General features: G+C 41.0%; 13 protein-coding genes across 22 annotated transcripts; 3 read left to right on the top strand and 10 right to left on the bottom strand.

Annotated features, from left to right (window-relative positions):
• Positions 1-16919: 16919 nt before the first annotated feature.
• On the bottom strand, positions 16920-20037 carry LOC115748594 (bifunctional TH2 protein, mitochondrial-like). Its single transcript, XM_048285365.1, has 6 exons — positions 19704-20037; positions 19270-19393; positions 18908-19150; positions 18338-18773; positions 17906-18166; positions 16920-17338 (listed from the first exon to the last, which is right to left on the bottom strand). Exons 1-6 carry the CDS (start codon positions 19943-19945, stop codon positions 16920-16922), a joined length of 1725 nt encoding a protein of 574 aa, XP_048141322.1. The 5' UTR covers positions 19946-20037.
• A 29893-nt stretch (positions 20038-49930) lies between these two features.
• Positions 49931-54571, bottom strand: LOC115748658 (mitochondrial carrier protein MTM1-like). Of its 2 annotated transcripts, XM_030685225.2 has the most exons (11): positions 53952-54571; positions 53647-53912; positions 53144-53218; positions 52899-53024; positions 52108-52167; positions 51856-52026; positions 51475-51574; positions 51259-51350; positions 51006-51155; positions 50734-50792; positions 49931-50471 (listed from the first exon to the last, which is right to left on the bottom strand). In XM_030685225.2, the coding sequence occupies exons 2-11, from the start codon at positions 53785-53787 to the stop codon at positions 50327-50329; spliced, it is 1119 nt and encodes a 372-aa protein (XP_030541085.1). In that variant the 5' UTR covers positions 53788-53912; positions 53952-54571; the 3' UTR covers positions 49931-50326. The 2 variants fall into 2 exon arrangements, with proteins under 2 accessions (XP_030541085.1, XP_030541084.1); XM_030685224.2 differs by having other exon boundaries at positions 53647-54571.
• A 1606-nt stretch (positions 54572-56177) lies between these two features.
• Positions 56178-57654, bottom strand: LOC115748622. 2 transcript variants are annotated; one of them, XM_030685165.2, is made up of 3 exons: positions 57299-57654; positions 57009-57049; positions 56178-56860 (listed from the first exon to the last, which is right to left on the bottom strand). In XM_030685165.2, the coding sequence occupies exons 1-3, from the start codon at positions 57515-57517 to the stop codon at positions 56713-56715; spliced, it is 408 nt and encodes a 135-aa protein (XP_030541025.1). In that variant the 5' UTR covers positions 57518-57654; the 3' UTR covers positions 56178-56712. The 2 variants fall into 2 exon arrangements, with proteins under 2 accessions (XP_030541025.1, XP_030541026.1); XM_030685166.2 differs by lacking the exon at positions 57009-57049 and having other exon boundaries at positions 56178-56832.
• Positions 57655-69107: 11453 nt separating this feature from the next.
• On the bottom strand, positions 69108-70654 carry LOC115748636 (pathogenesis-related genes transcriptional activator PTI6-like). The gene has a single exon (XM_030685187.2). The coding sequence runs from the start codon at positions 70089-70091 to the stop codon at positions 69150-69152; it is 942 nt and encodes a 313-aa protein (XP_030541047.2). The 5' UTR covers positions 70092-70654; the 3' UTR covers positions 69108-69149.
• Positions 70655-73836: 3182 nt separating this feature from the next.
• Positions 73837-77247, bottom strand: LOC115748583 (ubiquitin-conjugating enzyme E2 28-like). Its single transcript, XM_030685113.2, has 4 exons — positions 77052-77247; positions 75694-75821; positions 75024-75128; positions 73837-74233 (listed from the first exon to the last, which is right to left on the bottom strand). Exons 1-4 carry the CDS (start codon positions 77119-77121, stop codon positions 74090-74092), a joined length of 447 nt encoding a protein of 148 aa, XP_030540973.1. The 5' UTR covers positions 77122-77247; the 3' UTR covers positions 73837-74089.
• A 693-nt stretch (positions 77248-77940) lies between these two features.
• Positions 77941-81498, top strand: LOC115748578 (GDSL esterase/lipase At4g01130). 3 transcript variants are annotated; one of them, XM_030685108.2, is made up of 5 exons: positions 77941-78452; positions 79279-79497; positions 79606-79760; positions 80468-80738; positions 81075-81498. In XM_030685108.2, the coding sequence occupies exons 1-5, from the start codon at positions 78305-78307 to the stop codon at positions 81341-81343; spliced, it is 1062 nt and encodes a 353-aa protein (XP_030540968.1). In that variant the 5' UTR covers positions 77941-78304; the 3' UTR covers positions 81344-81498. The 3 variants fall into 3 exon arrangements, with proteins under 3 accessions (XP_030540968.1, XP_048141564.1, XP_030540967.1); XM_048285607.1 differs by having other exon boundaries at positions 77946-78560; XM_030685107.2 differs by lacking the exon at positions 77941-78452 and adding an exon at positions 78668-79088.
• A 638-nt stretch (positions 81499-82136) lies between these two features.
• On the bottom strand, positions 82137-83782 carry LOC115748580. The gene is made up of 2 exons (XM_030685109.2): positions 83387-83782; positions 82137-83256 (listed from the first exon to the last, which is right to left on the bottom strand). The coding sequence occupies exons 1-2, from the start codon at positions 83408-83410 to the stop codon at positions 82357-82359; spliced, it is 924 nt and encodes a 307-aa protein (XP_030540969.1). The 5' UTR covers positions 83411-83782; the 3' UTR covers positions 82137-82356.
• Positions 83783-88351: 4569 nt separating this feature from the next.
• LOC115748582 (protein CURVATURE THYLAKOID 1A, chloroplastic) lies at positions 88352-90443 on the top strand. 2 transcript variants are annotated; one of them, XM_048285608.1, is made up of 5 exons: positions 88352-88606; positions 89401-89498; positions 89605-89712; positions 89797-89868; positions 90051-90089. In XM_048285608.1, the coding sequence occupies exons 1-5, from the start codon at positions 88462-88464 to the stop codon at positions 90072-90074; spliced, it is 447 nt and encodes a 148-aa protein (XP_048141565.1). In that variant the 5' UTR covers positions 88352-88461; the 3' UTR covers positions 90075-90089. The 2 variants fall into 2 exon arrangements, with proteins under 2 accessions (XP_048141565.1, XP_030540972.1); XM_030685112.2 differs by lacking the exon at positions 90051-90089 and adding an exon at positions 90126-90443 and having other exon boundaries at positions 88356-88606.
• Positions 90444-90780: 337 nt separating this feature from the next.
• LOC115748581 lies at positions 90781-93846 on the top strand. The gene is made up of 2 exons (XM_030685111.2): positions 90781-92005; positions 93520-93846. The coding sequence occupies exon 1, from the start codon at positions 91210-91212 to the stop codon at positions 91978-91980; it is 771 nt and encodes a 256-aa protein (XP_030540971.1). The 5' UTR covers positions 90781-91209; the 3' UTR covers positions 91981-92005; positions 93520-93846.
• A 902-nt stretch (positions 93847-94748) lies between these two features.
• Positions 94749-99252, bottom strand: LOC115748576 (BTB/POZ domain-containing protein POB1-like). 2 transcript variants are annotated; one of them, XM_030685101.2, is made up of 6 exons: positions 98761-99252; positions 97277-97393; positions 96783-96904; positions 96633-96696; positions 96100-96379; positions 94749-95935 (listed from the first exon to the last, which is right to left on the bottom strand). In XM_030685101.2, the coding sequence occupies exons 1-6, from the start codon at positions 98990-98992 to the stop codon at positions 95122-95124; spliced, it is 1629 nt and encodes a 542-aa protein (XP_030540961.1). In that variant the 5' UTR covers positions 98993-99252; the 3' UTR covers positions 94749-95121. The 2 variants fall into 2 exon arrangements, with proteins under 2 accessions (XP_030540961.1, XP_030540960.1); XM_030685100.2 differs by having other exon boundaries at positions 98746-99251.
• An 8961-nt stretch (positions 99253-108213) lies between these two features.
• Positions 108214-112672, bottom strand: LOC115748575 (uncharacterized protein At5g41620-like). Its single transcript, XM_030685099.2, has 3 exons — positions 112100-112672; positions 110362-110484; positions 108214-110016 (listed from the first exon to the last, which is right to left on the bottom strand). The coding sequence occupies exons 1-3, from the start codon at positions 112469-112471 to the stop codon at positions 108538-108540; spliced, it is 1974 nt and encodes a 657-aa protein (XP_030540959.1). The 5' UTR covers positions 112472-112672; the 3' UTR covers positions 108214-108537.
• A 7048-nt stretch (positions 112673-119720) lies between these two features.
• Positions 119721-122959, bottom strand: LOC115748577 (F-box/kelch-repeat protein At3g61590). Of its 3 annotated transcripts, none has more exons than XM_030685104.2 (2): positions 122070-122959; positions 119721-121164 (listed from the first exon to the last, which is right to left on the bottom strand). In XM_030685104.2, the coding sequence occupies exon 2, from the start codon at positions 121142-121144 to the stop codon at positions 119924-119926; it is 1221 nt and encodes a 406-aa protein (XP_030540964.2). In that variant the 5' UTR covers positions 121145-121164; positions 122070-122959; the 3' UTR covers positions 119721-119923. The 3 variants fall into 3 exon arrangements, with proteins under 3 accessions (XP_030540964.2, XP_030540962.2, XP_030540965.2); XM_030685102.2 differs by having other exon boundaries at positions 122174-122958; XM_030685105.2 differs by lacking the exon at positions 122070-122959 and adding an exon at positions 122009-122027.
• Positions 122960-132381: 9422 nt separating this feature from the next.
• LOC115748574 (BAG family molecular chaperone regulator 6) lies at positions 132382-137859 on the bottom strand. Of its 2 annotated transcripts, XM_048285220.1 has the most exons (4): positions 137638-137859; positions 134711-136582; positions 133448-134279; positions 132382-133369 (listed from the first exon to the last, which is right to left on the bottom strand). In XM_048285220.1, exons 2-4 carry the CDS (start codon positions 136523-136525, stop codon positions 132561-132563), a joined length of 3456 nt encoding a protein of 1151 aa, XP_048141177.1. In that variant the 5' UTR covers positions 136526-136582; positions 137638-137859; the 3' UTR covers positions 132382-132560. The 2 variants fall into 2 exon arrangements, with proteins under 2 accessions (XP_048141177.1, XP_030540956.1); XM_030685096.2 differs by having other exon boundaries at positions 132382-134279.
• Between the last annotated feature and the right edge of the window lie 2803 nt (positions 137860-140662).

Below are 140662 nucleotides of genomic sequence, written 5' to 3'. Positions count from 1 at the left end.
ATAAAAATAAAAAGAGAAGAAAAGGAAAACAAAAATTGAAAAAATAAAAAAAAATAAAAAAATAGAGGACAAATATTACCTTTAGCCAAGCCCTTTTTTGAAACAATGAGTGCGGTTTAGGTTCTTGTTTGAAACAACGTCCACTTCGGACCGCTATTTGAGGGCATTTCAGGCCCTTATTTGAAAATTCTCCTAAGAATATTTTTGTCTACTCATCAAATTCTCCTCAAATGCCACTGCAGTTCTCCAAAATTCCAGCCTTGACATATTTATGATCAACGTTCTGTTATTCTCTTAGAACCCATCGGTACAACTTTCCCATAATAGATATAGTCGTGAAAAGAGGTACCACAGTTTTTATGGGAGAAGAACCCAAAGAGTGCCAACAATTATATATGTCGCTCACTTTAGTGCCAAGAGCTTACCTTGAATCATTTAACTGCCAATTTTTTTGAAAAACGATCACTTAAGTGCTGACTCCAATCCGCTTGGTCGGAAATTCTGAGTGCTAATTTTTTATTAATTTTTGAAACTAAGTGACTTGCCGAAGGTCCAATAAGCAATATAAAAAATTTAAATTTTAAAAAATATAATAACAAATAAAAAAATACAAGCCTAATTAGATCTTAAAAAAAGCTAAAAATTCCAGAAAAGTACAAAATTTTTAAAAAATTAAAAAAATTAAAATTAGATTTAAGAAATTTGCTAAAAACTAATTTTTTAGTACAAATTTTATTTAAATTAAGTTTAAAATTTGTTTTAAAAATTTAACATAAAAAGTTAAAAAATTTGAAAGAACGAGGGTGCTGGGAAGAACTAGGCCATGATAAGTATTTTTATTTTAAATTTTCATCTTTTTATTTTAATATTTTAAAAATATTTTTATTTTTTAATTTTTTTTAAATTTTAATCTTATTTCTAAATTTAGAATATTATTAAAAATTACTAAATTAGTGCCGTCAGCTCTACGTCAACGATATCTAGCCAAAATTAGTCGGAAGGACTGAATTAGCACAAATGCAACTCAATTGAAAAAAAAAAAGATTTATAACTGAATTGACATAGTTGTAATAAATTTAGGATTTTTTTTCATAATTTTTCATATAATAAATAGTATCAGATATTCATTTTTGAAGTCTTGCACTTGATTACTATACGAGGTCGGCAAGACTTGATATGAGCTAACCCAATTAACCATTCTAAATAACATGACAAGCTATCCACACTCAAATGCGAAGTAATATGGAAAATGGTGAATGTCCAATCTTTCTAAGGTATTGTTACATAATGTATTGGCACTCACGAATTAGTTATGTTTACTTTCTTTGGTTTTTGAGAAACCACACTTAAAATTGGACGAATAGACTCAATTAGTACAAATGCAAAAGATATATGACTAAATTGATCCAAATGAATGGTTTATGACTAAATTGATCCAAATGAATGATTTATGACTAAATTGGCACAAATGCAATATGTTTAATACTTTTTTTTTTTTTATATTTTTCCCTAGTAACATATCATGCTTAGATTTTTTTTTTTGTTTGGAATACAATTTTCATAGAATGTATACAAACATTAAAATTTATACTTTTGAAATAAAAGAAAATCGAGTGAACTCGGGTTGTAATTCAAAAGAGAAGCTTAGAAGTTTTTAACGTTAATTAAGGAAGATATTAAACAAAACTGTTCAACTTAAACTATTTTCATAGAATGACAAATGTGGCCTCTAATTTTTTTTTTCTAATGTGCAAAATTATCCATGACATCTTTAACTTCTTCCATGTAATCCATAAACTTTGGTCTAATGTGCAACATATTATCCATGAAGTTTTTAACTTTTTCAATGTGATCCCTAAACTTTAGTGTAATGTGCAATATTATCCCTGAACTTTTATTTTTTAAATGTCCTCTCTGAACTTTTAAACAATTTCATATAGTCTAGGGACTATACTGAACCTTCACCAATAGTTCAAAGATCGCATTGAACAAATTAAAAATCTGAGAATGACATTATATATTAAGCCAAAGTTTATGGACCTCATTGAATAAATTAAAAACTCGGAAATGACATTACACATTGACCCAAAGTTTAGGGACTGTATTGAATGAATAAAAAGTTCAGGGATGACATTACCATTTGATCAAAGTTTAGAACCATTTGGGCTATTATGTTCCAAGAACTATCGTGCGTGTGAGGATGCCGGAGCAGTGAGCAATTAACCAAACACCTTAAAAACTGCAGCCCATCTATCATTGAACCATGTTGATCATTAGTTCATAACTATGTCGAGGCTGGGCTTTTGGAAAATTGCCATTGAGCGGACAAAATTGTTCTTACGTATGCAAGATATTTGCGTTATTTTTGGTTCTAAATGACTTCGTTTGTTTCGTAGAAAATAAATCATTCAAAAAATATTTTCTTAACAATAGTCACTTGTACCAACTTGAAATAATTAGTCAATAAATTATATTTTCATTATCGACAATAATTTAATCAAATATTATCATGAATGATAAAGATATCTTTCCATCATTTATTCTTGTATACAAGCGATTCTCCTTAGAAAAATATTTTTTATTTTTTTATTTTAGTTTTTCACGAAATAAACATATCCTAAGTCCAGAACAGAAAATAGCAGAAACCCGTTTGGAAATGTATATTCATTTTTTGTTCCTGGGATAAGAAACAAGATGTGAAAAAGAAAAAAGATTAGCTTCTTTGTTCCGTTTTTGTCCTCAAGAACAAAAAGAGAAATAATGTCATTTTTAAAAAAACAAACTCAGTGTAACTTAATTCTCGCCTTTACAATCACGAGTCCACCGCCGCCACCTCCACCGACATTTTTAACATTGAATAAAAAAATTGGGAAAACATATCATTACGATTGTACGGAAAGAAATTTGACATTTTTTTTCTTAAACTGCGGTTATCATATTTGTAGAAAAAAAAAATATCTGAAATTTGCCTCAATTACGTTGATCAATAAAAATAATCGAGACGAAATTCATCACACAGGCTATAATCAATTAGGTAGAGTTTTTGATTGCTAGCACCATGGTTTCCGGGATCACAAATTAAAGAAATTGTTGCTAATGCTCATTGATCATCAAATTAGTGGACGTAGTATCGAATTTATGTCCAAACGAAATGTGAGATCGCTTCAGATTAATCAACACGAATCCGAGGTCAAGGTAATCCCCAAATAATGGAAATATGTTGAAATTATGTCTCGAGTTTAAGCCCGAAGCAAAAATCGCATTGGATATTTTGCGAACGTTCGGAATGGAAATCCTTCGTATTTGTTGAAGTCAAGAATATTCAAATTACTAGTCCATGTCCTATAGATAACGGAAATAGAGTTCCGTGTGGAAGTCGGTCAACAAAGAAAAGAGATATTGGATAGAGGTGAATCCGACAAATATTCGGTCAAACTTGGAGTTTGTTGACCAACATGGGCTGATAAATTCTTTTCTTATTCCTTACGCACATATACACATTGATTTAAGGGTTGCTCCAGGGGATGACAAAAAAACCAAGTCTTGAAGCCCCACTTTTACGTGAGTGCTTGATATCCCAAGAAGGGCATGCCGTCGTCGATGTGAAGACTTCTTGAAGCGCCGTTTGTCGAGTGCTTGCTCGTGGGATTTATTTCGTGGAATTACATCAAGTATTCAAGTGTCAAAGCCGATTAAATCTTGTGAGTCTAAGATTTGTTTTAATTCCTTTGCGAGATTGAGAGATTATTTCGTTAGGAATTTGGGGCTAAATACTGTGTGCGTTCTTGAATGTAACAGGGGCTGAGAAACACCGTGAGTGTTTGAGTGACTAGAGTGTGGTTCTGTAATCTCCGTGTATCGCTCATTCTATAGTGGAATTCGTTGCTGCTCTCCCCGTGGACGTAGGTCTCTACGACCGAACCACGTACATTTGGTGTCCGATTTATTTTTTTGTTCCGTCCATTTTATCGTTCGATCGCTTGGTTCCGCGCAACAATTGGTATCGTAGCTAGGCTTTGTCAAGTTGAAGTGAATCGATGGCGACGGAAGAAGTAAAAGTGAAAATCGACAAATTTGAGGGGAAGGACTTTGGTTTTCGGAAGATGCGGACTCAAGACTATCTATATCGGATGAAGTTGCACTTGCCCCTGTCCGGGGAGAAACCAGAGACGATGAAGCAAGCTGATTGGGAATTGCTGGATAGATGAGCGTTGGGTGTTATTCGACCGACGTTGGCTCGTAACGTCGCGTTTAACATCGTCAAAGAGAAAACCACTTCGGGTTTGATGAAAGCCCTGTCGGATATGTACGAGAAGCCCTCTGCGATCAATAAGGTCTATTTGATGCGACGTCTATTTAATTTGAAGATGAGCGAAGGTGCGTCAGTTACTAATCATATCAATGAATTCAATGTGATCGTTAGTCAATTGAGTTCAGTTGATATTGACTTTGAAGATGAAGTATGTGCTTTGATTCTATTATCTTCATTGCCCGATAGTTGGAATACTAACATTCTTGTTGTTAGTAATTCCTCCGGGTCAACAAGTTTGACGTTTGATGGTATTCGAGATTTGATTTTAAGTGAGGACATCCGTAGAAGAGAATCTGACGAATATGTATCTACTGCTTTAGTAGGTGAAAATAGAGGAAGAACTAATACTCGTGGTAGTAGAAGTAGTATGAACTCAAATAGACGCAGTCGATCTAGGATTGGCGGTACTGTCTATTGGAACCGTGGCAAGAGAGGGCATCTTAGAAGGAATTGCTTAAAGCTGAAAAACGAGAAAGGTAAGGAAATTAGAGTTGAATCTACAGATGATGTTGCAGCTATAGGCGATGATTCTGATGGTGTCGATAGGGTCTTGTCTGTCATCGAGAATTCGTCATTTGACGGATGGATTATGGATTCTGGTTATTCTTTTCATGCTACGCCAAATAGAAACTGGTTTGCTACTTATCGGTGCACGGATAGTAGTAAAGTGCAATTGGGGAACAATACCGAATGCGATGTTGTGGGTGTTGGTGATGTTAAAATCAGGATACATGATGGCATTGTGAGGACATTGACCGGAGTAAGACACGTTCCCGAATTGAAAAAGAACTTAATTTCCTTGGGTGCTCTAGATTCAGTTGGATGTAGGTATTCTTCACAAGGTGGAGTTTTGAAGGTTGTTCGAGGTGCTCTGGTGATAATGAAAGGAATCAAGCACGGTGGCCTGTATGAACTTCAAGGTGAGACATTGATAGGTTTCGCTTCGGAGATGTCGACATCTGTTCGAGAGTCTAACGACCGCTCGAGGAAGACCAGGGTGTCTGTGCCGAAGCACAAGTTTGATGCTGTTGTCAAGAATACGCGATCGAGAGCTTTGGTCGAGGTGGAGACTGCTAAGTCGATCAAGCATGTGCGAACCGACAAGTAGCATGGAGTTCGCTCGAAGCTGGTAAATAAATTCTGCATGATAAAGGGCATAGTGAAACACCGCACTAGTGCCGGTAGATCACAACAGTTTGCGGAATTAATGAGCAGAACATTACTAGAGATGGCCCATAAAATGATCTCTAGTGCTGGTATGGCTAGAAGAGTTCTAGCGGATGCGCTTGGTATGACGAGCTACCCGATGAATAGATCTCCATCGATTGCGATCATATATCGGACTTCCGAAGAAGTGTGGTCAGGTAACGTTGCTGATTATTCTATTTTTAGAATATTTGATTGCCTGTGTTATTATCGAGTAAGTGATGGTAAGCTCGATGTGAGGGCAAGGTGCATATTCCATGGCTATGCACGAGGTGAGTGTGGTTATCGGTTGTGGTGGCCGAATATAAATTCACCTGTTTGTAGCAGAAAAGTTACCTTTGACGAGTCTCCAGTACTTCATGGTAGGAGTGTTTGTGGCAGCGCTAATACGGATCCGGACGGTGTTTAGCTTGAGGTGGAGTTGCAACCAAAAACTCCCGAGGTAGCGAGTACTAGCGTGGTAATCGACATAGATGGTGCTTGTAGCGAGGTGGAGCCCGTAAAGCCAACGATTGCTGTAATCGCTGATATTGATAAGGTACGTGTTCAATCTCCCGACGGATGTTGATGCAATAAAGGTTTTGCTTTATGTGTGGTTAAGGAGCTTGTATCGAAAAGTTCTTGTGGAGCAGTTAAAGGTGCATGTTCGGTTGGTATTCTGATGAGGTCCATGGTAATGGCGAAGTTCAAGCGCGACTTGGACTTGGATGATGTTTGTGGCGGTTGAGCCCATTAGGGCTGTGGGAGAGTAGTAGCGATGGAGTTCGGATTATAGCGAAGCGATTGTGACTTGGCTCAAACATCGAGCCAAGGTGGAGATTGTTGAAATTATGTCTCGAGTTTAAGCCCAAAGCAAAAATAGCATTGGATATTTTGCGAACGTTCGGAATGGAAATCCTTCGTATTTGTTGAAGTCAAGAATATTCAAATTACTAGTCCATGTCCTATAGATAACGGAAATAGAGTTCCGTGTGGAAGTCGATCAACAAAGAAAAGAGATATTGGATAGAGGTGAATCTGACAAATATTCGGTCAAACTTGGAGTTTGTTGACCAACATGGGCTGATAAATTCTTTTCTTATTCCTTACGCACATATACACATTGATTTAAGGGTTGCTCCAGGGGATGACAAAAAAACCAAGTCTTGAAGCCCCACTTTTACGTGAGTGCTTGATATCCCAAAAAGGGCATGCCGTCGTCGATGTGAAGACTTCTTGAAGTGCCGTTTGTCGAGTGCTTGCTCGTGGGATTTATTCCGTGGAATTACATCAAGTATTCAAGTGTCAAAGCCGATTAAATCTTGTGAGTTTGAGATTTGTTTTAATTCCTTTGCGAGATTGAGAGATTATTTCGTTAGGAATTTGGGGCTAAATACTGTGTGCGTTCTTGAATGTAACAGGGGCTGAGAAACACTGTGAGTGTTTGAGTGACTCGAGTGTGGTTCTGTAATCTCGGTGTATCGTTCGTTCTATAGTGGAATTCGTTGCTGCTCTCCCCGTGGACGTAGGTCTCTACGATCGAACCACGTACATCCGGTGTCCGATTTATTTTCTTGTTCTGTCTATTTTATCGTTCGATCGCTTGGTTCCGCGCAACAAAATACGAGGCTCGAGTGTACCGACCGAGCTTGAGCTCGATGATGGCAAGGAAGAGCTATGACCCGGTTAATGGACACAGGAAGCGAGAGGTCATCCGCCGAGAGTAAAGGCATTAGTGGTGGAGACATGTGGCTAGGGGTCGGAGAGAATAGAGATCTCAACGATGGTTGAGGGCGAAAGCAAGGATGAATGACAATGGTTATAGAAGACCGCGAGTCGGCCAAATGCAGAAGGCTACTGTTGGTTACTTGGTCAAGTGCATCAAGTCACCAATTCAGCTGGAAACATATGAGGGTAAATCTTCGATGCCATTGGATCTACGTCGTAGGTTGCTGCAGTGGAAGTATAATGGGCGGAAACAATTCAAGGTTCCCGAGGATCAGATCACGTCACACTCGTATTGAATCATCAATTATCCACAACACGACTGAATTTGTCAAGGTAGCTGTAAAGTTAAAAGGTAAAGATGTAGAGTCCAATGCAATGTTCTTTTTTCTTTTTTGGATTACTGATCCAAGCAAATGGGATTAATTATCAATCTTATTTCTATGCTCTGTCCATGTGGATTTACAGCTAAAGATTATTCTCTACTGAGCTTTGTAGAATGCACTTCCACACCACTTTTTATTGCCAAAGTCGGTATGTGCAAATGCGGTCATGAAACTTTTACTGTTTAAGGTTGTGGATCGTGTTACGGTGCGTAGCAGCTTCCTTATCTTAAAGTTGGGATTAGAATTATGTTGGTAGATAACAAGGTGTTTAGAACTCCATCTAAATTAGTCTTTGTTGAATCTTCGATTGTTGCTGATATAGCGGCCACTAAGCTCCGATGGACTTTCGCTAATTTTTCATATTTTGTCAAAGTGGTTGGGACGGTAGTTTATTCCTCATTTTGTGGGTTGATCTTTCTGTTCAAGATTTGCCTTTCAAAACTACCTCTAGCCGCCACAAACTTGGGCCCAATTTTTTTTTTTAAATGGTGTAACTTTTCTTTATAAACCTCTTTGTTCCCTCTCTCTTGACCTTCCCAAAATCCATTCCCATACCCTAAATATGCATAGAGAGAGAGAGAGAGAGAGAGAGAGAGAGAGAGAGAGAGAGAGAGAGAGACAGAGACAGAGAGACAGAGATTGCAACGTTCAACGACCAATATTCAAAGATTCGCCCATTGAGAAAAAGAAGAGCACCCTTATGCCTTTGGCCCATTATGCCTCCATTGCGGCAGCCTTCCGCCTTTGGCCGGTGCTTGGGCTGGCGGCTGGCGGTACCGTGCTGTGCCGCCAATGCCGGCGCCTCCGCCCGGCCGGGAGAATACTTCTACAACAATAGCCGGCATAAGGTGAAGGCAAGGACCCTTGAGCGGATCACTGCTCATTGGGTCCAATGCCGCGCCGGACGCCTCCACCGGGAGGTTGCTGCTCGGCCGCCTCCACCGCAGCTACCGGGAGGCCGCGGGTCGGCCGCCCCGGCCACAACCGCGACCACGACCGCCAAGGTACCACCTTTTACCCTGCTCTCTTGAGATGCTCTGTTTCTTGATGGTTTCTTGCTTCTTCCAACGTTGATCGCCCATCTCCCAATCTATATAAATATTTCATTTTTTTTGTGGGATATCTGAAATGTGACGCTCCGGAAATTCGGATTACGTAAATTGCCCGAATTCAATAAAAGGAAGAATTATTATTGAATTCCAGTTGGAAAATTTTGGATCGTAAGGAATTGAGTGACGAATTTGGACGATTCCCAAAATGTCGTTCGGTTTCGATTGGGTCTCGAAATCGTAGTCCCCGTGACTTAGGATTTCTAATCCTCGCGCCTAGACTTTTTTCTGACCGAGCCTAGCCTGTGAAAATTCAAATTTTATTCCCAATCGGTTGAGCCAAAAATCCGATCAGTCCCAATTTATCAAATTACGAAATCGCCCTTGGATATTATGCATATGGGACGAATTAAATTAATTTGAAGAGACCCGTGGGCCCCACTTTTGGTCAAGTCTCACCAACCGGTCAAACCAGTCAAACCTTTTCTCTCTCTCTCTCTCTCTCTCTCTCTCTCGCGCGCGCTACCCTTCTCCCCGTTACTTGCGCGATCGCTCCCACCCCCCCTCCCACCAAAGCTTCACCCTCCATCTTTGAGCGCCACCACCACCTCGGTCCCCCTCCATCCCTTCGCCACTGTTTCGACCTTCCTCCGGTCGCCGTTCACCGCCGCAAGACCCAAAACAGCAACTCGAAGCCCCGGCAACCCCCTTGCCCTGTTTCGTCATCCGTGGGTCGCTTGAGCCATGCTAGCCCTTACAACCGCTCCCGACCACCACCCACCACAACACCATCTTCCCCTCAACCCCCCGACGCCGTCCCATCGCCGTGTGCCGCCGCGGAGCCGCCCGATAGCCCCGTAACACACCCAACTATCCCTATTTTGCACCGGTCTGCTGTTCGCCGTCCTTTGCCGCGATTCAGCCGCGCCCACCACTCGCCGACCAGCTCGGGCTGTTGCCCTCAACCACTAGTCCTCCCCCGGAGCCGCCGGAGGCCGGCCACCGCCCGTAGAGCCCCAAATCACCCTCGGCCGGACCTCTCCTGCTCTGACCCAATTCCCCTATCTTGCGCCCGGTTACGTGCCACCGCTGTTCGACCGCCTCCGGCCGTTCGCCGCTACCTCCGACGCCACCAGCTACAAGCCCGGAGACCCCTTGACCTTGGCCAACCCTTCCCCCAGCCTTTGGACGCCCTAGACCACCCAAAACAGCCCCCGACGCCCACCGTCGTGCTCTGTTTTTCTCTGTCCCAGCACTGTTCACCGTCGGTCGTGATTGTTCCAACTAGCTCGGCCACCGGCCGCCACCCCTCGAGCCTCGTGCCGCTGTCCCGAGGTGTCGCCAAGTCTTTGGGCCACCTTTGACCAAGTTGGAAGCTCGATGTTTGATTTGGGCCGCGAACCGTTGATCGTTGTCGTTAGGCCGGGTCGAGTTCGTGTCGCCGTCGCCCGAGTTGAAACCGCCCGAGCTAGTTTTAATTGTGAGTTATCCCCTAACTCTTGGTTAGGACGCTAATTGCGTTCGGATTAGTTTAATTAGCTAATTAGGGTGTTTAGGTAGATTAATTACGGTCGGGCTAGATAAAAACGTGATTTAAGATAAATGACCATAATTAGTTAAGATTAGTTAATTAGCTAGGTTGTTTGTGGCTAATTGATGAGTAGAATTGATTGATTTGATTGATTGTATTGGTTGATTGTGAGCGAGTGATAGGTCGTAGACGAGTGCACAATTGGCTGTCAATGGAAATTGAAATTGGAATTAATAATTGACTGGCTGCAATTGACTAATTGATTTATGAATTGTTGGCTATGAATGCCAGATTGGTCGTTGATTGTAGTGGGGCTCCGATTAGAGGTTAATCGCCCCAAATTGCCCGGTGTGTCGATCGATATAATTGCGCATTTATGTTACCACGTGTGGGATGAAATTGTATGTTTTATCACGAAAACGGCCTTGGGCCAAGTATTTAAACATGCGTGTATGAGCACTTGACCTAATTCAAAGAAATGAATTGGTTGATTGTCAGATGTGCTTGAGTGGTCATATGATGGATATAAACCGTGTCGGTCATACGGGATCCCGACAAGTTCGTACCGTGCCGGTCGTATGGAACTACACAACTTGTCGGAAGCACGTCAATTTGTGCCCGTGCCGGTCGTATGGATCGTACGAATTGTCGGATGTCGGTTGCAACTTGTAACAGACCGACGATCCTTTTGGAATACCTATCTGCTATGCCGTGCCGGGCGCACCGGATACATAGCTTTCAGTCACCGTCGTCGGAAGTAAGGGACGATGCCTGGTTCTACCAGTAGACACCGCCGATCGTCTTGTTAGGGCCACACCGGGCGTGTGCGCCGACCACGCCGGCCGCGTGGGTCACCGATTAATAAATGGACTACGTGTGGTGTCCCGTGCATGCAAGTGCTGTGATGCGTTGCCAATGTGTTGATTGGTTTGGTTGGTTGACTGTTGAGTCAAGTCTGCATTGCATTATGTGTGGCCTGGAGGATAAGTTTGCATGTGGTTGAAATATCTGCTCTATGCTGATGTAATTGATTGTTAGGATGTCCGAACGAATTAACATCCTAACCGGGCTTAGGCATTGACTCACCGAGATTAATTTCTCACCCCGTCGTTGTTAATCATTTTCAGGCGGGGATGGAGCTCGTGGACGTTAAAGCGAGGATTGTTGTAGGATTTTTGGGAGTAAATGAGGGTTTAACCTTACCCAACTGTATGTCTTTTTTGAGATCTTAGTGAGCCGCCCCGAAGAATGGGGTTGTAAATGTTGATTGTAGCTTTGTATGGTTAAAATTCATCTACTATTGCCTTATGAATGAAATTGTCTTTTGTGAATTGAGTATGATATTTTTCCTACTTTTCTATCCCATGCTGATCTTGTTGTTTGGAAGAGTTACACGTTCCGCATGCGCCTAAGTGTATAAGTCGATAGTGCACCCGAAACGCTATCCTTCATGACGTGAGGCGAGTTTGGTAGGGATGTTGCGGGCCCGGGAATTGGAGCGTAACATGAAAGATTACAGCTTTGTGATGGTAATTTTACCAATTCCATCCATATATATTTTTAATTATTTTTTGTGGGACGTTCTGATGAACTTTTTCCCTTTTGTTATACATTCACTAGGGGTATTAACATTCAAACTATGAATGTCGTCTTTAACTTTGATTTCCGCAAGAACTCTGAAACTTAATTGCACAGGGTAATGTTGGGGACTCTCACTCCCCAATATACTCTTTTTGCTACCACTCTGTACTTCATTTGCTTCATTTCGCTCACAGGCTGAAGAGCCTTAAGGGGTTTCTTGATTCTCTTAGGGTCTTCTTTTTTCGGGTAATGTTGTGATAACTTTGTGAGTGGGGAGAAAGAAAATCAGAAGGACACCATACTGTGGCAAGAAGGATTTGAAGATAGAGCCATGGACGCCTGAGGAAGATGAGATTCTTGTTGAGTATATTAGACAGAATGGCAATGGAAGCTGGCGTTCTCTCCCCCAAGCTTGCAAGTGGGGCCAACAGCTCTCTCCTCCTCCTCCTCCTCTTCTTCTTCTTCTTCTCCTAAATTTGTCCCTTTTTGTTCTTCTTCTTTTCCGGCTTACTATATGTTTGATCACCATCGGGGTTTCTTTGAAACTTGCCTTATAAGAGGAGTTAGTGTGGTCCTAAAGGCCAAGTTGCAACCTTTTTGCTTCGGAGACTCTGAGAATGGGCCAAAGTAGTGTTCTCTAAGGTGGTGTTGTGCATATTTACGACAACATACTTGGCACCATACTGTCTTACTAGATTCAAACTTTGGTCACGAAATGGCCCAGAATAATGTCCAGATTTGATGATCGCTTCCCCCTCGTTCTCATATTGGTTTCTTCTTGTGAACATGCTGTAGCTGTTGCCTTCTCATTCATGTGCTGTTTCAGTAAGTGTGTAGGAGGAATAAGGCAAGAAATACCCTCGCAATGGCTTTTGATGCAACCATGATGTTCAATTCGATTGTACTGAACAGTGGAGACATGATTCCATTGTATGGGAATCTAAATCATCACACCGAACATTCCATTCACTTCATGGTAAAAAACTGCTTTGATCTTCTTATTCCTCTATTGCAATGGAGCTTGGAATTCCACTCTTCTTTGCTATCGTTCTCCTTCTTGGTAGATGCTGCAATATTTCCTTATGCTCATTTGAATTGACGAACCTTCGCAAAGTGACCTAGTTTGACAAATGTAGAAGCGTCCATCTCACTTCTAGTTGTTCTTGTCTTCATCCATGGTTGACTTGAGTGGTCCTCTCTTTTAGTCGTCTTTGCTAGTCCCCATGACATTTCCTCTGGTTGACATGACCTATTTTGCCGGAACAATTTCAATAGCATATTCTCGTTTCTTAACTTCCTTTCTCACATTTGCTCTCAATGCCATTTTGCTCTCAACTCTCCATCGCTTGATCGAACCAAGATACCTCTCGAGACTGTAAGGGTGACACTTAATAAGTGGCAATTACGGTACGTAGTGTGATGTATTCATTAACAATCGGTGATTTAAGTTTGATTTTTTTGGGCATTTTTTTCGCAAGTTGTTCATTTAGAAGTAGGAATTCGATTCCTTAGGGAAAAATAGAGAACAAATGAGAGGAGACAATGTGAGGCTCTTGAATGGTAGGAGGCAATGTAAGGTGCTTGAAGGGTAGCGAGAGTTATGTTATAGTTGTGCAGTTGCGAATTCTCTACCTCAAATGAATGAGGGATATTTATAGCGAGTATAGCTTATAGGATTTTTCCACGTGGCTATCTATGTGCGTCCGATCAATGCAACGCATTTAGACACATGTCACGAGGTTATAGGTAACATGTGCGTTTTCAGTTTTTTTCCTCTTATTCGTTTTCGCTGAGGAGTTTCTAGAAGAAAGCATGAAACGCAGCGCGTTTTGGATGCTCCATTCAAGCGAAAGCTCCACATTTGACAAGTGAAGAGGTAGAGTGTGTCTTTCCTACTGGAGACTGGTGGAGAGTTTCTAAAAAAGGGAAATTTTCGGAGTGTTGGACTGATTTTTTTATGGTGCCCAATGGAATGAGTCGGAATTTGTAATATCATAGTAACGGTAGAAATGACTTCAATTGCTTATATGAATATGTCATATCAATTCATTATGTATGATGAGATTACATTTTTATAAAGCCAATTTCAATAGACCTAAAGAATATTAATGTTCTTCAGATAAAATTATTATGTTAATAATTAAGCAAAGGTGAAGAATGATCGATTTTGGGGCATTCGGTATCTTGTTATTTATAGTTTATCTATCGAGATTCATTTTAATATTTTCAATGGAGGGAAGCGAAAATAGAAAAGGGCCCATTTTGGTGCATGCTCACTACTTCGATATTTTTCAGCCGTCATCCAATTCAGCACTTGACTACCCAACATTTAATATGGCCAAGAAAATCGGAACACTAGAGGCGCATCCTTCCCTATCCTCTCGTATTTGGGAAAGGTACTCTTAATGTGCTAACACTCATAACAAATAAAAGGAACAATAAAGGCAAAACATAATATAATTCAACAAAATCAACAGATGTAGTCATGGAAATTTCTAAGGGGAAATTGTCCAATTATTCGTAAAATATGCCAATTTAGATCTAAACTTTCTAATTTTGCCAATTTATTCCTAAACCTTAGTCCGAAATCCCAGTTTAGTCATCTCCACCAATTTTCGATGAAAATTGCTGACGTGGCCGTGTGCCACGTCGGATGGTGATGATGGCACACCATCATGCTAACAATTTTTAATGAAAATTGGTTAGAAGAACTACGTTGAATTTTACGCAAAGGTTTAAGACTAAATTGACAAATTTGAAAAGTTTAGCACTGAATTAACATTTGCACTATAGGTTTAGAACTGAGTGAGTAATTGGAATTTTTCCCAAGTTATAATCAATCATGCTCTTTGGCCTCTCTCTCTCTCTACATATATATATATAAATTCTAGTGCTATGACAATCAATTGTCGTCTAATTATTTCAAGAGAATGTTATCGCAGATAACAAGTGCAACGCCTCATCTTCAATCAAAATAGCTCCATTTATTTCTGGACACTATCTATATCGACAAGAGAGAGAGAACAATTTGTGAAGTCTTTTTTCTTGTTTTGCAAAAAAACTAATCGTTGTAGTCGGGATGATTCTAGGGATGTGTTTGAAGAAAACAAGCAACTGCCAAGGCAGTTACTTTTTATGGGTTATGAGTTGTAGTAGCCTACATGGACAAACCACGGTTCTTCCTATAAATTCCAACAGATTGGATTATGTAGAGATAAGAGGATCCAAATTCATACATTAGATAACCATATGCAATAGTTGATTCCCAGCACGAGTTTGACGACTGTCATCAAACTCTCACAAGAATAACTTAACACTAAAGAGAGAGGAATCCAAGAATTGTTCTTTGGGGCTAATTCAGTGAAACGCAACCTGCACACCAAGTAAGATGGATAAAACCTCCAAAAGGCAATGTCATATAAGATACATTAACTACGTAAGACAGAGCCCTACAAATATATGCTTCGGAATCTATGATATCCTAGATTAACTCATGAGAGATGTTGTCCGCTTTGGCTCGTCTCATAGCAAGTCTCATGATTTTGTCCTTTGGCACCCAGCCTAATATTGTTATAATCTAAGCACGCTTAACTTTGGAGTTCCAAAGCTAAATATTGTCGTTGCGTCAAAAGGCGCTTCTATGAGTTAATCCTAATTTTCACGTATATATTCCCGAATGGCTCTCCCATGGTCGGTGTACAGTTCGGTTCATTCCTGTCACATTCACCATCTTAGAAGCCTGCTATGAGCCATTCCTTATCGATGCCCTCTCCAGCCCTGGCGACATCAACCTGCTCTCGCCAAACCGGCTTGTTTCCTTCTTGGGCATCAAGCAACAAGTTTCTAGCATTAAGCACAATGGAGGGAGAAGGAGTGGGGGTGTCGAAACCAAAAAATATACCCAAATCGAAACATGAACCGACCCTACCCGAAATTTCGGGTACTTTTGCCTTAGGTCTTGTTCGAGTTGGGTAATCACTTGAAAGTCTCGGTATTATAAAGATTTCGGGCCAGGTCGCGTTTCAATTCGAGCATGGCCCGGCACAAATTAGGAAATTGATTCAACAAATAGATATCGTTAGCCGGAATCATGGGATGGGAGCCACGACCACCTTTTATTGTGAGCCAATCCTCTCGAAATGGATCGAGATAGAGGGGGTCACGTTAGTCACGAGCAGAGCACGGGCTTCGTCATCTCACGCCCGAGCACTTAATGAAGACAAATATGGAGCGCACGGGGCCCGCCATGAAAATACTGATATTCTATTTGCCGCGAAAGTGAAGTATATGATCAACAATAAACTAAATTTTTCTTAAGAAGTAATTAGAATTGATTTTAACCGATCTATAATACGATTCATCTTTATTTAGGCCCTGTTTACTTCACGAAAAATGAAACATTTCTGGAAAATATTTTCTAAAAAATCATTTTCCAAGAAAATAAAAATATTTTTTGATATTTGGCTAAAACCTAGAAAATGAATAAGAGAATATTTTCCGCGATTGTCTTAGAGGAAATTACCATCCAGATTCTTAATTTTTCTTTTCTTTTCTTTTTCTCTTCTTTTTTTCTTTTTTCTTTTTTTTTTCTTTTCTTTCTTCCTCACTGGACAGTAGATGAAAGAAAAAAATTTAAAAAAAATTTCCAAAAATAAAATATTACTAAAAAGTTTTGAAATTTTATAAAATAGATAGAAATAAAAAGAATGTGAAGGAGTGCGGGAGGAAAGATGAGGGACAATAATTTTTTTTTTTTTTTTTTGTAAGGAGAGGGACAATAATTTCATCCTTTCAAAAATATGAAAAGTCTTTACACCACTTTTTTCATTGTGAAATAATATTTTTCTAAACTAGCTTATTTTTTATGAATTAAACCATGAAAAAAAAAGAACAGCGGAAATTTCGAAACGAATTTTCCTACAAATTGTTCCCCGTGAAAAAAAAAATTGACTTGATCAAGTGAAATGCCAGTCTACTCTGTCTGTACATGCATCAAACCGAACTTCTCGAAGCTCTGCAGAAAACTGTCGTATCTGAGGCTCCAGGAAAAATCAAACCACCCATCTTGTTGTCTGATTTCCGAGTATTCAACTATGTACATGTGTGTTCTGTGTTCTAATGTTTGATTGTACCCGTGAAACAATGGTGTCCTACCACCCCAACAAGAAAGCTTGTATCTCTGCCCAGCCCAAGGCCGTGTAAAGAACTCCCGACCTTGTTCCCTTCCAGTTCACAGAGCCCCCGTCAGTGACTTCTTCCTGCTTCCTCACCGTGGCTGCGAAAAGCGGGACGAAAGTCACTCCAAATCGACTCCCCACCCTCCTCAACCTTTCGCTCGACCCTATCACTATCCCTATATCCGCTTCGAGCAGGCACAGTATGTCTCTGATGCAGTAGCCTACGTAGACGGTTAACTTGTTTCGCTTGTCGGCATCCTCCTTCAAGATGTGGTTGTGTATTTGCAGCTTCTCGATGGGGGACTCGACCTTGCGAACCATTTCTCCGGTAGAAAGGTACTCCTCATTGAATATCAACTCGTTCGCGTGGACATTTGATTCACCGAAACCCACTGCTTCCCATTCAAAATAAGAAAATCAGATAGATATATATATTCCCTGTTCTTCAAGTGGCAAGACTTTTACATGACCCTTATCAGAAACACCAAAAAGATGCAGCTGTGGAGCAAAGGAACTGCTTATAGTCCATGCTTGGGAACATCTACATGCTTCTTATTCACACGTTTATGGTATCTGTTTTGTCTCCATTGCACAATGGAAACATGTTTAAGGGACATTTGCAGTTGCTCTGTGCTTCTTTCCTACATTGCGTCAGGATTAAATCGCTCCGCCGCTAGACTAAAGTTCGGGCCTAAAAGATGACATTAGGTGCTCTCTAGGACAGAATGTTTTAACTCAAGAGAATGAAGCAAATGGAGCCACAAACCATGGCAGCACATGCAACCAAGCATCAAAAGTTAGAAGAATCGTCACTAATTCACGAGTCGTTGAAGATTGTTAATAAGTACTAATTAACATGAATTGTCACAAACCATGATAGCACATGTAGAATGGTGCACGAGAATGCAATTAGAGGAAATCAAAACGTTACTTGAATGTAAAAGTTTTGAAGAGCGCACCTGACCAAAGAGATGACCGAATAAGACCACCGCACCAGCAGTTGGATAGCATGTGAATGTTAGCATCCACATTAATCTCAGCGAGTTTCTGATAGAAGCTTATACAACCATCCTGAAGAGTGATGTTTTCACCAGCTTTTATTATGTCATCAAGTTTCAGACCTCTAAGAACCCCGGATTCAATAACTCTGGAATTCGCCCTTTTCTCGAAATCTGCCACTTGCTCAAGCGCTTGAACCAGCGAACTATGATTAAATTCCACTACATGAGATAGGCAAACAAAATTAGATACCACTGGACAAAATAGTCGAACACCCTCCTACTTAACAAACATTGTCCAACACTCCTCTCATGGTGTTGACTTTCAGAGAAACTAGCATTGATGTCGTGGAGTTCTAGTTTCAATGCATAATCCAATTCAAGCGTGCTTACCTTTTTCAGCTGGAATAATGCTTTCGATGCATTCTTCGTATTCTTGTGCGTACTGCTTGCAGATTTCCTCCCACATATTTCGCACGTCACCTGATGACTTCCAAGCGAGAGGACTCTCAGATGGACTACACTCAGATCCGGATAGACTACGATCAGATTTCGCAGCAGTTACTTGGGCCATATCTGCCAAAATTGCTGATGAATCATGAACTGTGCAAGTCAGATCAAAATCAGAAAGAACCATCAACCGATCTTCTGCAGAGCTAAGTCCCCTTGTCACAGGAACTACTGTCGGCTGATCAAATGGTAGAGAATTGAAGAAGTCTATTTCAAGTATCATTGTTTGATGATACAGGTTGGAAAGAACATCGATCTCGTCTCCCGTCAAGGTGACAGACAGTTTCTCCTGCAGCTCTTCAGTTTTCACGGCCAACTCCTGAATCAAAGAAAAGAATGAATGAACTCTTAATACCGAAGATTTCTGCTTTATGCTGATCTTGTTTTCACTTCCTTGGAATAAGCTAAGAATAACTGAGTTTAAACTAATGCTGCAAATCAAATGATACCAACCTGGTGACTATCAGATGTATACATTTTGATCCACTCCCTATAAGGGTGACTATCTTCCCTAAACCCCAGCAACATCCGGACCTCCCCCGCCAAAAAAGGGTATAGTTGAACGCAAGGTGTTAGCGCACCAATCGTGTAAATTGCTCCATCAACTTTACCAGAACCCGCAGCCAGTAAAAATTCAGCGCAATTCTCCACTGCAGGATGGGGTGTGGCATCTTTGGTAACGTCCAAACCCCATTCCTGTCCATGAAGAGAGCTACATTATGAGTTCACCGATAGAGCACTTGCCGGGAAACAATGACAGAAAGCCTAAGCATGGCCGTGACACAATAAGTAGTAATGAGAATTCAATGGCTTACCTGCAGGAATGACTCATGCTTTTTCATCTCCCTCAAAACGATCTTTCTTAACTCCCTCACTTTGAAGACAGCAAGGCTGTATCGTTCCTCATCCATATCCATGTCGTCTGCTGCGGATTCATACCTGACAAATGTTGGGAGATGAGACAAATATCAAAATAGAAACTAATCGTCACTTATAATTGACATGCCATCCAAATTTCAGATGTCTAAAGCAAGAATCAGTGACGTTCACTTTGAATTTCTGCAAAAGGGCAAAACCGATACCAATATGACCAATAGGCTTCCTGATAGATCCACACGATGTGTAAAGATCATGTCGTCATGCGCTGATCTTCGCCCCCTATGACCATCCACACCTCCGGAACCAAGAATCTTCGAACTAACAGTGAACAGAGCAAGAAAGAAGGCAGTGGAGGGCTAGGAGGACTTACGCTTCTGAGTACGCTTTGAGAAAGTTCTTGCCCTGAGAGATGAAATGGCAGAAAGAGTCGAGGCTCAAGTTTCCGGCGGCCAGAGCAATTGCGAAGGGAGTGTACTTGACGAAGACCGCCTCCCTGCTGGAGTGGACGCGGAGCCCCTGACCGAGGTCGACGTCGTCCTGGATGGAAGGTGTTTCTGGTGAAGAAGACGTACGAGGAGGAGAGCCAGACGGCGCCGGAGAACGAGATGCCATTGGAGATCGGAGTGAAGAAACTGCAAAGTGAGCGTGGAAGCCAAAACAGTGAAGAGAGCGCCAGAAATGAAAGATCGCGAGTGAGTTGACAGTTTTCAGTTCGGAGTTTGTATTAACAGAAAACGGTTTTCCGGGGCGACTTTTCTGTTTTTCCCTTTTTGCCCTTCAGATTACTCTTTTATTTTATTTTATTTTATTTTTTTATTTTTTTCCTCCTCAGCTTAGCTAAATTAGAAATTCTATCATGGATTTCCGTAATTAATCCACGCTTTCCGTTGAGATAATCGTGGATTACAGACACGTGTGCTATGACAAGCACAAGCACAAAGTTAAATGAGAATATATATTGTTAAATAGGACGATTAAGCGCTAATAAAGTGCCCCAGTAAAAAAAAAAAAATCATCACTCACACTTTTATGAAACCAATTTCTTATATCGCTTTAGAATAATGAATGAAATAAAAATATTTCCATCGTCCACTAAAATTTTTAGACATATATTGTCATCTATATTGAAGAAATTTCTTTTGTTGACTAATTATTTTAAACGATACAAGTAATTATTTTCAAGAAATTTCTTTCAAATTATTCTTTTTTTTTCGCGAAGCAAACAGAGTCTTAGATGCTGTAAACACTCAATTATGAACTGAATATCTTTTCTTTTTTAGTAATATTTTCTCAAGAATAATGAAATAAACTTAATAAAAATTTGGAAGATGATATGTGTTATGTCTGAAAACACTCGTTCATAGTCATATGGTCCGATGATCCTTTTTTAATCTGCTTATTAGACACACAAAGAGTTTGCAACATTGTCCAATAAAACTTAATTAAAAAGCAAATATAAATCCAATTTTTTATACATTTTTATAATATGTTTTGGAATTTCAGTCGATTGGATATAAGGTTATTTTATACTAAATGAAGTAACAGAGAAGTTGTGGAGCTCCAATCACTGAACAAGGAAATTCTCTCAAAATAAATACATCCACTGTTTTAAAAATCAAGTAAAACTGAACAAACTAAAGAACATGTATTTCTAACTTCTTCATGAAAAGAATCTATAGAGTAAATAAGGTAATTGCATAATCCAATGGATTGTGGTACAAAATGTTTATAACGACAAGGGAAAATTATCAAAAAAATCCTATAATTGTGTCAATTCAATCTTAAACTTTTAATCTAGCCATTTTAGTCATAACCATTTTGATAATTTTTTAATTCACTCTATCTGATTAATTTTGACCTGAAATTGCACACTAGACACCAACCGTTCTAATTGGCGCTACTAGCAATGACCTAGACAATTTTGATAATTTGTAAAAAAAATTATTGATTTTTATTTTATTTTTTTTCTCTTTTTTCCCTTTTATTTTCTATGCTTTCATTGTGGCCGGTGAGAGGTCAACCTCACTAGAGCTAGACAGGCAATATCAACCTTGCTAGGGGCTGGTAGAGGTGATCGCTTGGGAATCGCCCATTAAGGATCGATTCCACAAAATAGAAATTGAGAACCGTCGGTGTTTTCATAGACTCACCTGGGAACCGAACCGCTGGTCCTGTCCAGTTGCTGGGTGGGTCCATGGAACTGTTCCTACTAGAGAAACCTACAAGCATGCTTAATCGAATTCATGATTGATTTTGGAATCGTTCATGGTTGACATTTAACAGACATCTTTCATGCATTTTTATTTGGCAATATGAACCGCATGACCGTGGCTTCCAATCATATAACCAATGAGACTGTCTACCTCTTAATTAAATCAAAACATGAAATTTCTTGTAAGGAAGAATGCTAAACATGAAATTTCTCTGCAAGAAAGAATGCTACAGAAACCTGTCGACTCAAGCATCCCTACCAGATTTCACACAAACAAAAACACAAAAAATTCACAAAAAAAGAAAAAGGCTCGACGGAAATAGAGATGCCCTTTAAGAATACACATCTAATCGATGAGGGAGCGACAATACAAGCAACAATACAAGTGCCAAGAGTGAGCGATGAGGAGGAGCTTCACGATGAGCGTTGTGAATGGCGAGCGAAGACTGTGAGAGCGAGCTGCGGGAGAGCATCGTGGTACTTCTGGGTCTGAGCGAGACTGAGAGAGGGAGGCGAGGTTGACTGCGAGGAAGGACCGGAGGCAAGCCCACGACAGATAGAGAGGAGAGGCAAGCCTGCGACTATAGAGGCGAGGTGACGACGGTCGAAGAGCGAGATGAGGAGCAAAGGGAGTGGAGAGACTGGGGTTCTTTCTAAGGCGTGAGAGAGACCGAGTAAAGGGTTTCTTCCTATTTTAAATTACAGCCTGTAATTAAAAAACTGTTGTATATATTTATATAGTCACACAGACACTTGCCTGGTTTGAGTGGGCGATTTCACACCTAGAATCAGGAATCCGACTAATACTATTGGATTGGACATGTCCACATGGTGACCGCAGGTTTAATCGATTCTAGACAGGTTCAGGAGATCCCAGCTCTTTTGCACACCCCTAGGGCTGGTACCTATCTCACCAAACGACGGCAAGGTCAAGCCTAGCTAGCCAGCCCTGGCGAGGCCAACTTCGCCAATCACAATGAAAAAATAGAAAATAAATAGGAAAAAAAGAGAAATAAATGAAGATTAATACCGCGAAAAACCCCAAACTGGTACACTTGTGACAAATTTATCTCAAACTATTTTTTTGACCACAAAAAAAAAAAAAATCTTAAACTGGTACATCCTTGATAAATTTACCTTAAACTAATTTTTTTAATACAAAAAATCTCAAAGTAGTACACTTGTAACAAATTTACCTTCCGTTAAATTGGATTAATACCACAAAAAATTCAAAATCGATACATCCATTACGGGCAAAGGGTAAAAACCCTAAACCGGTACACCCGTCAACTACCAAATATCATCCAACTTAACAATTTAATAGTTTGATTTAACGAAAACTAACAGAGGCTAAACTTATCGTGGGAGCACCAGTTTGGGTTAAATTTGTCACAAATGTATCCGTTTAAGGTTTTTTATGGTAAAAAAAATAGTTTTGGGGTAAATTTATCATAGATGTATCGCTTTGGGATTTTTCATTGTATTAATCCAACAAATAAAATAAAGTAAAATAAAATTTTTTAAATATATATATTGTCCATGTTAGAGCCGATGGCACGTCATACACTCGTCATCAACATTAGCAACTTCCTGCCAAAATTGGCAATGGACTCTATTGACAAATTTAAATGTTTAGGACTGAACTGGAAAAATTTTGAATAGATTTATGACCTTTTTTTAATTATTTCCCCTTAATGAAAATGCACTTTCATATCTCCCACACTCAACAAAAATTCTCCAAGACAGAAACCGATATTTATTGACCTCCACATATGCTACCGTGGTGCCCGTTATTACGTTTCATGTATTATTAGGTCTTGTGTCTCTTACTAAGACTATTTATGTGTAACCACTTTGTGAAAAGAAATCTCTAGTTATTGTTAATGCATTCCTTCCTTGCCGTATAAATTTATGATTTCGTCCAGAAGTTAAAATCTTTAAATAAGGATGAAATCGGTGAATTTTAAGGAGAGTGTTTTTTTTTTTTTTTTCTGTTGATTTGGGACAAGAAAATAAAGGGTTGTAAAAGCAAAGGAATGGAAATGAAGGTACAGTAAATTAAAGGTTGTGAGAAAGTAAAACGGTACACAAAATTTGAAGTGCTGGGACGGTGAATTTGCAGGAAACGTTTTTTTCTTTTTTTCGTCACTAATTTGCAGGAAAATTGAAGAGGAAATTATGTGCAAGAACAAATGGTTTGGGATTGATTGTGTGAGTGAGTTTACAAAGATTATAGCGGGGGCTTTTATGTTCCCCTAATTCAGAGATTTTAGAGTAGAAATGATTATTCACGAGAAGTTACAAATTTCTAGATTGTAGGCTTAATCATCTGGCATCATGTGCTCGAGTTGATCAATTACTTTCGTCTTCAACTTATTTATGACCCTACCTCAACATTTAGCCAAAAGCTAAAAACTTTTGCCTTGATTATTTGCTGTCGTTGACTTTGTCGGTTGATCTTCTTCAAATTGTTGACTAGTGAAAGCTCTCATTGACATCTTACACTATGGATGAGTCTTACTCGCCAATAGCTTTGTTCATGAACAATCTCTACTTTGACTAATTCTACTCTCATCGATAGTGGTTGCTATTCAACGAAATTAACCAAGAGTTAGTATTTTATTTTATTTTTGTGTGGACAGTAATCTCTTAGGAAAAGTCTCGGAAAAGTTTTGAACATATTGTATTTGTACCAATGTAATCCTAAACCTTTTAATGGTTTCAATTTAATACTTTTTTCACGATTTATTTAAATAAGAATGAGAGAAAATAAAATATAGTCTAAAAAATTTGGATTAATTTTGCCATTATTATTGTAATTCTTTTACTAGACATCCACTAACATTGAGCCACATGTAATGCAGGTGGTCCCGTGCTACTATTGATAAAAACGTGGTTGCCATAAAATGTGTACTATTTTTCTTTAGTCAAAATAAAATGTGCACGATTTTTTTTTTTTTTTGTGGTCAAAATATAGTTCTTCTCATTACTCGAGTAACGATTGCGGGTACAAAAAGCTAGAATCGGAACAAATAAGAGCCCATAAGGCTTCAGGGGGTTCGGACACCCAGTCGGAGGCCAGGTATCTATCTCTATGAGCTTTAACCAAGCAATCTGCAACCTCGTTCGCATTTCTACTGCAATGGGCTAGGGAAAAACTTTCAAATCTAGGGTTTCAGTTAGAACCTTCGCTTCCACTTGAGCTGCTGAGGTTACACGCACAGATTTCGTGAAGCCGTCCACCAAAACACCGGTACAGTCGCGACACACACAGCTAATCGCTCCTTCCGTCGAGCCTTCTCTGAAAGATTCGTCAATATTTACCTTGAGAGCTCCTTGCTGCGGACGGAGTCAGATTCGAGGTGATTCTCCTCCTACCGAGTCATTTTTACTTTCCGATTTGTCCCATGTGCTGATATTCTGATGCATGGCCCATGCCGAACTCGTGAGATACCGTGGATTTGGGGTTTGTTGGCGAAAGGTGAAATTGTTTCTAGATTTCCATATATGCCAACGAGTCACAGCTAAAAGTTCAAAGCTCACCGAGGTACTCTTGAAATTCAACAGCCATTCTTCAATTCTGGCGAGCCCACGGCTGTCGGGTGGGGTTTGACCAAACCTGGCGTATCCAAGGGCATAACAAGAATGGATGCTTGAGAGTCTCCGGTTGTTGACGGCAAAGCTCACAGGTATCTTTTATTGAAGATATCACCGCCTACTCTAGAATTCAATAGCGTGACTCTTCGATAGATTTTTCGGTTTCCGATGGACGTCTATCGACGCGCTTGTTTAGTGTCATTATTGTTTTGTAGTTCTTTAAGGGTCATCATTTGTTGTGTGTCTCGAGAGTCTTTTAGTATTCCAATGTGTAATTATTGCTATGTATCTAGTCGGGTCTTTTCATGTATCTAGGGTATGTCGGGTGTCATGGTTCTAAGCCTATATAAAGGCGAGTCCCGTAATCGTTTCGATAAGGTGAAAGTAAGGTGAATATAGAAAATTGTAGAGTCCATCTCCTCCCTTGAACACTTCTCTTGTGTGAAGAGAACCTTTCACCTTCGATAAGTCTTCGATCATCTTGAGAATCGAGATGTGCTTCGCGACTACGAGATTCAACATTTGGTATCGGAGCGCGGTTACCGGGGACCGTGAATCAAGTCTTCCGGAGCGTGGTTCGTGAAGACGGTGGTCAGCGACCATTGTTTGTGTGCAAGCGGTCGAGGACCGAAGTACGTCGAAGTTCTCACGGAATACGATCGGGATCGTGGATCAATTGATTGGGACTAAGCCGGGCACTTTTGTCCAATCGGATGGCGTACGTATCAAGTTCGACGAATGGTATTGAGAAGCTGAACAATTCCAATTATAATAATTGGAGTACCCGCATGCGGTTTTATTTGCGGGGTCAAGATTTGTGGGATATTATTGGCGGCGGCAACACCACGGCACCTACAAACGATGGTGATCCGAGGAGATGGAACATCAAAGCGGGTAAGGCTCTTTACGCTCTTGCTGTGACTGTTGAAGATGACTTGTTACAGCATATAAAGAGTGCGCAGACTCCCAAGGAGGCATGGGATAACTTGGCGGCGTTGTTCGCGAGGTCGAATGATGCCAAGTTGCAAAGGTTGGAGAACGAGCTGCTGTCGATGTCACAACAAAATATGACGGTGAGTCAGTATTTCTCCAAAGTTAAGTCTATTTGTGACGAAATTTCGAAGCTAGATCCGAATAATGCCATCTCTGAAACGAGAATGAGAAGGATTATTATTCACGGGTTAAAGTCGGAGTATAATGGTATTGTTACGGCTACTCGTGGATGGGCAACACAACCAAGAAACTTTAGATAATCAAATGTCTAAGGTTTCGATGAAGGGAGATGAGAGTGCCCTCTTCGGTGATAAAAGAGGGTTCAAGGGCCAGAGGAGAATCGGTGCCGACAATAGAGATAACAAGCCGGGAAAAAGTCATGTCAAAAGACAAAAGCAGCCAGCTCATGGAGAATGGAAAAAGCGTCCCGGAGAGACGAGCCTTCGATCGTGGGGAGCTTGGCGGAATCGTTATGGGAATGACAAAAGACGTAGTGGACGATGTTACATCCGTGGCAGAGAAGGTCATTTCGCCGTAGATTGTCGAACAAAGAGAGTTGAAGGAAATGTTGCAGCTTCATCAAAGAGGAGTGATTTCGATGATAATGTGGAATGGGATTTTCATGCGTCCGTCGCAACGGAGGTGCAAGAAGAGCTCGCTGCCTCGTCCATTGCCGAGTTGAACCATTCGATGGCTTTAATCACCGTAAGTGATAAGTCGATTAATTATGATGTTGATTGGATTGTTGATTCAGGGTGTTCAAATCACATGACCGGAGATCAAGGCAAGCTGTCGAATACGCTTGATTATACCGGTGGACGTGTAGTTATTACCGCAGATGGCTCGAGGTTGCCAATTTCTCATATTGGTGAAACGGTGATAACTCCTCGACTCAATTCACAGCAGGTTGAATTGAAAAATGTGTATCACGTGCCGGGGATGAAGAAAAATTTATTGTCTGTGTCCCAGCTCACGGACTCGGGTAACTATGTTATATTCGGTCCACGAGATGTTAAGGTATACCGAAGTGTGAAGCCCACTAGTAGACCAATCATGGAGGGACGTCGACCGGAGTCCGTTTACGTGATGTCTGCTCAAACGGCATACGTAAACAAAACCCGAAGGAATGATACACCTGATTTGTGGCATGCGCGGCTTGGGCATGTAAGGTATCACAAGTTAAAAGTGATAATGCAGAAGAATATGCTGAAGGGCCTCTCCCAGTTGGAAGTTCAAGAAGATGTGGTTTGTGCCGGATGTCGGTATGGAAAGGCACATCAGCTTCCTTACGAGGAATCATCGTTCAAAGCTCGTACGCCTCTCGAGCTCATTCACTCGGATGTGTTTGGTCCAATGAAGCAATCGTCTATTGGTGGATCAAAGTATATGATCACATTTATCGATGACTTCTCCAGGTATGTTTGGGTTGATTTTATGAAAGATAAATCCGAGGCATTTATCAAATTTAAGGAGTTTAAGGAGAAGGTAGAAAGTGAGGTGGGTAAGAAGATTCTTTGCCTTCGTACTAATAATGGGGGAGAATATACTTCTAATGAATTCACGAAGTATTTGTGAGAATGCAACATACGTCGACGGTTTACGTGTCCATATACGCCACAGCAAAATGGAGTTGCCGAAAGGAAGAATCGGCATCTAGCAGAGACATGCGGGAGCATGCTACATGCGAAGAATGTTCCACCAAGATTTTGGGCTGAGTGTATGAAGACAACGGCTCATGTGATTAACAGATTACCACAAGTAAGGCTTGGTTCTATGTCACCATACGAGAGGTTATGGAACCGCAAGCCGGTGGTAAGTCATTTCAGAGTTTTTGGATGTGTATGTTATGCATTTGTGCCAAAACACCTTCGTAGCAAATTCGACAAGAAGGCGGTTCGATGTATTTTCGTGGGTTATGATGATCAACGAAAAGGGTGGAAGTGCTGTGATCCTACAACAGGGAGGTGCTATATTTCGAGGAATGTGGTGTTCGACGAATTGTCGTCATGGTGGTCATCTCAAGCCGTCGAATTGCCAGATTTACAGCATATCGAAGAAGAGTTTCAAGAAAGGCTGAGAGAATTCAATGAGGATCAGCCTATCGAAAAAGATGTCGAAAAGGATGTCGAAGCACGCTTACAAGGTTCGACAAGTTCTTCTGGTGAGCATCGAATAGTAACGGAAGAATTTCGACCAAGTCGGATAGAGGAGCTCGAAGAAGAGGAGCCTCGACTTCGAAGATCACGGAGGCAGAGGAGGCCAAACCCCAAGTATGCCAATGCAGTGTTGGATGAAGATGTTGGCGCAGTGGAGCCGTCAACATATGAGGAAGCATTGAAGGATGCAGAGTGGAGAAAGGCCATGGAGCAAGAGATCCTCACACTAAAGAAGAATGAGACATGGGACTTGGTGCCGAAACCCGAAGAGGTACATCCTATATCTTGCAAATGGGTTTATAAATTGAAAACTCGACCAGATGGGTCGATAGAGAGATGTAAAGCACGTTTAGTCGCTCGAGGTTTTTCGCAAAAGTATGGCGTCGATTATGAAAAAACCTTTAGCCCAATGGCCAAAGTTACTACTGTTCGAGTTATGTTGGCACTCGCAGCAAGCAAGTCGTGGAATCTATGGCGGATGGATGTGAAGAATGCCTTTCTTCATGGAGAGCTTGATCGAGAAATATACATGGAGCAGCCGGATGGTTTCAAGAGTAAAAATCATCTAGAATATGTCCGCAAGCTAAAGAAAGCATTGTATGGCTTGAAGCAAGCTCCGAGAGCATGGTATGGGAAGATCGCAGAATTCTTATTGAGAAGCGGTTATTCCGTAGCCCCAGCAGATTCGAGCTTGTTCGTGAAGGAAGAAGATGGAAAGATAGCAACCGTGTTGGTTTATGTGGATGATCTCATCATTACTGGAGATGATGAAGATGAGATATATCGAATTAGAGCCAATCTCTCGGTCCGTTTTCAGATGAAGGAGCTTGGAGAGCTGAAGCACTTTTTGGGACTCGAGATTGATCGGACAAAGGAAGGATTATTCCTATGTCAACAAAAGTATGCACGAGATCTCTTAGAGAAGTTCGGGATGCTCGATTGCAAGCCTATATCTACTCCGTTGGATGGGAATGCAAAGCCGTGTGCAGATGAAGGTCGAGAGTTAGAAGATTCGACCATGTACAGTCAACCGGTAGGTAGTCTAATTTACCTTACCATAACTCGACCCGATATTGCTTTTGCAGTGGGAGTAGTAAGTCGATTTATGGAGAAGCCACAGAAGCCTCACTTGGATGCAGCCAAGCGTATCCCGATGTATGTAAAGAAGACGTTTGATTTTGGCCTTTTGTACAAGAAGGTCTCATCGAGTGAGTTGGTCGGTTATTGCGATGCCGACTTTGCTGGAGATCAATACACAAGGCGCTCGACTACTGGATACTCGTTTAATCTTGGATCATCGGTAGTATCCCGGTGCGATAAAAGACAGCCGATCGTGTCTCTGTCGACGACGTAAGCTGAATACAGAGCAGCAGCAATGGCAGCTCGGGAGAGTTCGTGGCTAGTGCGGTTATTGAAGGATCTCCATCAATCGATAGATTATTCGACAACATTGTTTTGTGATAATCTATCAGCTATAAGTTTGGCAGAAAATCCAGTCTTTCATGCTAGAACAAAGCATGTGGAAGTACACTATCATTTTCTCAGAGAGAAGGTCTTGCAGGGCGAGATCAAAATGGAGTACACCAAGACAGGTGATCAAGTTGCTGATATCTTCACCAAAGGTCTTGGAGCAGCAAAGTTCGATGAGTTTAGAACTCAGCTTGGTATGGTCGCGAGATCTGTCCTTAGAGAAAGTAGTCGGTGAGGGGGAGTATTGAAGATATCACCGCCTACTCTAGAATTCAATAGCGTGACTCTTCGATAGATTTTTCGGTTTCCGATGGACGTCTATCGACGCGCTTGTTTAGTGTCATTATTGTTTTGTAGTTCTTTAAGGGTCATCATTTGTTGTGTGTCTCGAGAGTCTTTTAGTATTCCGATGTGTAATTATTGCTATGTATCTAGTCGGGTCTTTTCATGTACCTAGGGTATGTCGGGTGTCATGGTTCTAAGCCTATATAAAGGCGAGTCCCGTAATCGTTTCGATAAGGTGAAAGTAAGGTGAATATAGAAAATTGTAGAGTCCATCTCCTCCCTTGAACACTTCTCTTGTGTGAAGAGAACCTTTCACCTTCGATAAGTCTTCGATCATCTTGAGGATCGAGATGTGCTTCACGACTCTAAGATTCAACATCTTTTTCGACAATACTTCTCTTCACTAAGTTCGACTTCGTTGGTAATGCATTCTGACATATTTTCCATAAGAAAAGCTTGATTTTTGGAGGGGCATTGGCACTCCAAATCGTTGTCCAGAGGCTTCGAGGGGTCTGATAGGAGGATGAAGCCGAGGATCGGCACTGTTTTTCGTTTTCCTCCCTGCATCTGTCATATCCACTTTTCACTGTGTATACCCCAGACTTTGTGTTTGTCCAGACTAGTTTGTCTTCCCGTTCTTGTGTATTTAATGGAATCGCCGGAACTTCATTTTTCAGTTCTTCATCAAACAGTTCATTTAAAGTTGGTATCGTCCAAGTTGATTTATCTCGATTAATCAGTTTTGTCACTCTCTGAGGCTCATCTCTGTTAGCAGGGCCGCCAATCACTCCTTTGGAAATCCATTTATCTTCTCTAATTCTGATGTTTTCCCCATTTCCAATCGACCATCGACCACATGACGGAAGGCTTAATAGTTTCTCTGCCTATAAGAAGGCTTTGCCAACCCCAAGATGGTCGAGTACTTTTTGACAATTTTCCCTCTACCACACTTCAGTGTTAATATAACGTAAAGGTTTATCATGGCCTCCCATTTTTTATTGCTAGAAACAAAAAAATCAGACATAAATTAGTGCAAAATTTTCTTTGACCGTTGGTAACATATTATGAATACTATTGGTAACATGGCATCATTCGAAAATTCGAGATTTCATCTAATGCGGATGAAGAAAGAACCCACGATCTCTTGCCAATCAAAAATACAACCTATTTACAAAATTTGGAGGAGATTGAATAGCATATTTGCTCTATATTTAGACGATAGTAAAACTTGATCACCAAAATTAGAGTTGTTTCCATGTAAACTGACATAGGCATATTAGACTTTCAGACTTGATCCACGAGAACTTGATACTAAAGCGTGCAATTGATTGCTGATTGCCAAATTAGAGTTGTTTCCACACATAGGCCTATCATACTTTCCAAAATTAAATAAAACGGCATATACTAGATTTTATAATTTGTTATCTCGAGAACTTGAATAAAGTACAAAAAAATTGATGATTGGGAGTAAAAAAAATCAGGAATCCACAGCATTAAGAGGAAAAGATGAACCATCAACCCCACCAGAAGAAATCAATAGCTGTTTTCCGATTAAAGAGGTTCCCATTTCCGTTTTCATTTAGCGAATCGGAGTAAATTTAAAACGTCACCTAGAAACCCTAAACCCAACGTTAATTTGTACTTGCAGGTCAAGAGATTTAAAAATTTCAAAATACTTCAAACTCTTCATCTAAAAATGTAACGGCATAAAAAGTTTTGCTGCTCACAAACCGAGCGCAACAGAATTACAAACGAAACGACTGAGATGGGAGGAGACCCTTGAACCATTTATTCGTATACGCTAATGGTCCGATCGCAGTTGCTTCCGGCATGCATGTTGCCTCCGATACAGCATCTCAATCCATGAAGACCACCGGCGGCGGCCGCCGCGGAGTTAGAGACGAGCTATTCCGGCGACTGGGTCCAGAAGGAGGGACTACTGATCCTTTGGGAAGCACATGGAAACGAAAAGATGTTCCTTCAGCCTTCACGAGACTCCGGAGTTTCCTTGTGACGAGCACTCTCGCCTCAGTAGCAGGGAAGTAAACTAGGCCCATCGCCAAAACTATGAGCAAGATCATCCCCAAGCATTTTACACCACCGCTCTTCATTTTCGTTTCCCCTCTCTTACACGACTGCGTGTTTTGTGGACTCCTCTAGGGTTTCATTTATTTATATGTACTAATATATCTTGCAAAGGAAACAAATCTCTTTGGGTGGAATAATGCCAGCACAGATGTGCGTGTGCATGAGGAAAAATGGTATCGATTTTGTTATTTTAGGAAAAGAATTCTAAGTTTCTATATGATCATATATGTTTAAGTTAGATCCAGAATCATTCAGAGTTTATGTGTGATTTGAGGAGAGTAATGTCTGATATTATCACTTCATCCATTGTTTAGTTTTATAACCTTGTTTTTTTTTTTTTGGTAAATAAAACAATGCTTGAAAAATGCTTTGGATTTATAACCTTGTTAATAATATCATAATTGGCATTGTTTTGAATTGGAAATTAGCTGAAGAAATTTGAGGTTGAAAAATGCTTTGGATTTGCTGCAGCCCAATTGGTGACCGGCTGGAGATGGAAGAAGAAGAAAAAATAAAAATTAAATTAAATTTAAAAAAAATATATTGAAAACTTTCACCGCAGGACCAAAATTTTAGGATTAAATTGGCACAATCGCAATAGTTTTAGGGCTTTTTTAGTAATTTTCTCCTGAACATAAGGGATCAATGCGAATTAGAAATTGCCCAGACTGGACCAAGTGGGACGACATTAGGGTATTCGCCAACGGACAACGCGAGATGAGATTTGTCTCAATTGCACGGGAATCAGGAAATCTAATCTATAACGACACAAATTGGTTTTGTCAACAAATTTGAACGGGAAAACATTTTCAAAATCTCATGCATATCTTTAATTGCATATCTATCAGCAAATTTCAAATTTGAAAAGAATTAGAAAGGTGTCTTGAAAATTCAACTTTCCTGGTTAGATGAGATCTTCTAGAAAGATTGGTTTGTTAGGAATCATATCTTATAGATTAGGTACATTTTAAATATCCTCACGTAGATTAGGATTGCATTCTCTAGATAATTCAATCTTAAAACATTTAGAATTAGAATGAAAGATTTCCCGAATAATTTTAGGATTTAATTCAAATTATTTCATAGACATTTATGATAATTTTAATTTCATCAATAATTAAATCTGAAAATTCATATAAACTACCAAAAATATCTCTTTCATATGTATTGCATATAGTTTAGAATATTGCATGTTATACATATAGATTAGGCATTTCATTTTATATACACATTACATAGTCTAGGATGCATAATTGCTGTGTCATTTGCCAGGTCATCAATAATTGCCATGTCACTCCACAAGTTTGCACGTCATTTAAAAGGCCGTGTCATCATATGCCATACTACATTTGTATGTCATCTAAAATCGTGTCTAGATTCATCCAAATAGTTTGCATGCCTAGGTTAATTAATTCAATTTACATGTTTAGATTAACTTAGTCAACTTGCATGTAACTTGGGTTAAAATCATGTCAACTGTGCATGCCATTTAGATTAGGATCATTTAGTTAATTTGCGTGTCATTTAAATAGAATTGCATATCATTCTATTTAAATCATCTTCATATGTCATTAGGATTAGTTAAGGGATGGACCAGCCGGTGAGGCCAGGCTATTTTTTTTGGAATAACATGGCCACTTCATGCTCTAATATAAAACAATGTATAATTCAGTTTGTTATTTTAAAAAAATAAGGACACTTTAAGCCTTTATTTGGAATTTTTCTTTAAATAAACAAATTAACCTAATGTTAATAGCGGCCTTTACCTTCATTTTCATCTGGAAGGATACAGAGGTAAAGAAAATAAAGCCTGTAATCATAAGGAAGTAGCTGTCATAAAAGATTATTGCTGAAACGACAATTGTTTTCATAACTAGGTCAGAAATCAATAACTTCATAATCTTCCACTCATGCGTGCGACCACTCTCTCTCTTCCTGTGGTTTTTCCCGTATTGAGTTTTTCACATATATCTTGTCTTGTACATTTTATTTTTCTTTCGTTCTTCACTATTTTGCGCTTTGACTTCTGCATCTCTTGGCATTTCTCATAACATCAACGACTCATGTGATGATGAATTTTCGCATGAAGTATTACTTTAAATGCCTACAGAATTTCCATCCTTTATAAGGTATTGTAAAACAATTTCTTTGCTCACAAATTAGTTATGTTTACTTTCTTTGCATTTTGAGAAAACCCGCTTATTTTTCTTTCTTTTTCTTGAGTGAAATTTTCGTACTGCAATTTTTTATATATAGCAAAATTCATCGCCTAGTTTCAAGGGTAAAGAAAGTGGCCAAAAAAAAAAAATAGAGCTTCAAAAAAACTAACGGAGCCATCACATACTCAATCCCTTAAAACTAATGTTCTCTAAACTTTGATCTAAAGTGTAATGTGCTCTATGGACTTTTAATTTGTTTAATATGGTCCTTGAACTTTAGTCAAATGTACAATGTCGTTCTTAAACTTTTAATTTGTTCAATGTCATCCATTAACTTTTGGCATAAGTTTAATTTAGTCTGTGGACCACATAAAAATATTCAATATTGTCCTTGAACTTGAATTGATGGAACGATAACATTGAACATTTTCATATAGTCTAGGAGTTGCATTGATCATGTCCAAAAGTTTATGGACCGCATTACACATTAAGTTAAAATTCAAACACCCTATTGAAGAAGTTAAAATTTCCAGGACCTTATTATACGTTGGACCAAAGTTTAGAGATCATTTGTGTCATTATCCCTCTATTTTATAATTTTGGATAATGCAAATACTTAATGAATCAAAAAAGAAAAATTAGCTTAAATCAACTCAATAATGGACCAAATTGTTAGCACAAACAGACCAAGTGCGATAAGACCTCAATCAAAGGCGGCCAGTAGTTTTCCCCATTGAAGTATTATGGAACTCACCATTCTCGTTACGAATTTCAAAAAACCAAAATATAAAAGAGCAGGAAAGTTGGATTGTCAAACCACAGTGTCCTATGCTAATAAGCACCGAGGCTATTTAGACAACAATGACCGAAGGAAACTAGTAAATGAAGGGAGAATTCTAAAAAAGAGCTTGAAACCCCCTCATTTTCTCAAATAAATGCCGAAAGTGGCCATAACTATTTTAAATAAGAGCTTGATCCCATTGGCCTGCTAAATATTCTAGCCGGTCAAGGACATTTTCATCCAACGACCACTTTAACCTAAATTTAGTTAAATTCGATTAGAAATAAAAAAAAACGTGTTTGTCATAAACTGCGCTACAATTGGAAGCCGTTCGGTCCTACTCTTCAATGTTTAGGCTAATTAAATGAAAAGCCGAAACAGGGCCAAATATCGGCATGTAACTGAGAAAGATGGAATTCGGTCAACAAACAAAGGAAATTACAACACTCCCTTCTTTCTATCGGTCAACCTCAAGTGGCATTTCGATCGAGCCTACGCTAGAGGGTTCTTCTGAAGGTTCTGCGTGATTGTAAAAGGAAGAGGATGGGAGTTGTGGGTGGGCCGAACCAGACCCCACTTCGTGCTCCCTTCAAAGTTCATCGGAACTACCTTGGACGATTTTCCCTTCACCACACTTCTATGTTATATAACGTAAAGGTTTATCATGGCCTTCTAATTTCTATTGTTAGAAACAATACAACCGATCTTCTTTTATGAACTAAAAAATCAGACATAGATTAGCACAAAAATTTCTTTGACCGTTGGTAACATATTATGATTACTATTGGTAACATGGCATAATTTGAAAGTTCTAGATCTCATCTAATGCGGATGAAGAAAGAACCCACGATCTCTTGCCAATCAAAATACAACCTATTTATGAAATTTGGAGGAGATTCAATAGCATCCTTACTCCACTTTGAGATGATACTAAGTCTTGATTGCCAAAATTAGAGTTGTGGCCACGTAAAATGACATAGGCATATTATACTTTCCAACTTGATCGGTTTTATAATTTGTTATCATGAGAACTTGATACTAGAGCGTGCAATTGATTGCCGATTGCCAAATGGAGTTGTTTTCACGTAAACTGACATAGGACTATTATACTTTCGAAAATTAAATAAAAAGACAAATAATCGATTTTATAATTTGTTATCACAAGAATTTGAATAAAGTATAAAAACAATAGACGATTGGGCGTAATAAAAATCAGGAATCCACAGCATTAAGAGGAAAAGATGAACCATCAACCACACCATAAGAAATCAATAGCAGTTTGCCGTTTAAAGAGTTTCCGATTCACGTTTTCATTTAGCGAATCCGAGTAAATTCAAGACGTCACCTAGAAACCCTAAACCCGACATTGATTTGTACTTGCAGGTCAAGAGATTTAAAAACTTCAAACTACTTCAAACTCTTCATCCAGAGATATAACGAGGCAAGAAGTTTTGCTGCTCACAAACCGAGCGAAACAGAATTACAAACGAAACAACTGAGATTGGAGGACGCCCTTGTACCATTTATTCACATACGCTAATCGTCCGACCGCAGTTGCTTCCGCCATGCACGTTGGCCCAATACCGCATCTCAATCCATGAAGACCGGCGGCGGCCGCGGAGTTAGAGAGAAGCTATTCCGGCGACTGGGTCCAGAAGGAGGGATTACTGATCCTTTGGGAAGCACATGGAAACGAAAAGATGTTCCTTCTGCCTTCACGAGACTCCGGAGTTCCCTTGTGGCGAGCACTCTCGCCTAAGCAGCAGGGAAGAAAACTAGGCCCAGCGCCAAAACTATAAGCGAGATCATCCACAAGCATTTTACACCACCGCTCTTCATTTTCCTTTCCCTTCTCTAACTCAATTGGGTGTTTTGTGGACTCCTCTAGGGTTTCGTCCATTTACATGTACTAATATATCTTGCAAAGGAACGAATCTCTTTGGGTGGAACAATGCCAGCACAGATGTGCGTGTGCATTAGGGGAAAGTGGTATCGATTTTGTTATTTCAGGAAAAGAATTCTAAATTTCTATATGATCAGACATGGCTAAGTTAGATCCAGAATCATTCAGAATTTATATGTGATTTGTTGAGAGTAATGTCCATATTATCGTTTCATCCATTGTTTAGTTATATAACCTTGTTAATAATATCATAATTGGCATTGTTTTTTTATTGGAAATTAGCTGAAGAAGTTTGAGGTTGAAAGATGCTTTGGATTTGCTGCAGCCCAATTACGACCAGCTGGTGGTGGAAGAAAAAGAAAAAAATAATAAAAAGAACGAAAAAAAGGAAATAAAAAATAAAATTAATATTTTAAAAAAATTTAAATTTTATCTAAAATTTTATCGTTAGCACTGGGCGGCCAATTGGGCACATCAGGCCTTTATCTAAATTTTTTCTTTAAATAAACTCGGTGCACGTATCGATCAACCGGGCGATGAAGTGGCTGATGGATGCAGTTTTGCACGCACCCTGACAAAGGATTCCCTTCTTTTTCTTACACTTGCGACCCTCCGTATTGTCGGACACAATGTCAATTAAATGTCTATGTTCCTGATAATAGTTTGCTATATCTCATTTTATTCGCATGGAGCTGCCTTCTTTCAACCTTATTTTGTTCACATGGCCCACTTAACTGCAACTCGTGCCCTCGGGAAACTGTCTAAACACATGCGCCGATCGAACACACCATACGGCAAAAACTGTGACCTATCCATTTGTATCTAAATGTCATGTGGAGATCGAATCGCTACACGACAAAATGCTTGATATCAAATTTTATCTTGCACAATTATTATCTATAAATCATTCATTTATAGCAGAAAATTTGCAGCAAAAGCACTGTAACATAAGTCTCCTCAACATTATGATTGCCAGCTCCTACTCTCACCTGCCCCCGTCAAATTCGGTACTACCTTCATTTAGGATTTTCCCCGTTTATTTTTTACTTTATTTTTTGTTTCTTTATTTCTCTATCTTTTAGGTTTCTTTGGACGAAGCAATCGACATTTTTCGCAGAAGTGAGTTTTGAAGAACGAACCGTGAGTGTCTCTGAAGAATCCGCTCTTTCTGAATTTGCTCGCTTGCTCCGGATATTTGCTCCAGATAGTCGAGCACTCCACAAGTCTTCATGATTCGTTTACTGAACTCTTTCTCATAATTTGATACACTAGAAACTTTGATTGAAGCATTGAAATGCCGATGATTATGTAGCCACATCAATAGCTTTCATATACTCTGCAGTTTCACATCATAATCCACTCTATAGCGGTTCGCCGATCGGCTATGGGACAAGGAAGCGACACAGAAATGCTCTCATCTTCTAGATCATACAGATAAAGTCGTCTATCACCCGACATTGCATAGTAGATGCAGTTCCTTTTGAGTTTGCCTCGGCAATCCTCCGAAAGGCAATTACGATTGGAAATGAAAATGGTCCGCGCGCCAATGTTGCTCAACTTCTCCCACTTGTGGTTGTCGAAGTTCATCCGAAGAACAAGAAACCCAGAGAGGTTTGAGCAAGGTATTCTGCCGCCGGTATACGTCGCGCGAACCAGTAGTAGCTCGTCCTCAGTCGGGACGAGAAAATGACGACATGCGTGACTCCATGTCGGCAATAGATGGGAAAAGTCCGGGCTCGTAAACTGCGTCCACCGAAGCTCCGGACCCACAAGGTCAAGCTTAACCAGATTACATTTCCACGTCAACAAGTACATCTCTCCTTTGTACAGTGCGGCGCTGGCCAAGCGGCCTCCATCGTCATGTTCGACCTTCTGTTTCCTGAAGGCATCGTCTCCGAGCCCGCAAAACCATACGGTGCTTTCATATATATCGATGAGGAAAACGGTGCAGCGAGGGTCGCAGGGCGAACACGACAAGAAACAGCGGTCAGGAGCTACTCCTCGAGCTCGCGGAAGTTGAACCTTTTCCATGGAGGATGGATTCCAAAGGCAACATTCCTCGGAATCGCAAGCCTCCAGCACCGTCCATTCCAAAGAAGTAGGACGCGTCCGTTGATTGAGCATATCAGGAATTATCCTGGTGTAATGGCGGTCCTCTATTATGTCACAGAAAGTTTGTCTATGACCTTCTATTGCATGGAGAATGAGAAGCCAAGGACAACCGTGAGAATCATTAGCTGGTGGTTGAAAATAGCAATTCTGCTTTTGTCCCCCAATTTTCATCCTTTCTTCTGCAAAAGAAAAAATATTTGTTAAAATTCAGCAACTAAGTTCAACTACAATCAGCAAATCCTCGAATTTAGGTTTAGCTTTTGCGCAACTTTTTTCAAATATTTCATTTGAATATGTTACAAACTCGGCATATATCACTGACTAGCTAGATATGTCTGTGATGGTACAACGGCCTCTCTCAAAATAGAAATTGAAATTTGTCATTTTTATTCCTAAAATCCAGACAAATCTTGAAACTTTTTTTAATGGTAATAAACAGGTTCCAATGCTTATAATTTCAAGGATGAAGCAAAATGAACAACTTTAACCTTCAAAGTGATCGAAATCTAATTCTAGAATATATGACATGCATGACAAGTTCTATATTATATGCATGATAATAATTAAAATTACTCCCGAATGACGTGTGACTCACTAAACGACAGGCAATATGCAGTTCGACTTTATAAAGATAATTACACTAATTAATGCAATATGAGACTCTTTCATTCAATTTTTTGCTCTTTTCCTTGGTTAAATAACAAAAGACAAATGACCCAAAAGTCTACAAACAGTGAATATTTCATATTTTCCATTGAAATATTATATGAGTAATAACTTATCGATACAATACTAGTTCTTTTTTTCTCATGCTATATGAATTATACGCAATGCGAATGATGCATGTACTGCAATTAATAACAAAAAATCTCTATATGACATCATTACTAAAGATTAAGTCAAATTGCCCGCCCATTGCATGTTATGCATACTGTGAGACTAATTAACTCTAAAACTACTTGCAACCTATGTGACTCTAATGACATTTTTCATTCGGTTTTTGAGTGATGAGAAATATGGACTATACTAAATCTATGTGCATTCAAAAAATTAGCATGCATTACCCTAGCTTTGAAAGCCATTACGAATGTGCTCTAAACTTTAAACATGACATATAAAATTTCATGTGACATCAAAACATACATCTTACTCAAAATTTATGGCTATAATTTGAAGATATTACTTTATGCATACACGATTTATCTAAATAAGCATGCACAAAAATGCTTACACTATAAATCAAGAAAAATTCAATGAGGCGATACTAAGAACCCAACCTTTAAACCCAAAAGTCCAGCGCCCTAACATACCTCGACTAATATAAGAAGATATTCAGGTCATATTCAGACAAACTAGGGTTTTGCTGCTAAACAACATGCCTCTAAAAACTATGCATTAGAAAGCTAGTTTAAAAAGTCAAACGAAACTTTGACTTACCCAAGACACCAAAAGGAGTTAACGCAAAGCAAGGCCACCGAAGCTTGACGGGAAGTCGATTTGCAAGAGGGCCAACGGGGACACTGGTAGGTTGGGGGGTTACACGGAGACTCGCTTTGCTCCTGCAAGGAACGACAAATGTGGCTTGGCACTTTCGGTCACGGTAGCGGGCATCAGGTTTGTCGGCCTCGACGAGGGAGATTAGGGTGCAATAGGGCTGTTAGGATAACAGCGCCGGGACTGCTGCGATGAGCTGGTCTGGATTTTCGACGTCTACCACCGGAGGAGGAGGAGGAGGAGGAGGAGGTCACTTCTTACTTCATAAGGTTGCCCATGTATTCTATTGATAGAGAATAGAGGTCTCTGAAAACGTGTCATTATTCGATCTCTCCACCACTATCTCGGCTTGCGAATGAGGGATGTGCAGGTGAGATAAGAGACTAAGATAATATTAATCCAACTATTTCCCTTATCTCGTCCAATTTTGAATCTATCTTGGCCAACCTTCCTCGCCCAATTTCTTAGCAAATCTTGATAAAAGAATCTTGGATTCGAATGTGCATTTGATTTTCCAATCCGAAATTGATGTATTATCTCACCCTGAAATTCGGTTAACTAGTTAATAATCCTAGTCAACCTTGGCCAAACATGCTTGATGCAAATGAATAACTCGACTTACTTCTAATCTTGTTCTTAATATCATATTCGAATTGCTTTTATAAAATAAATGCCCTTTCCATTTCGCATAAAAACTATATAAAAATTCGACTTTCAAGCTAACTCATCCAATTCATGTAGTTATCCTGAGAAGACTCAGACTTTGACCTGGGCTTGGAAATCCCCTTTTCACCGATTATCCATTACTTCTTTAAGATCACTCCCTGAAAACCCTTTTTAAAGATAATCATCTTTACTTGTTTGTTATCTCGACTGGGATGTTGAGAAGGCATATTTTAAATATTCACGTAAAGTAGACAACTATTGGTAGGGGAACCATGGGGAGGAGAACACTGTCAAAAGTTGTGTAGGGCGCTCACTTGTTTTGTTCGGATCGCTTCATTGCAAATATTTTGGAAAACGATCACTTTAGACTTAATTAGTTTAAAACAAAAAAAAAAGCTAAAAATTCAAAAAAAAATAAAATAAAAGGACATGTCCAGTAGATGTCCTAAAACCTATCATAAAAGTGGAATTGAGCCCTAAAACTTATAAGATGTGTAATCAAGTATAAAAATTTGTCAAATTGGTACAACCGAGTCCTTCTATTAACTCTCTCCATCTGGACTAACGGAAAATAATAACATTTTGTTTAATATTTTCTCTTTCCTATATGGTAATGACATAGCTAAAACGACGTCGCTTTGGTTCAAATTCGATTTAATACAACTTTTGTTTAAATTATATTTGATGTTTTAAAAAAATAGAGAGAACGGGATGGATAACCAGGCAGCAAGGCTTGTAGCTTTTGCCGCCGCTGCCCACTATCTCCAGCCCCGACCCCCCACTGGCCTTTTCTAATCCCCTGTCTTAACACTAAACCAATATCGAACGTTCAACCGATCTCCCATCATAATCACATTCACATTAGCGTAAATTAGTAGTACCTAGAAATTTAAAAGGCTATTGGCTCTGCCTTTGTAGTTGGTTAAGGGCGCGCATGGTAACATCTACTTCGGGAATCAACTTCTAGCCAGAAGTTGATTTTTCTACCTCTTCTCAAAAGTAAAAGTTGATTTTTCTACTTTTTCTTCAGAATTTATTTCTGATCGGAGAAATTTGTTTGGTAACAGCTGCAAATTTCTACTTCTAAAACATTATTAACACAAAATCTTCTATGAAAATTATTATTGACGGCAAAAAATTTCTACTTCATTTTTTAACCTTTTAATTTTCTTTAAAAAAAATTTATTAATAAAAAATTATTTACTTTTTAAAAATAAAAATTTATTACTTATTTTTTACTCTGGCGACTGGAGACAGCGACTCGACGGCGATGGCCGGCATGGTGGTCAATGGTTGACGGCGGGAGGCGGAGGTTGGCGGCGATCGCGGCCGGCGAAGATCGACAGTTGGTAGCTACAGGCGGAGGTCGGCGAAGGTGGTTGGCGGTTGGCGACAATCGTGGGCGGCAATGGGCGACGGCCAATAGAGGTTGGCGGTGGGCGTGGTTGGCTACCGTGGGCAGTCGGCGGGTGGTGGCGATGGGCGGCGGAGGTCCGCAGAAGGGGGGGGGTAGGCGGTGATGGTTGAAGGTTTGGTGGTGGTTGTGGGCGACGACCGGTGGAGGTCGGAGATGGGCGGTGGCCAACAACGGTCAACGACGGCGGGAGTCAACGGAGGTGGGTGTGATCGAAAAGTGGGTGAAGGCATAATAAAAAGAATGTGAGACAAGAAGTACTTCTTGAATTGAAGAAGATATTTTCTTTAACTTCTCAAATTGAAGGAAAAACAACTTCAGAAGTAAAAGTTTTTACCAAACGGATTTTTGTTTCAAAAGTTACATTAGTAAACAGATTTCTATTCCAGAAGTATTTTTGAAGCAAAAATCTACTTCTAAAAGTATTATCATGCGCATCCTAGCTCGTAGTGGATTCGTGGCGATTCGGCTATTTACTTAGGACGAATCAACCAGATGTGGGCATAGAGGTCTAAGACAGTATTCCCAACGCGGTTTAGGATTGGTTTGTCAATACTTGATGACCATCTTCATTACATTAGTATCGATTAAGGACGAGGAGCGACATGTCAGCATGCTGCCCTCTTCTCTAATTCTTAAGTAGGCAAAGCATGGTCGTCTTAAATCCTCATATGATAGTTTTTTGCAATGGCCAATGGGAATATGAACTTTTAAGCTTTTAGACACTTCCATTCAACATTTATTTTAGTGGTACAAAATTAGGGAAAAATATCCAAAAAGTCGTCCATTTGTACGGCAACCAATTCGATAATTTTTTGCTTTTTTTTAAACTTTCTTAAGTTTTTAAAGTTCTTTTCTTTTCTTTCTTTCCGTTTTATTTTTTCACTTCCCTTCTTCCCTGAAGGGTTAGCAAGGGCTGAGGAAGAAGAAAAATATATAACAAAAAAGAGCAAATAAAGAAAATAAATAAGAAGATAACATAAAATAAACATTATAAAAATATGAAAATTTAAAAAAAAATTACGAAAATTTTCCATATCAAGGCAAACTGCGCCACATAGGACAGACGGTGCCTATGTCATTGAACATTTAACAATAGTTCAGTGATCACATTAAACAAATTGAATGTCTGAGGATGATATTGCATAATGGGCAAAAGATTAGGAACAAAATTGAATAAATTAAAAGTTCAAGAACTATATTATACATTGGACCAAAAACACATCATCACATCACACCCACTCGGTTTGAAGTCGTACTCCTACTCCAATTATTATAAAGTCTTTATTGAATGTTGTGATCTTTCGAGGGAAAAGAAAAACACGTCATGAATTAATTTTAGCCATTTTAGCCCTATCGAGTGTCAAACAAGAAACAATTTTATTCAATTGAGGGAAAGCCACATATTGGAACTGTTTTGCAATTTTCTTAAAGGTCTTTAGTGTCACAAATTAACATGAATAAATTTTTTTTTCCGTTCATTTAGTCTCTACTAAACTTAGGTTGGAAAAATATAAAAAGTAAAATCAAAGAAAGCCTATACGCTATAACACTCATGTAAAAAAAACCCTATTTCTTACAAAGGATGGCTTATGTAATTTGAAATTATTAGCAATAATTTTTTTACAGACAATAATTTTATATCTCAATATTTCGCTGGCGGTTTATTTATTTATTTTTGTAAATGATAGAACCGATCACTTTAAAAATATTTTTTTTAAGTACTTATTTTCCCGAAATAAATGGAGCTTAAGGTCAGAATAGTAGTTTGCCATTCACATCTAGCTCTCTCGAGTTGGCACGACTACATCACACGCATGACTTCATCCATCTTTGAAAGACTTGTTTCAAGAGGATTCGATGCCTTGCGGCCGACTGACATCGAAGAACAAATTTTTGTTTGCTTTCCCATCACTTGTTTGTTAGACCTGCCTGGGTATTCACTCTTTTCACATCTAATAATAAGGGAAAAATTGTTCAAAAAGTCATAAAGTCATTAAACTTTTTCCCGTTTAGTCTTAAACATTTTATTCTTGCCAATTGAATCCTAAAATTTTTTACGTTTTGTTAATTGAGTCCATTCGGCCAATTTTGGCCCAAAATAGCTGATATGGACGCCAACCTTCCTAGGCACGACCGGCAATGACATTAATAATTTTTAAAAGTATTTAAATATTTCATTGAATTTTTTATTTTTATATTTATTTTCTCTATTTTCCTTCTTTTAACTATTTCTTTTTTTTCCTTTTCTTTGTCCTTTTTTTTTTCCTTTTGCCCTCTCCGGCCTCGGGTTAGGGATGCCTCGGGCTTGACCGGCAAGGACGAGCCTCGCCAATGGGCTGCCATAGATGGTCGGCGGAGGGAAAGAGGGGAATGCAAAAAAGAAAAAGGAAAAAAATAAATAAATGATCCAAAAAACTATTTAATTTGACTTCGCATTGCTCACTAATTTCGGGTCCTCTTTTTCATCTCCAATTACTCAATAATTTTTGCAAGCACAAATTTCACTTTTTATAGAATCGAAAATTCTTTCATAAAACAGGCCATCCTTTTCCGATTTATTGGCTTTGTAATGAAAAGTGTAGAGTTTTGTCACCTCTCCTTGTCGAATGGCATGTTCTCCTCGGTCGGAAAAGGGGGTCAATTCCTTCCCTTAAAACCGTACTTGAGAGTTTCCTACATCATATCTTGTGGTGTCCCATTTTTCTTCTCAGGTTAACCAAAAGCTAAAGAGATTAATTCTATGAGTTTCAAACTTTAATTTTATTAATAAAAAATAATCCTTTTCATATAGTTTTATCTTTTTCCCATATTTAGAAGAATAAGGCATAGGCATTTCCACTATTTGCCTGTGAATATCAAATGAAATGTGAATAACCCATCATCCTCTCTTTGAAACAAGGGATCTTCTTATAATCCAAAATCATAATGGGGTTATCCTAATCACCACTTCCCTTCCTTCTCACAAGGATGAATATTCGTCAACACGACCTATGCCACGTAGGACGGCTAATGTCCATCTTAGCCAAAATTAGCCGAATGATAAGTATATCGTAATACTCTACTTGAGAGTGTATCTATGTCTAATTGAATCACAATCCGATAAATATACGATGTGATCCAGGCCTTTGCTTTGGGGGCTTCTCTTTAAAAGAATTGAAGTTAAAAGCTAGATGATCCTATTTACCCAAACCTTGTAATTTTGGATGATCCAAAGAAGAAGAAGAAACAAAAAGGAACTTCAATTCCTCGTACTACAATTTGCCATCATATATGAAAAACCCTTTCTTCTCGCAAACAGTCTGCCTTTTTGCCGGATTTTGCCGTGACATTCACCGTTGGGTCTCCTCCAACAGGGCATGTTAGACCAAAGTAAAATATCGGTTTCGGGGTGTCATGACCACAAAGGTCCAAGGAATCGCGATAATGACTAAGAAATTGACCAGAATCGAGCAAAATCTCCTTGAACACAAACCCTAATGGCCAAAAGTTCCGTAGCTCAATCAACCTCCGACGATCACTATAATTCCAAATTGGTTGAGGGCTTTTGTCCCCCTTGACGCTACGACCCTCCTCTATGAATTTCAGGTGGTGGGTGGCCAGAACACGAATGAAATCGGCATTTTCTTTTCAAGACCAGAATTGATCCAAATTTTTAATTCATTGAAACACCACGAAAATTCATCAAAAAACATCAACGCAAATTCATTAAGCCTTTGCATACGCACATATACATAAATATATATAATCAAAAAATTATGAGATCCTAAACCATTACTCCGATACCAACTATAAGTATTTAACGTGATCCTTTATGTGAAAATTCATCATTAGAGGAGTCATTGATCTTCATGATTTTCACGATTTTAAAAAGGATGAATTTCCTTTATCCATAGTGAAGCCTTAATCACGATCGTTGTTGCAGAAATCGGAGATGAAGAAGATTATGATTTCTCTCCCTTAATCCTCTATTATCTTTAACATTGTTTTTAATGGAGAGAGATAGAAGTACGTTACTTTCTTACGTATGTTCATTAGAGGGTGAAGAGAGAATCAAACTTCTTTTAACGTTATTAAGACGAGCCTCTTTAAAAGGTGTCTTCCATCAAAGCACATTAATTGCACCTTTTCATAATCAATGAATTTTAGTATTTAATTAATTATTAAATCATCAATGATAATATCATGTGGGTCACATTATTCTTACAAATTCACCATTTTCATATTACTTTACATTTGAGTGTTGATAGCTCATCATCTCATTTGGAATGATTAATTGGGTTAGCTTGTCGAAATCTTGCCAACCTCATATAGTAATCAAGCGCAAGTAGTCAAACATGAATTTTTTATAATATTTATTAATAGGATATAATGTTGTAAAATAAGGATTTTTAATTTTATGACATAATACAAGTGTTTATTTCATTTTAATCGTATTCAAGTCCAAAAGTCCCAAAGCGCACAATTCTAAGGTATGACATTTTGCCCCGACTAAAGTGTAAAACATCTTAAAATTATGTTGTTTTTTATTATAATGTCTCAATGTTTAGATGTAATCAAGTGAAAAATTTTAGGGTTCGGAGTCCGGCATCAATGGACCCAACATGGGCAATCAAGGTCCTGGGCATGGCGCCGAGATCCTAGACACAATGTTGCTGGACTCGAGCTTGGGCGCAGGGGTCGCAGCAAGGCATTGATGGACTAGGGTACGGGCCCAAGGGACCTTGGTTGGAAAGTTGAGGGCCAAGGCATGGGCCCGACCGCAATGGACCCGTGCATAGGCATCGAGAATCTGGCTTGACCTCGATGTCACAGAGCCCGATGTCCTAAGCCCCATGTAGATGGACCAGAGCCGATGATCGGGGTCTTAGTCAAGGGCCAAATGGACTCGGGCCGAGGTGTCGAGGTCCCGGAAAATGAATTGCTAAATAGTTTTCTTATTTAGGCCCCATTTTTTTTTAGAAAAAAAATTTTGGAAAAACATTTTGGTCATTTTCCAGCATTTGAATCCTTTTGAAAAACGAGTCAACGGAAAATGTTTTCCCACCAAAGCTTACTTTAGGAAAATGAATTTTTATAACAATTCTTTTAAGATTTTGGGAAATGAAAATGCTACGAATTCAAGAAACCCCTTCTTGAATAAGTGAGGATTATCCTATGTACATAACACAGTTCAACATAAGTTTGTTGCTTCTAACTTTCATCCTCAGGTCCACTCGCATTCTCTCTTCTTCTTCTTTCACTTTTCACGAAGCAAGCAAGCAACTGACCTTCTTGATTTTGTTGAGCAAGCATGGGGAAGGGACGACAATCAAAAGGCCAACCCATCAAGAATTCAAAAGGCCAATCCAGGAAGAAATCTCCTCCCTCCTCCTCTTCATCCTCAGGAACTCCAGAAAACCCCTACTGCTGCAAGCGACGTGGGAAGGATCTGCTGGAGGTCAAGACATTCAGTGAGTTCCAATCTCACTGCATTTTGTCAAGAAAAATATCAACATTTTGCTCTTAACTCTCCAATGCTTGATTGAAGCAAGAGATCTCTCAAGACTGCAAGGGCGGCACTTTATCTGTCGTAATTACGGTACATTCGAAGTGTGATGCATTCATTAACGATCAGTGATTTAAGTATGATTCCTTTGGGCATGTTTTTCGCACGTTTTTCATTTAGAAATAGGATTTCGTTTCCTTCAACGACAAATAGAGAAGAAATGAGAGGAGGCAATGTGAGGCGCTAGAATGATAGGAGGTAATGTAAGGTGCTTGAATGGTAGGGAGATTTATGTTATAGTTCTGCGGTTGTGAGTTCTCTCCCTCACATGAATGAGAGATATTTATAGTGAGAGTACATAGCTTATAGGATTTTTCCATGTGGCTATCTATGTGCATCTAATCAATGCAATGCATTTAGACACATGTCACGAGGTTATAGGTAACATGCGCGTTTTCAGTTTTTTCCTCTTATTCGTTTTCGTTGAGGAGTTTCCAGAAGAAAGCATGAAACGCAGCGCGTTTTGGATGCTCCATTCATGTGAAAGCTCCACATTTGACAAGTGAAGAAATAGAGTGTGTCTTTTCTACTAGAGACAGGTGGAGAGTTTCTCTAAAAGGGAAATTTTTGGAGTGTTGAACTGATTTTTTTTATGGTGCCCCAATGGAATGAATTGGAATGTGTATATCATAGTAACCGTGGAAATGACTTCAATTGCTTGTACGAAAAGTTCATATTAATTCGTTGTGTATGATGAGATTATATGTTTATAAAGTCAATTTCAATATACCTAAAGAATATTAATGTTCTTCAGATAAAATTATTATATTATTAATTAAGCAAATATGAAGAATGATCAATTTTGGGGCATTCGGTATCTTGTTATTTATAATTTATCTATCGAGATTCATTTTAATATTTTCATTAGAGGGAAGCGAAAATAGAAAAGGGCCCATTTTGGTGCATGCTCACTACCCAACATTTAATATGGCCAATTAAAGTTGGTGCATGCTCACAACTTTAATTGGCTACTGACGGCTGGCATAGGGAAAGAGGGGAAAAGAAAATAAATAAATAATCCAAAAAACTATTTAGTTTGACTCCGCATTGTTCACAAATTTCGCGTCCTCTTTTTCATCTCCGATTACTCGATAATTTTCGCAAGCACAAATTCCACTTTCTATAGGACCAAAAATTCTTTCATGAAACAGTCCATCATTTTCTGACTTATTGATTTTGTAATGAAAAATATACGGTTTTGTCACCTCTCCTTGTCAAATGGCATGTTCTCCCCAGTCGGAATAGACAATTCCTTCCTTTAGAACCGTAGGGGAGAGTTTCCTACCTCATATCTTGTGCGGTCCCATTTTTTATTTCCTCAGGTTAACCAAAAGCTCGAGAGATTAATTCTATGAGTTTCGAACTATAATTTTATTAATAAAAAATAATTCTCTTTTTTTTAGTTTTATCTTTTCCTCCACCTTCAAAAGAATAAAGCCTAGGCATTTCCACTATTCGCATTTGACTGTCAAATGAAATGTGTATAACCCGTCTTCCTCTCTTTGGAACAATGGATCTTCCGATAGTCCAAAACCATAATGAGGTTATTCTAATCACCACCTCCCTTCCTTCTCACAGGGATGAATATTCATCAACATGACCAATGCCACGTAGAACGGCCAATGTCTATCTCAGCCAAAATTAGCCAAATGATAAGTATATCTTAGTATCTATGTCGAATTGAATCACAATCCGATAATATACGATGTGATCCAAGCCTTTGCTTTGGGGGGCTTCTCTTTAAAAGAATTGAAGCTAAAAGCTAGAAGATCCAATTTAAGTAAACCTTGTAATTTTGGATGATCCAAAAAAGAAGAAGAAACAAAAAGGGACTTCAATTCCTCGTATTACAATTTGCCATATGCCATGAAGCACTGAGCTCATTTCGACATTAATGACCAAAAGGAATTATTAGATGCATCAGGTGTATGTATATCCACCAGCCGACGAAGCAAAATGACCAATTTTGCACGCTCGTCGGTGGTGGATCCGCTTTTGTATCATTCTCTTAAGTCCTCTTCCCATCGCTGCATGCAGTGTCAATCCTAGATCGATGGCTGAGGTTGAACATGGCTAGTCCTGGCATGAACGACAAAAGGACGTACAGTAGGTACCTTATCCTCTTCCACCATCTTTAGTGTGTCTGTGATGTAAACAATACTTGACGACTTCATAGAATGACACGACTATTCCAACCGATGGACCGGCGCGGCCAACTCGAGGGACTACTCCAGCAAACAATCCTTTCATCCCACCATCCCTGTTCCGAGCCAAAAAAGCCGAGACCATTAATGTCCCCGCAGACAAATAGAACCATCACAGCACACATTAATTTGATTTCGAGAGAGTTCCATGCAACAGAATCCGAATTTGTAACTTAGCGACACCTACCTACAACTTTTAATATGATCTATATCTCAGGCGGGCTCAGAAGGAAAAACTATCACCCTTAAGAGCTTATATAGACATACATCACATCAAAATTACATATATGCTTGCCGTGTAGTAGCACAAAAACATACCTCCATATTTCAGCTAAAGTTTGTCTTGTTGTCACGTTTAATGCCCTTGTCGGATCCTTCTGTAAGGACGCAAAAAGTTAGCGACAACGAACAATCATTCCCAGCTCAACAAGGCTTCTAGTAACAACCTAATTCAAAACCTATCTACTAAATGAATGCCGATCTGTCAATCCCTCAAATGGATATCTCCCGATCAAAACACCTTAAGATGGAACATGGACAAGCATGCTTATGATTTGGTATGTACATTTGAAGCTCAACATCAAAACTACCTCAATCTGCCGCCTTGTCTTTGCCACATCCAATGGACAAGTTGCAGCAGCTGCAATTGTTCCGGCCACAAAACCAGCAGAAAAATTTGTCCCAAGGACAATGCCTGCACTGGGTTCCTCTCCAACCATTTCAAAGATTTTCTGCCTGATCTGTACAGAAAGGCAAGGGCATTGATCTACGGATAGGATGCAAAACTATCCAAGCAAATATCAATTTTTTTATTGAGAGTAAAAACGGGAGGCCAAAACTTGCCGTCTCGAGAGTTGACCAGCAGATTGCAGAAAAAGGAACATCACGTGCGAGTTGTGCTCCAAGACCAGTCCACAGAATGCGGAAGGTTTGCACTGTACCATGATATTAATCATATCAATATGCTTATGTAAGTAAAATGATGGCAGAATAATGAATTTTCACCAGCAATTGTTTTCCAAGGGGGGAGAGAGTTACAAAAGTCAAAACCACACTCACAATTTTGAAGGCTGTTTGTGCTTCGGACAGGGTTAATGACCTCAAGCAATGTCTTCCAAACTCCTGGAGGTTTTGGACCATTTTTCATTTCTTTGAATGCCTATCAGTCAACAAAAGTGTTTATAGCTGTTAAAACTTCAGTTCCGTCTGGTTGCCAGTGAAACAGCTTGACTTAGGAACACACATGAAGGGAAGAAGATACCAGTCCTCCCTACTTCTTTACCTTCACTAGCTTAGAAGAAAATTTGTTTAAGAAAACAGACTAAGAACATTGAAAGGACGTCCTCAATAATGGATAGTTACTCTCCAGCCAAAGAAGAATTCAATGAAACAACAGCATTGACTCTTGAAAAAGCTGTTGAGACAAGGTAAAAACTGAACCTGCATCCGCGTTCTTGCCATTTCCACAGGATAACAAGAAATACAGGCTAATGATCTAGCAGCTGAGCCTGCAAGCAATGGAATGTATGGTGTCAAGCTTGGCATGTGTTCTGTTGTATAATCTTCCATCACATTGCGTAAGATATCATAGCACGGCAAATAGATTCCCACCTGATTAACAACAAGGATTTTCCATCAGCATGTATTTCTCAAGAAAGGTTTCGCACGATTCTTGACATATAGGAGTCTTACCGTTGGCACTGCCAAAGCCAAGCTTGCAGTTGTGCCTCTCCACAGCCTTGAAAATCCCTCCTGTAGCCCAAGAAATTAATTTCTCATGTAGCGTACATTTATTGTTTGGTTATTGCCATTATGGCAATTGTTCACAAATAAATTTTACTGGTGAGATGACACTGGAATGCAACAAAATTGCCAGCTCAGTTTTCGTTATAGATAGGCAGAGCCTTGATCTTTTCTGCTGGATCGTAAAAAGAATGAGGCTGAAGTCACAAATGCCCCAGTTCAGTTTCCAACACTAAATCTCCTCAAGCACCATTTTATTGATAAGAATTCCAGATGATCTATTATCTACAAACTACGCATACAGTTGTGGTGACTTGAGTGGTCCAAAAGTGGTGGGTTTATAGCAACAAATTCTTGGAGCAATTATAATTAGCTATTTTAGAAGCTACATGCAATCCAAAATTCATAGCTGAGAAACTAAAAGCGGGAACTCTGAAACTTGGCAGTACCCAGAAAGCTGATTGCTCAGATGCATTATGAAGCTACAAAATTTGGCACCATTTTGGATGTTCAAGCTCTGTAGCAAAACACTTCACTCAATACATGCTTTCAATTGTCTTGGCAGAAAATCGAGAAAATTATGTGAGGCATAAACAAGTAGTACTATCATCCAAAGATCTATACAAAATCCTTAGTCAGAATCAAACAGTGAAGCATCCTAAGTACGTGTTTTTCGCGTTAGTTCTTGTGCGACATATACTGCTTCTAATATATGCTCCAAAACCATAAAGCAAACTAACCTGGCGTATGATTTTGTAGAAGACATCCAGAGTCCCTTTATACCGGCCACATTCGGGAGGGCACACTGGTTCATTGTCAAATACGGAACGTGTGCATGATGTGTAACTTCTTAAGTCTGGAAGCATCTAAATAGCAATGCAATATACATACATGATTAATACACCCTCACACCTGGGAGAAATTGGATTTGCTAATGAAATTATCCGATGAGGATACAGGAAAAATATGATAGACAAACACATACCACATTCAAATCGAATGAGGACATGTGACACAGCCCCTTAAAAGGGACTCCAGCAGCCTGAGCTTGCAACCTTGTCTGCAATTTTACACAATCCATAAGTTGAACATCGAGTATCCACAGAAACGGAGTCCCGCATCTTTAAACATATGAGTTTAAGACATGACAATATCATCAGTACAGCCCAATTCTTCCCTATGAAATAGTCCATTACAAACAAATATATAGCAGTAGTTTGAATGGCCTGATAATGGCCTGGTAGTGGTGAACAAAGGAATAACCATGGAAAACAATGTGAACAAGAAAGGCAACAATTTGACAAGATTTACAATTGGTATCTAAACAAGATACGATCAGTCAGCTAAAACAGCAGTGAAAATCTCGAAATGAGAACAAAAGGGTAAATCAGGGCTCAGCTCACAGGAAAAGAATGGTAGTAATCAAATTAGAACACACCCCGAAATTGATTAAAGCTTGCGGAATGGTTTTCGAGTGAAACAAGATACCTTGGCGACATCGAGAGGGTTGACAATGATTGCGGAGATGATGGCAGCACCAGCCGCAGAGAAAGCCCTCTCTCCAATACCCAACTCGACGTCCGAAACGAATTTCTTCTCTGACAAGTTTTCTTTGCCTTCGCCGACCATCTTCTTCGAAACAGAGGGTACTTTACCGTCAAAATCAACTCTTGTTGTCGCAGCGCCTAACCAAGAAGACGTCGCAGGCACGCCTGGTCTTGATCCGACCAAAATACCCACCTCAGAATTATAACCTCTTCTCTCTCTCTCTCTCTCTCTCAATTCATTCTAACCCTCACTTCCAATGAAACAGGCGAGAATTTGTTGTCAGGAAGAGGATATCGTCCGTAAAGTCTCGATTTTTATTGAAAAGGAAAGGGTTAGGCCGACTTTGTCTTCCCAAGGCAACTCAATGGAAGAGGAGAAGTTACAATTCTGGATAAATAACGGCTTGAGTAATGAATGGATTGCGAAATTCAACTTGGGCAAAGAAGTTCCAAGGACTTGTTAAGGTATCAATTAATGGTCTTGCAAGCGCAAGAAGAAGAGGAGATTCTGATCAGTAGCGCGAAGCAGAGAGCGCCAAAGAATTCGTAATACGAAAGTGAATATGAATCGGGATTGGTGCTGAGGAGAATTGCGTGGTGAGTTGTGGGTCATGTGCCTCGGGAGATGGCTTCTTTCTAGCTACCCAGCTCAGCGTCAGCTATTCTGTCAGCAGGGAGCTTTTCAGAGGGGTTGGTTTGGTTTCGGAAGCTGGCCATCTTTTCCACTAAATTTTCTGGTGAAAGACAAATCCTTCTAGGCCTTTCGGAGAGTGAGGAGGTTGCGTGGCAACGAGGGGAGACTGATACGTGGCGCGCAACTGAGGGAGATGGCGTGGCTGACTCGGACTCGGTGGCAGAGAAAGACCCATCATCGTCGTCCAATGACCCCAGTTCGTCTGAATGGGAAAAAGTTGCAGAGAGAAACAGAGCAACTTGACTTTTGCCTCTGACCGTGGGCTGGATTGGGGCGAGACCCAACCACGGAAAGCTGTCCAATCTATATGGACAGGCCTGATTACGAGCCTATGCACAACATAGTGGTAACATCCATTAGAGCATTTGGATGGCTTGTATGGGCTTGTATTGTTTTATTGGGCTCATGTTTAAATCGCAAAACTCTGCTGGTTCGAAGGAAAAAATTTGAGGAGTCAAGGTAGATCGAGTTTCATGGCTTATGTTTGACGGATAGATCCTCCGTCTCGGAGGCAAATCTGAGGTGTGACAATAACTACCTCGCCGTGAAACCGCCGCTCGGAGGCGGCCTCATGATGGCAATTCTCGCGCTTTGCATCCTCCTCAACTCTATCGGAGAGAATGTCACGTTTTACCAAAAAAATGTTAAGAGTGGGAGCCGCAAGAGAGATAAAGATAATTACGTGCAAGAGAGAGAAAGAGAGAAGGATGGAGACAAAGGCCCTGTTTGGTTCAGCATTTGGCCAAGGGACTTTGAGAAAATGCAAATACCTTTGGGCTAAAGGCCTTTTTCAAAATGCAAGTAGTGTTTGGTAAAGTATATTTTAAAAACACATTTAAAAAGCAACTTTGACGAAAATGTTGTTTGGTGAAAAATGAACTTTGTAAAATATTTTTCCTTTTTGAAAAAAAGCGGCCACGGCGGCGACCCAGCCAATGGCGACCGATCATGGCGATGGCGGCGGCGGCGACCAGCGGCGGCGGCGGCGACCGGCCATGGCGACCGGCGGCGGCGACCGGCGATCGGCGGGCGGCGGCGACCGGCGACCAGCGGCGGCGACCGGCGACCGGCGGCGGCGATCCGGCGGCGGCGACCGGCGACCGGCGGCGGCGACCGGCGACCGGCGGCGGCGACCGGCGGCGGCGACCGGCGACCGGCGGCGGCGACCGGCGACCGGCGACCGGCGACCGGCGACCGGCGACCGGCGACCGGCGACCGGCGGCGGCGACCGACGACCGGCGGCGGCGACCGGCGACGGCGGGGCGGCGACCGGCGACCGGGCGGCGGCGACCGGCGACCGGCGGCGGCGACCGGCGACCGGGCGGCGGCGACCGGCGACCGGCGGCGGCGACCGGCGACCGGCGGCGGCGACCGGCAACCGGCGGCGGCGGTGGCGGCAAGCAAAGGTGAAAAAATTAAAATAATAAAAAATTAGTTGCATTTCGCCAAAGTCCTTAGCCCAAAGTACCTCCAGAGGTACTTTGGGCTAAGGGACTTTGGAGAGCATTTAAGATGCAATTGCATCTTCCCAAAGTGAGTCAAAAAATGAACCAAACACCATTTGCATTTGGCTAAGGGACTTTAGAGCCCCAATGCTCATTTGCAATGCTGAACCAAACAGGCCCAAAGGAAAGTGAGACTCGCAAAAAAAAGAAACCCAAAAAATGGACGAAAATGGAACGCATAATATGCTGAAACAGGGACCCATAGTCGGTGAAATGGTCGTAACACTTTTCTATGGATGTTTTAGCCAAATTAGGAGTGGAAAAAACATGCTCAGAATGTGTTAATCTTCTCATTCCAATATGTCAGACAACAGAGCATCATTATCAGATCACACCATGCATCCTTGAAAACTGTAGAAAAGCTTTTTGCCATTACAAAAATAAAAAATATGACCTTGATGCAATTCAATGAATTAATGAATTAGTAGCCATGCAGTTATCCCCGGCCACTTAAAACATGTAGAGGCCTCTTTGAAATGCCTACCAAACTGCCATTTCCCCTCACTTCTGTTGGGTCCATCAGTGACACAAATCCCTTCCTGCAACTCCATTTCTGCTGCTTGTAACTTATGAAAGACATCATCGACGAAATGCTAGCGGAGACGACCACTAGTTTCACGGTGATCCTGACGGCCTCGTGCCACTTCCATGGACTGAGCAGTATCTTACAGCAGCAGACCAGGAAGCCTAGTCCCGGCCTTTTCCGACGCTTAATATCAGCTGGATCGTTGTTTCTCTTCGCCATTTGATCTCTTGATTTTATCTTGTGGGACACCATTTTCCCATCGCCGAAACATGCATTTAATTCTCACACCACGTCGAGAGGCCTTCCTTGATATTGGCTCACATTTTCAATGAGGACGGATCTGCTATCTTCCAACCGGGCAAGCGCGGTGCGTCTGTCCAAGTGCTGCCAGCTCCGGAGCCTCTGCAATGAAGTTGCTCTCTGTTGAGAACTTTCTCAAGCTATACATGGTTGTGTAGGTAACGCAGAAATTCGAAAAAGAGAAGGATTAGATTGATCAATCAGAAAGCGAAACTCTTCCTTGGAATAAATTTTGGGACTATGGGTTACTCCAGCTTCAGTTCCACGTCCTCTTCCAACAGAAACTGCCTCTCGCCCACGATAACAAATCTTGAATGGCCTACCAAAAACTCTTCTGCTGTCGTATGATCACAGGCAAATTGAATAAGGACGAACGTATGCAGCTTAATCACGCCACACCAATAGCCAGTTTACACAGATCTTCAACATGATTGGATGGCAAGTTACCACAGCTACATGAACATGAACGCAAAAAAGACTAATTTGCTTGAACGAAGAGTGTCATAGATCTTTCAATTGGATTAAAGCTGGAAGAAAAAGAGTAGAACCCAACCGAACCCAACCACACCTGTAAGTATATGAGCATGGACTCCACATCCTTCAATGAATCTCTCATGGCAGTGAGCCTCTCTGTCTCCTTATACGCTGTCCCCGCGATGTCGCAGTTATGACCATGTCGCAAGCAGAAATTACAATACCTGAAACTGCTGTTGATGTCACCATCAATGGTCTCTTTCAGTGCCCAAGCTCTCTCAATGAGCCCCTGCAGATCTCCATTCAACTCCATCAAAATCCAAAATCGCTCAAAGTCCAGCTCAACGTTACCAGACCAGCTTTATTTCCGTTTCTTTCTCTGTCGCAAATGACTTCCTCCACAATATTCCAGAACGAAGGAATCCTCTCTTTTCAGATTTTGTCCGGCCTTTGTTTCTTGTTTTCCCTTTGAGCGTGAGACACTTTGGAATGTAAGGTACACATATTACGCTTTTTTTGGAGTGTGGTTCATTCATGATCGCTGTGTGCTAACAAATCATTCTGGGTCCAACTTGTTACCGCCTTTTTGTTTCTTTATGTGCTGCACTATATGGGTTTGCTTTGAAGGGAAGTTTCTGCCCCCCAACTAGTTCGGCTTAGCTGTTTCATGCCCCCAGCCAACCCCTCGCTTTCGCACGGGATTGCGACTGCCGGGCGCATTAGCCTGTCGTGAACCGCTTACCTGAAAAGGACGCGGCCTATTCGAGGACCATCGCGTGACTGAATCCGGTAACTCTCGATGACTTGGAACAGAGAATGACTTGGTAATACAAAATAGCGGCCAGTGTGAGTCAGGGCCACAAACGTGCCATCTACTTCGTCAGGAACTGACTACTGACATGGTCGTGAGCTTTCATGGGAAATGAAAAGGAGGCTGAGCAACAGACCTGAGCATTTACATGAATTGTTAAGCTTTAAAGACAGAAGATTCTGCTGAACACATTCTGTATCTCGACGTTGCTGCTCCGATGGAGACCGGTGGTATGAACTGTTAGGGGATTTATCCCTCTAGAGTGAATGAGAAGGAAATGTGGGAGTCCCACATAGGATGAAAGGTAGATGGGAGATGGGTTTATTAAGTGGAACCTCACAAATGGGTTTGGGCCCCAAGGGGCACCCCACTTTTATGGAGGAGGGAGGACCTACGCAAATAGATTTCAGCCCGCGCACGCCGCCGTCCGGCCGGCTCGGTTCGGGCCTGGGCCTGGGTTCTCTTATTCCATTTAATTTTTTTTTATTTGCCCATTTGTTTATTTTACCGAATAGACACTTAACACAACCGTTGGACATTCGTCCTTAAACGAACAGATGCGTTCGTTCAGAAATTCTTTTGAAGAGTTATGTCTGTTCAAAAAGAAGTTATATTCGGTTATGTTAACCATCATTTGGACCCAAGCTTCGTGCCTCTTCGTTTTTTCTCAAACTTTCAATACAAATAGTCTTCGAAGCAGTTTCATTTTTTAGTAACTTCATTTTCCCGAAATCTGCACCCTCATTTTTCATTATGTGCGATCCTGTTCCACAAAGTTAAGTTCGCCGAAGCTCTTTGAATGAGTGCCGATTCAAAGGAACGCGATCCGTTCTATCCTGGGAGACAATTGTCCGACGTCCTCGGGTACCAAATTGAGGGGACAAATTTGTCTTAAGGACACAGCGAATTCGTTGGGCTCGGATCAATATTCTGATTGCTGCGTTTGCTTTTGAATCAAGTTAGTAATTTCGATTTTGTATGTTCATTTTGTATTGTACTTTCGATATATATATATATATATATACGAACATGGCCGACAACAATCTTAAGACAAATTCTGTTTTCGTTCATTCATGATCATTGTGCTTAGTTCGTATAATATTTTTAGTGAAAGTATTCCGTTCAACCGTTATTGTGTCGTGTGCAAGCCTGTTGTATGATATTTTTTGTTGAAAATATTCTGTCCTCCATTACTATATCATGGAAGTTCCGAATCGAAATTAGTGCACATATGTTTTATCGAAAATTCTATTGCATCGTTCAATATCAATCTATTTGTTTCTCATTCCGTCTTCGACGTATAATTCCCGATTAGATTGATCTTCGTTCCGGTATATCTCTGTTCTCGTGCACTTAACATATTTAATAGTCCATTGTCACTTAGTTCATCTCTTGCCGAGCAACTAACATAATCACGGTATTATTTTTCTGTTTGTGCCGAGACCGTTGCTTGTTTATTTTGTTAGTACTCGTTTGTGCTTATCATTCCGTGATTTGTTGTGGTCACCGTATAATAGAAATGGCTTCGACTTCGACTCCACTCAACCCTATTCCGAATCACGGAGAAAAGCCAGAAAAGTTCAATGGTATAGATTTCAAGAGATGGCAACAAAAAATGTTGTTTTATCTTACGACATTGAACTTGGCAAGGCTCCTCAATGAGGATGCTCCTAAGTTGGATGAAGGAGAGGTAGATAAGGAAAGATTTGCTGCAGTAGACGCATGGAAGCATTCCGATTTCCTATGTCGCAATTATGTCCTCAACGGTCCGGATAATACTCTCTATAACTTCTATAGTCCATTAAAAATGGCTAAGGAGTTATGGGATAGTCTGGACAAGAAATATAAAACCGAAGATGCCGGACTGAAGAAATTCATTGTCGGGAAATTTCTGGACTTCAAGATGGTTGATTCAAAGACCGTCTTAAGTCGGGTTCAAGAGCTTCGAGTGATTATGCATGATATTCATGCTGAAGGAATGACTCTAAGTGAGTCATTTCAAGTGGCTGCCTTCATTGAAAAACTGCCACCGTCCCGGAGAGATTTCAAAAATTATCTCAAACATAAGAGAAAGGAGTTGTCACTTGAAGACTTGATTGTTCGGTTGAGGATAGAGGAAGATAATAGATCTTCCGAGAAGAAAGTTGGAAAAAATCTGGAGGTCTCAAGGGCCAATGTTGTTGAAGAAAGATCGAATCCCAACAAGAAGAGGAAAATGCCTAGCAAGTCTGGAGAGGGATTCACCCAAGGTCTGAAAAAATTTGTTGGCAAATGCTTTAACCGTGGAAAATCTAGACATCGAGCCAAAGATTGCAAAGCCAAGAAAAGACAGAAAACTCGAGCAAATGTGGTGGAAGAGATTTCCAATGGTGTTGACAATATCAATCTGACCGATGTGATATCCGAGTGTAATATGGTGGGAAACCCCAAGGAGTGATGGATTGATACTGGAGCAACTCGTCATATTTGTGCGAACGGATCGATGTTCTCGTCCTACACAACCGTGGGGGGTGATGAAAAACTCTATATGAGTAATTCATCAATCTCTAAGATTGAAGGTGTCGGAAAGATTACTCTGAAGATGACATCTGGAAAGATTGTGACACTAAATAATGTTCTGCATGTGCCGGATGTTCGCAAGAATTTAGTGTCTAGATCTCTCCTTAGTAAGAATAACTTCAAGTTGGTTTTTGTATCCGATAAGTTTATACTCTCCAAAAATGAGATGTATGTAGGAAAGGGTTATCCGAGTGATGGTTTGTTCAAGTTGAATGTAATGATCGTTGTAACCAAAGATGATATGAATAAAGTCGCTTCTACTTATGTGCTTGAGTCTCCTAATATTTGGCATGCTAGATTAGGACACGTTAACTATAAGTCGATAAAGAAATTAATTAGTATGGGACTATTGCCGAAGTTTGATTGTCCAAGTGAAAAGTGCCAAGTGTGTGTTGAATCTAAATTTTCTAAGCCTCCTTTCCATTCCGTAGATAATAGAGTTACAGAACATTTAGATCTAATACACACAGATATTTGTGATATGAAAGCAATACCTTCTAGAGGTGGTAAGAAATACTTTATCACGTTCATAAATGACTGTTCGAGATATTGCTATATCTATCTACTTAGTAGCAAGGATGAAGCTGTGAATGCTTTTAGAACTTATAAATCCGAAGTTGAAAATCAGTTAAATAAGAAAATAAAAGTGTTAAGAAGTGATAGAGGAGATGAATATGAATTTCCTTTTGAGGAAATTTGTACCGAGTTCGGTATCGTTCACCAAACTACCGCCCCTTATACACCGCAATCGAATGGTGTGGCGGAAAGAAAGAATCGATCCTTAAAGGAAACAATGAATGCAAATTGGATAACCGGCACTAAAGACACAAAATCGACAAGTGGATATGTATTCACACTTGGTGGGGCAGCGATGTCATGGAAATCATCCAAACAAACTTGTACTGCTAGATCAACTATGGAATCGAAATTTATAGCTTTGGATAAAGCCGGTGAAGAAGCAGAGTGGCTTCGAAACTTCTTGGAAGATATTCCTAATTGGCCTAAACCAATGCCTGCTGTATGCATACATTGTGAGCAATAGGAAGGGCAAGGAATGTCATGTATAACGGTAAGTCTCAACACATACGTCGAAGACATGACACCGTAAGACAACTTTTTTCTAGTGGAATTATCACCATTGACTATGTGAAGTCAAAAGATAATGTTGCGGATCCATTAACAAAAGGCCTAACTAGAGAGATAGTTGTGAAAACATCGAAAGGAATGGGTTTAAGGCCTATAAATAAGTCCTCGTAGCGGATACCCTACCTTGTTGATTGGAGATCCCAAGATCTAGGTTCAAAGGGACAACCAAGTTATGAAGACTGTGTAGAGTACTGTAATTTATTACTCATTCCTAGATGAAGACAGTACTAATATGTGAAGGTTAAGCGAAAAGCTTTTAATGATTCCGAATTGAGTATATGATATACTATATGTTCAGAAATCACCTATGTGAGTGTGAAGTGAGGGCCGCTTATGTGAGAATTGGAAAAGGCCGAATTCTCCAAAACACTCATAAGACCAAAGGGTGTTTATGGCCAAAACGAACACAACAGTGAGAACTAACTTTGTTCGAGAGGAAGTTATGTGATTTTTATTGTCTAGGCTTACACCAAAGGTCGATAGTTCAAAGACATCAAGTCTACTGATTGACCGAGTAAGTCCGATAGGTTTCACTAGGGAAAGTTCAAAGTTTCAGATTACTTATCCCGATGTAACTATTTCTCAAGGAATAATCGCACACCGCATTTCATGCATAAACGAAGAGTCGTGATGTCCGAATATCTCATTCATGTGGGGGATTGTTGGGGATTTATCCCTCTAGAGTGAATGAGAAGGAAATGTGGGAGTCCCATATAGGATGAAAGGTAGATGGGAGATGGGTTTATTAAGTGGAACCTCACAAATGGGTTTGGGCCCCAAGGGGCACCCCACTTTTATGGAGGAGGGAGGACCTATGCAAATGGATTTCGGCCCACACGCGCGCGCCGCCGCCGCCGTCCTTCCGGCCGGCTCGGCTCGGTTCGGTTCGGGCCCGAGCTTGGGTTCTCTTATTCCATTTAATTTTTTTTATTTGCCCATTTGTTTATTTTACCGAATAGACACTTAACACAACTGTTGGACATTCGTCCTTAAACGAACAGATGCGTTCGTTCGGAAATTCTTTTGAAGAGTTATGTCTGTTCAAGAAGAAGTTATATTCGGTTATGTTAACCATCATCCGGACCCAAGCTTCGTGCCTCTTCGTTTTTTCTCAAACTTTCAATATAAATAGTCTTCGAAGCGCTTTCATTTTTTAGTAACTTCATTTTCCCGAAATCTGCACCCTCATTTTTCATTCAGTGCGATCTTGTTCCACAAAGTTAAGTTCGCCGGAGCCCTTTGAATGAGTGCCGATTCAAAGGGACGCGATCCGTTCTATCCTGGGAGACAATTGTCCGACGTCCTCGGGTACCAAATTGAGAGGACAAATTTGTCTTAAGGACACAGCGAATTCGTTGGGCTCGGATCAATATTCTGATTCTTGCGTTTGCTTTTGAATCAGGTTAGTAATTTCGATTTTGTATGTTCATTTTGTATTGTACTTTCGATATATATATGTATACGAACATGGCCGACAACATGAACAAAAGGACTTGATGCGCGCAAAGCCTCCCGAGAGGAGGACAATGGGTGGCGAGTGTTAGGGACGGTCACCTGAAGAAGTCCCCGAAACTCACCTCCATTGACAGGGTCGATGCTCTCGAGCGCGCGGGGGGTGGAGGTCATGACTCTCATCCTTAGATTTTGATGCGGTCGAGCCCCATTATGAAATTTCGGAGTATCACATCTTGATCGCACACGGTTGACATACTTCTGTTGATTATTGGAATTTTCATCGAACAAACTGGAAATGAGATTGCCTTTTCTACTGTTGTTATGATGCGAAAATTATCAAAAAAAGTCATAATCATATTGCAATTGTGCCAATCAGTCTTAAACATTTTGCATTTGTGTCAATTTAGTACTTCCGGCCAACTATGGCTATCCGACACTGACGTGGACGGCGACCGGCAAGACGTTGAATTGTTTTTTCTCTTTTTGTTTTTGTTTCCTTCTCCAGCTTCCTATGACTGGTCGTCAATCCGTTGTAGGAACGAAAGATCGAATCTTGATATTACGAGAAAGCAATTCGGATTGAGATTGAGCAGTGAAGAAATGTCATCGTGGCGGGAGGAGTTGTTGTCATCGACGTGGGGGAAGTTCAAGATCCACCATTGTAGGCACGCCGTGAACCGCCACCTCCACCGTTGCTTCACCTCCACCGGCACCCTCCCCTCTACCTATGGGGTGCTCTTCCTCGACCGCATCAAGCAACCATGGCAAGGTTGGCCTCGCCCGGATCCGGGGAGGTCGAGCCTTGTTGTCATTGGCGAGCTTGCCTAGCAAAGGTGGCAAGGCTCAGCCTAGTCGAGGCCAACCTCACCCTCGCTAGTTCCGACCTTTGGCGGGTTGCCGGATCGGCGGCCGGTCGAAGGAAAGTGAAGAAGGAAGTAAAAACAAAAAGAAAGAAAGGAAAACACAAAAGATAGTTTAAAAAAAATATTAAAATTTTATTAAAAAGTGCCCACGTCAACGCCGGCATCCATATCGGCGCCGGCCCGTCATAGTTAACAGGAAGGACTGAAGTGACACAAATGCAATAGGTTTAGGATTTAATTGTCACAATTGTAATCGGTTTAGGATTTTTTTTGGTAATTCTTCCGATTTTCTGAGTCGTTTATTTCATCATCTAAAACTTGGAATATACCTGTTAAAGAGAATTGATTATCTAACAGTCTTTAGGTGATTATTATGCTAACAGTCTATTTTTTGCTAAAAAAAAATAGCAATTAATTAAAACTTATAATATGATTCATTTTTTTAAGAATTTGTGGCTCATAAAATACAACATCATATTTGTTTTTACCCAATGACGGTTAGGTTATTAGCAAAGTTCATGAGTGGAATGCAATTCATGCACCATATGAGCTCTGTAATTACAAAGAAGGCCTAAATAATTGGCCCAATAATTGGACCTGCACTAGTAACCCAAATGCAATAATGGGGCTTGATTAATGTATGCTCCGAGTAAGTTCATGAGAAGATGACCGGCTGAGCTTCAGCCTGTACTCTGACAAATCAACGGACGCGCACTCTTAAGGTGGTCGGATTTTTTGCATGATAGTTGTTCTTCAGTGGCCTTGAACTCTTTCAAGACATCAACAACCCTAATAACATGCCTCGCAAGTATAGTGAAGATTCAAGCTCCATAAAGCCTCTTGACTTCTTCTCCTTCACAATCGTCGTAGTGCTCACAAACCGGTGCAAGAAGAAGGCGTACGCAGTCCCGCGGTACACATACAGAACTTCTCTGCAATATTTGCTCCTCGATTCTCACCAGCGAAGCCAGCCCCACCGATCAAAAACGATCCTTTTGTTCTTCCTTTGTTTGAGGTTATGTGTATTTTTTTTTTTTTTCTGGGCATGAAATGGGCATAAAGAAAGTTAAAAGAAAGTGGAGTAAAAGCAGAAGATTTGGCTCTTCGTTTCATGAACAAGCCGAAGGTGTAGGACCAAAACCTTAACGGTCCCGAGAAGCGGCGAATGGAGAGAATCGGAACGAAATCTAATGTCAGGTGCTTCTTTTCTTTCCTTTTTTCTTCTCTTTTCTCATCTTTTCTTGCCCTACGATATTCTGGGTAAAATCTCATGGGTCCGTATTGGGTGTCACGAGCCTGATTGAAGGTGAAGATCCCACTTACTTTACCCACCAAATGATCAGAGAATGGGATCTGTGTCCTTGCCTTTATCCCTTTTGGCTTTTTGGTTCGTTTAGCACATGTTCTCGTGAACTAGCGGTTGACTCCAGCTCTGCTTTAGGACTGCTTTGAGTGGACAAGGAGAATTTTGGGGTGGGGGCATGAGGGGCATGAGCAGTAGCAGCCGACACACACAAGTAGAGACAAAATTTAGGCTGCTAAATTATTGTTCTTGCCCCCTTAATCATCATCCACTGACGGAACGGGGAATTCCCCTACTCATCCCTACAAGAATCTAAGGCTGCTGAAGCGTTCTTCATCCTCATATGTAGGATTCAGGATCATGGGTCGTTTTTGCTTAGGCCGTGATAGGGTTTAAGATTTTACTTTCTTCCGGTTTGACCCAAAATGGTGGTGCCGAGTAGGAATTGAATTCGAGAGTTTGGTCGTTTACCACCCATCCAATTTCTTGGGTTTAAGAAATATCGAATTCGAAGGCAGCGTACCAAGTACGAGTGCAATGACCTTAGGAGGCTTTTCCTCACACTAAGGAACCAATCATTAGTCCCTTCCACAACCCGTTTCTCTACCGTGTAGTTGTTAAGTTCGGACTAGTAATTTAAGCTTTAATATCGGTGTTGAGTGGTCTTGAAGCTCTCTCATTTTAAAAACCAATTCAAAGAATAATGTTTTCTTTCATACTTATGAATTGACTATCGATCTCTTTCACAATCGATATGAGAGAAACATTGAATCATGTTAAAGACTCGATAGATTTTCCTCAACGGATCCACCCGCTAGACTTCAAGAACCCGGTCAACCCGCCCCATTTTCAAAGCCCAATTGCACTCAATCACGATCCACCCTTGGACCAAAAAAAAAAAAAAAAATCACGATCCACCCGATCCACACCAGGGCAGGAGACAAGCGCACATGACACCAGTCCGAGTCTCGAAAGAGTGCCTGGAAAGCGACCGCACGGCATACTTGGTGTGCTCCTAGGACAGACGGCCTGAACGAAGGAAGCCTAGGACAGGGGCTCCTAGGGATTGAGTCCTTGGCACCGTCCTTCCTTTCCTAGAAATGCCTGCCTGCCTTCCTGGCCTCTCTACTCTCTCTTTCCTAGTAGTTTCCTTGGACTTGGGCTGAGAAATTGACGTACTCTCCACTTGGTTAACACGTTACTGGGGTCTTAGTCAAAGGTCTTGTGCTGTCTAGTCAATGTCCCTGGGAACCGCCAATTTTCCACGTCCCTCGTATGTACTTGTCTAGGGAAATCGACTTCCCACAATATCCGCACTAAAATACCGTCGATGCATGAAATTTAATCTTTATTTTGGTCATCTTAAAATGGTTAATTTCTTGACTACACGATGCTATGCATCTTAAGTTAACATAGGAAACAATATTGAATCCGATTATAGATGGTGCAGATCATAACTCTCCAAGTGCATGATGCCCCCAAAGTGGCAATAAATCATAATATGACTTCTTCACCATTTTGGACATAACGTCTTTACTTATTTGAAGCGTAGACTGTCGGTTGCTATATCAACATGACCAACTCCTTGAATACACAAATGGTGATGCATCAGCTCTAGTTACTATAGATCCATCTTCCATATTTGAATGAAGTGTATTCCGAAAAATCAAGACAAATAGCCTCGAAACAACTAGACTTCTCTCAAGAAACATATGAACTCCACTCGTTTCGTTCGTTTCCTTTTGTGTCAAGATTGATCCATCTGGCCACATCGATGATAATTAATATCCCCTTCCGTTTTCGAGTGAGATCGAGCAAAGTACGAATCCGACATGAATGAGGTTCCCCTTCTTCTTCTTTTTTCACCTACTTCTAGATGTGCATTATGATTGTGGACAGGTCTTCACGAGAAAAAGCGCCAAAAAAGCCCTACGGCGATTGCATTAGTACCAATTCAGTTCTAAATATTTCAATTCTACCAATTTAGCCATAACCTTTTATATTTGTGTCAATTCAGTCCATCAGTCAAATTTCAGTCAGAAATCACTAACGCGGAAAGCGGCCATCTTACGTGGAGCGGTTGGTGCTGACGTAAACATTTGTTAATAATTCCTCTTAAAAGTTTTGTTTATTTTTAAAAAAATATATACTTGTAATTATTTTTTTCTTTTTTTTTTCTTCTTTCTTTTTTGTTTCACTTTCGCCAACGCCGGGCTCGCAATCAACGGGTGCCACGAAGGCTCAAGGCACGGACATTTGTGGCCACGGGTGAGGCGGCCCTCGCCCAGATCTATCGTGGGCCGCAACCCTCGACAGCTGCTGTCGAGGACCAACAAGCCCTCACCGACCAAAGTGAAAGAAAAAAGAAAAAAAATTATTAAAAAATATCTACGTCAGCATCGGCCACGGTTAACGGCCACACCAACTATTTCAAAACTAAAAATTGGCTGGATGAGTTGAATTGATATCAAATGCAAAAGGTTTAGGATTAAATATGTCTAATTAAAAGGCTTAGGACTTTTGATAAAAAAAAAAAAAAAAAAGGTTCGAGACTAAATTGGTATCAATGTATAGGTCCAGGGCTTTTTTAGTACTTTTCCTGGTAACTTGTGGCAACATGGTCCATTTGCGCTGCTCAATGATGAGGCTGAATCGTCCTAGACTCCCGTATCTTCACCCCAATTCAAGACCGAAAGAACAAGGAAAAACATTGACGACCCCGACAAGAAAAGTGAACGAAGAACCAGATAATTCTTAAGGTAGGATTAGGAAATTCCTTAACAAGTTCTAGGAAGTTCATCTTCGCATCGTGACAGACATCTAGCTAATTAATTGATTTTATCACCTGCATGCGCTGTTTCTTTCTTTTTGCAAACACCCATATGACACGTGAATAAGAAGGTATCCATGTAGTTTTTTTTTTTTTTTTGGGGGGGTTTCAGTTTGAACCTTCTTAGCCGCTAAACCCCAAAGATACTCCAAGAAGTTCCCCCCCTCTTTTTTCCCCTCTTGCGAAAAGGAAGAGAAAAAGTACAACCTAGTGCAAAAGAAAGAAGAGCAAAGTAGACAACGAGGGAATTGAATTGGTCACGTCCCGAGATGGGAAGGGAAAGGAGCCCAGTAGTGTCCAGCGTGGCCAAGGCCAACCGTTGAACATGGGGGCGTCAACTTTTTATGAGCTAGTTGGCACTTGGCAGCCTTTGATATGTCCACCCCACACACAGCCAAAACCACAAATATCTTCACTCACTATAACCAAATTCATCATGTAAAAGCTCATACAAGACTTCTGGACTCTCTTTCCGAGTTCAAAATTCGTCATATTTTTCGAAAAAGCAATCGATATGCGAATATGCTTGTATGCGAATATGCTTGTCAATATTAAACAACTGGATACTACGTTCTACTTACAACCTCCTCGAGAAATATCACATGTTTTGTTTAGCTATAAAGTTGGGATTGTAGATTACTGATTTTTTTTTTCAAAAGGGCAAGTGGAAAAGGAAAGAGGCTTAAGAAACGAAACTACACACATTTTGCATTCTTGGGATTAGAGAATTCATGCACATTTACACTTCTTGCATTACGATGAAACGCCAACATTACATATCTGCACCACGGCAGGACCAGAACACACGGGAGAAACATTTGCAAAGCATTCATGAGCCGTGTTGTTAGGACTTTTAGTGTTTGTACAAAAGGGAGGGATCTTGATGTCATAACCAAGACGTCGGACCTGGATCGATTCAGTTTCTTCACAGAACGAATCAACGAAAATCCCAACTATGGAACTGGCCATTAAGGGGTATCAGTGGAGCACCAGAGGATCTTGAAAATAATTATCCATGTCCCATTTCCAGGACCTGAGATCGTCTTCTGAGAACTCGAAGCACGCTTGATCCGCTTCGTCTCTCGAAATCGCGTCGGCCCCGGCCATCTCTTCCAAGAAAACCGGGCCGGGGCTTTCCGGGTCGAAAAAGCCCCTCAAGAAAACCGGATCCAGCAGACACATCTCGTCCTCGGGAACCTGCTGAGCCGGTGGCCAGTCGCCCCGGTCGACCACCTTGGACTCGGGCTCACCTTCCTCGCTCGTCTGAAACCTCAACACCGACGTCGGAGACGAAAGGCTCTGATTCCGACCAACTACACCACCGCCTTTTGCCGAGTTGGGCGCCGCGGTGGGCACCTCGATTGTTGGCCTCGTGAAGTTGGTTTGTGCATCTGGGCCCTTGATTCGTATGGCGGCTCGATCGTAGACAAGGGCGGCTTCCTCCGCTGTGTCGTAAGTGCCGAGCCAGATCCTCGTCCGCTTCACGGGATCTCTAATCTCCGCCGCCCACCTCCCCCACCGCCTCCGCCTCACCCCTCTGTACCTCCTCCCCCCCTCCGGCGCCTGCTGCTGCTGCTTCGCTTTAGGCCTCGCCTTGCCGCTGCTGGCTCCCCTCTCGCCGTTGGCAGCTCTGTTTCCGGGCCGCGAAACAGAGTCTTCCTCGATTCGGATCTCGCTCACGTACTTCTTGACCCGGCAGCGCGAAGCCGGCCCTCCTCCTTCCTCGTCGCTCGACGAGTCGGTCGCGTCCTCGTCGGTGAACGAGATCCTCACGATCCTGGACATGGACGACGGCGACGCCAGCTCTCCGGCGAGCTTGTTGCTGACGGTGCGGTGCTCGGAGTACTTGATCGAAGAAGAACAAGAACAAGAAGAGGAAGATGGCGGGCACGGACACGGACACAGAAATGGTCGGTCCATGAGTGAGAGTGGGAGAGGCAGTGAGATGTCTCCAGAGGAAGAGAGAGAGTGGAAGGATGAAAACAGGGTGTGGGGTTCAGGATTCAACAGCAGCCGAGAGTGAGGAGCGTTAAAGTTGGAGAACACGACGAGCTTTTACGCCTTTCTTCTTTAACGGAGACGGTCTTTAATGAGATGGTAACCGAAGAAAGACAAGGAATCAAGGAGGAGACCCCCAAGAACAACAAAGAGCACTCTATGTGAACAAAACGATGCTGCTGTGGCGAAACAGAGAGAGGAATCATCAACATCACTGGCAGGGCAGGATCGAGAGAGGAAAAAGGAAGAGCCTTTTGAACGGAGAATGGAACAGTACAGAGAGGAGGAGGAGGAGGAGGAGGAGGAGGATGAGGAGGAGATTTTTGCAGAGAGAGAGAATAAATAAAAGAGTGAGAAGAGTCAAAGCGCAGAGATCCCTCCTTTATAGGAGGATCCGAAAACCACCCAAGAGGAAATTATTTCCTTAATTTTCCATTTTGCTTGTGGGGTCCGATATTGGAAAATCTTAAATCTCGGGGGTTTGATCCAAATTAAAAATCGAATTTACGGAATGAATTGGGGGGAGGATTTTTCCCATTTTGAAGCTCGAACGGTGTTCTGTTATACAGGGGAGAGAAGATTCCGGTCGCGACGGGGATCCCAGACGACTCGCCGCATCAACTGATACGGCTCCCGATGGACGACACGTGTAACCCTTTGGCCCGGTAAAACCGTCTGCTCCCTCCGATTGATCTTGGCCTTCAAGTAACAGAACCTCGTATACCAAGTCGCGCGCGCGCCCACGAGGGAACTCCACGGTCAACCCCGGCGAGGAGGGTCCTTCGGTCTTCCCAACGCCTCTCTCTCTCTCTCTCTCTGGCGCTCCGCTTTGGCCATCGTTCCGTCACCGACATGTGAGCCTATCCCTCCTCCGACTGTGAAGAAGATCAGTGGGACTTTTCTTCTCTGATTTTAGAGGAAAATTACGAAAATGGTCTGATATTATTTGTTAATTGTCGATTTATTTGCTTGCTCGTTAAGCGTGTCATCTCAAGCCAAAAACTAGAAAAATCAAATGCTAGTCCCCCACTTATCACCTAATTCACTGTTAATTGAGGAGAAAATACCAACGAAATATTTAAAATCTCTCCGGTAACTCCAGTACCCTAAACTTTTACTTCTGCATTTTATTAAAACCTCCAAATTTTTACACGCCGGGGCAAAAATACCGTCTATCTACCACTAAGAACCCTAAATTTTACCCGTTGCAATATCAATACCCCCAACTTTTTTTTTTTACCTTTGTGTCACTGATACCCAAACTTATGCCATTGTAAAAACAAATTTGAGTATTGGCATCGCAATGGATTAATTTTAGGGATTTTCGGCGATAGAAAGATGGTACCTTTGTCTCGCTAGTACGAATTTGATGATTTTGTTAACACATTAAAATAAAATTTAGGTTTACGGTAAACATAATTTAGGATTTTCTGTGATATTAACCAAAAGTGTTTTTTTTTTTGTTTACTTAATCTTAACGATTCTGATAAGCATGGGTACGGAGATGACCACACTTGAGGAATGATTGGGCTCTGAGGATGAACAGACACACTCGTGTTCCACTGTATGCAGTGCCGTTTTCGCGATGCGTGGTCGTTTTGGAGGTCTGCCATCTTGGTACGACATATAACTACGTTTTTAAATGTATTACCGTACTATCTCGCACTTAATTAATTTTTTTAAAACTTTTCGGTTTGAGAGCGAAGCATTAAATAATTGGTGAGGGCTGAGGAGAGAGAAGCGTTCCGTGTGGGGTTGTATTACTGTCGTATGTTGTTATGTTCATGTCATAATAATAATAATAATAGATGTGGGTTGACTTAGACAAAATGGCTCTACTAACCCGCATTAAGAAAATAATTAAGATAATAGGGCAAAAAGACCCCGGCGAAAACGACAGCTAGTTTTGATTTTGCAGACGTGGGCCCCGAACATTGTCTTGGGAAAATGGAAAAACAAAAAAAAAATGAAATAAAACCTCGCCTCGGAGAAAGATAGAGCTTGGGGACCAAGCAATCGGCAATACGTTGGTGGGACTAAAAAAAGGGGAAAGCATAAGATGAAGGACCTTCCCTCATTTAATCTTGTCTTGTCCCCTCCTCCGCCGTCCCTGGACGTGCACGTGTTGGGTTTCCTAACGTGCTTTGACTTTTTTGTAGTTACAGAAAATTTAGAATGCGCATAGCAACACCTCTAGTCAGAAATTAACTTTTGGGCAGAAATTGATTCATCTACTTCTACTCAAAAATAAAAAAAAAAAATTTTCTACTTCTGTTCTGGAAGTTGATTTTTGATTAGAGAAATTCGTTTGGTTAAAAATTTCTACTTTTGAAATCATCTATGAAAAATTATTGTCGGTGGTCGAAAAATTTCTAGAATTTCATTTTTAAACTTTTTAAATTTCTTAAAAAATGTTTTTACTCTTATGGTCGGAGACGGCGACTCGGCGGCAGTGGTCATAGTAGTGGTTGGCAACGAGGGGGCAAAGGGTGATGGGTGGTAGTCGACGATAGGTGGTCGGCGACGGCGGTTGGCGGTCAGCGACGGTGGTTAACGGTTAGTGGCGAGGGGCAACGGTGGGTAGCGGCAAGCGATGGTCAACGGGGGTGACAAGTGGCGTTGGACGACGACGGGCATTGATCGTCGATTGGCAATGGTGGTCAAGGGTGGCGATCAATGGTGATTAGTGGCGGGGGGGCGGCTAGTGGGTGGCGGTGGTAGGCGGCGATCGACGGAGATTTGCGGTGGTTGACAACGGGCGATGAGCAGCGATTGACGGTGGTCGCGGGTGGCAATAGGCAGTGGTCAATGGTGAGTGGCGGCGAAGGCGAGCGGAATCAAAAAGAGAATGAGGGCGTAATAACAAAAGAATGTGGCAAAAAATACTTCTTGAATTGAGAAGTAACTTTTTTAACTTCTTAAATGAAGGGAAAAATAACTTTAGAAGTGAAAATTCACTTCAGAAATAAAAATTTCTTTCAGAAGTAAACATTTTTATCAAAAAGATTTCCGCTTCAAAAGTTAAATTACCAAATGAATTTCTGCTCTAAAAATACTTTGAAGCGCAAATCCACTTCCAAAAGTATTATCATGCGCACCCTTAGAGATCGCGCATTTTTGCCTTTTGCCGTGGAATGTGTGGTAAATTTAATTTTGCCCTCTTTTTTTTTTTTTTTTTCCAAGCACTTTTCAAGTCACCAGCGTAAAAAACACAGAGAATATTCCCTTTCACCAGAAAAGAAGAAGATATGATTGACAATTAAAAGTGGACATGCGAGAATCGACACGATAATATAAGAAACGCATCAAGATGCCATCGGATTACTGGACAGGCTATGGAAGCCTCTATAGGAGTGAAAGCTCCCTTTCTAGTGTGTCAACCTTTGAAAACCAGCAAGGATCATATTTTCTTTTCATTTTCCAAATATGTTTGATAAAAAATAGCGAATTATCAGGACAAGTTTTAAGACTTCGGATGTTCGGCTGCGCAACAACGTTTCCTACAAGAAAATTTTCATCCCGGCCTTAATAAATATGTACAGCACACAGATAATACAATTTTTTTCAGAACCTGCATCAACAGATAAGTCGAATTCGAGGGCCCTCAAGTTCATAGCAAGTTATCGGGTTAATGCAGAGCAAATAGTATGTACAAGACAAGCCAAACTACACGTTCCATGTAAATCCGCTACAAACAACAAAAGGAAACAGCATCAACTTTACAACATCCAACTGCAGTTTTTGGTAGTTCAGATAGGCTGGCAAATATCCAGTGTCCCTCATTGGCACGAAAGACCAAACTAGACAGCATATTTATCGCTTGCCAGTCAAGATAAATCACAGGCCTCACCTTTAACTTATACAGCGAAAGATAACGGTGGACAATGTCTTGGTAAGAGGTTGCAGCAAGTCCACCCCCTCTAGCCCATGGCGTACTTCTGGGTCCAGCTCCTTGCGGTCGCCTCGTACTTGGCCCGGTCAGCCTTGTACATATGAGCGATTTCTGGCACCAGGGGATCGTCTGGGTTCGGGTCCGTCAAGAGTGAACAGATTGAAAGCAAGACCTGAAACATAAGACAAGAACCTTTCCCACCAACTTAAGAGACGGGCCTCCTATTAACTCTGCAACCATGCAATGCGTTAATGACAGCAAACCGAGAACCCAATGCTATTTCAAGGATCCTCAGCCAAGACTCATAATCTTATTTCACCTTTAAGATGTCAACTGCTAAACTATTCAATCCAGAAATTACAGATGAAATGCATCATCCAAATTTGACCCACCATAGCATAACATTATAATTCAACCAACACAAATGCCCTATAAAAACTGTCAGCATAGTTAACTACACCAAAAACTGTGTATTCCATACAAAGTTATTTCAAAAGAAAATTGTCCTTATGGAGTAAAACCGCCAAAAGTTCAAAATAAAGGTTCACAAATTTTACTGCCCTCAGGGTCAGGTGATAGTTACCCTATCAGAAGTCAAGACGAACCACTCGATACTCAACAGCAGAGCTCTATGGCATATTTACAAGAATACTAAAACCAAACAAAGCAAAACAATAGTACACAATGTATAGTGGATCTGCAATGATGGGTGACATTAACTATAAGCATACAGAATGGCACTCAGTTGTTTTCTAACATTCATTTTCTGAACACCACGAGAAGACTATTGTGCGAAAAAAGCTAAAACATTTGTTCTCTGATGTGCTTTGCCTAAGCATAACCTTGCCTCAACCGTAACTCTTCAATAGTATTTACACATCAAGAGCAATGAGTGCACAAATAAAGTGGGTTTGGAAGTAATTAGCTTTTCAGTAGCATATGCACAATCAAGAGAGCAGGACCTTGGAAATGGTTAAGGCTGGACTCCATTGCTCCTTTAGAATGTCAAGACAAATGCTGCCATTGCTGTTGATATTTGGGTGGAAGACTTTTGTCCTAAACGCTAGCTGCAAAACAGGGGGAACACATTATCAATAGCATCCATTTCTCAGTAACCAAAAACTATAACCCTGAGGTTTACCTTTCTGGCTGTCCTAACATTTAACTTTCTTGCTGAATCATTACTGAAGCTCACTCTGTGCATATGAAGTAAGCTAACGATAAAGACATTCTATCTAATCAGCCACTAATGGAAGGGAAATCATGTATGAATCGCTTGTGGACTATGACAATGATCGCAACTTAGAAATCAAATGCCCATGGATATAAAGCAATATCCCATTACTCAATTGGCCTACCAGTCAATTATTAGTTAGTCCAAAATGAGAATTTTTCTATGCACGAACCCTCAAGAAAGGTTAGGAAATGTGTTTGGAAAGGCAAAAGCTGAAACCAGTCCACAACCTAAGTTGAGGCCATCTTTAACCACAACCTAACTTTGAGAATCCAAAGAAGAAGAAGAATACACCCGAGGGCATTTCAATCCTTCATTTATCATATGGCCGGAAAAAAAAAAAAGTTCATAATGCTGTTCATCTCTTGAGAGGATGACGAGAAGTATAGATCCCATACCTTAGGGGGTTTAAATGGGTAATCTGGAGGGAAATGGATAGTTACTAGAAACACTCCGCCTGCATAAGGACTATCTGAGGGACCCATTATTGTTGCTTGCCAGTGGAACATGTCCTCTCCTACAGGGCCTGCCAATAATTTTAAAACATCAAGACATATAATTCACACTTCAGCATCATAACTACTCTGTCTCACATGAGCAACAAAAAATACGAAACAAACTTTTCAGCACATGACATATGTCTAGTCACCAATAGACAATTGACAGAACCCAAAATGTCATCAGAATGTTACAAGTATAACTTGCTTCTGATTTTCCCACCTGATGTGTTGTCAGGTATCCGCAATCTAGGTTAGGTTAGAGAGATCTTTTATATTCAGGACATTCTCTACTAATAACATGGAATGCCTCAGTCTCTTGGCAATAAAAGCAAATAGATGATCAAGGCACATAGAATAAAAAAGAACCAGATCACCCCCATCTACATACTTCATCCAAGACTTGTACACAATGGAAAGAACAAAATTATGCTCCATACTGCCTTCAGTTTCACTACTCACCAAGCAACTATCATCCCCAACTATCATCCCCAGATGGGCCAATCCAAAGTGCTTTAGGTATATGGGCAAGAAAAAAACTGCTTTAAGATACAAAAGTAGAGACTTGAATCTTCACTATCCAAAGCTCAGTAAGCCACTTCATCCATTACATTGACCCTCAATACAGGGTGATAAAGAAAATTAGCTGGGAAAGTTTTGACCTTCAACCTCCAACAGATTAAAAAAAACCGAAAAGCTCATGATGAAATTTCTTCTCCCAATCCAGGACCATCTTGAAGAGATACTTCAAGAGTCTTCTTTCCCGATGTTAGATATCCCACCCAACATCCATGTAGATGGAACCAGACCAGGCAAGTTGGTGATAATCTTTGCAACAACTATATTGTCAAAAGACATGCCGAGACTTGCATGCCTGTCCACTAGTGTATTCTATTTGCTCTTCCCAGAAAACAATCCACTGACTATGGAAAGGTTCTAGTAACAACTCTTCAAACACCATTCATGTGTATAATTCTAGCAATCAGCCTCCATAACAACCGAAAAATCTGTTCCATTGTCTTTAGCAGGCACTTCAAAGCCAATACATCCGATCTAAGGGTATTATAAACTCAAGCGCCAACAGTAACAAAAAAGCAAGCACAAGAAGAAAACTCTGTAACAAAAACTACAAACCCGAAGCCCGAGAGTCGATTAATCTTAAAGCAGTAAAAGATCTAACCAAAGAAGGATACCCACAAAAAAATTACCATAAAAACAGCAAAAAAATTGGAGAGAAAACTAGAAGAAGAATGAGGTACCGGCACTGCAGGAGGTAGGAGGGTCTTTCTGGAGATCTTTGAGCTCCTTCAGGATTCGCTTGGAAGCCATCGACGCAGCTCCGATCCAGAAGAGAGAGAGAATTTCAGGGAGAAGAAGGAAGCCCGACGAAATCAACAAAGAAGAAGAAAACAATGGCGACGACAAGTTCACCGAGTCTTAATTGATTAAAAAGACCAACCCAACAAAAAAACCAAAAAAGGGGAAAAGGAAAAAGAATCTGCTTCTCTAACAAGGAGAGAATTTGGGACCCCTGTGGCTTGCGTTTTGGTTCTTGTAATGATTATCAATTTTTTATACCGTCCTTTGAGACAGTAAAGGTAAAGGAAGGGCCTTTGCTATCAACTTCCTATCTTTTTTTGCTTGCTTTTTGTAGATGTGAATGGGCGGCTATGGAGCTTCGTCCAATGGACTCGTGGAGGGTGTTCGTTGGGGGCCCAGTTGCCATTCTTGTCCTTTTCCTCTCTACTGCATAGGACTGAAGTTTCAATTTAGTCCAAAAGGTTGAACCTTTGGCAAAAACAGTTTGATAGTTTCACAATTTAACCATGTTTTAGAAATCGATCTCAAAGATCGGTCCTCTTCCCCATACTCGCCACGAGCCTAGTGTCTAACTTCTAATTATAAGTGAGTTTCAAACTTTTTAACTCAAAATGAAAGCTTGATTTCGGCATTCTAGTTGGCGGCACGATCCGCAGATAAAAGCCACATAGTTTAGACCATCCTCGTTCTTTTCCTTAAGAGTGATAGAGTGAGTACCAGCCCAGTAGTAATTTTTTCTTTTTTTTGGTGGAAGTGCCAGTCTAGTAGTATGAACACGCCCAGGATGTCCATTTTCTTCTTGTTGTATTGCACAACCGACCTGTCACTGATTGAAACGCATCCCCAATCATTTTGGACCTTTCCTTCCAACACCAGGACAGTGAACTTCGTTTGCTTCCGTCTCCCCTGTTGAAAGTTTGTTTTGCTTACCACATTCGGCTTGGCAATATCCGCCGATGATCGGTGAAGTTACCGCTTCTGTTACTTTACGTGGCAAGAACAGAGCTGTGCGTATTTACTGCTTCTAACAGATTATGATATCTCTGCTTTGTCACTGGACGTATATGGCCTCAACCAATCATGCGTTACAAGATAAGGCCTACCTCAAAAGCAATCACTTCTTTCCTTTTTTGAGGAACCAAGAGTTCAACACATTATTGAGGGATTGTTTTCGTAGAAGCAAAAGTGGGAAATGGGTGTGCGGATCTCGAAAGCGTTGGCCATTCTCAGGCATTTCTCGGTGGTGGTTTTGGTGATGATGGGAATGCTGAGCTTTTCATGCTACTCCAAGTGCGAGTTCAGGGCGATATTCAACTTTGGCGACTCCAACACCGACACAGGTGGGTTCTACGCGGCTTTCCCTGCGCAAACTGGGCCATTTGGGATGACCTACTTTAAGCAGCCATCGGGGCGGGCATCAGACGGAAGGCTCATCGTTGACTTCTTGGGTAATGTTTGACGAGGTTCACTCAGATGTTCTAATAGGTGTCAGATAGTTTTGACTTAAAATTCCTTTAACTACACGGTTATGCTTCTTTAGTTCATCGCTACAATATGTCAGTCTCTTCTTTATTTACCTGAGAAATGCAAATTCAATGCAGTTGTTTAATCGATGTGAAAGTACATGAAAAGGGGATCAAAGAAGATGCACAGCAAAAAATTGGGGGTTGTTTGGCGGATGTAAAGACCCCGCATTTCTCCACATTCTGTCAATAAGTCTTGTACAAGCTTCTCACAGTGCATTAATTACTTTCCAGAATGAGAAAATGGCCAACCTAGCGATTTGTGGGGTGTCTCAAGGTCATCATCGATGACAGATTTTGCAGAAGATAAAATTTCGTTTTGGCCAAGTTTCCTCATTTCCTCCTCCTTTATTCCTTGTCTTTTGGTTGCACGAAGTTGTCAAGAATTCTCTGCTTTGTCCCTGGAAATAGAGCTCTATAGATTAATTTCGCCTATCATAGACACCATGAATGGTGAGATCACTGAGACGGGATCCATATCGACACCATCATTCATGAGCTCTGCGTGTTTTTGGTACTATAATGTTTTGCTTACAACCTTGATGCAGAAATGTATCTCTAGAATATTTTTTTCCCAGTTAAATCACGCGAAAATGAAATTCATGAACTAAAGTGCAGTAAAATCTTTCATTCAATGTGGCAGCACAGGCTCTAGGACTGCCATTTCTGAGTCCATATCTGCTATCAATTGGGTCTGACTACAGACATGGGGCCAACTACGCGACGCTGGCATCAACCGTGCTCCTGCCAAACACATCCTTATTTGTATCCGGGCTCAGTCCTTTTGCTCTTCCCATTCAGCTCAACCAAATGAAGGCATTCAAGGCCAGGGTCGATGAATTTCACTCCTCCGGCCAGAAGGGTATACCATAAACTGGCAAAACTAATTAGCTGATGATAACAGACCACAAGTGAGCGATGAAAGATCTTTTGACATGATGTGTTAGTTTTCTGTAACATTGACTTTCAGGAACAAATCTACCTTCACCAGATATATTTGGGAAGTCCATTTACACATTTTACATTGGTCAGAATGACTTCACATCCAATTTAGCATCTGCTGGTATTGGTGGAGTGCAGCAGTATCTTCCTCAAGTTGTGGCCCAGATTGCTGCAACTATCAAGGTGAGAGCTCTTTTTGACCCGAGAACTTTCTTCTTGTTTTTCCCACTTTCAACATGTATAATTACCCACTCGTGTAAGCTCAACATGACCGACAAACACCGATATACTTAAAAACAAAAACCAGACTGGAGCTTACGGAAAGATCGAGCTGTTTCAATCAGTCAAACCATGTATCTTGGGGGCTACCGATTAATGTCTATATGATGCCCTGAAGCAAAATGATCTGCAAGTGGTCCAGATCAGGATGAAGCCCGGGAAGGGACCTTATCTAGAATTATCAAAATTAAGCTCTATCGATCCAAAGTGTAATGAATTAGATGGCCCATACTTGCATGATTTGTACAGACAGATTATTCAGTTTTTCCTTGTCTAGGCCCATGCACATGAATAAGAAAAAACATGAGAGTACACTAGCAAAAAGTGGTACACCCTCTGTCAACCTACCTTGTCTAGATCCGGGGTAGTAAGATTTCACTCACCATACTTCCGACTGTTGCAGAGTCGACCAATCACAGTTCAAATATCACACGGATTCAGTTTACTTTACAACCTGCATATAAGTGTATCTATTTGAACTATATGCGGTCATGCTTAAGAAGCAGACTTGCTTAACTGGATATTCCATGTCAACTGTAAAACAGATTACCTAGTAAATGCTTTCAATTTGTTGTAAACATCATCTTTTTTGCAAATTCTTGCGTTTGTAGGAGCTATATGCCTTGGGAGGGCGTACTTTTTTCGTGCTAAACCTTGCTCCGATCGGCTGTTATCCAGCCTTTCTGGTGGAGCTCCCTCACGGCAGCTCCGATCTCGACGCTCATGGATGCATGATTTCTTACAACAATGCGGTGGTCGAGTACAACAAATTGTTGAATGACACAATGGCTCAAACCAGAGCTTCCCTTCATAATGCCAACCTCATTTACGTCGACACCCACTCCGTTTTGCTAGAGCTATTTCGGCATCCCAAGAATCATGGTAAGCTTCTTCCACTTCTCGTTACCTTCAACTTTCGTGAAAAAATTGAGATATGATATCATAATCTCATCGTCTAGTTGAATTAATTTTTACTAGCAAGCACCAGAGAAGCAACCGCCAATTGCTAAGTGCTAGATTAGTCAATTGAGGACATGAATCATGAAAAATTAAAGAAACGAGAAAGGGGCCTCTTACTTGACTGTGCATTGGCTTGCAGACATCAAGTGTGCTAACAAGATAACAACCATTGTTTATAACACATGTATATTCCCCTTAAAATTTACAGGTTCTAGAAAAATTGAGTTAATAGATTTCGATATGGTTTGGATCGTTCAGGACTCAAATATGGTACCAGGGCATGCTGTGGACATGGGGGCGGCGAGTACAACTTCGATCCTCGAGTCTTCTGTGGCAGTAGCAAAGAGATAAATGGCAGCTTGCTAACTGCTTCAGCTTGCAATGACCCCTCCAACTATGTAAGCTGGGACGGAATACACGCCACTGAAGCTGCTAACAAGCTAATTACCTGGGCCATCATAAACGGATCTTACTTCGATCCGCCGTTTTCTCTCAACCAGCATTGCGATCTCCAACCTATAGGTTGATTGTTAGTAATCTACAGCCTTGGACGCTGCTACTCTTACAGCGATGACCCGTTAAATGTAATAAGACTTCATTCGTACTTTGAAGTATCAAATAACAAGGTAGGCCGAATCTTTGAACTCGGAGAAATTGCGCAAGGAAGAGATGAATCAATAGTTAGATGGCTTAACGAACTTGTGGTGGGGTTATTATGCAATATCCACGCAGAAAACCATTCTACCACCTAGACAGAAAACCGTATTCACAGCAAAGCGGACGGGTTGCTGACCACACTCGCAATTTCCGAACGAAGGATCAAATTTCTTCTTCAGTTAGTGCTGCTAACTGAAACTTAATACGCGCTCCTAAAAGTATCGGGTTTAAGATAGCTCAACAATCACCTAAATGTATAAGGAGTTTCAGAAACCAGAAAGTGTCGTTTTTGTGAGGCCGGAGGATGCATTATATATAAAACAGGAAAAAAGGGTGAATACAATGCATATATCCCCTGAAACCCTACTGGTTTACAGACCGGCCCCTCCATATTCGCCTTGCCTTATGGTTCGGATGTAAACAGGATCATAGCATGGAAACTTACCTGCAGAAGTGCCAAAAATCTGCCGGCTTCCAAGACCCTACTTTGAGTCATACGTTTCTCCTACCACATGCGTCTGAAGCCGAAACAGACACAAATTCACACCATGCATGCAAAACATTTTTAATCCCTTCAATCAGTCTCCTTCACAAGAATAATCACTAGTCAAATGAATCCACCTACCTAGAGGTGCAAACAACGTACCAAAAATCCTTTTTTTAAAGAAGCAAAACCAATATGTTAATTTCCCTTCCTTTCTTCCCCTGATGGCTACATCCCAGAGTCTTCCTAGGAAATTTCCTGAGGTATCATATCGTTCACATTGAGAAGTTCTGTACAGGGTGTACTTTTTTTTCCCCCTGTTTTTCTTTGCACATCTTGAGAAGAGCAGAGAAAGGCCTAATTATGGAAACAACCCAATGGAAGGATCAATCTGCAGAGTCATGGAACATGTTCGTTAGCCTCGAGAATCGGCTGGGTTCTGAGCATCGACGCAGAAGGCATTTTACTTGTCCGTATCCAGACCGTATCGAAAGAGACGCCCTTCTCAGATTCTTTCTCCATTTCCTTGATCCTCTGCCTTACCACTAACTTGTACGTCCCCCACACAATCAAACTCACAGAAACTAACACGAGGAACCCGCCTACGAATCCTACAACCCACCATTTCCAAAACCTTACTTCTTTCTTCTTCTGTTGCGGGGCTGGAGCTGGAACTACAAGGGCAAAATGACCTTGACGTCGTGCGACACATCCATTTGGTGAAGTCACGTTGCTGAAACCGACCGACCCATTAGGCCTGAACTCAGCACATCGCACGGACTGATTTGATGTCCGCAGCTCTGGCTCAGCTGGAGAGAGACTCACCAAAATGGGGTTGCCCTTAATGCTCAAATTGAGCATCTGGTTGCCAACTCCACTTGAATTGGAAGCATCAAACATCATGAACCCCACAACAGGACTGACCAGCCTATACCCTGGGACTTCATAGTAACTAGAAGACCAATTCTGGAGGTTCTCACACACTATGGCAAGCCTCTCCGCATAAGGCAAGGGAATGATCCTTGGTGGGATGTTGAAAGACGTCAGGTTCGATCCTCTGACCCAAAAGCTCGAGCTCCTGAGCCTGACAATCGAGACTTCAATCCCAGAGAAGTTGGCAGGGAGGGAGATGTTGTAAACAACGCCTGTTCTCGGTTGCTGCAGCGTTTTGTTGGCATATTCGTGGATGACTGCATCTAAGAGCTCAGGGTCATAGCGTATTGAAGCTTGCACGAGCGTGGATGAGAATGACCACAAAGAGAAAGCCACCCAGATGACAAAACCAAAGCCTCTTCGCATCTTTCATTTCAAAGGGACCGGAACAAAAGCGAAAACAGAAAGGTTCTTGATCATGAATGAATGACTGCTCGTCTATACCAATTCAATTCACATTAAAAAAGATCGACTTTCGAGGGGAAATGGTTTTTACCTGAAGCTTTCTTTCTGTTCTCATAAAAGAACAATGCCATCAACCTTGAAGTCAGGTTCAAATTCCTTCTTCAAGGACGGATCTTCCTTCTTCCAACCCAAAGTCTCTCAATCTCAAACCCAACAGAGAGCTACATCAAAACCAGACGCATGCTTGCGACATGGGGAAAGAGGCAAAAAAGCTTCGTTACTCTTCAAACTCGCCCCACATTCCTCGCCATGTCCTTGGAATGTCCTAAAGAACAGGAGGTTTGAGCTGTATCGTTAGGGAGAGAATGGCTTTATGGGGTCAGTGAGATGGATCTGATTATAATTCTATTCATCATGCAATTACCCGAGCCACGCTGCACTGGCCCCACGAGGGGAAAAAACTTAATGAGACAGAGAGTCAAATGGAAGTTTCTCGACCTTGCTGGATGTCCTTTCCTTATTTATTTCGCTAAGGATTATCGGAATGTGAATGTTTTTTCACGTCGGAATCATAGTTCTTCGCGAGGGCGTGTCGGTCAGAGAACAAGAATGCGTTGGTTGTGACAGGACGGTTCCAACGAGGCGCGGGTAGCCCCACGAGAAAGGACAGAAACCAGCCTGCTCCCTCCCAAAAACAGCCATGGCTTAATTTAGCCTAACGCAGTGTCAGCGGGTAGCGAATATCCGCGAACGCACAAGCATATCCTGTTAGTAAGAAGATACACTCGAATTTAGGCTTGATTAGATTATCGATATGCAGGACGGGTCCAGCGTATCAGATCGAGACGCTTTCCGCGATCCACCGACGCTCTCGATGAACGATTCAAGCATCGTAGATTTCTTCGCGTTATGGTTTCATGAAAACTACTGCGTACATCCTAATTGAGAAAAGGCTGTAATGTACATTTGATTGTAGGTAATCGAGGAGGTTATTATCATCTCTTTTTGTTCGATGTGGATAACTCTCTACTTCAGTGCTATTCATGACACCTAAAAGCCGAGCAATAGCTCTCGCGCACCAGATGGAATGACTTAATTAGTAGGGCCGTGATCTATCACTAAGCTAATAGCATGTTGTGTGGCCTTCTCGCCGAGGCTCGCTATACCGAAAGCGAGAGAAATCCATTCCCCTTTCCACTTTCCCCGTGTTACCGGGTGGGGACCTGTCAAAGTGGGTTATAGACCTATTTTTTAATCCATATATGATGCACTTAATAGTTATATGTGTTAGTTATAATCAATAAATGCGTTTAAATATGATATGACGGTTAAATGGGCTTTAAATGGGTCATAAATGAATTTACAACTTACTTAAACCCAACCCACCTCTATGACTCTCTTTTCATTCTCTCTTGTACTCAATCGATCTCGCGCTCACTCACTTCGTACTCTCATCTCAATTTAGATATAATTTTTTCCTATATTGAATTAAATAAGAAAGTATTGTAGGAATACAGATCAAGACGGGTTTGAGTCACCAAACTTTTATTGCAATAAATGGGTATATTTATATCGGACCATTTATGATTCGACTCGACCAGACTCACATGCAGAACAAGTCTACCAGACATGCAGAACATAAAGACGTTAAAAAGGGGATCCTATTAAATTTGTTCCGACCTAAGATAATAATGTCATGAGCTTGATCTTACTTAACTGTCCACAAACGAAAGAGGATTTTCATTTTCAAGTTGAACTCGGGCGTGGATGGAGAAGGAAAATGCTAATGCAAAAGAGGCTAAATGTGAGGAAAGGGAGTAGATTAGGGTTTAGGCTCATGCAAGACTGCTAAAAAGCCGTGTCCAATGGCCAAAACAAGGCGGAGACTCAGGATGTCCGCATTTGAGTAGGTATGCCAATGTCCTGTCTTTGACAAATGGGGGCATTAAGAAAACATGTGGTTGTTGCATCACACGAATAATCTCATTAGGGCTAATGACCGCATTATACAAACATAACCCCCATTATTCTTTCATCTGGCTGTGCCCAGATGAAACAGTTGAACAACTGCACTCACTAAGGTCTTTTTACTTTAATCTAGTAGGCCTGATCATTTCCGTAGGTTTCAGATATGATTCATGGTAGGCCCTTTAAATATAGAACTAATTCGTAATATCATATGACCCAATTAAACATGAGCTACGGCAAAATTGGAATGCTCTGTCCGTTTTTCATATCAGTTGAGTCTCTATCGCGAGGCTTTGTGATTGATTTGCTGCACATTATTAGTAATCTGACTTGTACATAAATTAGTTTCTCGGGGAACTCACGGGCCTATGAAAACTCATAATTCCACATGCGTGTAATTTCAAGATGATGTAGATGTGATTGTCTTATCAATGGTAAAGTTGAATTGCAAGTTTAAGCTGATGTGGATGTACGGATTATGAGCTGGGCTCGGGATGAATTATTGGGCCTTAGCCGATTCAAGTAATTATAGCTAGGCCCTCTGTGTTAGGAGTGAACATGATTTGGATTGGGCCGATTTAGCACCTAACTCAAGGATCAACCCGCACAATGTTAGTCCCCAATTTTTGGGACCGGGGACCAACCCTATTGAGCTTGGGACCGAGGACTGGACTGGACTAACCTTGTGGGTCCGATCCAATTCAGGGTCATCTCGGGACCATCTGGTTCTATTTTTGTTTCATTTTTTGTATCCTTTGAAAGACAAAGTACTCTTTGAGATTACGTATACAATGCGATATTGAGCAATTAAACTGTGAACACCAGTACAAAGCAAACTCTTTATATACAATCAAGTTCACTGAGACATGTGAGTGGTTTGTAATTCTTCACATCCATAGCCTGGCGATTCCATTATCGGACTCATCTCTTTATGTCCCTTCATTTCGGTTGACATGTTATCGAGATTCATCAAGTTCAAATAAACATTTCAGTACTAGCATATAATTAGTAATTGCCAAATATAGATAAAAAAAAAACGTTATAACAAACTCCCATACATTTTTTTTTTTTAACTCCCATACATGCAATTGTCCATTTCTTTCATAACATACCAACCATATTGTTGGCAATTAACAAAAAAATCCGAAGTCACACCCAGCAACAGTTCCCCTAAGTCGCAGCATTTTGTTCCCTTAATCAAAAACCCAAGTGTGGAGGGAACACCATATGACTTCGGACAACTGAACGAGCACCAACGGATGTGACCACTAGATTAAGATTCTCGACCTCTGGTTCTCTTAGAACCGAGTGTGGAGGTACTTATCTTTGAGATGCTGATGTTGACCATGAACGATGATCAATATAAATTGCTGAGACAAGGAGTCTTCATTGCTGATGATCGGCACCGGCAAAGAACAAACGAGCAGGGAGAGAAGTAGAGAGTCGTTGCTAGAGAGAGAGAGAGAGAGAGAGAGAGAGATTGAGTCGCTGAGAGGTCGAGAAGAATCTGAGATTAGGGGGAGAGTGAAACTGTGAGAGAGCGAGATGAAAATGACGAAAGAAGATGAAATGAGGGGCTGAGCACTTTAAGCTATGTACCTAGGGTTTGGAAATGTATATCTCTATAGGGTACCCGAAAGCCTCAAGACCAAGGACTAACACGTACAATACGGGTTTCGGCGACCCCGGGATCGGGGACCAACCCAGTCCCCCGGGAATCGGACCAAGTTTGGCTGGGTTGGGCTAGTCTAGGGTCAATCCAAGGTCAACCCTGGATCGATGCTCACCCCTACTTTGTGTAACCTTTTTTTTTTTTGTTATTGGAAAAATAACAAGAACGATTCATGAACTTTGATTTAATGTACAATAATATCTTTAAAATGGTAAATTATGCAATATGATTCTTGAACTATATGTAAATGTCCAATACGGTTCCTGGATCTCTAATATGCCCAATGCGGTATGTTGACTATTAATAAATATTCAATTTAGTCCTTAAATTGTATGAAAATGATTAATGTCATTTTTACGTTAATTCAAATTAACGGAATTTGCTGACATTGCTTTTAATTTGAAAAGTTTGAATCGCGGACAAAAAAAAAAAAAAACAGTTACAAATGAATTGTCCATGTGGGATTTTGAAGGCTCGTGGTTTAATCGGAAAAAACAAATAAACGAAAGGACAACATTGAATTTCGGGAATCATAATGAATAAATTAAAAGTTCAAAAAATCATACTGAAATTTACAAAAAAAAATCATGGATTATATTGAATAAATTAAAGGATTAATATCACGAAAAATCCCAAGCCGGTACACTTATGACAAATTTACCCCAAATTATTTTTTTGACCAAGAAAAAAATCCTAAACTGGTACATTGGTGACAAATTTACCCTAAACTATTTTTTTGATCACAAAAAATCCTAAACTAGTACACATGTGACAGATTTACCCTAAACTAATTTTTTTTACCACAGAAAATCCCAAAATGGTATGCCTATGACAAATTTACCCTCCGTTAAATTGTGTTAATATTACAAAAAATTTCAAACTAATACACATGTGACAAATAGAAGGTAAAAATTTCAAACTGGTATATCCGTCAATTGCCACATGTCATACAACTTAACACTTTTACGGTTAGATTTAAGAAAACTAACGGAGGGTAAATTTGTTACAGATATACCATTTTGTGGTAAAATCGCCATAAATGTACTAGTTTAGGGTTTTTCGCAGTTAAAAAAATGATTTTTGATAAATTTGTTACAAGTGTATTAGTTTGGAGTTTTCTGTGGTATTAATCTTAAATTAAAAATTGAAGAGTGTTAATACAAGTGTAATCAAAGTTTAAACACCATTTGTGTTAATAAAGCAAGCAAATGAGTGAGTGAAGAGAGAGTGACCAAACAAATTGGTGTCTTCTTCCTCCGCTCTAGAGCGAGAGAGGCGGAAAAGCGAACGTGGATTTTGTAGATAGGAAACCGACCAATCAGAGAGCTCTGTCGATCCACGTGTCGACCAAGGAGATCCGTGTCCGAACTGAGGCGTGGTGTCGAAAAATCCCAGTGGATAACACGCAGAGTTCAACGAAGGATACACAAAAGCAAGAACAGCAAGAGAGAGAGAGAGAGTGGAGATAAAGAGAGGCGCACCACACCATTGCTGAGAGGCCACAGTTTGCTCTAGCAGCTTACCGAATGGCAGCAGCATCCACTTCCATGGCGGCCACCGCCGCGCTGTTGCCTCCGCGAGCGACCAGGACGTCCGTCGCCGCCGCCCGGGTCTCCTCCTTGCCTTACCTCCCGTCGCGCTTCTCTTCCCACCCCGCCAAGCTCTACTCAGGTACATTTATTTCCGTTGGGCGAATTCGAAGTGTCGGTTAAGGAAGGTGAGTGTGCGGATGCGGAAATTCGCGCAGTGTGAGTGAATGACTCCATCTTGTACTTTAATATCGAAGTTGAATGCCGGACCATAGCTTTCAAGAAAAAAAGAAGTAGAAACTTTCAGAACTGTGTCGTGAATCCTGGTAATTCTTTAGCAATCATTGAATGAAGCACCCAGCTTCTGTAGGTTGACACAATAGGCAATGATTGGGGGAATGGAGGTAATATCTTGTTGCTAGTTCTGTAGACAGATTCATGAGTGAACAAGGGTATGTTTGCAAGAATGTCAAAGCTGGTTGTAACTGACGAAAGTGCAATGTGGCAATTCGTATCAAGAAGACTGAAATGCGTTTAAAGAGAGGAGGGGCGGCAGCGAGAGAGTGAGAGAGCAATTGGGTTTGATGCACATTTTCCTCATTTCAATTTGCAAATCCACACAATGCCTATTTGTTCACAAGTTCCGATCGAAAGTACTGAATTCAAGTTAACTTGACGGCCATCATAAGAAAAGGAGTCCACCTAATGGCGATGACTCAGGGTAATTTTCAGAGTTCCTTTCCTTCTTGTAGACCTGTTTATGCAGACGATATAATAAGCACACAATTTTACATGTAAGGTTGTTAAATAGGGAGGCAACTAGTTGACGAATAGGCTGATAGCTGACTTGATTTGTGAACCTTGTCGTCATTATCTATTTTTGTTTTAGGTGGATGATGACAATATCGTCTTATTTTCTTTTGCTCTTTCGACCAGAGCCGCAGAGATTATCATTGGTCCAGATTAGAGCCTCTTCGGACGATTCCCCCGCTTCAGTTGATGCCGGGGAACTATTCACAGACCTCAAGGAGAAGGTGAGAGACTTCACTAAGCCACGATAGCTACTGGAGCAAGCCAGGTATTCCTTCTCTTGTTTTGTGCAGAGCTACGTCGATTAATCCTCTCGTGTCTCTCTTTCAGTGGGACGCCCTGGAAAATAAGTCCACAGTTATTCTCTATGGAGGTGGGGCTATTGTGGCTGTCTGGTTATCGTCCGTCGTGGTCGGAGCTATCAACTCTGTTCCTTTGGTATGTTGTTTTGCTAGATAAGAATACAGATGCTTTTGTTCGTTCAGTACCATTAATCTTCTGAGAAGATGTTTTTGTTACCAGCTTCCAAAGATCATGGAGTTGGTGGGGCTTGGATACACCGGATGGTTCGTCTACAGATACCTTCTCTTCAAGGTAAAGTAACTAACCGTTCATATTTGTGTAGTCTTATCTGTGTTCGCAGCATGACCCTGAAGTTTCCAATTTGTTTGAGGATTATCAAATGAGGAACTCTAACTTCAGTCTCTACTAACTGACTTTCACTTCTGCACGAATCTAGTATATGCACTATGCTCTTGATATTGCATCTATCCTAGGCATTAATCTTTTTTAATATATGATTGGCCAGTAAACCGCGCGTACCTAACACATCACATGATCTGTTTCCTCAGTCAAGCAGGAAGGAACTTGCCGAAGATATCGAAGGTCTGAAGAAGAAGATTGCTGGAACCGAATAGGTCCACGAGATCAGTCACATGTCCGATCTTTGTACTCCTATGGTAGAGGCAGTTGCATTTATATTTCGACGTAGCTCCTATGTGAATTTCTGTGACTCTTGTATTTCCTTAGCCCCTCTGAACCTCACCTGTTTCTTGATTTCATGAGGTTCAGAGTCGATGCAAAGTTCACATGTGCTTATGTGATTTACTATTACTCTATAGAATGCTGCTACATCTTCTGCATCAACAATAGCACTATCTGTTTCTTGATTTCATGAGATTCAGAGTCTGATGCAAAGTTCCCACGTGCTTAATGTGATTTACTATTACTCTATAGAATGCTGCTACATCAGTATCTATTAATAATGCCACACTTTAGATTCATATTTGGGAGCAGTGCTTCAAGCCACAAAAATTCTTTTCCCCCAAATGATACCAAAGACAGATGAGGACTGAGATGTGCCAAAGACCCTGGTTAAATTCTGATTAACAAGGCAAGATTGATGCAATGCATGCAATAGCGGTCTCTAAGACGATTGGACCAAAGAGGTTCGCCCCGATCAATGCAGACTAAATTGAAAAGTTCTTCCGTTGTGACAAACAACAATTGGGTGTTGGACAAATATTTCACATTCAAGAGAACAGTGGGATTCTGCCCCATCATAATTATTTTTTCTCGAAAGAAAGATGTCAGTCATATATTTAAATAATGCTGGAGAGGTCGAGACTCAGGTACATAGAAAAGCATTATCCTTTTCAAAGAAGATTTTTAAGCTCGAAAAACTGGGCTTTGGCCTTAGCTAAAAACTATGGAAATGTCTTGAAATGGGTTTTGAAATAGGCCCAAAGTGGAAGGCTTCGCTCCTGCTCTTTCTTCTTCCCCCTTCGAATCGACCCAGCAAGCAAGTTAGGATTTTTACGCACACTCACATACGCCATAGCCGCCAAACTCGAAGCTTTTAGTGCAGTGTAATCGACAACACTTCCTGTGTTCTCTCCAACTTCCCAAGTAGCCTCTCTTATTTTTCTCGGGAAAATGCTACGACTAGCGAGACCGAAACCTCTAACCTCGTCGTCATCATCGTCTTCCTCGTCACTCGATTCGCTGGCCCACCAATTCCTCCAACGCTGCTCCGTCAGCAGAACCGCCAAGGGAAAGTCCAAGCTCAAAGCAGGCCAACCCCTCAAGCGCTCCAGGCTCACCACCAAGAAATCCCCCGGGCCGTCGGACTCTGCCTCCAAGGGCGGCGGCGGCGGCAAGCGCGGCCCCTCCGAGGCCGAAGCCCTAGTCGAGGCGTGCCTCAAAGCGCCGACCCCGCTCCGCTACTTGACCGACAAACAGCGGGCCCGCGAGGCCGAGCGCGAGAAAATGGGGTTGATCGGCAAGGACCGGCAGCGAGAGATCGACATATTGAAGAAGGGGAAGTCGAACTTGGCCGTCTCTGATAAGCCGGAGATAATTGGGACCCCAGGTTTGGATTTGATCACGCTGGGACTGGTCGATGCGGATAAGATTCCGAAGTATGAGCTCACGGTAGAGGATGGAAGGCGGCTTGCGAAGGAGTATTCTAGGCTTTTGATGAGGAGGCATAGGGCGAGGCAGGCTGCGGAGAGTAATTTGTTGCGTATGAAGAAGGAGGCGATAGAAGCCTTGCCGGAGAAGCTGAGAGAGGCGGCACTGGTGCCGGATTTGACGCCTTTCCCTGCAAACCGCTTCATGGCGACACTCACGCCACCAATTGAAGGGTACATTGAGAAGGTCAAGGAGGCTGCGAGGAAGAGCTCGGCCAAGGAGAAGCTTAGATGATAATGGATGAAGGTCGTGATCAAAGGTTAGAGCTTTTGTCTTTTTAGGTGAATTGGTCTGTGTATGAAGTTATGAAGAAGTTTCAGTGTTTGTGCTCCATGTGCTGTTTTTGAGGTCAGAAAGGAAGATATTTGTCGTAGATTGTAGTTGATGCCTTGTTGAGCATTCATGTAATGCCTGAAGGATAAGCCACAGATGGTTCGGGGATGTTGAAATTGATTAGACTCTTTAATTTAGGTGTAGAGATTGGCAGAATGCAGATCGTTCTGTACATTTTAGAGTTTGCGCAGTGGTCATTTGCTTCTTTGGGTATGCGATTGTTCGTCCAATCTTGATACAATATGCTTTGACTTCCGAATACATGCTCAAGAGCAACAGGAAGATTTCAATCATCCTTTTCTCTTCTTATTTAGGCAAGGGAAGGTTTTAGTCTTCTGTGATCCCATCACGTAGCAAAGATGTCTTCTTTGACGTCATGGTCGCAATTCGTAGTTTATGGCCTTTGTTTTCCTACTATGATGTCAGTCTGTATTAATCAGGAAGAAATCATTCATGGGTCTTTTTGCTCTGGAGCTTAAGTAAAATCTTTTACCTTTTGAATGATAAATAAGGTTTCATTAACAAGGTATCAGGGGTACTGGCCCTATGCAAAACGGCTTCAGATAGAAGCCACCTATATACAAAATATGCACAAAAGACGTTCTAGTATCTCCAACAAACTATGAGACTGGTGCAGTTCAATCCCTATAAGAGTGCTCGATCAACCAAATACATAAATTTCCTTGTCCAAATTTGAGTACCTGATACTGATAGGTTGTTTAAAGTCTCACGGCGCTTAGTTCTTTGAAACGCGTGAAGTTTTTAAGACAGATATTCAGTTAATTTTCCTGCATGATTTTCAATCATAGTGCAATTTCATATATATACCAATGTCTGTCATTCCATAAATCGCATCTAGGGCTATACAAAAGGTAAATATGGTTGTGTGTCTTATCTTATTCCAAGTCTGTGGATTCTCCCTGTATCTTTTGGCCCTAATTGGGACATCCAGATCACCCTATTAATTTTTCTGATGTCGTTGTATTGCTTTTTATAGTCATTTGGACTCGTTAATCCATATATGTCTAACCAATGTCTAACCAATGTAGTGGTGGAATACTGGTTGTGTGAGCTTTGCCTTAAGTTGCTTCGAACTTCTGACTTCTATTCCACAGCTGTCTGTACCATGCTTTCAGTTAACCTAAGATAAGAAGACTTGGGTTTGTCATTGGTTTGCTGGTATTTTGTGATGGTTTTGGAATTGCAGGATACTATCTTAGCTTCAAACTTGCCATATGTGCACTCCTCAAACGACTGAATGCCCAGGGAGGACTTATGTTTGACATCTTTGCATTGCTTTCATGTGATCTCTCTTTGGGGGAATTGAATAATCTAAAGTTGCTGTCATCGGTGGTGTTATTTGCGCTCCTCTGCTTTTGAATTTAGATTCTTAGCTCTCAGATGTCTGATAATGTCTTTTTTCTTATCAATTTTGTGCAGGTAAGATGTGCAAAGCTAGGGACTGTTGAAACTGTTGTGAGAGCAACTGAAGCTAGAAAGCTTTTCTTGATTTGAGGAAAGCATCTTTCGAAGAGGGGACTGGCGAATTGGGGTGCTAGTAAGCCTTAGTCTCCTCATTAGGTCTTTGCTCTTTCTCTTGTTGGGATTTGTGAATGACTGAAAAATTCTAATAAATTTGCCTACTTCGGCTTTTAGGACTTTACAAGTGCTTGGATCTTCCATTTGCTGCGCAAAGCACCATCCAAACTGTGTGTATTTTGCGCATGGAAATCTCAACGTTTGTCATTACCTTCCTTTTCCCCTTAATCATGTGCTTAAGTTTTGGAGAATGGTCCGTGTTCAGTTACCAGCTCACTTAGTTAAATCTTTCATTTGTTTGATTATTCTTGGAAAAGGAAATATGAGCGGGAAAAATGATCAAAATCCTAAACTTATTACAATTTTGTTAATTCAGTTTTTAAATTTTTTTTTTTTTGGTCAGTTGAATTCTCACTATTTTTACTTTTTGTCAATTGAATACATGACGTGTACGCTAACCATCCTACATAGCACGGTGCACTTAACATGATAATTTTTAATAATATTTTTATTTTTTTCAAGTTTTTTTTTTTAAACATTTGTGGTCTACGACTTGACCAGTCACCCATGTCAGCCAACAAGTGAGGGTTTTGGCCCTTGCCTCCCTTGCCTGGATCTAAGCGACTGCCTGATAGGTCGCTAGCCACACACACACACACACACATATATAAATATATAAACAAAGAAAAGAAAAAAGTAAAAAGATATGTAAAGAAATTCTTTTAAAAAATGTAAAAATATTATTTAAAATCATGTACGTCAATATCAGCTGGCGTAATTGACGAAAGTGTAATAGATTTAAGACTTTTTTGAATAATTGTTTGAATGCGAAGAGAACCAAAATGTTTCCTGCACTTAAGCCCTCATAGCGTCTAAAGTCACAGGAAATTGATGATAGAAAGGCCATAATCTTAGGCCTCACAACTGTAGTTTCCTCTCTCTGATCTATCCTGTGATCTAGTTTTATTTTCTCCACATGCGAAGCTTATTATCCGGGCTATGAAATCTAGGATGGCAGAAGCATACCTGCTGGATAACATATGCAGAAGGCTTAAAAATACTCGACTTCATAAGATTCGGTGGTCATCCGTTCCCCAACTCATCTTTCAACTACTGTTACTTGCGTTAGATTTCAAGAACGCAAGGAACCAAATCCAATATACCCTATTAAGGAATGTTTCTTATATGCCTCCAACAAGATGAATTTCGACTCCGCTTTAAGAACATACATATATGTGAAGCTGATAAGACAAATCCTCAGTAACGTAGATAGCTACTTAGGCAGTTAACATCGAGCTACATTCTTGGGAAAAAATGACTTCTCCACAATAACATTTTCTCCTCATTCGTATGACAGTAAAATTTATGCAAATTGCAGTAGCAGTATCTCGCAATCGCCTCAACCTCTCGAAGAGGGAGAGAGACTGTTGTAGCAAAAGAAAATGGTCAGGGCTAGTTAGAAGCCAACCACGTTAACATGACACCTGGATTAGAGGAGAGTAGTCAGTTTCTGATGGTAAGCTCGGCTCTCAGATGAAGGATACCGTTGATGAAGTAGTGGCTGTCCTCGGCCATGAAGTTAGTCCATGGTATCGCAAAGAGATTGCGGTAACCAACAGCTTTTCCACCGGTAAATGTGTAGTTGCCCTTGTACTTACTCATGTACTCCTCCGTGGGTTTCGATCTGGCCGCGAATTCATAATCCACAGCAAAAGTCACAGATCCCTTCTCTTGCATGCCAAGAAACAGCCCAAAGCAATGGAACGAGCTTTGCTGGTCCATGTTGCAATGAGCCGAGAGAAAGAATCCTTGTCCACCCAAGTGGAATGCTTGAGAGTAAACTCGTCCGGATGGAAAAAGATTTGTGCATTCTTCCTTCTTCAAATCCAGGTAAACCACACACTGCTGCCTAGGAAGTTCAAACTCAACAACCTTAACGGGTCGATATTTATAGGCCCTCTCCACGAAACGGCGGTTTGATGTTGTGCATTCTTCAGCTGCTAGGGTTCGTTGCCGGTGCGGGGCCTCTGCTTTGAAGAAGAGGGCCTCAAGCACGAGCTTTGATGCAACTTCATGGTCAAAGTCATTACACGACAAAACCTTCTTAAGCTTTCTACAGGACATATAAGGAAAGCGTATGTATCGTGCCAGCCGTGATCCTAGAACCTCACGTCGCTCCTCCAATACTGGATATTGGCCTCTAGCCCATCTCAAGATAAAGTCATACACCGCGTCTTCCGATGCAACCTGTAGATCGTCACAAGACAGAATGGCCTCGATCCCAGCAAGAGGCAGGCCCATCACTTCTTCTTGATACCTATTTCAAAATGGAAAAGACTTATGGTTGAAGCCAAGGTTTTTCTGTCCAAAACTGTTTCGAATTTCATTAGCCTAAATCGATCTAATTTGGGAGTCAGATAAGAGTAGAAAGACAGGAGGTAAAAGAAAAGCCATTCATCAGATGATCTAAGGAATAGTAACCTGTTTATGTCCTTGTAACGTGCGGCAAGATACTGCTTCGCTGCATCAGTCAAGGGCTGGACAGCTTCACCCATCAGAACGCTGGATGGGAGCTCTAAATAAAGTAATGCAGAATCAGGTGTCATAGGCAAATTTCGCAGCAGTCGACTGCAATACCTCATGCAGGACGCCACTTCAAATTTGTCAGCAGCCATCAGCACATCAAGTAAAGCAGGAGCAGTATTTGCAGACAGGGTAGTGCTGTACATGAAATTTAGAAGTTCCATGAGGGCCGCTTCCTCTGTGTCAAGCAATAAGTAGAAAAATCAAGTTACACAGCCAACATGGACAAGCACAATTGAATGTTATACGTACAATGGCATCCTACGTGAAATAATAATCATACGCATGTATGCCCAAAGATACACATAACAGCTTGTATCACATGACATGCAGCAATCTCAATGCAGAACAAAAACCGAAATGAGGGAAAAAAAATGTTGGAAAAGCATTAGCACATGAAAGAGAAAAAAGGACAAAGAGGACTTTTATACCAGATGCATTGATGCGCAGAGTTACGTGCCGTTGTTCTGACTCCCTCATACCATTTGAGAAGAGCTACAAGTAAGATATCAATGAAAAGAGTCAATAATAAGCGCTCAATAAATAAACATTCGAAATTATCATACAATGAAAAAGATCACCTTGTAAAAGAATGGACTTTTTGCAGCTAAGATAGGACTGCTGATGTGCAGTGTCTTAATTTTCAAAACTGTGGAAGAGTCCATGCTCCAGCCTGAGTCATTGCTACTTGCCGCTTCATCGCCTAAGAGATTACCAAGATGGGTTTAGTGTCATATGACAAAAGATGGACAACAAATTTTCCCTGAATACATCCCATGTATTTAACCAAAGTCCTAAAATTTAGTATTAGGAATTACAACTTATGATTGGGAAGTAAGCATGAGGAAAAGAGTGGTATATGCAGTCATTGGACTGCCCAATACAACCTTGACTCCGCACCTAATATAATGCAGGATCTTGAACCCAGTTTAATGTATTACAACCATCTCCTGATTTTCTTTCTCCGACCATCCATCATGTTCTTTTAAATCTCTGATCTCCTAGCTTTATGTGAAGGAAACTATTGAAAGAGGAAAACTAACAAGGAGACACACATAAAAGAAACATTTAGTACCTGATGGTGACTCTTCAACCATTGCAACTGCATCATCCAGATTTTCACAGCCATCACAGTCGTCCATGTCAGGCTCATTAAGAATCTGCTCCTCAGGGCATACAGTGATATCAAGAGCTGGAAATAGATGAAACAGACGTATAGTTAGCACCAGCCAATGACGCCTAAGTAAACAGGCACCAAAAGTGCACATAAGATGTAAAGGGTCAGAAAACACAGGAAACTGTAAATAGTGAACACTTTCTAAGCATCATTGCTGTAAACATATAGAAACCAATCAAGGTGCAACTGGTCCAGCAACTATTCTTCTAAACATCATTGCTGTAAACAGATAGAAACCGATCAAGGTGCAACTGGTCCGGCAACTATTTCAAGATTCAGCCATTGGAGTACACTAAGACTGCACACATAGGACTAGTTCGTAAAGTTCATGGTCGTGAAACAAGGAAAAAAATAATAGGCTGTGAAGCAGCTTAGATAGCTGTTGCAAGTTGCTACCCTACCCACGCACCCCTTTCACTAGTTCCATGAAAGTGGAAAATGTCATGAACATGTACCCCTCATCCTGATCAGTAGGCTGGGGATTTCCGACTTACCAATGTTAAAAGGGCAGGTCAAGGTGTAGAAACTAACCGAAACAAGACAACTGCAACGACAAATACAAGCGTGCTATGTCACACGGCAGAATCTCAACTATAATTTTAAAGCTAGCAAGAAATTCTGTTTTTAAGCAAAGAAATTGTGGGTTTAGATATTGAAATGTACACGACCATATGACTCCAGTGAAATGGTCTAGTTAAACAATCAACTACATCTAGCAGGTGAAATTAGCTGTTTCAGACTCAATATTACATCAAGAACTTAAGCACGTTTTATAATTTAGTCCAGACTGTAAAAGCACGTTTCGGACTCAATCAATTTTTTGCAAACACTAGTGGTCTAGATAGTAAAGCGAGAAACGGAAATGATAACTTAAAGCACGTTTTATGATTTCACATGTTCAGGGTGCTTTTCATTCTTAAATATCTTTCAGGAGAAAACGTGGTAAAATTAGGAATGCGTGTATAGATCTTTTTCTTGTCCATTTATAGAACCAGTCGCGGCATTCACCTTCTCTCCTTGAGACAACTGAGTCAATGAAAACAATTTCCAGAAACGAACACAAAAGCCTCTAGTTTTGATATACAATCACCCTTTTTCTTCCACATGTTTTTCTAGGCAAACTCACAGAATAAACCCAAAAAGAAACAGATGAGAGATGGGAGATAAACCACCATTCATGGAGCTTCAAACCAGCATCGAACCGCCGAAATCATCATATACACACAAGAAAATCGGAACTAAGACAAAAGCTCAAAATCATCATTTCTCGTTTTGTTTCCTCAGCTACCAGCTCATCAATATAAGAAAAAAAAAATCAAAACTTTAAAAGGGCAAAAGAAAGGAGCGGAAAAAAAAAAAAATTTTACCCGTCTCCTTCCTACCATCTTCTCGCCTCCTCTTCCTCAGACGGGCCCAATCGGCAATACTGGTGCAACAGCCGCCCTCGCCGTCCGATCTGCACTCCGACGGCCCACCGACGACTTCGATCCGGAGCACCCGGTCGGAGAAGTTGCTGTCGTTGAACGCGAACCCGAAGTTCCCGTCGGACGACTGCGAGAACTGCGGCTCCATCTCCGACCTCGGGTCAAACAGATCCGACCCCATCTCACGCATCCCCGTGCGTACAACCCAAAACGAACGAGAGAGACAAAGGAGGAGACGGAGACGAAGACGAAGACGAAGCCCTCGAAGCGATTTGGTGAGCTGGCGTTATCTGGAGGAATGGGAGACGAGAGGGTGGAGGAAGCCGGGGATGCTTTTTGGGCAACAAAATCTCGATTTGGACTATGCTCGACGTTCAAAGTTCCGATTTTTAGCAGCGGTTAGTTGGGGTTCGGGTCTAAGTCCTGCCGTTGGGCGCGGTGCTGTCATGTGACCAGGAAGGAAATTGTAGATCGTTGTTGAATTGTCGCTACACATACAGATGCTGACGTGGAAGGGGTCCCACCCATTTTCGGGGTCAAAGCTTGATGACTTCCCTTTGTCCGAAGAACACTCTAACCATGCTGTGCTACAGGGCAGAAAAACCGAAGTTCAAAATACTAGGGCATCGTGAAACGGAGAAACTTCATATTCTTTAGCTCTTTTTTATTATGTTCAGGTGTCTATTCATTTCAATACGTTTGTTTCGTGAAAAATGAATGATTAATCGCTTATTTCACTTTAAATAATTAATCAATAAAAATTATTTCAATTGTCATCAATAATTCTTGTCCAAATATTTTCGTTCTTATGTTCAGGTGTTGATCCCTTGACCTCATTATGGAGATGGGAATGCCACAAAGGCTCGACTTCTTTATGAAAAATGAATAATAAATTTTAAAATTATCGCTTATATTTCTTATAAAAGTAAATGACGAAGCATACTTGGACATGTGTTATTGGTAACGATGAAATTTTTCCATTGATTAATTATTTTAAGTAACACAAGCGATCATTTAGACTAAACTTGATTGTGTGGATTGGGGTTTCATTCTGGTAAAAGGAAGAATAAATACTGCATTAGACCGACTAAACTTGATCGTACTTAATTATTCTTATACCGCTAGCTACAGGTCAAGTATATTGGCACTACTAGATCAGATCAATGGACGTGTCTGAAGGGCGAAACGCGAGATTGGCTATCGAGCCTAAAAAATCCTTGCTACGAGGAATTAAAGAGCATGACATTTTCATCACAACATGATTAGGTGGGGCCGAACTTCCGTGGACCTAATTAAGTGGACGCCATGCACGAGAAGGAAACTACCAATCCAACCCACCCAAATCGTGCTTTGGACCTAATTAACATCATTGTTGCCTTGTTATCAGATCTAATTGGCTTTTCAATTTGTAATTATGAATGGCATTCCTATTATATTACAACTATAATATAATGTCTCCTAAATCAACTAAAGAGAAATTAAACATTGCCTATTGCAATAAAAGCCTATGCCCATTTGTCGGGAAAATTGCCAAAAAGTCCTAAACATATCGCAATTATGCCAATACCCATTGAATCCTAAACTTTTCCGTAATTGTACCAATTCAATCTATTCGGCCAACTTTGGCCTGCTAATATCCTAAACCTTTTCGGAATTATGCCAATTCGGTTCATCTGACCTTTAACCACCGGACATGGCGCCGTTGACATTAACATGGCAATTTTAATAATATTTTTTAAATTCTTTACAGACTGGAGGAAAAAGGAGAAAGAAAAAAATGAATTATTAAAAATTGCCACATCAGTACCAATCCAAAGTTGATCGGATGGATTGAATTTGAACAAATGCAAAAGTTTAGAACTCAATTGGCATAAAAAAAAAAAATGAATTCCATTCCACCTCATTTGTCAATAATACCATTCCACCTCCTTTCATAGAAAATTAGTTTTTAGTGGTAGTAGTAGAAAATCAAATGTCAGGCCTTGTAAGTCTGACTGGTGGATTGTAACAACATTTTGCACGTAACGTTGCAATACCAATAACATGTTTTCCGTTTTTCCGTTGACCAAGTCAAGTAGCATACGCTATATTTAACATGTTCAATAAATTTCCTACCTAATGTGATAGCCTGTGATACCTTAGTTTTTACCAAGTGCGGAATGCCGTAATAATTTCTAGCACTTTCATGAGTTTAGATCTCATCTCGACAAAAGGCGAAGATGGATATCTCGCTAATTAAGTTAGGAAGCAGGAAATCTCGTGAAAACATGTCTATGGATTAGGAGCGATAAAAAGAACAATGAGTAAATTTACCAAATGTGCTTTTATCAAACAAATGAATGTTTAGGGGATATTTAATTTAATAAGAGTGCTAGCCATTTGAGGTCCAACATAGACTCCGCACTGCCTTCATTCCCAACACGTTCAATCAGAAGTTGACAATGACATACGACTCTTGCTAAACACAAAAATTTGTCACGAGGGTTAATTAACATGTTTGACAATCTCTAAACCAGCTATCAATGAACGCGAATATCCGAGGGCAGCTCTTATTGACTCTTTCAAAACCGCTCCTTTTTGTTCCTCGTGGTTCCAGGAAACATGCCATGCATCCAAGTCGCATACCTTTCCTTAAAAAGCCCAAACGAACGTATATTCACGCGTACGGTGCGAAACAGGATGACCCCGGGTGGGGGCGTGAAGATCCGGCTAGCTGAAGGCCCGTGAAACACCCTGCAAGGAAGCCCCGGCTCGAATGGAAACGCTCCGACCAAAACTGGCAACCCCGGATGTCGTACGTGCGCCCCACCTAATGCGGTCCTGAAACATGTATGATGTCCTTGTCGTGAAATTATTTAACAGATATACGTATCCACAAACATGGACATGCAGATTACAGCTGGAAAGAAAGGTGTGCGCGAATCAGAACTCCCTTCACTCCAAACCGAAACGACGGGGGCAATCTCATCTCCAAGCTCATGCAAACCCTAGGGATGCCCCTGAAATATGCAGCTTAGTCCCCTCTTGGTCAGGACATCCCATGGGGTGTCCATGAACCAGCAGCTGCAATCTGCCATCATCTCCTTTCAGATTTGGTGTGGGAGGGAGCTCTGATCCGTACCACATGTATAATTACACGGCATAGCACAGCACAGCACTCAAAACCCTAGTCACTCCTAGGAAGAGGACTTATGGATGAACCTTTGTGCAGAGAAGGCTTATGTTCTTTATATAGGAGCTTTAGATGGGACTGTGGCTCGTTACAGGAAATAAAGGAAAGTTTGGGTCATGCCTTCCGCGGCTTTTGGCAAAATCTAGGATTACAGGTCGATGAGTATAATCCTCTCTATTAACTTTCCATTTAAGGGTCATTACTGATTCTGATTTCATACATAATCCCCGAGATTTGGGATCGAGTATTGAAGACGATCTCGGCCTCACAGGCTTTGCTGGGGATTTTTGTCCAAATCCATCTCTCTAGAAAACTAATTCCCACAGAAGACCGCTCCTAAAACTATTCTCCACACCAGGCTTCTCACATCATCCTTAAAATTTCCTAGTCACCCTCTTCGTATAGTCAATTTTTACTTCTCTCTTGAATTAATCAAATAATTTCTAACATTTCGGCGCAATCTTTATTGTCTTAGTACTAACCTATCACTAATAATTGAATCTAAACATAAGTCGCATGCGATCAACTCACTAGGTTTTCTTTTGTTGGTTCTACTACCTCGTGTTATCCGGGAAAAATATGATTTTATAAGTTAGCTGGTTGCCATGTGGGCTCATCTGGCTATTATGATAATAATCCCTTGAATTTTTACTAATCGATGAGGGAAGCTGAAAGCTGACTGGTTTGATTGATGGGATCAAAGCTTGAGTTGTTGAGGCTGGATTGCACTAAACTCGTTGTAATTCCCCCAAGTCAACGCTAATTCATCCGGAAAATCTATGTAGCATTTTCAAAACATGAAGGTTTGCATGGGCAATCTTGCGCCATTGTCTCCATATGTGAATCATTTTCACTAGTTGCTAATTTGGAGGCCGAATGAACTTGGGCGGATTTGACTTCGCATGAAGGCAAGTTGCGACGAGATTTCTATGGCCAACATCATGAATGACGATCCTGGCTCCGACTGTCTGGGAGGACTTTGGCCATGGATAAATAAATCAATAATGACGGTTCCAAAACCCCGACATTTCTCGAAAGCAAATTTTGGTTGGTCGTCGTCGAATTGTCCACCAACACCCAAGAATACGAGAGCTAGAGAAGGAAAGCTATTGCAGAAGAGGGTTGGTGGTCGCCATGGTGGCTTTAAGTAGTCTTGTTTGGCATGCATTCAAATGTTCTTGTTGTCTTCTGTTTGCTTAGTCATTTCTTCGTGTCACTTGAACCAGGGGAATGAAATTTTTCATACGTTTCTCCGTGCTCTTTTCGCTGTTGTCAGGTGCAGCTCGTATGTTACTACGTCCATAATGTTGTGCGTATAATATTCCGTATATTTCGATTTTTGTTGGTGCTTCCACAGAGAAAGAAGTGTAATAATATGATTGATCTTCAAAGAAGGAAGTGTGTGGATCTTGCACAATCACATACCAAATGAATTCTCAAGTACACCAAAAACAAAAATCATGCCACTGTAAGTAAGCCAGACATCTTATTTGCACAACAACCGGACAGTATAGTGCCGCTTCGACTTACAAGCTCGTGTTGAATTCCAGTTTTTGACAGACATCAGCAGACAAAGGATTGGAGCTATAAGTGACAGACAATTGGTAATCCCTCAATCTATACATCACGCTCAGTTATACTAACGAAGAATTCCGTCTCTAGAGACGACAAATAAATGTTCACATAACCTGATCATTCCTAGTGTAAGCCGTGGATAGTAGATAGTGGTGTGCCATGCTTGCTTCACCAGCAGAGTTGGAGGAGCTACTCCTTTCGAACACCGTGAAGCCCGAAGAATCACCAGTACAGGCAGTCGCCCTCCAAACTGGACACAGGAGAGCCGAAGATCAGCCGGTCTCAAGATTCATCCGGCACGTCATGCAACAGACAAATGTAAGCCTAGTAAAAGTTCCATTCATCAACTCCATTTCTCTCGGCTGAAATGGAGTAGGAGAAAATGAAGGATGTGTCGGGATATGTTAAAAGAAAAGACAGACATCCTAACCGTTTCCGCATTCATCTGTAGCGACGCTCAGTAGTCATCCAAAGTTCATGCAAATGATGAATGCATGTATCGATTTCTTGGTCCCGTCAGCTTATGAAGACGATGAAAGTTGAGAAAAGGCGAAAGAGAAGATGAGGGAAGGAGATGAGTTAGAGCAAACCTGAGGAGCTCCCTTCACTCCAATACAAAAGGGATCAAGGTAACCTCATCTCCAAGTTCATGCAAACCCTTAGACACGATGATCGAAAGAATCCCCCCCAACACAGATTTGTCCCCATGTCTAAAGGTATCCATGAACGAGCAGCTGTGTTTCACCCTTCATCTCCCATCAGAATTGGAGTGCAGAGAGCCCCTTTAGGACACCAACGTCCTTGTCCCCCCCCCCCCAAAAAAAAAAATAGATGGAAGTTGATTGAACTGATTGATGATGTCCGATATTAACTTATGTTGGTCCTTAAATAGGGCTTCGAGCTCCCTCCACATTTGATCTCGACCGTTCATTTTGTTAAATAGAGAATCTCAGTGCTCCCGATGTGGTTATGTAAGCAAGTAACTTCAGGAAACCCATTCAGCAAGCAATGTTATTAAAATATCAAAAGATAAAATCCCTTTTGCATACGTGATTCTTTTTTTTTTTTCATGGGTTTTGCTAATAAGTGCTGGTTAAATAATTAAATAAACTAGATATTCCCAATTTTTTAGTTTTACTACTTTTTGTCGGTGCTTTTAAAATTGAAATGTTTTCATGGTCACTCGTTAACAAGAAGATAAATAAAGTAAGAGATAATTATACAACCAGTCCCCGAACTTTGGCCTAATATTGTCCCTAAACTTGTAATTTATTCAATGTGGTCCATGAAATTTTGATAAATATTCAATCTAGTCCCTATACTATATGAAATAACAATGCTATCATTACATTAATTCAAGTTAATGAAACTTCCTAATTCAATGTAGTTTTCATTGTGAACGCCGGATAAAAAAAAATAACATTATACGTGGATTATCCACATAAGATATTTAGCTCAAATCAGGATATCAAATAACATGGATAATCATTTGTCCTAATTGAACAAATTAGAGATTAAAAGGATTATTATTGTATAATATGAATTGAATATTTTACGTGGATAATCCACGTGTGACATTATTTTTATCCACCATACAAACATACTGGATTGAAAATCAATCAACAATTATGATTAATTTGAATTAATGGAAGGATTTGACCCAAAAAAATTAATGAAATGACAACATTGAGCATTTCCATATAGTTCAAGGACTAAATTGAATATGAACCAAAAATTTAGTGACCACATTAAACCAATTAAAAGTTCAAGGACAACACTACACATTAAGCTAAAGTTCGGATACCACATCGAATAAATTAAAAGTTCGAGGACAATATTGCATGTTGGACCAAAGTTCGGGAACCCCCATTCGCATTATTTTCTCAAAACAAATTGAATTCGTTGCAACTGCCAGACATGAAATGCGTTAGGAAGATTCCCTTGTGAATTATACTTGTCCGAGAACAATAAAAATACAAGAGAGGCTCCAAAGTAAAAGTTGAATCAGTGGCAATATTTTTTAAACAGGTATTCTCTTTCCATCGCTTTCCAATCATGGGTCATCACTGGTTCAAGCAAATAGAAGAATTTGTTTTGAGCCGCTCAAGTGGGGCACCTGGATTGGAACGATCTGGGCCTTTGCAATTTGGGGGACCCCATTTAGTGTTTCCCTGATAAGGATGCTTTAGAGCCCGACCATCTGATTGGCATTTGATTGGAGCGACCCCACATGATCTCAGTGGGAAAATTTGATGTCATCTGATCAAAATCCACATTCCCAAACTTTGGTTTTGATTGGCGAAGGGGCAAGGAAGGTTCCGTTTCAAAACTTGATGCTTCGGATGGTGCGTCAAAAGTTTGGGGGATTTGAAAGTATCTGCATCTGGCAAAATCAAAATAAACGGTCTGCTCCTTTTGGTGCGTTGAAAATATATCCGGCCTAATATTCAGGTTGTCTGCCATTGGAATTCATTAATTACACACATTATTGATAGTTTCTCTTACGTGGAGATTCAACACTGGCGCCTTAAAGAAGTTAGAGTCTCGAGGTTGGTCCGAGTTTACAAGATCGATCAGAGACGGGTCGTGGAGAAGTAATTTTTTACGAATCTCCTAGTCTAAACCATTCATCTATTGAATGTGGTTCGTACTCCCTATGAAAGAAAATTGTCAAAAAAGTCATAAACCTTTGACGTCCAACAGCTTTTAAGTTTCCCGATTCAGTCATAAACCTTTTCACATTTTGCTTATTCAGTTCATTCACCGGAAATCATTGACGTGAGGACAATTTTTAATAATTTTTTAATTTTTTAACAACTTTTTTTTCTTTATTTTAAAAATTTTGAATTTTTTTTCTTTTTTTTAAATTTTGAATCTTTTTTTTTCTCTTGCCCAGGGGCCGGCGACCCCCGCCAGCCCTAATCCCGGGGGGCCGTCGACCTTGAATCCAAAGAAGAAAAAAAGGAAAAAATTTTTTTAAAAAAAATCAAATTTGTTTGTAAAAGTATTTAAAAAATTATTAGCGCCAGCAGTGCCACATAGGACGCATGGCGTCCATGTCAGCTATTTCTAGCAAATAAAACTGAATCGGCAAAAGTTGAAAAGGTTTAGGACTGAACTAACAACCTTAAAAGATTTAAGATTAAATTGACAAAAGTGTGACAGATTTAAAACTTTTTTGATAATTTTCTACTCTCCATCGACAGGAATGAATGAGGATCTAAGGGATGGCTACCCCCTTTGGGGATCGCAGGATGCCCAAGGGCATCAAAAGGCTTTTATAGCTTGGATTTGTATTTAATTAGTAATTTGGACTTGAACCCATGAATAGCTACTGAGTGGCTTAAGGTTTTTTTCAATCCCTAGGGTTTTCTTGTGTCGCGCGCGTGCGCGTGTGTATATAATCTTTTTTGTACAACTGAGAGTTGTGAAAGATAGGCGGGAGGTAATAATTCTAATGGAATTATTTGCTAGATATAGACCTAATTAAAATGTGAATTAATATAAATCTTATGTCTCCATTTCTCTTTCTCATATTCACTCTCTATTTCGTTGTGTTGTGCGCATAATCCTAACACCGTTTGGGAGTAGCTCTGCTAGCGTGATGCGAGAGATTCGTATGAACTGAGCACACTATGTGAGGGAGGTGTTTGATAGATGTCCATCTCTGTAGATGATCATGACTGGACTGCTTTTACTACATGATTGGCTTTTTTATGCAAAAGAGAGTACGCAAGTGGTAAGTCCTACCCGATTCTTTATCAATGCCCTTGTTCAAATTCGCACGAAGAAGGCAATCAATTGCTCCAAGAATGCTTAACCAAAGGAGTTGTTGCATCAACTCGTAGCATCATGCCACAATGAACAGAAAATGTCCAACTGGACAAAAGATAAGACAGTGAGCTATAGAAAATAGAGGAGTTGATTAGCTCTCGTTAGTCCCACAAAAGATTTCCCATGATACAATATTGCACGGTGATATTTCTTTTAATTTTACATTTCGTAACTGGTTAGATTACACCAATAATTTCGTGTTTTATCATATTTTATGTCTGAATATAATAAAAGGTTTTAACATCGTTGGTTGGAACTTGTATCCATAAAAAAATTTCAAGTTCCTTGTCTAATTAGTATTAAAATACTTAAAAGTATTGAACACCTTCATTTAACAGCTTAATTTTTTTAAATAGCTGATAGCCGTCTCCCAAGATTTTACATAATATTGGAGAAAGAGATCCTAAGCTCCGATCTTTCTAGGCCCTTTATTTGTCTCTCGTATTATATAGTCACTCGCTTAGTTATAAGGTCATAGTCCAGCATACGCAGAAGGGAAGTGTTAAAACATTTAAATATCATATCACGCCTTCGTCTAACAAGTTAAGCTTTTAGAGGAATTGCCAACGGTCCCACTTCACAGTTAGATATTACAATAACCTCGAGAGTTAGAGGAACTATGCAGTCAAATCGCCATAAAGCAAATGATTATTATAACTCTCTGATATCAGATATAGTACTTGGTATCACAAGAACAAAATCCACATCATAGATGAGATGAGGATATTCGCAGCCTGCCTATAATTAACCCTAGAAGTGGCTCTAGCATAATCTTTGATAGATGTGTTTGGCATCAATAGCAGAAACTGATGGGTTCTCTACCTTTCCGGTAAATCAATCAAGGGAACCATCTGATTGTTTATATTCTAATGTTCACCTCCCTACAATTGCAGAATCAAGCATAAAGACCCTCTAACTGAAGTGCTCCTGTAGCCGATCGTGCCGATGCAAGATGTTCATTACTCCACTTTGCTGTCAATACTATTGCAGTCCAGCTATTGCTCTATAAGCTTTAAGCTTTCTATGCCATTGTTAACTATCTGGACGAGAACTCTATGAAGAAAGTAGATTCAACATTGATGATGACTTTAATACCATATTCTCTAGACTATGAAGCCTGTCACTTGTAAGTACAATTTACAAGTACCATCAACCTATGCAGTACCTCTTTGACCCTTTGAACGGGAATGCTGACCATCTATCCGCGCTTCGAGCAGCTTCACCATCAGCGCGTTTTCCTTCAACCCTTTCGGCCATCTTAAAGAAGACGTGATTTTGCCAGGCTCCGGCAAAGGCAATTTTGATGGCCACTTTTGCACTGGACTCACCTGACCTGCGTATCCAGGCACACCGCAATGTTTGTCCCGTGAGTTGCTCGCAGGACGAGTACTAGTGCTTGTCAGGCGCAGCGAGTGGTTTCTAATCATATGATCGAAAGAACCATCGGCATTTGATCCACGGTGTTCTCCGTGCTGGCAGTATCCAGCATTCGTGCCCATCACATACGTCTCTGTATCATTTAGTCCTGATCGGTTTTCCTCTCCAGTCCTTACGTTTTCCCCAGTTCCATCGTTGCATGCTTCTGGCAGAGTGGACGGATCGCCGGACTTCGTGATTTCACGTTTCAAGTCTTTGTCCGAGGACCTAGATCTAACTAGATCAGCTAGATGGCTGTGTGAAGCGTTAGCACCGGTTCGTTGATAGCTCTCTTTGCTTTCTTTAGCATCCACTTTATTACTTTGTACAAAACATTGCCAATCGCTGTCGAAAGAACAGTCGTCATCATGGGCCACCGGAGGTGCAGTTCCAGCCTCTTTTAAAGCAAATGATTCCAAAGAATGCCGTTGAAAGCACCTTTCTTTCGTGTCATTCAAGGCGACCTCACCATTCTTACTTGATGCAGCCGACCGTTTAGTTTGAAGAAAACTTTCTATATCAGAACTTAATTTGTCCACGACAGTGTCCTTTCCAGCGACATCATCACGAGATTCTGCCAGCTTCATCTGCATACGCTCGTCAAGCCACGCTTCTGAGATGTGGAGAATCAGGCGATCAAGACTTTCCCTAACAATGCTTTCTTTTATGGGCCCGTGCTTTAAAGACCTCACCACCAGTTCATAATCTCTTATTCCCTTAGCAAACTCATCACAAAGATTTTCTAGCAAAATCCGCGCTTTCTTCTCTCTTTCGAGCTCTCTCAGAGCAGTAGAGTAAGCAGACTTCAGCTCAGAAAGCTCTTTGGCCAGCTTCCTGTGCAGGCTTTCCGAACGCTTCCTTAGCTTGCTCTCTTTCTCCGCCTCTTCCCTCAGCAATTCAGCTTCAGCTTCAATTCTCTCTTGTTCCCTTTGCTTCCTACCATACTTGTCCTCTGCAAGTGCCTTCATCAAATCATCCATTATTCGCCTATCCTTTTGCTTCTCCCGCACCAACTCTTTAATTCTAGAGTGAGATTGATGCAGTTCTGATTTCAGAGCTTTCAACATTGATTTGTCGGACACATGCTGCTCTTCAAGACTCCAGATCCGGTTGAGCACCTTCAGTAATTCTGTCGATGTCTGAAGGCTATAACCTGACCCACCTATTCTTCCTTTTTCATCAAACATACCTCTGAGAGGAGGCTTATACGGTGCCACCTGCCAAGCAAAAAACAGCAGCATTCAGTGAACCCAGGAGAACGGCTCTCAAGAGGAAAAATTTTCAAATAGCAAAAGCAGCAAATACTGGCAAGTTCTGTAGTTTCACGTTGTTGGTACACTAGCAATATCTGCTATATCATTCATGGTTTTCCAGTTGTTGGTTCTCCTAAAAACAGTAATGTTTCCCTAAAAATGGTTGAAATTCCTTTCTTTATGGACCAAAGATGGTTGAAACGTGCTGTTCTTCCAACTTGCGACATATGGCAGTAACAATAACCTCATTCTATTGGCTGAAATTGCAAAATCAGAATCACAAGCAGAAGAATATTGAGAGACGATGACCTCCATTGACCCACTACAAGTTTCTGGAGTGGCAGACTCGAAAGCATGTTCATTCCCGCCAGAGTTATGCCGTTGCATGGGTGATGCTACAATTTTCCCTGTGAGGCAGCCTGCAATCGCTGGCTACAATGGAAGATGAGGAAAGACAGGTCAGCAGAAAAGGCATTGGATAAGAAATCAAACAAACTATACTTCCAGACCTATCCAATATGTCTTACTGTGGGATGACACATGAGGTCCTATGATACCATTAGGTTTCCACATCTGAGCACTAGGCTCTTGTGCTTACACTTTCCTTAGCTAAGAGTGTGTGATATAAACCGATCAAAACAAACCAATCTCCACGGGTCAAACTAATAACCTTACATCTGTACCTCGTTATACTGAAGAATTTGAAGAAGGGCAACAAGCTCACAGGCAGATGGAACAGGCTTGTAAACTTTAGTGCAATCGATACAAGATCTTATACTAGTCTCGAAGAGCAGACTGTCTCTGGAAAAACAGGGCGATGAGATAGATGACATGATCTTTACAAACAAGAAGCTCCAGGACAGAAACCATAGCCTAACATAAGTTTTTCTTGCCTCATGAGCAAAGGCCAATTCTCGTGAAGATGGAATGGCTTTAGACACCCCACATGGAAGACAGCGTGGATCTTTAGCTTGGGAAGAAGCTGAAGTTTTTTGTTAACTTGTCCTACTTTCTGTATGATAGGGAATATCCCCTCACACTTGCGACTGACCTCCTGACTTAAAAAGAAGGAAAGATTTTTTGCAAGAGTTGATTTTTTTTTGTCTTCCTTCCCAGGACAGAAACCATAGCCTAACATAAGTTTGTCTTGCCTCACGAGCAAAGGCCAATTCTCATGAAGACAACGGCACACCTGGAGGTTCTTGTTTGTAAAATTTCTAGCGGCTGCCAACAAGATAGATGACATGATCTTTAAAAACAAGAAGCTCCAGGACAGAAACCATGGGCTAACATGAGTTCGTCTCGCCTCGCAAGCAAAGGCCAATTCTCATGAAGACATTGGCACACCACGGGGGGCTGGTGGCGGCCACTAGAAATTTTATCGAAACTCATCTTGTGAGAGATATTCGTACACATTTTTGTTAAAGATTTAAGGCATAAATCCTGCCTCGTCAACATATGTCACACTTATGGACCTAAATCCTTCGCGTGTCATTGCATGAAGAAATAACTCGCGCTACCTAAATAGCATTTAGCAGGTAGACTGAGTGGAAAAGGAAGAGCAGTTCCAAGACCATCAAAAGCTGGGCATCTGAGAGCATGTTAGGTACATCTCTCGTTTCCCAGATGGTTCGGGCTTTAACCCCGTCAACCACTTTGCAACCTGCTCGTTCTAGTATAGACATCTCTCGACGTATGAACTGGTCGTGTGCCATAAGAGGGAATTTCTGAGACTAGTGGCCTAGCCTCTGAATAAGGAAAATGCGGAAATATTTGAGAATGCACTATGGAGATAACCGCAGAATTGACCGAATATTACATCTTTAACTACTGATCCGAAAGAAGAAACTCATAAAGGTCGAAACAGCATCCAACATCTGAGCACCCAAAAACCATGGCAAAAAAAAAAAAAACAGAAATACTCAGGGCAAGCAGAGCCCACAGCAAAGCTATCAACGAAGCCCTCCATGATGTGGCAAATCACAATGGCAAGAGCTGAGAAATTCAAGCACCAACGACAAGAAAGAGAGCCAGAAAACAAGAGTACCTCTTCAGGTTTTACAGTACCAGGAGGGACAAGGTCCTCAAAGCCCAGGTCATCGTGGTGCTTATGTTGACGATGCCTGCTCTTGCTTTTGCTCGCCATTCTACCAAGATGGAGGGTCTGGTGGGGCTCAACCTCCCAGAGACAAGCACATAGCTTCCGGGCAGAGACTGCTGATGGGTGTGGAGGGTCTGTGAGGAATTCTTGGACGGAGTGATTCTGAGGTTGAGAGGGAGGAGAGAGCTCAAGCCTCCATGTGGGCGGTGGCGTGCTAGGGCCTCCTCTTTTTCCCAAGGCGGCACCTTGTTTCCACTTTTTCACCGCCAGTCCATGCTCTTTTCCCTCTCTCTCCTCGCTTTTCCCTCTGCTTTCCATCTGAAAGCTGCTTTCTTTGCCTCCCTCTCTCTCTCTCTCTCTCTCAAATTGGTAATTTGAAGGTACTATGTCTTCAACCCATCTCTGCTCCTCTTGCAAGCTCTCAGCTCACATGGGGGAAACGCCCACTCCTCTTCAAGAATCCAAAGGATCAGCTATCTCTCTCTATCCCTCCCCTGCTGTGAGGAGTCAACGACAAAGACAGAGTGGTGTTTTTCGCAACTTCTCATGTAGTTTTTTGCCTTTGCTGCTGCAGTTATCAGACATTAGCCAAAAAGAAAGTTCACTTGTTTCCAGAGACAAAATTGAGATTTGGATGACTGCATCAAGTCCACGTGTCATCCATACCATTAACATTTGTTTAGCCATTACACGAATCAGGTGACCCCAGCAGCACCACTGAACAGAGTTTCATGTTCTTTAGCATCTCTTCCAAAAGGGCTCCAAAACACGGCAAGTCACAAGTTCACAGCAATCAGGCAAAATCCAATCCGCTATTCGCTTTTCCCCCACTGTAAAAGCAAAGGGGTAAGGACAACCTTTGTTGGCATCATATCGCAAATACTGAAAGGAAGTACGAGTGAAACATTTCGTCGGTGGTGTAAGGTATCATATCAGCAGCCAAGTAAAAGGACAGACTTTCTTGATTCTTTCATGCTATGCTAGGCCTCCTACATGGTAGGCTGACAGCTAACTCTAGTAACATTCAAAGTTGCAGTTCCTTCTGCAATGATTACCCCGGCATCTGTTTCACTTGGGAGCGACTTAAAAGCAGCACCTAAGCTTTAGCGGGACTGACATTCAGTGACGAAGTTCAATAAGTATGTGAGCAAAGCTCATAATCCTTTGAGAAAATAATCAAAGTCCGGTATCTTTTCATAGTCCCGAAACTTTAGCGATATTCAAGTGACAACGGGTCATATATGCCCTCAATGTAGACCACATGTATCCGATAAAGAAGCAATACAAAGGAGAAACACACAAACAAACAAACAAAAAAATTGAGCTGAGCTGATGGCATTACGTTTTACATATAGCCTCTGGTCCAAGTTTGTCTCACTGTCACCTGGTGGCCAATCACAAAATCATGGAACCCACTAAAGAAATGTCGAGGCTCGTGAGGAAGTAGCAAGCAAGAACATGCTTTTTCCAGGACCACCAAAGGATTCGATCTCGGAGGCATCGAGCTCATGGGCGTTGTTGTGGTCCTAGGATTACACTTGTATCGATTTCGACCGGATCCTCTGCTCTCCATTCTTTGATTATTGAGAAAAATTCCGCGGAGTACCTCGCATGATCTCCCTGATATCAAATTAGAAAAGAACATAAGTACGTCCATCGCTTGCTTCTCTAGAAAAAGTTATCGGAACGAATTTTTATCCTATCCATTAATGGGAAAATAGTTTCTTTTTTCGCGAATTTAACTTAGTCAGATTAAAATGAGAATTATGGATGCATCACGAATCGGATCCCACATGTGGGGACATAGTTTTTGGACCGGGTTGAGCGCCGGTTGCAAAATTTCCAGGGGCCGTGATTGGGGCACCCTTAATTATAGGCCCATGCAAGAAAATATGTCGGCTACACGAGTAACACGACCATGAGATACCAGACAGGAAGGACTGATTCAACATTTCCAGGAAAGTCAGCAGAAAATTCGGACTTCCGCTGCAGTAGCAGTGGCCGAGCAAGATCGATTGAACTATGGAATGTCAAGCCAAGAACGAAGTCACTTTACTAATGAAAGCAAATCCAAAAGGGTAAAATCGCTTTTGATTTCGTTGCCGATGACAATTATATCAGCATGTCACGAGATAGATACGGCACTGCAACACAGAAGCACCCGGCAGACGTCTTGCCCAGAAGATGTCATGGCATGCCGTCAACAACAGCAACGGAGCGATGGAGCGAAGCAATGTTTTGTCTAGCCATCTTCATGGATGACCCAAACTGTCTTTTTCGTCTCCATCATTCAATTCTGCTTCAGCCATCCGATGTTTCCTAAAATGTAAAAGCTGTGTCAGGAGCAAACAAGCTTGAATGTACTTCGCCTGTTCTGCTCAAGACTGCTGTGTTTGATCTTCTTTTGAGGACCTGACGGAAGCAGAAGCTCCCGGAATTTTTGGTTTATTGTGCAAATTAGCTGGTATAATTAGATGCCAGATCAATAAAATGGTACTTCACAGTCAAAAACCAGTCAAGACTTGCCAATTTGTGGCATTTATTCATTAATTCTAAGTCTATGATTGTTTATTCATGCCGGTGCTACTACTTCGAATCTGAATATAACTCAGAATAAGTCGTACATCGGATAACCTAGCTCGATGAGTAACTGGCACCGGTATGTTCTCAAATGTCGAGATTTGATTCGAAATCACTCGGCCTCACTCTTCTTCTAGCATGATCTCAAACTTTTGTGTACGATTCTGTTACTGGCAGTTCAACAGGATCATCAAATTCAAGCCGGGTTCAGCAAAACCTGTTCAGCGATATGCCAGATAGATTTAGAAAGATTTTTAGCAGACAGGGAATGACCTGCTCTGGCAGGAACAAGTTTGAGTACCAAAAGCCGAAAAGCATTTGAATATTAAGCAGAATATGCCGTATGATATGGCTTGATGCTGACTATACTGTCCCTAGAAATTCCTGATAACGAGCAGAATATGTCCTAGGATTTGTGGCTGACATTGATTTCGAACTATTCTATAATGACTTGATGTCGTGGTCAAGGCGTTCAGTCACATCTTAGCTTTAGAGAATATCCACTATCTCGAAATATAGCATTGAGTAGTAGCATTCCCTTGTGATGGTCCTTTGCTTTGATGATACGCTTGGTAGGAAGTAGGATGTAAGTTCATTCGTACTCGATCATAAGCAAGTACCGATTCACTTCACCGAGAATAATGTGCAGCTGCTAAAGGAAACATGCCAGGACATGGCATTTTCAACATTCCCTCGAGAAATATCGGAGTTTCCCGGTAAAATAGGTCGCAAAAGTTGGAGAGAGTTGACTCCACAAGCTCATCAGTATGGAGAGAATCGTCGGAACCGGTATTAGTCATGTCAGGGTTGCTTCCATCACCTCAACCTGCACGAGCACAAAGTCGAAATTATGGCAATGTAAATATGCACATACCGGTAACTTCAAACTGATGATTGTGGTAGAATTGATGAGCGAAGAAAGAGTGCAAAAACCGACTTTTCTGCATCCCTCGTTATTGATTAAACACATTAATTTAGCAATGTAGAACATTTCTGCAGCTAAAGAAGGCGCACGCCAAGACTCCTCCGTACTTTGTGGACTTAAGAAACAAGAATCGTTGATAATAAACAACACTAAAGAAGCAAAGAATGAAGCACAATCCGATAGATGCAAGGAGTTCATTCCTGGAGAACCTTTTAAAGAACCATAAGTCGCTTCCAAATGGTAGCTTAATGAAGCAGAAAAATCTAATTTCTCTGTAAAACTCCAAGCATCCTACACTGAACATACTACATTTTCGTAGTAGGTGGAAGAAAAGGAGTAATTACACGTAAGATCTCCGTGCATAACGCAAGGAGATCGTGCATAGTCGTTCATAGGATCAGAAAGGCAAAGCTTTCACTTTGCTCTCCGAACTCCAGTATTCCGCAGGAGGCCACCTTGATGTGAAGGTTTTATATGTACACCAAGTAGCGGACTGTCACCCATGATTCCTTATGAGTCCAAGAACTTACGGGCTTACTTTATTTGCTTGTTAACAAGAAGAACGGGGTTAAAGACTCGTATAAATAGCGAAAGTGTGAGTGATCAACTGACAAGACATGCCATCCAGAATGTATGTGATCTTTTCGATCTTGATCTACTTTCTTTAATGACAGTTTCACTCTTCCTGAGGTCGCTGTAACGATTTTGTGGATTTACTAGGTTCTAACATCAGAACAACATAACACCGATCTGTCTTATGATATGCTATAGATCATAAAGACATTACAAGTTTGGTTTCTTCTGAATGATGCCACATTGCCACTGACTAGCCTTTAATGTACATCCGTGTAACAATTAGAGCTTGCAAGTCATAGCTCTTTTGCACATCCAATCGAAGAAATGAATTTGCTTTCAAGAGGACAGGAGCATATAATGTAACAGATATTGAACCTCTGAATGTAAGAGAAATAAAACATTGCTGTGGTCAATTTTCCACAGCTCAAATGGTTAAAAAAAAAAAAATTGGTGGTGACTGCAAGTGATTAGGTTCTGTACATTATTGCCAGACAGATCACGGGATGACAGCCGGTGTCCGGTCAAGGTATCCAAATAAAAGCAGAAATCCAAGTGCATCTCCTACGATGTGGGTCTCTCTAAAAATTCTAGCTTGTTAGCAGCACCGCTTTGTGACGAGCCCTCGAGATCATAATAAACCTGCAAACAGAGAATCATTAACTTGTGCAATCAAGTCACTAAGGTAAAGAGATAACCCAACTCATGGTCATTCTTGACTTGGAAACAGAAGAAACAAGCCATAATAGCTCTGACAATATTATCTACCTCAAGGCCTCCAACTGGCCTCACATCATGGAGTCCATACAGCTTGGTCAACAGCAATGCCCGATACTTCTTCACCCGGCGATAGTAGTTTGGAAGCATTTCCAAGAGTGCCTTTATTAGAAGAATGCAAGATATTAAGTGATTCAATGCTCACCAGAGTGCCTAGAACGTAACAAAGAGCAACACCAATCAAGCATATGATACGGCCATGATAAAGATTCCTCTCTGTTAAGTTTCTGTTCGTCAATTGTTTATGAAAGTTGCATATTCGACAAGAAAAAGGAAATTTGCAAACAAGCAGAAAACCTTTGAGCTTTGACTACATTATCCTTGCCTAGACTTCTTTAGGGTTCCATTGACGAATCAATCATCTTGACTCCTGGGCTGTCCTGGTGAAGAAACTTTGTGAAGGATTTCATGGCCCCAGATAGCCAGCAAGCAATCAGCATAACCGGTATACATCTAGTCCTTGCATATATCTGCCAAAGGATAAACATCACTATCATTTTTCAACTAGAAAGATCGTTCTCATCTTCTACACAAAAGAGATTCTGTTATGTCAAGTTGATGAAACAGGACAGAAAATTGGAGTGACCGCGAATATCAGGAATTTTTCCTTTTGCTTTTTCTACTCTGGGAGAACCTTCTTCAACAATAGCTGTGAACCATGACAAAAGCTACAAATAAGAATAGGGAAGTGGATGAACAAATGACTGGCTGGAATACAAGACTACTAACTCCAATGCAGAGATGATGAAAGCAGAGTGACCAAATGGTAAAGAGGAAGGAAACTCAAAGAGTTGCCCCAAAAACAGCTGGACAATAATCTTTTCGCTCAAACTCGATAGCCGCCATTTTGGAAGAAGCTTGAATTCCCGTTTCGAGTATCAGATCATGCTTCCTTCGATGGGTCTAAGATGAATCAAAGAAAGTTCCATACGCAAGTATTATGTGCTGTCCTGCAAAGTAGACAGAAACATGTCTGAGTACACATATTACCTGAGAATAGGTTTGCTGCTTGAAGAGTTGTACATCTAGTTGAACAACTATGCGCATCACATCAAGAGCTAAGATTTGGTAAATTTGAATCCCTCAGCAGTAAGCCAAATCATACCATCCGACTTTAAAACTTAAATTAACGAGGTTGAACTTAAGATCTTTGTTTTTCAGATGATCATTAACATCTTCGTTTACGCTAAAAAAAAAAGTTTTGTACAGTAAACATAGCTGAGAATCTAGAGTACGTCTGCCGACTTCGGTTGTCAACTTCTTATTTATTTTATTCTCGCTTATTAATATTTCAATCCTCGGCCAAAAAGAAAAGAAAAAAAAAAGAAAATGGTTGAGCACGAAAGGGCATTATGAACCACAGTCGAGTCATACTCCAATTCCCCGTGTGTTCGACCCAAAAAAACAAAAATTCCTGTGTGAGCTTTCAATGTCAAATTCATCTAACTCCTCCTCCTTTTTCTTATTAAACAATAATTACCTTAAACTTCGTTTTATCATATGTATTACAGGCCTTGTCTCTTCAACTATTTTTAATTCGCAGAAGACCCGACAACCGCGCACGGTGGTACCAGAAAGTTTTTCAGGAGACTCGTCCTCGTTTATTGCTTCCCAGGAATTGAATTGCTGGACCCAAGAATTCTATTCCTCGAACCCATAAACTTCTGTCGGATTCTCCCGGATACGCACTCAATTTCTCGGAATAAAATCCGGAAGAGTTAGAATAATATATTCCAATTTTCATTAAGGAGTGTGTCACGGCACCACACGCATTTTCCTCGTTCGAATAATTTCAAACACTCAGCATCAGAAGAGCATACATCAGTTTACTCAAAACGGGTAAATTGAACTGATCCATCTTCATCTCCGTTTTCACCTTTCTGACAGTACGGGTTACCGGGGTTTGGAGCAAACGGGCTCATAGTCCGGTCTGGCCGGCGACGAACTGAGTCCTTGCCTATACAAGCAAGGCATTTTCTGACCGTCACTACATCTGCTCGATAACGGAAGTTAGTAACACTAATGATGATGCATACAAGTTAGATCACTCAAGGAATCAGGTTCTTATAATGGCATTTCATACTTGTCCGATGCGATTCCAAGATTGATCCTTTGCACTCGAACATGAGAGGCGCATAGCATTAGGAGTCTCATACCTCGAGCAATCAAATTCCAAGACGGACCAAATGAGAAATTAGTACAGGATTGAGAAGGTTCCTGCGCCGAGATATGATCTGCATTTGGCTCATATGATTCTTCTTTTCATACGAGAAACAAAAAGCCAACCTTCGTCCCCACAAGCATGGATGTAGGCTCTAAAGTAGTCCATCACAAATGGGGGATAAACTGTCGGTAGTATAAATCCACAAACTATTGCGGACAATACCGCTAAAGAATATGCAATATGCCTAAAGACCACATTAACACCCGAACCCAGGAAATGCCGAACCATCTAATTCAGAAAGTTCTTGTTTCTAAAACCTAGTCTTACAACAGTACAGAGAGAACCAGCCAAGTATTAACATTCTGGAATACCTGCAGATTCAGCAAAGTTGGGAATCGTGGTGCACACAGGGCAGATGTGCACTAGACATGATGTACTGTCAAATTCTAGTTGCTATGCGCTGCGCATATGAATAGCACAACAAAGCAAAAACGACCAATTCGAATGTAAGGAAGTATAATTTAGATACAAAAGACATTGATTTGGGGAATAAAAATAAAAAGAGAACCCAAAGCTCATATTACTCCCATTTTCTGAATGCAAAGAATGATATCTGCTTCCATTGCTGCTACGATCTCTATAAACTTTGTCATGCCACTTGACCATATAACTTAAGTTAATTGCAAACAAACACAAAGACCATGAAGTGTTGCTCCGACAAAAGCGACCATCGAATCGAACAAAAAACATATTAGGGAGCAATTTCAAGCCTGGGCTCAAACGAAAAACCAGTGAAAAGCTGAAGAGGGAACCTCTTCGTCACAGGGCACTTTAGAGACCACTTCCATTGTTTTTGGTTCATGTCAAAAAGAAGAAGCAATGAGGAGCCGTAGCTCTGGATGTATATCACATCATCCATACCACTGCTGGCAAAAACATCATCAAGTTCCCCAAATCCTTGAAAGAACCTATGGGGCATGCGGGCGATCTCTTGCCACTCCCTCCCTCTCAACATCCAGATGCCAATCCCCTTAATTATGTCAGGCCGATCTTGTTTTCCAATGCCTCCCACCATAACCAGGTTCTCCTTCAGATTCATCAGACGGCCACACGTAAGGGGGCAAGGTACTGCAATAGAGTTTCTGATCAACAAAGCATGGGAAGATCGGCCTGAGAGATCATATGGTACTAGGCCATGACGGTTTTCAGGTGCACCACCACCTGTCGAGTAAATCAAGAAGTACAAAATGCCATCACAAATGACACTCTCATCACCAGCCCTCCAACCAGTGAAAACCTCAGTAGACAATGTGGCCCACATCCTAGTCTCGGAATCATATAGATGAATTGAAATATCCCACTGGAAAATTTTCCCAGGGACTTCCTTTGATTTCACAATAGAGATCTGATAACCATTGGAAACTCTGCTGGTCGACATTGCCAGGGCACTATAATCAGAAAATTTCAAACCCGGGGGCTCTGCTAGCTTCCTCGAACGTCTAGAGATCGGGTTGCAGACGTATAATTCACTTCTACTGTCATTGTCCATGAAGGAAACCAGCCCACATGAAGAAGCTTTGAACCAATTGGGCGTTTCAATGCAAGGCAGGCCAACATTGTACCACTTCCTAAGGGTTGGATCGTAGGCATACCCACCAGGCTCATCAGAACTCATAAACATGAAATACCATGGTTTCTGAGACGGTACCTGTGACAGGTTCCATAAGAACCTTCTTGAGCTAACTAATTCATGCCATCTTTTACAGACAGAACCTGCTTTGAAGATGCTTGCAACAGGGAGACAAGCCAAGATTCGTTCCAAGAGATCATCCGGCAAGATTAAATCCAGAGAGACTGCAGAAGCTGCTTGATTGCCTTCATCGCTAAGCTCAGAGAACAATTCAAACTCATCTATGTGTCTAGCAGTATCATCATTGCAGTGACTAACCCAAGATGTTTCTCCATCCATCATCTCAAACTATGAGTAAAGGCCTGATAACAATAAAAATTTTGTCAAACCTAGCTCAATGAAAGAAAAAGTGCTGCCCCAAACAGGTAAAAAAAAAAAAAAAAAGGGTGCTGCAATGAAAACTGAAGAGAAGATCAGACAAGTTGCTAGATGCAAAAATCTTTTCGGAGAGGGTAAAAACAGATTAGTTTGAATGCAAAGATTAGTCAAAAACATATCAAACGCTGAATCTAGGTACATAAAGATATCATAAGCCCTTAGTAACCTCCAAAGAAAAGCTCATCTCCACAAGCCATCAAAGAAAAGCACCAAAAAGTCCTCACCAATGTCAAAATTTACCTTTAATCATCAAAACTAAGAAAGCACCATGCCAGTAATTTGCATTCCCACGAAGACAAATCAAATTAAATCACATCTGAATTATTCTATAGGTAGCTTCAGTCAATTCAATCAAGTTGCAGAACATCTGAAGCACGATATCCATAAACTCAAGACCTTACCCCCCATGAGAAGAAGCCGCATTTAGGTACAAATAGAAGCAAAGCCAGAAACATAAATTACTTCATTCATCATCATCGCAACAGGACCAGCACAAAACAACATAAAAAAGTTAACTCTCTAGCGGGATTCCACAGAGTCGTGGCTAGCAACCAAACCAAGTAATATTAAGGCACCCCAAACAGAGGCAAAGCAATTTGAGCTAAGCCATGATGATAAAGGAAAAAAAAAAAAAGACTGGTAAATACCAATCACACTCAAAGCCCCACACACCAGTACCAAACCAAGCAATATTTGGGCACCCGAAACAGAAGCAAATCAATTTGAGCAAGCTATACTGAAAATGGAAAAAAATGGACTGGGTAATACCAATCACGCTCAAAGCCCCACCCACCAGTACCAAGAAATGACACATCCTAGCTGAACCCACCTCACGGATTGAAACAACAACCGGATCAACGAAGCACAGGAAAGAAAGAAACGCAAAAAGAAGGAAAAGGAAATAGCTCCGTTAGATCGAGAGACAAAAAGTACCTCGTTGAGAGCCTTCTTCAGAGTCGAAGGCTAAACGGGTGAAGGCAGATTCAAGCGAAAGTTTCAAGATTTGCGAGAAAGAGTCGATGGCGATGGCGAAGAATCCGAAAAGGAGCTACTTTGATGGCGAATACGAAACGGCGGAACCATGGAAGTTTATAGTGTAACAGACGCAAACCAACAAGAGAAAGAAAAATCGAAACCGACCATGTGCGATATAGATTCCGAAAATGGATGAAATGGGGTTGCTCCAGATTTGGCGAATAACCACGCCCGAGCAACCCACCGCCACAGAGGGAGGGAGGGAGGGAGGGAAAGAAGATTTGGATTTAGATGAGTGTTTCGGAGCTGTTAATTCTTAATGGAGAGGAACGACTGGCGGGGAATGAAATCAGAGAAGGCGATTCTTCCAGTCGGCCGCTGTTGTAGTTGTGGAGAGAGAGAGAGAAGGGGATTTTTCTGGCGTGGGGACAAAGAGGCCGTCGTTTAGAGAGAGAAAGAGGGTGGCGCGTGTAGCCACGCAGGCTGCCACTGACGCCGTGCCTCCGCCACTGCTGTGAGTTGGAGGGTAGAGAGAGAGAGAGAGAGAGAAATGAGGGAGGGACAAGGAAGAGTGGAGACGGAGCGAGGCAATTAGGATTTTTATGGTTGAAAAGAAGGCATCCTTCAGTGTAATGAAATGCTCTATTCTGGAGGAGATCAGCCGTTCATTTCGCATCCCGAGCAAATCTCCGAACGGCTCGTGTCGCGCGTGGGCGAACCAATGTTCTTGATTATTAGCATTTTTAGTGGGAGCTATGGCGATGGGCTCGTCTCGCCAACCTCGGATCTTAGACTAAAAATGGAACAAATCAGTTACGTTATCGAATTATCCCATATTGAACATGAAACTTTTATTACGACGCTCAAAAGAGTTCATTAGCGCCGGTCATGTCTCCCGTCTCTTAACATATAAAAGAGAAAATATCGATATATGTAATTAACTCCGAGCTAAGATAATTACGAAAATAATAATAATAACAAGTATACCCTTTGATTGTATCGCTGATTTAGAAAAAAAAAAATTCCTAATGAAAAAAGTGTCATAATTGCTTTGTAAGCAATGCATGGGAGAGCTATAGGTAAATTTGTACATCCATAATGTGGAAGTTGCTAGTAAACGTAAGGCTTTTTTTTTCTCTCCACCATGCGTATGGAGCGCAAAAGTCATCCCTTTCATAAAGGAAAAAAGGAGAAATTAAACAAAATCGTGGGAAGTTGGGGCACAATGAATAGGAAATTTTGTAATGCCATCTTACTCATCAATCTCCATTTTTGACTTTTATATGCTTTGTTTTTTTTTCTTTCTTGGTAGTACTAGTGTCCGCGCCTTTTTCAATTGAGCCCTCTGATTTGTCTCTCGGCGCTCGGATTTACGTTATAGACTTGTGCAAGCCAATTTTCTCGTAAAACCGATGATTCAAAAGGTTAACCCGAGATCCGAGTCTCGAGATTTTTACCAATAGCAATCTTTTGAATTATGCATAAAAACCAAAGCGAAGCATATAATTAAGGGAAAAATCAAAATGGTCTCTTGTTGTACCGAATTTGGCAATTGGGATGATACACAATTTGTAATCATATTCAAATGATTATTCCCTAAAAGGTTCTTTAGGCTAATGCGTTGTGTTTAGAGCTTTCCTAGATGTTTCCAACATATAGTTTTATATCTAATGCAACCAAGGAGAGGCATTGATCACCTAAAATCAATTTGGCATCCAAGTGTTTGTACTTTGTAGCAAAAGGGGAGAGAAGAGAAAAGAGAGCAGATGGGGAGTTGGTGGTTCTCCAGTGGTGCCACCACTATGAAACTCTCTTTCCAAACCTGAGGCACCACATTAAGTCATGTCTCACTTCCAATACTTTATTTCTGATTCTATCCCCTTTGAATATGATGATATTGTTAAGGATAAAACCTCAACCAGGTGTATAATTTCAGCTCCATTTATTTCACACAGAATGAATGATTTGATTTTTTTTTTTAAACGATCACCTCATCACGTAAAATAACTAGTCGGTGAAAAATATTTTCGATTCTGACAATAATTTATGTATAAATATTTTCGTGAACGGTGAACACATTTTGTTCATCAATCATTTTTAAGCGATGCAAGCGATCATTTCAAAAATAAAAAAAATTTCAAAATTGTTCATTTTTTACGAAATAAATAGAGCCTTCGTGTGCAGCAAGACCGCAATGGCCAAAACCCCGATCTAACCCAACATCGAAAGTGATGTTCTCCAACCTTTTCGTGCTAGTTTATTCCATTTGTTAATCATTTCGTGACATTGATATGACAATTACGTGGATCTTTCGGGCCACTAATCGATCCCATTTGCAGGCGGCCTTATGTTGTACGCTTTTTTCCTCGGGATTAAGAGATTATTAGTGGATTAATAATCACCAAAATGACTCGACAAAGAAGCCACGTTTTTGCTCTTGTATCGTTTTCGCAACTACGGAAACTTCCAATGTCCTAAAAATGTTTGCCCGATCGTGCTCTCCTAGTGGATTCTTACCTCATCGAGAACACAACATCGGATGCGGCCCATGTTCAGTCTCGACCTACAAGTTCCTTTCTTATAGAGAAATCAAACTCGAAATCGCGTATATTCAAATGGCTATGAAGAACCCAAAAGGTTTTTGGTTCCATGAGTAAAGCTAGGGGGGATCGATTTTCCGGTCCGGCCCTGTCTCGAGCAAGAATCGAGAACTGGACCGACCGGATAGTCCGATGGAATCGGGGAATTATTAGCAAGAGCGAGCAATATGAACTTTTATTTTAATGTTTTTATTAAAAATTAGGTTTGCATTTAAAAATTTAAAAAAACAATTGGTGAATTTGTGGGGTTTACATTTAAGAAATAAAAAATAATCGGTCCGATTCCCCTTGAGTCAGACCGAAAATCACCGGTTTCAATTTTATGAAATCGGGAATCAAGGTTCGGTTCGATCCCAGTGGTTTCCGGTTTGATTGATCTGTCTTGCTCACTCTTGAGCAAAGCCATGGATTGAATGGAAGCAAGAGATGTACCTTTCTTTTCAACGTGGGAAACGTGTGATTGCTCACTATGAAGATCATGCATAGTAGTTTGTTTGGACATTAAATCATATATATATTAAATTATATAGAAAATCGAAGAGACCGACATACCCTTTTTTATGATTGTTTTGGGGTTTTTTTTTTTAATGGTTCACATTCCCCGCCTGATCTTTCGATATAAGTGCACCACACATGATATGTCGAGCAAAAGAAAATAGAGAGAGAGAAAAAAAAAATGGAAATGCAAAGTGCTCCCTCCACATATGCTTTGGCACATCACATGCCTCCATTCGTAATGTCATGGAATTTTCCTTGCAGATTAATTCATCCATTGAATCAATCGATTCCGACGTGGGCTGCGTTCGATCGTGTGAACTTTTTCATTTACTCGATTTTTATCATTCGTTGTCTTCCCACGTCAAAGGATGTGAAAAGACAAAAAGGGTCTTGGCTTGGGAAAAGTGGGGGGAAAAAAGCAAACGACACAAGAAAAAACAAAACATCAAGCATCGCATCAGACAAAGCAACAACCTTAATTACTTCTGTATGAAGGATGCACAAATTAAAAATAAAAAAAAGATTGAAAAAGAGAATGTCAAAAAAATAAAAACCAAAAGCAATTAGTGAAGCACGGCAAGTATACGCATGGCACCTCATGACACAAGTATATGTTATTATCTCTTTTTTGCAATATTATTTTATTTTCGAGTCGAAACATATTGTTATCGTACTCAAACCTCATCGGAGAAAAGATACATAAAATAAAGGGATACAAAAAATAAAGGGTTAATAATACGAAAAATCCTAAACCGATACACTTGTGATAAATTTATCCTAAACTATTTTTTTACCACGAAAAATTCAAAACTGGTACACCTATGACAAATTTACCCTAAACTATTTTTTGGCCACCAAAAATCCTAAACTAGTACATCTGTGAAAAATTTACCAAAAATTAATTTTTTTACTACAAAAACCCAAAATCAGTACACACGTGATAAATTTACCCTCCGTTAAATTGGGTTAATACTGTGAAAAATTTCAAATTGATACATTTGTTATAAATATATGGTAAAAAACCCAAACTTGTACATCTATGAATTACCACGTGTCATCCAAATCAGCAATTTGATTGTTAGATTTAACGAAAACTAACATATGGTAAATTTATCATAGGTATAACAATATGGGATAAATTTGCCACAAGTATACCAGTTTAAAATTTTTTATGGTCATAAAAATAATTTAGGATAAATTTGTCATAAGTGTATCAATTTGGGGTTTTCCGTAGTATCAACCCAAAAATAAATGAATAACAAATGAAAGCAAGCAAGGATAGCATGCATCCTCTAGTCAATTTTGGTCCGAAATCCTTGACGTACGCTAGCTGTTTTATGTGACATAATGAGGTAACGTGGATTATTTTTAGAATTGTTTTAAAAATTCTATTTTTTTTCATTTCCTTTTCTTTCCCATTTCTTTTTTCTAACATGCCACCAGTCACAAGCGATGTCCGGCGTCGCCTAGGCGAATGCCGACGAGGGCCCCCTCACTAGATTTGGCCATGCCGACCCTCACCAGGCCTCGCACAAGTGACACTTGGTGAAGCCATCTTGGACTAGGAGAGGGTTGCCTCACCAGATCCAGAGCCCTCATTGAGGCTCACCCTCGCCAAAGTGAGGCCAGCCATTGCTTACGGCCTTTGCCTAGCGACCGACCTTTGGCAAAAAGTAAAGGAAAAGAAAAAGAAATAAAAATATTAAAAAATGTCTTTAAAAATTTATCATAAATTTCATGCCGGCGACGATTATGCCACATAGGATGGTTAGAGTCCACGTTAGTGATTTCCGATCAAAAATGACCCAATGAACTATATTGACAAATCATCAAAGTTTAGGATTAAATTGGCATATGAACAAGTTAGAACTTCGGAACTAATTTCTCCAACAACAAATAAAGTGACAAGTAAATGAAGCAAGAGAAAGAACAATAACTAAAGGCAGCTGTAGCTCTGTTGTTTTAGTAAATGCAGCTAGGGATTGAATGCAAGTTCAATCTTTGCTCGGGGATGGACGGACGGCTTGTCATCAATCAGTTCGATCCATCTTTTACACGAACGTGGAGTCATTGCTAAGTTAATTAGTGCAATGCCGACATCTTTTCTACCCTATGGAGTTTTCAGCTCCTTCGAGAAAATTATTGTTCATGCCTACTCCTCAGAGCCTCGTAGGTCGGTACATAGGCGGCCTCCATGTTTCCTATTCGTGTGTAGACACCTCGAGCTGGCTGAATTTTTACCTTGTTTTGGTTCAAGGTAGGAGCGATTGGTTTAGCTAGATGGATTGGTAAGTAGGTTATTCAGTTGGAGAGTTTTGCTGTTTAAGGAGACGACGAAGGGAGCGTCCGATAGAGCCCGCCGACCCGGTTTCATGATGTTTTCAAGTCATGAATGTGTTGAAAACCTTGCCGGTATTGCTTCTTCCGAGAGGCGGCGCTATGCGTACGCCCGTTTTGGTCTGCCTTGTCTGTAACTCCCGTCATGTGAATTGATTATCCAGAGAAGATACGTGAAAGGTATTTGGCATGAGAAAATCAAATTTGAAGGAACTGTTGGGGGAGAAAGCTAACAATTTAACCTCGGCACCAGCGGGCCGCTGTATTCAATCAATATCAAACCCCAAATACGATGAATATAATGTTAGAATATTAGAAATAAGGTAGCAACAGCACCCACAAATTTTACATGAAAAATCCGTTACGAGAAAAATTACGAACCGCTTAAAAAACTTCCACTTATCACCAAAAATTAGTAGGAGAATCAATAGTCATATAATTAGAGGCTCAACACATTAACAATATGGCAATATGTCATCACCACTAACACAAAGAGCTAAGAAAAATCAAACCACTGCCATAGAAAATGAGAGACAACTTGAAGAAGGATTTCAATGATTAGAACACTCACCGAACAACATAGCAAATTCCAACAAATCTTCACAAACGAATCTTCCTAGAAGTTGGACCAAAAAAAAAAAAAAAAATCTTCCTAGAAGTTGGCTGCCTCTTCCGCGGGAAAATTATCCAAAAAGTCCTAAACACATTGCACGTTTCCCGATTCAATTTTAAACTTTTTAATTTTACCAATTGAATCATAAACCTTTTTCATTTTTTGCCAAGTGAGCCTATCTGGTCAATTTAAGCCTAAAATGGCCAACGTTGACGTCAACTGTCCTGCGTGGTATAATTGACATTAACGTGGACAATTTTTGACAATAATTTAATATCTTTTCTAATTTTTTTTAATTTCCCTTTTTCTTTTATATATATTTTGGTTTAAATGGTCGACGGTCGGCTGAGAGTTGGCGTTAAGTCGTTGGCTGTTGGGCGAGGGGTTATAAACCCTTGCCCAGGCCATCAAGGGCCATAGTGAGGGATCGCGGGCCCTAGCCAAACCCAGCAAGGGCTGCTACCCTTAGCCAGTGGTTGGTGGAGCTACTGGCCCTTTGAACCAAAAAAGAAAGAAAAAATGAAAAAAAAAAAACTACAAAATATAAACTATTATTATAAATTATTTATTTTATGCTGGACATACCATATAAGATGACCGACGTCCATGTTGGTGATTTTCGGCCAAAATTGTCAAGATGGACTCAATTGGCAAAATATTGAAAGATTTAAAACTCAACTAACAAAATAAAAAAGTTTAAAACTGAATTGGCAAAAGTGTAATAGGTTCTTTTCTTCTCCTTTTCAAACCGTCAGTCTCTCTCCTTTTTTTTTTTTTTTTTTTTCTGTTTCAACTCTCTCCTCTTTTATTTCTTCTTTTTTAATGACGATGAGCTAGGCCCCATGAGTGGGCCCGACCTAACAAATCTCCCCCTTCACCTCCATCATGCCCACTTATTTTTATAAGAATCAAGTTTTACCATGAGCAAGATTTTGGCCGTCATATAAAATCCATTGTCATTGGTGTCGAATTTCTCAAGTAAAAAAAGTCTTTTTTTCTAATTTCTCTCAGAACCAATGATATTTCACATCAACGTGCTTCGTCCTTGAACGTAGCACCTAGATTTTTCTAAGGTAAATAGTACCCATACCGTCATAATACAAAATAAATTTCTCTTGCTTCAAACCCAACTATTGTACGAATTTCTTCATCTACAAGAGTACTCTTTAGTTGTAGACAATACCACACATTTTTGTAACCTAATATGGACTTTTAAGAGTCATTGCCACCGGCATAATCAGCATCTGAGTAGCCAATCAACTTTGGCTTTCTATTTCCATTGACTTCAGCATACCATGTATGACGGTTGTCGATAAATGAACATCACGTTAGCAATTTTCCATGGAAATTGGTTGGAAGAATTACATTAAAATTTCTCGAAAAGTTTAGGATAATATTGGCAAAATTAAAAAGTTTATAACTGAATTAGTATCTTATAATATGCTCGTGACATTCGATTTTTCAATCTCCAAAATGTTGCGAAGCTAGCTGTTAGCAATAGCCTGCAAAAAAGAAGAAGAAGAAGAAAAAAAGATTGATGTTCTACTACCAAGCCAATGCTCATATCCAGCTAATGATGGCAGACTAAACATGCTAATGAATATGAGGAAATAAATCAGAAATGATTTTATCTTAATTTATTGCGAAGTTTAATGAGGGCATGAAAGGTAATAAAGCATGTTTAGGTGAGCAGAGCAGTTGTGAAAATGACCCGACCGCCGTGTATGAACTGAGGCGGGAATGGCCTTTCAACCACTGAACCACATGTCATTCAGGGACATCATAATCGAACTTTTAGAAAGAGATCAGAAGCTTAAGAACTCCATGATTAATCAATCAAATCAGTTAAGTACCTAACTAATCAGGGGCAAGTGACCAAAACAAGGACAGCGTCCAAAGCACGCAAGCTATAGGCAACGAGGTGAATTTGGACCATTCAATTATTGAACAGGCCATCACCAAGTGAAGAGATGGAGATTTCGGATCTTTCCGCGGTCCATTCCGCACATTAATTTCATTTAATCAATCGATTACTCGTCACGAAATGATTGATTAGACATATGAAAAAAAAAAAAGCATATAAACTCATCCTATCGCCAAATTGGTCATTGGCTAGACATCTCCTTGTTTGGATCATGCACTTCCTTCCTCGGCTTCATGTTCACTTCTTTCTTATTCGTCGATAGAAGCCTTTGTGTCGGTAACATGAAAAATCATAAGAGAAGGGAAGTCCACAAAACAGAAGGTCGAACCCTGTCTATTTACAGAGTGTCGATTTTCCTCGAAAACAAGGTTCGACTTGCACGTGTTAAACATTTGTTTATATCAAAGGCACGAGCTTACATGTGATTCGATTCCGTCAGCCACATCTTTCATTAGCGAACTTCCTTGACGAAGAATTTAGACCCCGTCAAATGAGTGGGATATGTCAGGTTTGAATCGGGTCATAAATGGTCCAACCCGTTTTATAACCCACGTCCTTGAAATATTTCCATATTTAATTCGACTTAGAAAAATTCATACCCAAATTGAGATGAATGAATACAAGATCAAGTGAGAACGAGAAAGAATGAAGATAAAGTTATAGAAGTTGGTTAAGTCTAAATAAGTTGTAAATTTATTTACGATATACTTATGACTTGTTTAACACTTAAGCTCATTAATGATTTATTTATTAAACATAATTAATTCATAAAATAATTCAATCCATCGTATATAGGTTAAGAATAAGAAATGAGTTGATGATACGTCTAGAAGAGAAGATGCAAGCGCTCTTCAAGTATCCAACGAGGAGGCCAGAACACCATCACCACGCGCACTGTATATAAGACCAGGCGCGATGAATTCATGGATTCAAACGTTTGTAGAGAGAGCATCACAAGATCTGCAACCGCTCTGCTAAAAACTGGGGCGAGCTCACCATTGTCAAGCCCTAAAGAAAGGAGGGTGAAAAGTGAAGACGGGACGCTTCTTTACGAGACCCCCAACACATCAAATCTCTTCTGCGACCAGAGACAGACAGAAGTTAAAGAGACAGACAATAGCCGTAACCAAAAGGCAAAAGTTGAGTTGAATATGACCCCACAAAGCAAAGCCACAATCGCCTCCGAGAGCAGAGACGAGTTCTTTGTTTCGGTTTACAGACAAACAAAAGAACGCATAAAATAATTTGTCGGGGCGGGGTTGGGGGTCTGTATGTGCGGTTGCTGCAGAGTCGGCGAGAAATCTGGAGATGTCAAGGGGGAAAAACAAATAAAGAAAGCAGACAGAGCAGAGGGAAGGGACGAGCGAGCAGGCCTGAGAGCCATGTATCAATCCCCATGCAAAGGAAGAAAGAAGGATTTATTAAACTTTATTTTGGACATCAATTCAGTCAGTGTCATCGTGCTTCGAGCCATCTCTCCTGTTCTTGCTCTTCTTCTCCTTCTTCTTAATTTCCTCGAGTTTCGTAGTGGGTGTCGTCGCGCTGAACGATTCAAGGAGCGGACTTGCACCATTTGGTCAGTACGCGACTGGTGTTTCGACGGTGATGACAGGTTTCTCTTTGTGAAAACAGGTTTTCACTTGGGCATCTTGTTTTTTTTGGTCGAAACACTTGGGCATCTTCGTCCTTTCATTTTCACGCAAGTTTTCCCCTTTTTTTTTGTTCCCGTTTTGGTGAGCGAATCGATGGCGCTTTGCAGGTGTCTATAAATAGCACGGTTTGGGGGGCATCGGGCAAAGGGTTTGCAGCAGGCTGCGTAGTAACTAATTTAGTTTGCCCACAGGTGGTTTGGACGTAAGGACAACTTAAAGAGTAATAGGAAATGTCGTTAAGGATCGGCTTATTGGTCGGCAGATTTAGTTGAAAAGACGATACCCACAAGCCATCCCCCCATGAAAGTGAGGATGAGCTGTAATGGTAAAAGCAAGCTTGGCCCAAAGATTGATGGGCTCCAGCATTTTGGGCTTTCGCGATCTGTAATGTAGTCACTAGAGCGGTTTTGATTCTTTCACAGCCCAGTTTCGCCTTCTGGTGTTTGCATTTCTGGGCCAGGCCTTTTTGCATTGCGCTAAAGAGTCGAGAGAGCTAGATCTAAAGTGTCCATCAACGCAACAAAGACAGAAAACACACAGCGTTATCATGCGACACACTAGTTGAAACGATAAGCCTGTAACAGGAAGGACAAACTTTGGCAAGAGACAGCTATTCCATGGCATAGAATATTATTTGTTCCATATGTACACAAGTCACCCCATAATCTCATCTCCCTGGAACTTGTAAAGACTTTGCCTGTAGAAAATTCATCAGCCGCCCTCAGTTCATAGAATCCGCACATGACTTGGCATGTGCAGATCGAGGCTTCGCCGCCACCGCTCTGCATCTCGGTTTTGTCCTCTTATTCCTGGCCAATCTCGTCTCCAAATCCTTCACTCTTACAGTCAATTCAGATATCACGTTCAACTGCTCTTTCCCGGCTTCCATCAGTTTCTCCATCATCTCCCTCAGTTTCTCGTTCTCTTTGATTAGTTTCTCGTTGCCGTCCGTCTTCTCCACGGGCCTGCTCGCATTTGAATCTTCGTGACTAGGTGGTGACTGCTCAACTTGCTCAGCACCTTCATCTGAGACAGATTTTTCCGAAGCAATGACAACCACCTCCTCCTCGTGATTATCTTCTCGTTCATGCACTTGCTCTCCAACACGTGTCGTCAGATCGGTATTCTCCACGTTTTCTGCAATTAATCCTTCCTTCTCCCAAGCTAGAGCTTCACCGTTCAACATGTCAGAGCAATTGCAGCTAAGATCAGCAGAGACAATGGCCTTGTCTTCATTTACATCTTGACAAGTTTCCACTTTGGATTCTAACATCCCCAGCTGAGCTTCTGGTCGAGGTGGCAAAGGAGCTTCATCGCTATTACCCTCTTCATGTCTCTGGTCTCGTTCCGCCCCATTGGGTGCATCCTGTGAAGATTCCTCACTCTTTAGAGAGCCAACAGGTGACAAATCATCTGGTACCGGTGCAACTAGTTGCTCTAGATGCACATTGTCAACTTCTTCCGAATCTGAAGTTATTGCTTTGGGCACTTCCAGCTGCTGCACCTCAATGGTCAGATTGCCACAATTTTCTGGAGAAGTAATAGCATCGCTCCCTTCATTGCACATATCATGTCCATTGAGAACAGAATCTACTTTGCCAAACTTACCATGCTTGCTGAGCACAGAAGCTGCAACATCCTCCTCTGCAATATGAATCTTGCTTGCCACTTCCACTTCAGGTTCTACCCTATGAGATATCAAGTCTTCATCTCCAGTGCACAAGGTTGGGCCAGGAAAAGTAGCAGGCTCCACTCCCACACCGTCGACCGCTATGGTTTCTTTCTCCTCATCTGCTTGTGGCAATGCTTGCAGAGCAGAAGTTACTTGATCTGTGCTCATAAACTCCATCTTCGTGCTGCTTCCATCTCCCAAATCAGATGCCAGCCTCATCTCATCTTCAACCCCAGAATCATAATTACTTTTGTTCATCGTGGCCAACTCTACTCTCTCATCCTTTTCTCCAGCAGGACGATTTGGATCAGTCTCTGTAGGCTCCATAACGCTGACCATGGGTGGTTCGCCATCATCGATTTCGTTAGTACAATGCTGCAAGGCAGCTTGTTGCAACTTCACATCCAAGGATGCTGATGTTTCACTTTTCAAATCCTCGAATACCACTTGTGTCTTATCATCAACAATACCTGAACACGCATTCTCTGACTGTTCAGATACTGAATTTTCAGCTTTGAGAAGTTGCTCTTCTTCTGATTCACATTGACCACCAATGTTCTCACTAACTGAAAGACTATCTTCAAACTGTCTCTTTGCTTCCTCATCATGTTCTTTCTCGCTGACCATACTTTCATCATCCCTAGCAGTATCAGAGTTATCAACAGACTCCTCCAGGCTCTTCGTTGTCAAAGAATCAAGCTCCTCCTGCAAAGCAACTAACTCCCTTGCCAAAGATTTCCGTATATCTCGTAAATTAGGATGCAATCCCTAGAGCGCACAAAACAAATCCCGAATCGAAGAGGAGAATTAGAAGCATCTCACAGAAACAAGTCCATCGAAAATTTTCAGCTTTCCATGGCCAAAAGCAAACAGAGACATACAACTGAAAAATGTTAAGATAGACACACTTTCATTAAATATTCACTCAGTGTCCTAGCATCCAAGTTATGATAAGCAATAACAGGGCTGTGTAGCTTAATAAAAAAAGTGTTCGAGTATTGAAAGCAACTTCGAGATCTGAAAAACCCAAAATATTCATGAACTATAAAAGAGACACTATGATCATGCCCTTCTCTTGTCTCGATTCCCATTTTCCAACAATTCCATGATTACCAATAATGTGGGGCTCCTAGTCTGCTCTCTTCTTAATCCAGAGAAGTAAAATATAAACAACATAATTCACTATATCACCGGCTTACCTGAATTGTATCAAGCCGCAGCAAAAGATTCATTATAGATTCTCCAATGAGTACTTTCTGCCTTTCAAGTTTCCCCTGAACAGGCAAAGTGTCCTCTGAAGATGCTAGCTCGTCGATACTCTTCCTCACCTTAGTCACTTCATCACGAACCTTAGCCATTTGCTTTAGTTTCTTCAGGGTCTCCCATTTCCTTACTTGGAAACCACGATAGGTTGACTGAATGCGCATAGCAGCTTCTTCATCAGATAGAGTCCTTGACGCTTGCAACTCTTCACTTCTTTTTTCAATGCTTTCATCACCTGCAATTGGAATTCCCTTATCCTCTTTAATTTCACAAACCTCCTCCTTCTCACTGTGATCTTTGTTCTCTTTAATCTTTTCTGGATGTTCCACCTGCAAACCGCTTTGTGAATCTCCACTATTGTTGTTGCTTGGACAGGAAGTTGCCCCTTTCACCTCAATGACTTTCACTTCTTTCCTTTTCGGGTGCTCCTCAGAAGTTCTGTTCATGCTTTGGGTGCGTGAATTGTGTTTGTTGCTGTCTGTAGAGGGAGCATCACTTGAACTGCGAGATTTCATTTCAGAACCAGGAGGACTAGGAGATTTTGAACTACCATTGCGGCCGTTCTTCCTAGGCAAGGGATCAACTCTCAGACAAACCGGGGGCAACTTTGATGTTTTGGTCGAGGATGACAACGACTTTCTGGCATCAAATCCAGGGACTCTATCAACAGGAGAATCTATAGTTCTTTTGCTCAAGGCATTTGCTGCTGCTTCTTGAGAATCTCTGGAGTTATTCTTGCCCACATAAGGTTCTATGTCTTTCACATCAATGTTCTTCTCCGCATCCTGATGGTGTGACCCAACTTCATTTCTATAATTTACTTCCACTCCTCCATCTGAAGTTTTATCATGATTGTTATGAAGCAGTATCGGGAACACCTTGAAATTGGATTCAGGAGATTCCAGTGTATTGTTTTGCTGTTCCTTCTTAGCCTCTGCCTCCTCTTGTTTATCATAAGGAGGAATCCAGATGACAGGAAATGGATAGTTTCTTTCGTTATTGCGCGTATGCTGATTATCAGATCTTTTCGTTTCTCCTCCAGGTTTGGAATGGTCATAGTTGCCCATGAAGAGAGGAAACCAACTATTCCACGCAGGCTCCTTATGCAATGATGAAACAGCTGGTTTCTTTTCCTGGGAAGCAGTATCAAGATCCATAATCCTTGGTTTGACATGGATTCCCTGCTCTTTGTTCCTGTTATTTTCAGGTGGGATCCAAACAATCGGATATGGAAAGTTTCTCCAGTTCGCTGGCACCAAGGACTCTGGATAGTTCTCAACCTTCTTGTTGGAATCTAGTGGCTCGTGCTCTTCTATCTTGACACCCTTTTCATTCTTTGGGTCGCATACATGATTAGGGCATCCACAGCAATGGTGTTCTCGAACCACATACGGTCGTTCCATTGGATAAGCTGATGGATAAGGCAGTTCATTATGACTAGCAAAGGGTTCAGCATTCCCAGGATAAGGTCCCCAACAATTAAACGGTGGTGGCTGGAAAAAGTAAGGGTAGGGTGGTCTGTGATAGTAGCTAGGAGTTGCCATGTGGTTATAGCAAGCATGGCATGGAGCAGGATAGCTGCAATTACCACCATATGGGTATGGCAAGGGCTCATGTGGAACAGGAAACAAGGTCGGATTGATCCCCAGTTGAGGTGGAATTTCATCTGGCATTGGCTGGCCATGTTGCCTGCTAGGCATTATGTGGCTCTGACGGGGATGAGAATCCATGTATCCATAAGCACGTGACATCTTGAGTGGAAACTTATGGATTTGTCACTCGCAAGTCACCAATCTCAAATCTTTATTCTGTGCAGCGAAGAACACAACCCCATCAGAAAAATAACATATACTACTGAAGTAAGAGGTAAAGAAGGTGTCGAGAATTGATCATGCACAAGCAGAACAAAGCAAGATTAAGCTGGTAGTACTAACGACTGTGCTCATTAATTTTCCAGCAGAATTCTTCGAACCAGAAAAAGGTAATGGATACATATATGGTATTTAAAGCTGCACATCATCATCATCATACAACTCTATAAAGCCAATTTTTGCTGGGGAAGCAGACATGCCTTACAACCAAGATGGAAAATGGCAAATTTGTACGACTCTCCTTCAAACGACATGCATATACGCACAAGCATGAGATTTCAACGGTTTTTCAAGCAATATAGGTCTAAACAGCCGCAGAAATTACAAAACGCAGAACAGAAATAAGAGAGAAGCACAGGCGTATAATACTACATCATAACCTAACACTTCAGAAGATTGAAAAAAAAAAAACATTCTTGGAAAGGAGAAATCAATTAAAAGGGACTATTTTCCGAATAATTTTGGGTATCCTATGAGACGGTCTTCAGAAATGCTCAGACAACAAAGAGAAGGTCGTGGTGACCTCAACATTTACTAATGTCTTTACCAAGAACAGGGACAATCACCAAATCCCACGGGGTACCTCGAACAATGCGCCACAAGATGCTCAATTCTTGCCAATTCTGCTACCCAACAACATGCACGAATTCAGATTATACAATCACCAATGAACTGGGCGGGATCCGAAAGTTATTCGAATGCCAGCGAACCAGATCACTTCACCGGCGATAGCAACGATAATAAGGGACATCCAAGCAGATGGATGATGCATTCCCCGAAACTGATGAGTTCCCACTTTATATCCCATCGCAATCACGAAGCAAAGACCGAGTTTACAGGACAAGATTCCCAAAAAATCACCATCGGAATCCAAATGGACTTTGCTATACACAGCGACGGCCCATAAAACATATTCACTCCTCTTCAAGCGAAACAACACCCAAAAATGAGAAGCAGAGGAGCGAAGAGGAAGAGAAGAAAACGCAACTTACAGCTTAAGAAGAAGTCGAAAAACCGGAAGCAGAGACGAAGGCTTGATCCCAGTTGCGAAGATCCACCGGGAGCGGTTCTGCGAATCCGAATGACTCAGTTTCCGGCAAAAATCGATCCACCCACCCAAACGACGGATCGTTTTCTTCTGCCTCTCTCTCTCTCTCTTTTTCCTTTCTGAGCTTTCTCTTGCAGTCGGATCGAGTACGAAAGTCGCGCTTCAGGATTGTTCCGCTCGAGGAGACCTCCTCTGCTTTATAAGCAAGGACCAGCAGCAGCGATGGAAGAACGAAGAGCAGAGAAGGTAGACAAATCGAGATGTTTCGCGCCCTTTCTCCAGTTCCCAGTCTGGAGAAGCGTCTGGACATTTCCTGCGCCAGGTGGATCTTCTCTCGACACGTGGGCCAATGGTTGACCTTCTTCCGAACTTTCTTTTTTCTTCCGCGGGCCCCGCCCATCGCCCCTATCCGTAAAGGATGCAATAACATGGGCCCCGTTCCATTTCATATACTGTTTACGAATTTTCAGATTTTATGCTCAGTTTCATTCGCCAAAAACGATTAATTTAAGAAATATTATCTTGATAATAATAACTTGAATGGCTTATCCAAGTGAATAATTGAAAATTTTTCCTAAATAAGATATAAATGATCATTTTTCATTGTTTAGTGTACTTTATGCGATCGATCACTTCATTTTAAAAAGAGAGTTGACTTTTTTTTTCCTTTCACGTCAAAAAAATTCGGGAAAATTTCAATTAAGGGCCTCAAGTGGCCTGATTTTTTCAAAAAAGGGCCCAAATTGGACTTTGTTTCGAATAAGGGCCTAAAGTCTTTTTTTTGTTTCAAAAAAGGGCCTGGCCGAAGGGTATTTCTGTCTTTTACTCTTTTTTACAATTTTATCTTTTTTTTTTTCTGCTTTCATTTTCTTTTCATTTTTTCTTTTCCTTTTTTCCTTTTTCCCCTCCCCTCCCCTCCTCTCCACTCTCCCAGCCACGGTCCACCATTGACGAAGCACTCCTCTCTTCCTCCTCCATAGTGCACCGCTGCCACCGGTGCTCCGATTCCATGGAAACGTCCCCCGCCGCGTCAGCATTTCCCCTCCTCCATGAAAAGCGAGCTCAAAGACCTCTCCCCCACTGCCCTGCCGACAAGGACGACTACCCCCTCCCCAAGCCGGAGCCGGAGGCTGACGCCGGAGAACCTGGCCGAGCTCAAGAAGCGGTTCGCTGCGTACATCCACCGCAACGCCTACGACAGCATGGGCCACAGCGAGCTCACGCTGCTGGAGAAGCTGCTCCTCGGCATCGTGATGGCCGTGCTCGTGCTCGTGCTCGTGCTCGTGCGCGTTGTCATGGTGCTGTCGATGCTGGTGGTGTACTACCTGATCTGTAGGGCCTGCATGCTGCTCAAAGCGCTGAACCGGGAGGAGCAGGGGGAGCAGGAGGATGACGCACACATGGGAGGGTGGAGGAGGAAGGTGATCGTCGCGTGCGGAGGACTACACGCCCACCCGAGATGGCCCCTGGTTTTCCTCTCCCCTGCAGCGCCTGTATATCTATCTTATTCCTCTTACTGTTTACTTCCCACCACCTCTCTCTCTCCCCCAACTTCCATCTCATCTCAAAGCTTTCCTTTTATTTTTTTTTTCTGCTTACTCTTTCCTCCTCCATCCGATTCGTCGCCTACCCATTGATCGTCGTCACGAGACGAGGCTCCACGTACGTTCGTCTGAGCAACTGGGTTGTCTTCAACGTTGTGGGTCCACGTGTTTTAACGAAGTTATCACTTTGGTTTTTGGTTCGACTCAACACGGTTCTTTAGTCCCTTGTATCGTTGAACAATTCGTAATAGTCTTATGCAGCTGATCGACGCGGGAAAAATCTCAGCTTGAGTTGAAGCATCGAGATGAAAATCGAGGTTTCTAGAACCTCTCGCGATTGCTCTTGACCAGCTCGCGACATTACTTCTGAGAGAGGTAGGTAGTGATTGGAAACGAGTTTCGAATGAGGATAGGGGCGACGTTGGTGGATCAGGGCATGAACGGAACGTTGGTCGGGCACGTGAATCATAGCAGGGTTGGGTATATCAATGGGGTTATCAGGAGGAAGAGGTGCACCAGGAGGATCAAGCGACACCGCGTTGTGCCGTTCCCGATGGCCCTCTAAGATCTGTTCCTCGCTTGCCGGGATATCTTCAAAGGCCCCGGCACGGTCCCTTCCCCAGAGGAGGGTGTTGTCTCGAGCCATGCTCTTCTTTTTGGGAGGATTGCAGGTGGACGTCAATGGTGGACCGTGGCTGGGTGAGGGGAGGGGAGGGGAAAAAGAAAAAAAGGAAAGGAAAAATGAAAAGAAAAGGAAAGCAGAAAAAAAAAAGATAAAATTGTAAAAAAGAGTAAAAGACAGAAATACCCTTCGGCCATGCCCTTTTTTGAAACAAAAAGAGCACTTCAAGCCCTTATTCGAAACGAAGTCCACTTTGAGCCCTTTTTTGAAAAAATCAGGTCACTTGAGGCCCTTAATTGGAATTTTCCCAAAAAATTCTTAGCGGTTCGATCCTCCATCTTCGCTATTTCAATTCACATATTGCATCTTTCTGGTGTGCCTGTGAAAGGTTAAGGTTGCCTTTAATTGGCATTTGGGGAGAACCTTTGAGGAAAATGTAGAAGAATTTAAATTAAAGGGTGTTCTCAAAATGCAAACGGTTGTTTGGTAGAATGTAATTTAAAAGAGCATCAGTACACAACTATGATTAAAGGTTGTTCAGAAAAAAATTGCACTTAGTAAAGGACTTTGCTTTCGACCGAAAAAACAAAAGAAAAAGACTTTGCTTATTTTTTTTTTTTGCCTTAAAAAAAAAAAAACTTGAAACCCTTCACCAATGGTGAAGGACTCAAGTCGCCGACGAGCTAGATTTGGCACGGTTGAATGTCCTTAGGCAAGGACTGCACAACCTCCGCTTTGGGGTCGCCAAGGTCCCGTGAACCACACCTGATATTACGCAACATTGGTGGCAGCCAATGCACTTC

This window comes from Rhodamnia argentea, chromosome 9, assembly GCF_020921035.1.
Source record: "Rhodamnia argentea isolate NSW1041297 chromosome 9, ASM2092103v1, whole genome shotgun sequence".
NCBI classification, from domain to species: Eukaryota; Viridiplantae; Streptophyta; class Magnoliopsida; order Myrtales; family Myrtaceae; genus Rhodamnia; species Rhodamnia argentea.
The sequence above is the reverse complement of the archived record's forward strand: the minus strand, read 5'-3'. Positions and strand labels throughout refer to the sequence as shown.

Bases quoted from the DNA above. Each gene is read 5' to 3' on its own strand.
- LOC115748594 (XM_048285365.1), bottom strand. From the start codon at position 19,945: ATGGCATCTCGTTCTCCGGCGCCGTCTGGCTCTCCTCCTCGTACGTCT. The intron at 18,774-18,907 runs GTTGGTATCATT...TCTTTGATTCAG, and splicing joins ATACATCTGATAGTCACCAG to GAGTTGGCCGTGAAAACTGA. The intron at 17,339-17,905 runs GTGCGCTCTTCA...AATGGGAAGCAG, and splicing joins TCGGTCATCTCTTTGGTCAG to TGGGTTTCGGTGAATCAAAT.
- LOC115748658 (XM_030685224.2), bottom strand. From the start codon at position 53,787: ATGGTCGGCGAAGGCAAAGAAAACTTGTCAGAGAAGAAATTCGTTTCG. The intron at 53,025-53,143 runs GTATGTGTTTGT...ATTGCTATTTAG, and splicing joins CCTCATTCGATTTGAATGTG to ATGCTTCCAGACTTAAGAAG. The intron at 51,575-51,855 runs GTTCAGTTTTTA...GTTGACTGATAG, and splicing joins TGGCAAGAACGCGGATGCAG to GCATTCAAAGAAATGAAAAA.
- LOC115748622 (XM_030685165.2), bottom strand. From the start codon at position 57,517: ATGGAGTTGAATGGAGATCTGCAGGGGCTCATTGAGAGAGCTTGGGCA. The intron at 57,050-57,298 runs GTGTGGTTGGGT...AGTTTTTGGTAG, and splicing joins CCATGCTCATATACTTACAG to GCCATTCAAGATTTGTTATC. The intron at 56,861-57,008 runs TTGGAAGAGGAC...AGCTTGAGAAAG, and splicing joins TGGGCGAGAGGCAGTTTCTG to TTCTCAACAGAGAGCAACTT.
- LOC115748636 (XM_030685187.2), bottom strand. From the start codon at position 70,091: ATGGACCGACCATTTCTGTGTCCGTGTCCGTGCCCGCCATCTTCCTCT.
- LOC115748583 (XM_030685113.2), bottom strand. From the start codon at position 77,121: ATGGCTTCCAAGCGAATCCTGAAGGAGCTCAAAGATCTCCAGAAAGAC. The intron at 75,129-75,693 runs GTATGGGATCTA...CCTGTTTTGCAG, and splicing joins ACCCATTTAAACCCCCTAAG to CTAGCGTTTAGGACAAAAGT. The intron at 74,234-75,023 runs GTCCTGCTCTCT...CTTATGTTTCAG, and splicing joins CAGCCTTAACCATTTCCAAG to GTCTTGCTTTCAATCTGTTC.
- LOC115748578 (XM_048285607.1), top strand. From the start codon at position 78,305: ATGGGTGTGCGGATCTCGAAAGCGTTGGCCATTCTCAGGCATTTCTCG. The intron at 78,561-79,278 runs GTAATGTTTGAC...TCAATGTGGCAG, and splicing joins GCTCATCGTTGACTTCTTGG to CACAGGCTCTAGGACTGCCA. The intron at 79,498-79,605 runs GTATACCATAAA...ATTGACTTTCAG, and splicing joins TCACTCCTCCGGCCAGAAGG to GAACAAATCTACCTTCACCA.
- LOC115748580 (XM_030685109.2), bottom strand. From the start codon at position 83,410: ATGAGAACAGAAAGAAAGCTTCAG. The intron at 83,257-83,386 runs GTAAAAACCATT...TTGAAATGAAAG, and splicing joins GAACAGAAAGAAAGCTTCAG to ATGCGAAGAGGCTTTGGTTT.
- LOC115748582 (XM_030685112.2), top strand. From the start codon at position 88,462: ATGGCAGCAGCATCCACTTCCATGGCGGCCACCGCCGCGCTGTTGCCT. The intron at 88,607-89,400 runs GTACATTTATTT...TCTTTCGACCAG, and splicing joins CCCCGCCAAGCTCTACTCAG to AGCCGCAGAGATTATCATTG. The intron at 89,713-89,796 runs GTATGTTGTTTT...TTTTGTTACCAG, and splicing joins CTATCAACTCTGTTCCTTTG to CTTCCAAAGATCATGGAGTT.
- LOC115748581 (XM_030685111.2), top strand. From the start codon at position 91,210: ATGCTACGACTAGCGAGACCGAAACCTCTAACCTCGTCGTCATCATCG.
- LOC115748576 (XM_030685100.2), bottom strand. From the start codon at position 98,992: ATGCGTGAGATGGGGTCGGATCTGTTTGACCCGAGGTCGGAGATGGAG. The intron at 96,697-96,782 runs GTGATCTTTTTC...TCTTACTTGTAG, and splicing joins AAAGTCCATTCTTTTACAAG to CTCTTCTCAAATGGTATGAG. The intron at 95,936-96,099 runs GTTACTATTCCT...ATTTTGAAATAG, and splicing joins CGTTACAAGGACATAAACAG to GTATCAAGAAGAAGTGATGG.
- LOC115748575 (XM_030685099.2), bottom strand. From the start codon at position 112,471: ATGGAAAGCAGAGGGAAAAGCGAGGAGAGAGAGGGAAAAGAGCATGGA. The intron at 110,485-112,099 runs GTACTCTTGTTT...CTTCCATTGTAG, and splicing joins GTACTGTAAAACCTGAAGAG to CCAGCGATTGCAGGCTGCCT. The intron at 110,017-110,361 runs GTCATCGTCTCT...TTTGCTTGGCAG, and splicing joins CTTGTAGTGGGTCAATGGAG to GTGGCACCGTATAAGCCTCC.
- LOC115748577 (XM_030685104.2), bottom strand. From the start codon at position 121,144: ATGATGGATGGAGAAACATCTTGGGTTAGTCACTGCAATGATGATACT.
- LOC115748574 (XM_030685096.2), bottom strand. From the start codon at position 136,525: ATGTCACGTGCTTATGGATACATGGATTCTCATCCCCGTCAGAGCCAC. The intron at 134,280-134,710 runs GTAAGCCGGTGA...TGTGCGCTCTAG, and splicing joins TGCGGCTTGATACAATTCAG to GGATTGCATCCTAATTTACG.